At 44.0% G+C, this 144,179-nt stretch overlaps 1 protein-coding gene across 1 annotated transcript; it reads right to left on the reverse strand.

The window, feature by feature from the left end:
- Positions 1-16,236: 16,236 nt before the first annotated feature.
- LOC309558652 (uncharacterized protein) lies at positions 16,237-109,142 on the reverse strand (the record flags this gene model as incomplete). The annotated part of the gene is made up of 3 exons (XM_082261717.1): positions 16,237-16,817; positions 39,558-39,624; positions 108,864-109,142. 3 exons carry the CDS (start codon positions 109,140-109,142, stop codon positions 16,237-16,239), a joined length of 927 nt encoding a protein of 308 aa, XP_082117843.1.
- Between the last annotated feature and the right edge of the window lie 35,037 nt (positions 109,143-144,179).

Below are 144,179 nucleotides of genomic sequence, written 5' to 3' on the forward strand. Positions count from 1 at the left end.
ATCCAGGTGATGCTCAAAAAAGAAAGAGATGCTGGCATCGTGAAGTATGTAAAAACTTTATTCGATGCACACAATACAGGTTACACTTACAATTTAGCAGAGATTCAAACGCCTGAAAACCATCCCACGGGTCGCCACTGAGATGGCTGTACTCACTCCCCGTGTCCCCGTAATCCGGAAGTTGGATGCAGTCGGGCGTAGTATATACTCGGACGAACAGCTTGACGTGTTTTACTCCTCACACAGAGCGTTATCAAAAGCTCGAATAAAGTTTTTACATACATCGAATAAAGTTTTTACATACTTCACGATGCCAGCATCTCTTTCTTTTTTGAGCATCACCTGGATGTTGTGATCTACAATACATCTTTAAAGCTGCTGAATTGTTGGTCCAATAAGGCATTTATCTCCAAAGGAAATTCTGAAAGCGCTTTATTATTTGGCTTCTGGTGAGTAGGGGACCAAGAGGGGAGCACCTACTCGTGTACAGAGAGCACCAGCACTTTTTATATGAGCACGCAGCACTTTGGACTTATGTTTATGCACAAAGACTGTCACTGTTTATAGTTTTTTTGAGCACAAGAAGAAGACAACAGTTCACATTATTGAATTTTATTTACGTTTGTTATTTATGCATATTGATTGGTAATTTTTACGCATATTTAGTTAAGCACTAGCACTTTAAGCACAATATTTATTAACATATATATATATACTTATTTGGTCTGTGGAGCAGCACAGGTAGTTTCATATTTTACACTTTTTAAGGCACGTCCCTTTCTTATACCAAGCAGCAGCTCACCCTATTGTATTATAAGAATAATTTTAATCCTCAGCGCTAGCCTTTTATAATTTATCCCTTTCTTTATGCATGCTAATATTCTGCCGGCTTTGGCAGCTGCCGCTTGACATTGCATGCTATTGATTAGTCTATCCTCTACCAAGACTCCCAGATCTTTCTCCATTTTTGATTCCCCCAAAGGTTCCCCCCTAAAGTGTATTGTGCTTTTATGTTTTTAGTCCCCAAGTGCAAAACCTTACACTTCTCTACATTAAACCTCATTTGCCATGTCGTTGCCCACTCTGTTATTTTGTTCAGGTCATTCTGTAGGATATCTGCCTCATGCTGTGCAGTTATTGCCCTGCCCAATTGTGTGTCATCTGCAAAAACTGATATAGAACTAATGATCCCGTCCTCAATGCTGTTTATGAATAAATTGAACAATGTTGGTCCAAGGACTGAGCCTTGGGGGACCCCACTTACCACCCCAGACCAGTCTGAGTATGCGCTATTTATTACTACCCTTTGGACACGCCCTTTTAGCCAGTTCCGTATCCAAGAGCAGACCTTGCGGTCGATGCCTGCAGACCTTATTTTATAAATTAAGCGCTTGTGGGGAACTGTATCAAATGCCTTAGTGAAATCCAGGTACACCACATCCACTGGTCTCCCCCTATCTAGCTCACAGCTCACCTCCTCGTAGAATGTTAAAAGATTGGTTTGACAAGATCGCTCATTTGTAAACCCGTGCTGGTTACTGCTGATGGTGTTGTTGTCTTTAGCAAACTCGACGATATAGTCCCTTATCATCCCCTCCAGAAGTTTACATACTATCGATGTCAGACTGACAGGCCTATAATTTCCCGGGACATGCCTCTGCCCTTTTTTGAATATTGGTATCACGTTAGCTTTCCTCCAATCCCCTGGTACATTTCCTGTCATAATACTGTCAGCAAAGATCAGGAACAGTGGTCTAGATATAGTTTTACTAAGTTCTTTGAGTACTCTCGGATGTACGCCATCCTGGCCTGGTGATTTATTTGCGTTAATTTTATCCAGCCTTTCCCTAATTTCACCCTCTGTTAGCCATAGCGGCAAGTCCTGTGTATTACTACTAACCATACAGTCATGGTCAGTGTACCCCTCCTTTTCCTGAGTAAAGACTGACGAGAAAAAGGCTTTCAGCACGGTTGCCTTTTCAGTGTCCTCTGTAACCATCCTCCCATCATCGTTAATTATGTGTGCAATATGCTCTGCCCTAGTTTTTTTTGCTATTGATATATTTCAAGAATTTCTTTGGGTTCTTTTTACTATCCTCCGCTATTTGTCTCTCAAAGCTGATTTTAGCCATTTTGATTTCGTATTTACATTTCTTATTTGCCTCTTTGTATTGCTTGAAAACCGATACTGTGCCCTCTGATTTATATTTCTTGAAGGCCAATTTTTTTCCCTTAATACGTTTTTTAACATTACGGTTTAGCCAGCCAGGTTTGATTTTGTCTCTTCTAAATTTATTTCCCATAGGAATGCACTGCGAGATGCATTTGTTTAATATGTTCCTAAATATTGATGGACGAACATCGGCCGGAGCAGTTCGCGAACGCCAGCCGCAAATTTTCTCAAAAGTCTGCGAACCGCGAGTTCGCGGCGGGCCCCATTGACTTTAATGGGAGGCGAACTTTAAAAACCTTTAGGTCATATTTGCAGCCACAAAAGACGTACTAGCTGTGCACAAATAGTCCCAGCACATGGACAATGTCATAACAGAAGTATTGCAATTGAAAAAGTTGCACTAAATTTTTTTATTTTTTTTTTACAGCAAAAAATATATATATTTTTTTTCATAAATCAGCCAGAACTGACAGCAGCCGGTAAATACATTGTTTAATACATATAGGGTCCATTCACACATCTGTAAAATGGGTCCGCATCCATTCCACAATTTGGCGGAACCTTTACAGACCCATTGTTTTTCATTTCCAGTCTGAAAAATTAGGCATTGACAGGATAAAGAAGTAAGTGTCGGCCATTCCAGGCCCCAAAAATTAACCCACTTGCATTTACCTGACAGCTAAGAATGTAGTATTCTGTGGCTGAAGGTACATTAGGCATTCACAGGTAACAGAAGTTAGTGTCGGCCATAAAAGGCACCAAAAAATAGCCCACATGGGTTTACCTGACAGCTAAGAATATAGTATTCTGTGGCTGAAGGTACATTAGGCATTCACAGGATACAGAAGTAAGTGTCGCCCATTCCAGGCCCCAAACATTAGCCCACATGGGTTTACCTGACAGCTAAGTACGTAGTATTCTGTGGCTGAAGGTACATTAGGCATTGACACAGTATACAGAAGTAAGAGTCGGCCTGTATAGGCTGCAAAAATTAGCTCCCTTGGTTTGAACTTACAGCAAAAAACATAGTTTTTGATGGCTAGAGGTATGGTAGGCGTTCACAGTACATAGAACCGTAAGTGTTGGCCTGTATAGGCTCCAAAAATTAGCTCACATGGTTTGAACTGACAGCAAAGAACTTAGTATTTGGTGGCTGGAGGTACATTAGGCATTCACAGAAAAAATAATTGTCGGCCCTGCAAGGCCCCAAAAATGTGCCATTCAATGGACATGAAACGCCTTTTATGCCGCTGTATGTAGCGAAGCCAAGGACCAGGAATTGTGGGTGGAGGAATTTCGATGAAACCTGGTCTACTGGTCACATGTGTTGATTTCCTCAGAGATCCATGCCTCATTCATTTTTATAAATGTGAGGTAGTCTACACTGTCATGAGCTAGGCGAGTGCGCTTATTTGTCACGATCCCCCCTGCTGCGCTGAACGTCCTTTCGGACAGGACACTGGGTGGGGGCAAGCCAACATTTCCATTGCAAATTGTGCAAGCTCTGGCCAGAGGTCAAGCCTGCCCACCCAGTAGTCCAGGGGTTCATCACTCCTCAGAGCGTCCACATCGGCCGTTAACCCGATGTAGTCAGACACCTGTTGGTCTAGGCGTTCCCTCATGCTGGATCGGGAGTAGAGATGTCGATGGTTTGGCTAAAAGAAGGATCTCATATCTGAAGTGACCAAGACATCTTTCAACCGCCCTCTTCTTGCAGGTGCTGTTGGATTGCTACCCACAACTGTCTCTCTGTGACTGGAAATTTCTCTTCCAGCGCACGGAAAAGCAGAATGCAGCATTTCCCGCAGCAAGGCCTGGAAGTGCTGCATTCTGACCGCCCTCTGTGATTGTGGTAACATTTCTGCCATTTTGTGTTTGTACCGGGGGTCTAAGTATGTTGCCACCCAGTACATGGTCCTTGGCCTTTATGCATTTTATACGGGGGTCCCCCTTAAAACACTGCGGCATGTAGGCCCCCATTCCCACTAAACTGGAAGCGGTATAGTGGCCTGCTACCAGCTCATCATCCAGGATAATGTCGTCCTCGTTCTCCTCCCCTCATCCACGGATAACACCAGACCCACCCAGAAAGGTTTAAAGCATGCTCTTCTTGCTCCTCCTCATCCCCCCAACACCATCCTCCTCCTTTGACTCCTCTTCAGACTCCTGCTGTTGATTTGTCTCAGATGGAGTAGCACCCCTGGGAATTCATTCAACATTGCGATTTCCTGATCTTCTTGCTCCTGCTCCTCGACGGCTTGATCAATGACACGACGCAATGCATGATCCAGAAAGAAGGCGTAAGGTATGATGTCACTTATGGCGCCCTGGCCGTGACTGACCAGTTTGGTGATCTCATCGAATGGCCGCAGAAGTCTGCATGCGTCGCACATGAGCAGCCACTGGCGAGGTGAAAAAAACCCAAGCTTCCCAGAACCTGTCCTGCCGCCGAGTTCGAACAGGTAGTCATTAACTGCATGTTTCTGCTGGAGCAGCCTATCGAGCATATGCAACGTTGAGTTCCATCGCGTCGGGCAGTCACAAATAAGACGCCTGAGGGGCAGGTTGTGTTACCGCTGAATTTCAGCAAGGCGAGCCATGGCTGTGTAAGATCTTCAGAAATGACCTGCAATTTTCCTGGCCTGCTGAAAGACGTCCTGGACCCCAGAGTATTTGGCAACGAATCACTGCACCACCAAGTTCAGGACGTGTGCCATGCGTGGCACGTGTGTTATTTTGCCCTGTTTCCGCATGCTCTGCAGATTGGCACGGTTGTCACACACCACTTTACTAACTGACAAATTCAGTGGTATCAGCCACTGATCTGCCTGTAAACGCAAAGCTGAAAGGAGTGCAGGACCAGTGTGGCTCTTGGCTTCCAGGCACAACAGACACAGCACAGCATGGCAACGTCTCACCTCGCATGTGGAATAGGTTCTGGGGATCTTGGGCGGCGCAGGAGAAGAGACGATAGCAGCGGAAGAGGAGGAGTCAGCCGAGGAGGAGAGGGCGGATGGAGTAGGAGGAGAAGAAGAGGCAGGTCTGCTTGCAATCCGTGGCGGTACAACTAAATCTACACAGGTGCCACGGGTTGCATGCTTAACGACCGTTAGAAGGTTCACCCCGTGGGCAGTAAAAGTGATTCAATCTGTGGTATTGGGGGGCCACAGGTTTATCACACCAGTTCTACAAATAATTGGCCAGTATCTGTTGTAACTGTGTGTAACACAGTTAACACAGCAAAAGAGGACAAATTTTTGCAGGACTAAAATACAATCTTAGAAAAGTATACTGTTAAATAACACCCCGCTTCAATATGTGCTATTGGGGGGCCACTGGTCTATCACACCAGTTGTTCAAAAAATTGGCCAGTGAGTTTGGCGCTGTGTGTACCAGACTTCACTCAGCAAACTAGGCAATATTGTTGCATGACACAAATACACTTGAAAAAGTTTACTCAGATAACACCCCACTGTAATATGTGGCATTGGGGGGGGGGGGGAGCATTGGTGTAGCATACCAGTTCAAAAAATTGGCCAGTGAGTTTGGCGCTGTGTGTATCAGACTTCACTCAGCAAACTAGGCAATATTGTTGCATGACACAAATACACTTGAAATATTTTACTCACATAACACCCCACTTCAATATGTGGCATGGGGGGGGGGGCACAGGTTTATTACACCAGTTCTACAAATAATTGGCCAGTAACTGTTGTCACTGTGTGTAGCACTGTTTACACAGCAAGAGGCCAAATTTTTGCAGGACTAAAATACACTCTTAGAAAATGATACTGTTAAATAACACCCCACTTCAATATGTGGCATTGGTGTAGTACACCAGTTCAAAAAATTGGCCAGTGAGTTTGGCGCTGTGTGTACCAGACTTCACTCAGCAAACTAGGCAATATTGTTGCATGACACAAATGCACAATAATAGTACTAATCCACTATAATATGCTTTCTATAAAGTATATTATACTGTGGCTTACCATTACCATGGAGCATTTTAAATGACTTTGGTGGACATTGACAAAGCGATTTGTGTGTGACTGCAGCCGATCTCTAACTGCCCCTAAAGCAACCACAGCATACCTCTCCCTAAGCTCAAAAGATACTAGACCTATACCGAAATACCAGCCCTCAAAAGGACTTTTTTTTTGGTTCAAACATTTTATCGGAGAACAAAGTAAACAGGTAACAATAATTGGTAAACAGAGTAACAAGATAAGTACAAGCCAGACAAAATAACGGCTACAATAACCATGGGTCAAACTTAGGAGTAGGTGGATAAGAGGCAACCAGGGGGGCTGTGGCCAGGACTCTGCGTAGCCAACCCATAGGCACCCCATAAAGGCAGAGATGTATAGTAACGAAGTAGAACTACTTCACTACTGTACTTAAGTACTGAAAGGCGATATCTGTACTTTCCTAGAGTAGAATTTTTTTCTCCTACTTCCACTTTTACTTCACTACATTTTTACGATGATTTCAATACTTCTACTCCGATATTTTTTTTTTGTGCTGCATAGTTACTCGTTACAATTATAAAAATTACCACTGCCAGAACAGTAGATGGCAGGTTTCATGAAGCTCAAAAAAATGTGTATAATGTCATGTGTACTTTTGACTTTTGACTTCTTTTGACTTATTTCTTTAATAACTTTAACTTTAATAACTTTAACTTTAATAAACTTTTGACTTCTTTCTTTAATAACTACATAACACAGTACTTGTACTTTTACTTTCAGTACTTGAGTAGCACACTTTTTTTAAAAACTACTGGTACTTTTACTTTCAGTACTTGAGTAGCAAAATGTTTAAAGAAACTACTTGCAATACTTAAGTACAAAAAATGTTGAATACTTTAGTACTTCTACTCAAGTCACTTTTTGATAGAGCACTTCCACTTCTACTCAAGTCACTTTTTTTTTTTTTTTAATTTTTTATTATCCTTTTTACATACAAAATCAGACAAAAAATATAAAGCAGTGTTAATTCAGCCAATTACTTGGGTCAAACACTCCAAGGCTTTACATAAATAGACAACGAAGAAAAAAAAGGAGAAGAACAGAAACAAAAAAAAAAACACACGAAAAAAGAAACAAAAAAAAAAAATCAAAACAAACGCCAAAAAAAAACAGAAGAAAAAGGGGGGGTGGATTAGAGATTCAAGATTCAGCCTGAGCCTATCTAGGTTGCAACCCTTATGTTGCCAAAAAAATCGGCCGTGTCCCTAGAAGAATACCATTCAGTGAATCTAAAAGGGCATATCATATCTGTCAAGCTCTCTTCTGAAAATGTGTATTCCAGAAATGATCTCCATCTTGTAAGAAATCTCGGGGTAGTACGTGAGTTGGAAAGCATCACGTCAAGTCTTTCCAGTTGGCATAAAGACAGCAAAGATTGTTGGACCTGTGAGAGATTTGGCGGGGTGGAGTTAATCCAGTTAGACATAATCGTTCTGCGTGCTGCCAAGAGGCAGAGGTGGGTCCATTGTGAAGAAAAGGATATGCAGTTAAAAAGGCAGGTAGGAGGAGTCTTAGGTACACCCATACCCGAAATAAGAAAAATATAACCCAGCACGCTTTCCCAAAAATTGCTGATATGAGGACATTCCCAGAGTCGATGTTAAAGTGTAGGCCGTGTGACTTTACACCACGGACATTGCGCTTGGGTAGGATCATCTGGGCAATGTCAAAAAGGATAGTAAGCCCGATGCATTATTCTAAAATGAGTTTCCCGCCAATTTTCATAAATAATAATAGAGTGTATTCTTTTATAGCTCTTAAGAAGCTTTTCCGGTAATGTTTCATCCCCCAGAATGTGAGACCATTGCTGGAATAATACCTATTGAATCCTACCCAACGAATGAGACACTAAATGCTTATATAGAATAGAAATAGAATATTCTTTTTGATGAAGCACTACGTTGATAAAGGAAGGTTTAAATGGATTTGTTCCATATCTGCAGCAAGTCCGCAAAAAGGAAGTAATTTGTAGGTAGAAAAAGTAATGAGAAGAGGGCAGATTAAATTCCTGTCTCAGCACTTGAAAAGATTTGAAATGGTTGGTAATATTGTCATAAAGCGAGGAGGCTTTAGTTAGTCCCAAAATTGCCCACTGTCTGAAGGCTGCTTGTGTAGTAGAGGGAATGAACATGGGATTGCCTTGAATAGTAAGTTAGCTAGAGATACTGGAGGGCAAGCCCACCATCCTCCGTACCTCCCTCCATGCCACCACTGTATCTCTGATGACAATATTGTTTTTGAGATGGGGTGGTAGCGGAGTAGGGCAGTAGAGAGGGCAGTAGAGGGGAGTGGAGGATGGCTGGCTGGGTATATGGAAATACCAGCGCTTCTTCAAGCTCGAAATTAGAATATCGTGATGTTCCTGTGAGCCAATCAAGACCCTGTCTTAATAAGCATGATAAATTATAAAGACGAATATCAGGGAGACCTATCCCCCCCTCAGACCTCGGGAGAGAAAGTTTTCGTAAAGCAATACGAGGTTTTTTAGAAGCCCATAAAAAAAATGTTCAATGCTTTCTTTATTCTCTGCACATCCGAGTGCTTCAAGAGTAAAGGAAGTGTCTGTAATGGATATAAAGGACGCGAAAAAGATACCATCTTAAATAAATGACATCTCCCGAAGAGTGAGAGAGGGAGGGTCGCCCAGGTTTGCAACTCAGAGACAATTTTACAAATGAGTGGTGGAAAGTTAAGGGTGTATAAAAATGAGGGGTCCCTTCCTATGCGAATGCCAAGGTACGTTATATATTGCGGCGCCATAGCAAATGGGGATAGTCTACGCCAGTGAGCGGACAGTTGAGGATGTAGATCTAATACCTCACTTTTATCAAAATTTATCCGAAAACCCGAGCAGAGCCGGAAGGTCGCAAATATTTCTTTAAGAATTAAGAAATCATTAAGAGGATTAGACGAAAAGATCAAAATATCGTCCGCAAATAAAACAGATTTTAAGGTTTGATTCCCGACAGGAATTCCGCTAATACCCTCTGGAGAATTAAGAAGTCTAGATAAAGGCTCAAGGGCCAAATTAAAAAGAATAGGGGAAAGAGGGCAGCCTTGGCGTGTCCCTTTCGTTAAGTGGATAGTATCCGAAGTGAAATCTAGCATAGAGAGCTTAGCAGTCGGTGATTTATACATTTGTTGAAGAAACAGAAGAATAGAGCCCGAAAAGCCAAATATTTCCATAACTTTAAAAAGCCAGTTGAAACTAATGTTGTCAAAGTCACTTTTTGATCGAGCACTTGTACATTTACTCAAGTATGGGTTTCGAGTACTTTACACAACTCTGCCTAAAGGGAACACTCTGTGCCCAGGTGGGGAGGCGCGGCCAAGCAGCAGGCGAAGCAAGGGTGAACAAAGCCCAGTAGCTCAGTAGTACGTGAGAAGGGATAAGTGGGTGCGATAATCCACATGGTAATGCAACTAGACGGGGGAAACAGAGGATACAATAAGTAAAACCAGGAAAAGCAGGCCAAACCAGGGAGCCTGCGGGATGCACTCTGTAGTTCTTGACAGGCTCAAACAGATGTGTTGTTGGTGCCAGAACAAATCACGTAGGGAGGTGGAGTAGGAAAAAGGGGGGGGAAGGCAGGTTCGCCGGGGGGGGGGGGGGCAATGAACAGGGAGTAGTAGCAGTAAGCCTTAGGTTAATATCAGGGCAGTAGGAGGGAGGTGTCGAAATTGAAGGGAAGAAAATTGTCAACCCAAGGTTGCCAAAGTCTACTGTACTTGTCTATTTTATGTATTAGAACCGCCTCAATTTTGGTGTGTATCATGGCGGTGGTGACCCGCTGCTTGACCTCAGGCAAGGAGAGGTGCAGGGACTTCCATGCTCTTGCAATGGTTTGTTTGGCTGCCATGGTGACTTGGAGGAATAGTTTGTGCTTAGATTTAGATACAGGGTCCGGCTTCACATTGAGTAACGCAAATAGGGGGTCAGGTGCGATTGATTCAGCCATCAAGGTAGAGAGGATTTGAAAGACAGCTTGCCAGAAGGTTTTTACTAGTGGGCCACCAGATGTGCATGTGTGTGCCTGCCTCCAGGCAGCCTCGGAAACATGTGGAAGAGTGGGAGGGTAGGAATTTCGCAATACGTGAATGTACCAAGTACCACTGCATCAGCACTTTGTAATTGGTTTCCAAGGCAACTATATTTTTGGAGGCCGCTTTTGTCACTTGCCAGATCTTAGCCTAGTCCTCAGTATCTAAGGAGGACCCCAGATCTTGTTCCCATTTAGCAGTATAAGTGGGAGGGGTGTTGTCAGGGGAGTCCGTGAGTCTGGAGTACAATTGGGAAATGAGGCCCCGGGTGTGTGGGTCACGGTGGCAGGTATGTTCGAAAGCAGTCATGGTGGGCAGAGAAGAGTCAGTGCGGATGCAATTGGCGTAAAAGTGTTTTAGTTGGAGGTAGCGGAAAATCTCAGAGCTCCGTAGGTGGTGGGACTCACAAAGCGTAGAGAAAGGTTTAATGGTGTCGGATGCTATCAGAGTGTGTGCCCGAAGTAGACCAGCTGACGTCCAGTGTCGGAAGGACGAGGGGGATTCCCAGGCTGGGAGAAAGGATGGGTTGTGTAGAAAGGAAAGCAGTGGGTTGTGTGGTGATTGTATTGAATTTGAATTTTAGGGCATCCCAGAGGCGTAGGGAGTGGAGCATGACGGGATTAGAGATGGACCTACGATCGGAGGGAGTAAGCCATAATAAGTTAGCTACAGAGAGGGGGGTCTCATTCAACCGTTTCCAGGGATACCTAAAGAGGGACTTCGCAGGTGGCATGCCACTTGGGCAGCTGGGCCAGCTGGGCTGCCTGGTAGTATTTGGTAAAGTGTGGGAGGCCTAGGCCGCCTTGGAGTGTGTGGAGAAAGAGTGTTCTTCGGGGTATTCTAGGTCTAGACTTGCCCCAGACGTATGTGAAGGTGCGTCGCTGAAGCTGGCGAAGGCAATAAGAGGGGACATTAATCGGGAGCACCCGGAAGAGATACAGAATCTTAGGCAGAATGGCCATCTTAGCGACAGTGATGCGCCCCATTCAGGCTAGAGGTATGGAGGACCAAGATGCCATCAAGTTCATGAGATGACGAAGCATGGGGGGGTAGTTAGCCGAAAACAGCTCCAGCGGGTCCGCCGTCAACTTAATCCCCAGGTAGGGTAGGGAGTGCTGCGCCCAGGAGAAGGGGAGCACCGCACGTCATTGTGAAAGAAGGGGCAGAGAAACATTGAAAGCACGCGACTTACCGGGGTTAACAGTCAGGCCTGAAACGTGTGCGAACTGGGAAAGGGTAGCGAGGAGGTTGGGTACCCAAATGAGAGGGGACGTAAGGAACAAGAGGATGTCATCTGCGAAGAGACACAGTTTGTGGTGGAAGCCACCAAATTCAAGTCCTTTTATGTCGGGATTGGCGCGGATTTTGTGTGCTAGGGGCTCTATTGCTAGTGCGAAGAGGAGGGGTGATAAAGGGCAGCCTTGCCTAGTGCCAGACCGAATAGGGAAGGGGGATGAGCGGAAGCCTGCGTAGCGGACAAACGCTGACGGGGAAGAATAGAGCGACGATATCCAAGAGAGAAAGTGAGGGCCAAAACCCCATCTGTGTAATACGGTTTGTAAGTAGGACCAGGAGAGGGAGTCAAATGCTTGTCTAATGTCAAGGGAGACAAAGCAGGCAGGGATGTTACGACGACGTGCGAGATAGGTTAGGTGTATAGCCCTGCGAACGTTGTCTCCGGCTTGTCGGCAGGGAATGAAGCCAGTTTGGTCTTTATGGATTAGGGAGCCTATGATTGGGTTAAGGCGTGTAGACATTATTTTGGCCATCACTTTGATGTCTATATTTAGAAGAGAGATTGGGCGATAATTGGACCAGGAGGAATCGTCTGTGTGTGGTTTGGGAATCATAGAGATGGCCGCTTCCAAGGAGTCTCAGCCAAACGTATGACCTTTGAGTATTGAGTTGAAAGCATTGGAAAGCATGGGGGTTAAGAGTTCGGAGAATCGTTTATAGTAGGAAGCGGTGAAACCGTCGGGACCAGGTCGTTTGTGGAGTTTAAGGGTTTTAACTGCCGCATGAATTTCCAGTTCCGAAATAGGCTGTTCCAAGGTTTCCCGGTGGGTATCAGACAGGACAGGTAAGGCAATATCGGAGAAAAACTCTGAGAGTGGGGAGTCAGTTTGGGAGGAGGAGTAAAGCTTGCAGAGCTGGCGTCGGAATGTGTCCAGTATTTTGACGGGGTTGCTAGTGTGGGTCGTGGGGGAGGTTTTCAAACAGATCGGTTTGCGGGTAACGGCGACATTACGTAGGGAGAGGGCGAGAAAAGTGTCCGGTTTATTCGCTTTGGAATAAAATTTATGACGAGTACGTCTGAGCTGTTTTTTGGCTGCGTCCGTAAGGAAGAGATTCAATTCCAGTGTAGCCTTGTCAAAAATGTGCTTGTTTTCAGGGGTGAGGTGGGCCTGGAAGCTGCGGTGGGCTTGATTAAATGCAGAATCCAAGGCTTGATAGGTGAGGTGGCGTTCCTTCTTGCGTCTGGATGCTAGGCTAATGAGAGTACCCCTGAGCACGGTCTTGTGCGCTTCCTGGATCGTGAGTGGGGAGACATCAGTGGTGGTGTTGTGAGCGATGTAGTCTTTGATCGCAGTTGCAATCTCAGATCTGTGAGAGGGATGGGCTAGCAAAGTATCATTCAAGACCCAGGAGAATGTGTGTTGTTTAGGGATTAGGGAATCAAAAGAGGAAACCACAGCAGCGTGGTCAGACCAGGGAATAGGTATGATTGTTGAGGCTAGGAGGGAGGGGGAGGTGGCCGCTGGGACAAGGATATGGTCTATGCGTGAGAAGGTATTGTGTGGGTGGGAGTAGAAAGTGTATTGCCTCTTGGATGGGTTATGTTCACGCCAAGTGTCAACAAGAGAGTGATTGTGGAGCAGTTGTTTGAAGGAGAGGTGGTGTGGGGATGGAGAAGCTGCGGCGGGGGACTTATCTAAGGACGGATATAAGACCTGGTTCGAGTCACCACATAGAATGGTCGCACCTCTTTTGTGTAGTTCCACAACTTGAAGAAAGTGTGTAAGGAAGGAGCTGGGATTGGTGTTGGGTGCGTAGTATGAGGCTAGGGTCACTTCCGTGTCCAGCAAGGTGCCAATAAGGATAAGGTACCTACCTTCAGGGTCCGCTATAGACGAATGGAGCGCAAAAGGAGTAGTCCGGTGGAAGGCGATCATCACCCCTCTCTTCTTGACAGCAGCTGAGGCTGTGAAGAACCGAGGAAAGGAGGCAGTTAGGAAGTTAGGGGTATGTGAGGAGGAAAAATGAGTTTCCTGTAAGCAGGCGACATGCACATCTAGCAAAGCCAGCGAGCGAAAGGCCTTGTGGCGCTTTTGAAGAGAGTTAGGGCCTTGGACATTAAGTGATAGAATATTCAGGGTGGCCATGGGTCGTTTGGGAGAAAGCAGCAAAACAGAGGAGGCATGAGCAGTGGAGCCCCCCGGCGAACAGGGAAAAGGGAGGGGGAAGACAGAGGTAGCAGAGAGGAGGGAGTACACAAAGGGGAGGGGGAGGAGGGAAACATAGACACTATAAAAATAAAGGCATTCGTAGAAGCAAGAAAATTAAAGAAAAAAAAACATTTCCGTTCGTGCAGGGGTTGACCCACTACACGGAGGGGAGGAAATCTCCTCAGGAAGTCTCCAAAAGGAGGGTACCGGAGGAGAGTGGAGGCGGCAGTGACAACTGACCAGCGACACGACCGCCCAAAAAAAATAGTAGGCAAGATGCATGGTGGTGACCAGGGGAGGAAATAGGTTCCATTGGCATGGAATAAAAAAAAAAAAGGGAACGTTCCAGATTGTCCAGAGTTCAACTAGGCGAGAGTTCACCGCGTAGTAAGGCTCCGGCATCGCTGTTGAGAATAGTGGAGAAGGAGAACAGGTGCAAGTTCCATGCAAACAGGATCCAAGTGTATAAGTAGTAGGCTGGAGGGAGACGGCAGTGTCTCACACGGAAAAACTGAAGAAGTAGACAGACCAAGGGGTCCAGGAGGCATTCGATAGGCATAGATTCAGTCCATAGAATCAACTGGGGGTGGTAGCGGAGATGCATGGCGACTTCTCTTCGGGGTGGTGGAAGTGGAGGAGGTCGGCTTCAAATAGGATCTGGAAGCCGAGCGTCTGCGATGCGGGAGGGGTGCAGGAGTGGATGGCCGTGAAAGCAAATGGAGATCTTGAAGGAGGCGCTGGAGTTCAGAAGTGATCTTGCAGGTGTGTTTGCGGCCTTGGTGGGTAACGCATACAGAGAATGGAAAACCCCAGGAATAAACAATATGGTGCTGTTGGAGGGTTTGGAGCAGGGGTTTAAATTCTCTGCGTTTAATGATGGTAGCTTTGCAGAGATCTGTGAAGAGTTGGTAATCATAACCCTGAAAGTGGAGTGCTTCCTTATGCCTGGCTGCCTGCACGAGCTGCTCCTGTAATAGTGCAATTTCGCTATTATGTCCCTGGGCGGGCCATCAGGTTTGAGTGGAGCCAGAGCCCGGTGGACCCGGTCCATTTCCAGGCGTTCCATGGGGATTGAGGGAGAAAACTCCTGAAAGAGAGCAGTGACAGTGGATTGGAGGTCCACCACCGTCTTAGGTATCCCTCTAATCCTCAAAAATCAGGTGCACTCTTTAAAAGTATTAAAATGATAATATAATATTAAAATAATAAACTCCTCTAGAGTCCACTAGTGGCGCTTGTCAGTCTATGTTCACCATATACTGTGTATAGGTAAATGCAACAAAGAGAGTCCAACACCAGATGTGTAAAGGTAATCCAAATATTCACAGTCCAGCCGCCAGCCAGTTGCAATATGACTGAACTCCTGAGGGGGATAAGATGACAAGACCTCCACCTCACCACGGTGCACACCCTGAAGGAAATGCACTTACCAGACGGAACTGAACAGCAGGCTCGTAGTAATGAAACCCTGTCAGGTCCTCCTCATACGAGATCTCTCCGACTGATAAGCAGACTGGTTCAACCACTCACAAGGTGTACATGCAAAAATAAAGCGTCATAGGCACATAGCGTAACCCCGTTTTCACTTTATTGTAAAGGTATGCATGACATCAAACTCTTAAGACTTGCACTCACATGTTAAAAATTAAATCATACACATAGTCATCATAGATGTATGTCCGTTACCGTGCAGTCGTTCGTCCAGCACCGATCGTGGAAAAGCTGCCGGGTACCGAGGCAGGGAACTTCCGGGTGCGGCGTCTGACGTGTACCGGTAACTGTGGAAACCGCGTGCTCACGCCCTAACGCGTTTCATCATCACTGACTTCAACTGAGGGCGTGAGCACGCGGCGTACTCACTCCCCTTTATCTCCCCCAGCGGAGGCGGATCAAGGCTACTATCATTGGAAACACCTGAACCATAATACACGCCCCCTCCGCTCGGAAGAGACCGAGAGCATATTACAGTCTTCTGAATGGAAAAAACAGAGAACATCCTCTCACGGACTATTAACCCTATGCAGACCTGCATCGGCCAATGCAAAACGGGTCAAATGACTCAGATCATTGAATCATCGTTCTCTCTCGATAATGGTCACATCCAAAAGAACTTAATCATTTACAAAATTGAGCATAAACAAGAATTGAAAACACGACATAAATAGCGAAATTAATCAATATAAATGCCGATTGGAACATATCCATATACAGTCGCTCATAGTAACAGTGACGATATGAACATGAACCTAACCAATGTATTTCATGCCACTATTAAAATAAATATAATCTCAATATAAAAGTATATGAATATAACACCGGGGCATTGAAATATAAGATATAAAATAGTAAAATATAAAATAGTGCACCCAAAGAAAATTTTAAAGGGACAGACACACCCCTTAAAGGCATTAAAATGCGCTCTGTGTGCACAACTAAACTGGGAGACCGCCAAACATAATAATACAAAAATTAGAATAAGCTTAAATGAAATGCAATTTACGGATACACTTATGAAAATTCAATTTAAAATTGTACCTAGGGAAAAAGACTAATAATTACTAATAAAACAGTTAATGTCTAAATCGATATTCAATCCCCCAGGATGCAAAGAGTTGGTTAAAAAAATCCACTGGGTTTCCCGTTTGGAAATTTCTCTAACCCTGTTGGACCCCCTCCAGGATGGATCCACCTTTTCTATTCCCCAAAATTTTAGAAGGGATGGATCCTGATTGTGGTACAATTTAAAGTGGAAGGACAGATTGTGTTCCTTAAATCCTTTCCTTATGTTGGCTAAGTGTTCCGAAACGCGAATGGACAAGGTTCTTTTAGTACGACCAATGTACAGAAGCCCACAAGGGCATTCAAGGCCGTACACCACGTGTGTAGAGTTACACGTTATAAGATCAGTGATTTCAAACTCTTGTCCATTGGCTGAAGAACGAAAGGAGGTCAGCCCTCTATAATGATTGCGTACCTGTTTGCATGTCTTGCATCTCCGGCATGCAAAAAAGCCAGTTCTGTTATCCCAGAACATTTTTGGCTTTACTGGTGGGTCCAAGACTTTTTTCACCAGCCTATCACCAAAGGAAGGTGCCTTCCTATAGATAAAAGAAGGCCTAGAGGGTAGAGCTTTGCCCAAAATTTTATCATGGCAAAGAATCTCCTAATGTTTCTTAAAGATATCCTCTATTTCCCTATGTTGGGAGTTGTATTGTGTGAGGAAGCTCCATTCCTGTTTATTATCAGGAATACGGATTTGATCTTGTAAACACTCCGTCTGAGAGTGTGTGGCCACTTCCGCTATATCCTTGTCCAAGCGACCACCATCATAGCCCTTTTCCACAAAGCGTTGTTTAATAATTAAGGCCTGTGACTGAAAATCCAAATCGGTGGTGCAGTTCCTCCTAACCCTGAGGAACTGCCCCTTAGGGATGTTCCTCAGCCACTGGTGATGGTGGCCACTTTGGACCGGCAGATAGCCATTTCTATCAGTGGGTTTAAAGTAGACTTTTGTCTCCAAACCTCCTTCCCTCAACATAATTTCAACATCCAAATAATGAATGGACTGTCTACTCCAGTTAAAATCCAATCTGATGTTATTCTTATTAGAATTCAAGTCATTAGCAAAATCCACTAGAGATGACTCAGACCCCTCCCACACAAAGAAGAGATCATCTATATATCTCTTGTATATTTTTAGTTCCACTCTCTGCATGGCATAGATCGATCGGTCCTCCCATTCCCCCATGAAGAGGTTAGCAAGGCTGGGGGCAAATTTGGCGCCCATAGCTACCCCTCGTTTTTGGCTGTAGAACAAGCCATTAAACCAAAAATAGTTCCGCGATAAGCAGAATTCCAAAGCCTGCTTAAGAAACCTCTTCTGGGGGTCCGGGAGGTCCGATCTTTTACTAAAAGCCCAATTGAGAGACAACAGCGCGTCCTCATGCTGTATTATCGTATACAGGGAGGATACGTCAGCTGTTACAAGAAAGGTCTCCTTAGTATTTGATATTTGAATGTCCTTGAGGGAATTAAGAAAATCCTTGGTATCTCTTAAATAAGATCTCAGACTGACCACACTACTTTGTAGAAAGTGATCCAAGTACTCCCCCATACGTGAAGTAACGGGATTACCTTTACACATCTGGTGTTGGACTCTCTTTGTTGCATTTACCTATACACAGTATATGGTGAACATAGACTGACAAGCGCCGCTAGTGGACTCTAGAGGAGTTTATTATTTTAATATTATATTATCATTTTAATACTTTTAAAGAGTGCACCTGATTTTTGATGTCTATATATTTATAGTGGCAGCTATTTGACATTTATTGTCTCGTAGTACACTTGAGTGTGTATGTTAGGGTATATAGTATATACCCAGTGACAATTTATTTTATTTTGTTTTATCTTTTGTGCGCTGGGTGAGCAGAAACTATTTTTTTTCTTCTCCTAGTATAATATCCCTCTAATCCTGATATTAGAGCGTCGGGCCCTATTTTCTTGGTCCTCCAGTTGGAGTTGCAGGGTCCGATTCTCCTCCCGGAGGGCTTCCAATTACTCAGAGTGATTGGAAACACTCACCTCAAGGTCATCCGTTCTGAGTTCCAACTCGGCCGTGCGTTGGCCCAGTTCTCTCCCTGGTGAGCTTATCAGTTATTTGGTCAGACGTTTGCTTCAGGGCCTTCTGGAGGATAAGCTCAAAGTGTTGGAGAAGACTGGGATGTTGGGGATCATACGGACCAGCCACTTGGGTATGTGGTATATCTGAGTCCGATTCACCTTCGTCAGGGTGGAGCTGGGAGAACCGGGCGATCTTGGAGGAGCCGGCGCGGGATACAAGTGGTGGCGCCATTTTGGAGGAGGCCCGAACTAGGACATCCCGGATATTGCAGCTTTTAAGCTTAGATTTTGCGCCTCCAGAGACCATGCTCAGACTATGGGTGTTTGTGGGAGCCGATGGGACAGGTGCGGGCAGGTTAGGATGCGGCTGGTCACCGATGCTGGCGGAGGGGTATCGCTGGTCAGAGCGGAGCTCAAACAGACATGTCCATCCTGCAGAGTCCGCGCATGCGCACCCACGTGGTCACATATGTCATACTATTGTCCACAAATGCTTAAAGTGATAGATGGTCTGTTAAGGCAGCAGGTGTTCTCTCTCCTTCCCAGTAAAAGAAGACACTCCAAGCAGGCTATAATGTAGAGAAGCACGGATAGGAAGCGTGGTGACACTGTGGGAGGTGGCAGCTTCACATGCAGAGCAGAGAGGTGCTTGTGGCTAGGGTCTGCAGAGTGTCAGCAGTGATGGCCAGTGATGCCCGAGCCAGGATGTGAGGCCCCAATCAAAAATTGAATCCCCTGGAGATGTTGGAGTACAGTGGGGGACCCAGAGGGCCTTATCCGGCCGGATGGATTTCGGATGGCAAGCACAGTCAGTCAGGCAGGCACTTACTAGGGCGCGGTGGCGGCGGTCCCCGTGTAGGCCGCGGGTCTCGCTGCGGGTCAATCCGGCATCCTGCTGAGAAAATGGCGGCAGTACCAGGAGTGCCCAGTCGGTGGGGATGGTGTGGCTGACAATTCAAGCCCTCAGTGGCGCGGATGGAGGCAGATGAGATCTCCGGCGGTCCGGAGCGGTGGTGGCGGGCTCTGTGTAGACCGCGGGTCTCACCGCGGGTCAATACGGCCTCCTGCTGTGAAAATGGTGGCAGTGCTGGGTGACTCCAGGGGTGCCCAGTCGGAGGGGATGGTTTAGCCGACAAAGCAAGCCCTCAGTAGCGTGGATAGAGGCAGATGAGGCCTCCGGCGGTCCGGAGCTCCAGGGCGAGCGTCTCCTCAAAAGGACTTTTGTGGACATTGACAGAGTGATTTGTGACTGCAGCCGATCTCTAACTGCCTCTAAAGCAACCACAGGATACCTCTCCCTAAGCTCAAAAGATACTAGTAGACCTATACCGAAAAATACCAGCCCTGGAAAGGACATTGTGGATCTTCACAGCGCTATATGTGTCTAGCAAACTCTCCTTGACGAGCACAGCAGACCTCTCCCTACACTGGCAGAAAGCGGAATGTGAAATGGCCACCAGATCGGGTCTATTTATAGGGTAGGGAGACTGTCCATATGCTGGAATGTTTCAATTGGCTGTCCCGTTCCACCTGACGGCTGTGTCACCGGTCAAAGTTCTCCCCAATGTAAACAAATTTGGCCGCCGCGAACAACGTCATGTGTTCGCAAATTTGGCGGGTAGCGAACAAGCAAAATTCGCCGCAAACCAACCACCGGACAAACCGCAAGGCCATCTCTATTCCTAAAGCAATCCCATTTTTCCTCCGTGGTCAGTGTTCCTAGGGTTTGGTCCCAGTTTACCCTTTCCATCATGGAGCACAATTTGGGAAAGTTTGCCCTTCTGAAGTTTAGGGTTCTTAAGTTCCCCACTTGCCTTGTTATATCGTTATTTACACTAAATGTGTTCATCCTGTGACCGCTAGAGCCCAGGTTGTCCTGGACTCCTACCTCCGAGATTAGGTCTGGGTCATTAGTGATCAATAGATCCAGGACTGCGTTTTCTCTAGTAGGAGAATCCACCAACTGAGACATGTAGTTATCCTGTAAGTTTTCCATGAATAGACGGGCCTTCTGTGAGTGTGTAGCCCCCTCTTCCCAGTCAATGTCGGGATAATTGAAGTCCCCCAATACGATGACTGATCCCAGTTTTTCCACTTTTCCCAATAGTGATATAAATTCCAGCTCTACCTCCTCCCTTTGGTTGGGTGGCCTATAGCAATCCCCCACAATTACTTTTCTCTTTTCTTCTTCCCTGTGGAGTTCTAACCATACGGATTCTAATTCCATACTCATCCCATCCGTAATATCACTCTTCTCTATCACCCTTACATTGTTCTTGACATAGAGACATACCCCTCCCCCTCTTTTTCCTACCCTGTCCTTCCGGGAACACAGATTACCCTTGGATATTGGCCAGCCAGTCATGTGAGGGGTCGAACCAGGTTTCGGTTATTCCCACAAGGTCTATGTCCTCCTCATGTACTAAAATTTCCAACTCATCCATTTTATTAGCTAGGCTCCTGGCATTTGCATATAATCCTCTCAGTTTTGTGTAAGTTGATAGTGAATGGTGATTATTTTTATTCCTGTTCGGTCTGAGGTTTTCCCGCACAGACCCCGCCATTGACGTTATGGAACTACTGTCGCTGCTGACTCTAATACTGCCTTCTGTCCTTTGCTCCCTCCCTCCTGACTCTACTTCTGAGCCCCCCCCCCGTCTCCTAGTTTAAAAGCCCCTCCAACTTGGTGGCCATCTTTCTCCCCAAAAGAGCTGTACCATCCCCATTAAGGTGCAGCCCATCCTTACTAAAGAGCCGGTAGCCGACTGAGAAGTCAGCCCAGTTCTCCATAAACCCAAACCCCTCCTTCTTACACCAATTCCTCTGCCACTTGTTAAGTTCCCTAATCTCCTTCTGCCTCTCCTGTGTGGCTCGAGGTACCGGCAGTATTTCAGAGAAAACCACCTTGGAGTTCCTACTCCTCAATCTATTCCCTAAGTCCCTGAAATCGTTCTTTAGGATCCTCCACCTTCCTCTTTTTTGGTCATTAGTGCCCACATGCACCATGACCGCTGGGTCATCCCCAGCCCCGCCCAATAATCTGTCTACCCGATGCGCGATGTGCCGAACTTGAGCGCCCGGTAAACAACATACTGTTCGGCTACCAGGAATGGGTTACCATTTTTTACTGTCTCTGCTTTCAGGATTATTTGTCATAGTAAATTCCCTGCAACTAACAAGTTAAAATTGCTGAACTTAAAATCAACGTGGTTCCAGATCCAACCAACAAGATGGCAGCGGCTGTCCTCTGCTGCACATGAGCGTCCAGGCGTCAACCAATCAGGAGCTGCCCAACACATTTTATCATATGCAAATGACGCCCCTGAAGATGTAATTTGGGTATGACGAAACGCGTTGGGACGCTCCCGATTGGTTGACGCCTGGACGCTCATGCGCAGCAGATGACAAGCGGGGCCATCTTGTTGGTTGGATCTGGAACCACGCTGATCGGCGTTTTTATGCTCAGATACCCCTTGTTATAATGTGAGTTGCATTCCTATTATTTCAATAAACGATTGAAGCTTACTTACTACACTATGAGGGGCATTATCTTTCTTTTATGAGCGGTTCCTGATCTGATGTGATATCTGATGTTAGATCTATGAGACCTCCCTTTGAGAAGTGGATTGGGAAGATGACCCTATGACAGTGATATGCAGTTTGCCAAGTCTATAGCTTGAATGCCTGTCTATCATATCCGTCTGGTAAGCGTGTTTTGGCACTTTACTTGGTGGCGGATCTGCTTCACTCTTTTACTCAGTGTTGGTTGCTGTGTACTCTCTCACTGGGATCTCTGGATACTCTTTTTTATATGGACTATCTATGGACTTTCTAATATCATGTTTTATTGCTACATATTTATATATTTTTTTGGTTTTGGAGGTATTTGATCACCTCTGCAGTTTTTATTTTTTGCAATTTAAACAAAAAAAGAGAGAAAATTTTGAGAAAAAAAAATAACATTTTCTACTTTTTCTTGTAAGAAATATCCAATAAACTTAATGTTTGTCATACATTTAGGCCAAAATGTATTTAGCTACATGTCTTTGATAAAAAAATCTCAATAAGCATATTTTTATTAGTTTGCGCAAAAGTTATAGCGTCTACAAACTATGGTGCATATACTGAAATGTATGCAGCTTTTACTTTCTGACTGTCAATCTAATTTCTTGAAGGGCTAAAATGCAGGGCCGTACAAATCCTCCAAAATGACCCCTTTTTAGAAAGTAGACATCCCAAGGAATTTCCTGAGAGGAATATTGAGTCTATGGAATATTTTATATTTTGTCACAAGTGTTAGAAAAATGACAATTGTTTTTTTTTGTTTTTTTTTACACAAAGTTGTAATTTAAATATTATTTGCTCACACATGCCATGGCTATATGTGAAATGACACCACAAAATAAATTTTTCTGCTTTTCCTTAGTACAGGGATACCTCATGTGTGAGACTTTTTGGCAGCCTAGCCGCGTACAGGACCCTGAAAACCAACCACTGCCTTCAGGCTTTCTAAGGGTGTAAATTGTTGATTTCACTCCTCACTACCCATCACAGTTTTGGAGGCAATGAAATGCCAAAACAGCACAAAATCCACCCAAATGACCCATTTTCAGAAAGTAGACATCCTAAGCTATTTGCTGAGAGGCGTGATGCATGTTTTGCAGGTCTCACTTTTTGTCACAATGTTTTAAAAATTGAAAAAAGAAAAAAAATGCATTTTCCTTTTTTTTCTTCATTTTCCAAAATAAATGAGAGCTGAAAAATACTCACCATGCATTTTAGCAAATACCTTGGGATGTCTACTTTCTGAAAAGGGGTCATTTGTGGCGTGGGGGGGGGGGGGGGGGGTTGTGCTATCTTGGCATTTGCTAGCCTCCAAAACTGTGATATGTAGTGAGGAGTGAAATCAACAATTTACGCCTTTAGAAAGCCTGAAGGCGGTGATTGGATTTCAGGGTCCTGTATGCGGCTAGACTGCCAAAAAGTCTTGCACATATGGTATTGCCATACTCAGGAGAAGCAGCAGAATGTATTTTGGGGTGTCATTTCTCATATATTCATGGCATGTGTGAGCAATATATAATTTAGTGACAATTTTGTGTAAAAGAAAAAAAAAATTAATTTTCCTGAAACTTGTGGCAAAATATAAAATATTCCATGGACTCACAATGCATCTCAGCAAATAGCTTGGGATGTCTACTTTGCAAAATAGGGTCATGGGGGGGGGGGGGGTTGTGCTATCTTGAAATTTCAGGGCCTCCAAAACTATGATAGGTAGTGAGGAAGTAAAATAAGCAATGTACATCCTTAACCAACCTGAAGATGGTAATTGGTTTTCGGGGTACCGTACACAGCTAGGCTCCCAAAAAGTCTCACACGTGGGGCATCCCTGTACTCAGGAGAAGTAGTAGAATATATTTAGGGGTGCCATTTCACAAATACCCATGGCATGTGTGAGCAATATATCATTTAATGACAACTTTGTGTAAAAAAAAAAAAAAACTAATTGTAATTTTCCCAAACTTTGTGGCAAAATATACAAAATTCCATGGACTCAACATGCCTTTTAGCAATTAGCTTGGGGTGTCTACTTTCCAAAAAGGGGTCATTTGGGGGTGTCCTGGCATTTTATGCTCAATCTTAGAAGCTTATGTCACACATCACCCACTCTTCTAACCACTATAAGACCAAGCCTTTTCTGTGACTTTTTGTTTACATGAAAAAACATATTTTTTTTTTACTAGAAAATGACTTTTAACCCTCAAACATTATATATATATATATATATATATATATATATATATATATATATTTTTTTTTTTTTTTTTTTTAAAGCAAAGGCCCTACAGAAAAAAATGGTGTGTGTTAATTTGTTTTTGTCACATGGTATTTGCGCAGAAATTTTACAAACGCGATTTTCAGGAAAAAAAAAACTTTTTTCAAAATTTAATGCACAAATACACTATAAATTTCCTAATTATTTGGTAAAATTTAAAAGATGATCTTATGCCAAATAAACATAGATACCAAACATGACATGCTTTAACCACTTGCCGACTGCCTAACGACGATTTACGTCGGCAGTCAGCCCCTCACAGACAAAGTGATGTCGATTTACGTCGCTAGCCTGTGAGGGTCTAGGGAGCGAGCACGTGCCGACGGAGGCGCGCTCCCGCGTGGTCACGGACCCCCCCCCGCGCGTGTGACCGGCGGACCCGATTTCCGCCGGTCACTCTGCGATCGCCGCTGCAGAGGGAGAAAGTCAGGCGGCTAGTGTAAACAAGCCGCCTGTCATTCTCCCCTGTGTAGAAACTGTGATCACACGGTTCTACTATGTAGGACCGTTGATCATTGTTTCTACAGCTCAACCCACAGCCAATCACAGTTAGAATCATGCCCCTAGGGACACACACAGCCCCTCCCTCTCAAATAAAGTTAACCCCTTCACTATCAGTGTCATTTTGCAGTAACAGTGCATATGTATAGCACTGATTACTGCAGGAATGTCACTGGTAGCCCCAAAAGTGTCAAAAATGTCAGCCAAGGGTCCGATCTGTCCACCGCAATGTCGCAGTACCGCAAAAAAAATCGCAGATCGCCGCCATTACGCGTTAAATAAAAAAACAACAAAAATGACAAAAATCTTTCCCTTTGTTAGTAAACGCGATAACTTTTGCGCAAACATATCAAAATACGCTTTTTCTGGCAGAGAATGTTAAAAAATTTTGATTTTTACATTTTTTTGGGGAATTTCATATAAAAAAATTTGAAAAATATTGCTATTTTTGCAAAATTGACGCTCTTTTTTTGTTTATAGCGCATGATCAAAAAATCACACAGGTGATCAAATAGCACCAAAAGAAAGCTCTGTTTGTGGGAAAAAAAGGACGTCAAATTCGTTTAGGTACAGCGTCGCACGACCGCGCAATTGTCCGTTAAAGTCACGCAGTGCGGAATCGCAAAATACTCCCTGGTCAGGAAGGGGGTAAAATCTTCCGGGGCTTAAGTGGTTAAAATGGTGCATGCCCGTGCAGCAGCAACAAACTATGTACATTTTTAAAAGCCTTTAAAAGCCTTTACAGGTTACCACTTTAGACGTACAGAGGAGGTCTACTGCAAGAATTACTGCCCTTGACCTGACGTTTGCGGCAATACTACACATGTATGCTGCAATTGCTGTTTACATATGACGCTAGTCAGACTCTTGCGTGCACCTTTGCACGCAAACATGGGGGGACAGGGGTGCTTGAATTTTTTTGTATTATTTATTTTCCTTTCTTATGTTATTTTGACACCTTCCCTTTAATCTTTTTTAATCAGTTTTATTGTTATCACAGGGAATTTAAATATCCTCTTTTTTAAAAATAATTATACTCTTATATATAAAAATTATACTCTTATACTTATTATAAAATATACTCTTTTAAAAAAGAATTGGGGTCTATTAGATCTTTACTCTGGCCTTAAAGCATCTGTCCACACCAAGATTGGTGTAATAAGATGCTTTCCAAATTTCCCAATGGAGCTGTTTATATCTGGCGAAAGTCATGAAATACTCATAGCTTCTGATATCTTAGGCCATAGAGATGTTTGGAGCCATTCTCATCTCCAATCAGCTCTAGGTCGAGAAAACCGTGGAAGGCGGCAGGAGGGGGGGGGGAGTCCCCTCCCACTGCTTGTAAAATCAGTCTAGCGGCTAATTATCTGCTAGGATTGCTTTTACATGTAAGTTGACCGCTGGCTGTAAAAAACTATACCAAGATGATGCCTAAATCTGCAGGCATCATCCTGGTATGACCACTCAAAGTCCAGCAACGTACCAGTACATTGCTGGTCCTTGTTGGGCATATATTGTAGGGTTCTTTTTTTCATTCAGCCTGTGGGCTGAACAAAAAAAGAGAACCTAACAGATTCCTCCATTCACATTGATCGATGTGGATGAAGAAATCTCTGCCAGAAAATGTGTGCTATGCCCACCATTAGACCTCCCAACATCCACCCACTTCTAATGATGGGCATACATGCAATGTTCTTTTTTTTTTCATGCAGCCCATGGGCTCAAGGAAAAAAAAAGAACATAGCAGATTCCACCATTTTCATCGATCGACATGGATGAAGAAATCTCTGCCAAGAAAAGTGTTAAAAAATATATGGCGAAGCATAGGGGAGAACCTCCCTCTGTGTCCACCCCCATCCCCTATGCTTCGCCATATATGCTCTTTTTTTTATCTGCGGTGGTGAAATCACCTCCTACAGTGCTGCCATCATAGATTTCCATATATGCTGAGAGCAAACACTTTTTGTACCAGCGTCTGGCCTTACGGCAAATAAGTACGGCGTCATCATCTGGTCGTTGAAGTTCAATCCTCCCATGTTAAGGTTGTATTCGTGGACACAGAGGGGCTTCTCAACAACAGCAGTCGCCGTTGGAATTTGAACTGTCGTATCTGCGTGAATGGAGGACAGAACAAAAACCTTCCGTGTGTCCCTTCACTTCACTGCAAGCAATCTGTTAGACTTCAAGCAGACTCTCCCCTCCAGCTAAGTCGGGAATCTAAAAGCCGTTGGGGGAACAAAATTATGGGGTGGGCAACTACATGGCAGATGAGGTTTAATGTTGAAAAATGTATAGTATTGCACCTGGGTGCCAGAAACCAGAAAGCAAGCTACTCACTAGGGGGGGAACCACTGGGTGAGTCTAGGATGGAAAAGGACCTGGGGGTACTGGTAGACAACCAGTACCCCCTGCAAGCAAAGCCAACAGAATACTGGGATGTATAAAAAAGGGGATTCACTCCAGAAATAAAGAGATTATTCTCCCACTCTACAAGACTCTGGTCCGGCCACATCTGGAGTATGCTGTCCAGTTCTGGGCACCGGTCCTCAGGAAGGATGTGCTGGAACTGGAGAAAGTCCAGAGAAGGGCAACAAAAATAATTAGGGGAATGGAGGACATCAGCTATGATGAAAGACTACAAGCACTGAACTTATTCTCTCTGGAGAAGAGACGCTTGAGGGGGGATATGATATCAATGTACAAATATTGTACTGGCAACCCTAGCATATGGAAAAACCTATTCAGAGAAAGTAAATACAATAAGACACGTGGCCACTCACTAAAACTAGAGGAAAGACGGTTTAACCTTAAAATATGCAGGGGGTTCTTCACTGTGAGAGCAGTAAGGATGTGGAATTCTCTTCCGCAAACAGTGGTATCAGCAGGGAGCATTAATAGTATTATTACTATTAGTTGGGCACCTTAAAGACCGGGGTATACAATGTACGGTTAAGCCCCGGCGATTAGGTCGCACGGTGCCACATGCGCCAATTGCAAATTCAGAAAGGTGACTTAAAAGTGGCACGCTTGTATAGAAGTTGTCCACGTATAAATGGTACCCCTTTCCGAATAAGGGTGACACCAAGTCCAAAACAACCTTGCCACTGCTCCCCATGTAGTCGGGGCAGTTGGGGGGCTCCACATTGCTATCTTTGCTCTTGTAAACCCAAAAATTACATGTAAAGCCTGTGGCCCTGTCACAGAGCTTATAAATCTTGACCCCTTATCTGGCACGCTTGCTGGGGAGAAACTGTTTGAAAGCAAGGCAGCCAGAAAACTTAATTAGGGACTCATCAATGCAGACACCTATTTGGGGAGTATACAAGGCTACAAACTTCTGGTTGAAGTGGTTTACGAGGAGCCGAATCTTGTGGAGCCGGTTATATCCAGGGTCCCCAGAGGATGACAGAGTTCATTGTCACTGAAAAGCATGAAACACAGGATTTGCTCGTATCTCGTCCTGGCCATGGCAGCAGAGAATATGGGCATATAGTGAATTGGGTCAGTGGACCAATATGACTGCAACTCACTCTTTTTAGTAATGCCCTTGAGGAGGGCTAGGTCCAGAAACATTTTAAATTCAGAAACAGTGATACGTTTCCATTCAAATTCTCTGGCAAAGGACAAATTTGGATTTGTGACGAATACTTGATCAGCATATAAACTGCTTTGGTCCACAATAGTTCTGTACAGATCTTCCATGAAAAATTGTCTGTTTCCACCTGAATTCCGGGTTGGCCAGTGAATGGGGGAAGTACGGGCAATTCGGGGTTGGCCATTGAATGGGGGAAGTACGGGCACTGCAGAAGTGGTGGGCTCCTAAATAGGATTTGCAGGCGCATCAGGAAGGACACTATGGGCTCTATGGGCCTGTCTTTAAATTCTTGGTGGCTGCGGGACACTACTTGTACTTTCCAGTTCACCAGAAGGTTGAGCAGCACTAGTACCGACACTCTGCTGAATACGAGAACCCTGCGATGACTGCACCTCAGCAACAGAAGAATGGGGTCGGATACGCCTGACCATGGCAGGGCCCACTACTCCATTACTCCATCGTCAGAGCTATCTGTCAGGGTGCCACTGCTCTCCACAGGTTCATATACTGAGCCTGATTCTGTTAGTGAGGCTTCCCAATTGCTCTCATCTGTCATGCTCAGTTTCCTGCAGGCCTCTTCACTAGTGTACCTTTTGTTTGACATTTTGGCCAATAAATTTACAGATACCTACTGTGACTCACAGGTAAAAAAGCACCTGGTTGTTGAGGACTGTTTGAATCGCTACAAAAAAGAAACTGCTAGTGCTAGCAGAGATCAGGCCTGACTATGCTAACACTGCGGTTATGTGTTTTGTGTATTGAAAGTGACAGTAATCTGTTGATTACTGCACTTTTGGGATGGACAGATGGGCTAAACACAGGTGCTGGCCAGTGTTGTGGACGATTCTGCTAACGGAAACACTAAACTATGGGGGACGCTAGTATAGTTCTGATCAGATCAGATCTTGATTCATTCAGACACTATACTAGTAATGGAGGTGTTTAGTGTGTGTCATTGGCGATCAAAGGGTTAAATTATATTATAAAATACACGGCAGGGATCTGACGCTGTCCTAGATTGATGATAACTAGCGTTAATGCTAACTGATGTCACCTGATCCGAAAAAAGATCTGTGCCCTATAAAAGTTAAACTGTGACAGGGCAATGAAGGGGTTAACTGGGGGTGAACAGGGGGTTAAATCTTTATTGGGGGGGTAGGCGGGTACCCTAAACCTATTTGGGACAGAAACTAATGGTCACTAACACTAACTGAAGTCACAAGTCACACTATTAATCACTTGCCGACCGCTGCACGACTATTTACTGCGGCGGCCAGCCCCTCACAGGCAAAGTGACGTAGTGCTACTTCGCTAGCCTGTGAGGGTCTCGGGAGCGAACGCGTGCCGCCGGAGGCGCGCTTCTGCTCCCGCGTGGTCACGGACCCCCCCGTGCTTGTGACCGGTGGACCCGATCGTCCGCCGGTCACTCGCGATCGTCGGTGGAGAGGGAGAAAGGCAGGCGGCTGATGTAAACAAGCCGTCTGTCATTCTCCCCTGTGTAGGAATAGTGATCATACGGTTCTACTATGTAGGACCGTTGATCACTGTTCCTACACCTCAAGCCACAGCCAATCACAGTTAGAATCACGCCCCTAGGGACACACATAACCCCTCCCTCTCAAAAAAAGTTAACCCCTTCACTGCCAGTGTAAATTTACAGTAACAGTGCATATTTATAGCACTGATTACTGTAGTAATGTCACTGGTAACCCCAAAAGTGTCAAAAATGGTCAAGGGTCCGATCTGTCCGCCGCAATGTCGCAGTACCGCAAAAAAAATCTCAGATCGCCGCCATTACGCGTTAAAAAAAAAACAACAAAAATGACAAAAATCTTTCCCTTTGTTAGTAAGCGCGATAACTTTTGCACAAACCAATCAAAATACGCTTTTTGCGATTTTTTTTACCAAACATATGTAGAATAAAACAAATTGGCCGAAAATCTTAAAACATTTTGATTTTTACATTTTTTTGGGGGGGAATTTCATATAAAAAAATGTGAAAAATTGTTATTTTTGAAAAATTTACGCTCTTTTTTTGTTTATAGCGCATGATCAAAAAAATCACACAGGTGATCAAATACCACCAAAAGAAAGCTCTGTTTGTGGGAAAAAAAGGACATCAAATTAGTTTAGGTACAGCATCGCACGACCGCGCAATTGTCCGTTAAAGTCACGCAGTGCCGAATCGCAAAATAGGCCCTGGTCAGGAAGGGGGTAAAATCTTCCGGGGCTTAAGTGGTTAAAGTAACCAGTAAAAAAAAGCTATATACTGTATATAGTGTGCACTGTGACAGGGAGTGAAAGGGTTAACTGGGGGGTGATCAGGGGGTGATCAAGGGGTTAAAAGTGTGCCTATATGCACTGGTGTCAGTGTAGTGATTCTGTACTCACTGTTAGATGCTTTCTTCTCTCAAGCTGGAACAGAAAAGGGCTCCAGGAGGGAAGAGAGCATCATTTCCTGTGCTTACAAAACACAGGTACAGGACGGTCTGGCATTAGTCAGGACCGATCACCAGGTCCAGGCCAAAAATCGTTGGCCTGAATCGGATAACTGATCGGTTCTGAACTGAATCAGACCATCGCAGAGATGGAGGGCGTGCTCTCATGCGCCCCCAAGCCCTGTGCACGACCGCTGTATGGCTACGTTGTTTCGCGCAGGAAATCCAAGCCTGCCACAGTAAATTTGCAGTGGGTGGTCGGAAACAGGTTAAAGAACAGCATTAAAATACAAAAATTCTTTAAATACCATACCTGGGGGATGCTTCAAACCTGCATGTGAAGTTGCATATTAGTACAATGTACCATCTTCAATCTCTGGCTTGCTTCTGTTTGTAAACAATATAGCTAAGGAGTAGTATTGAGCGAACACGGACTGTATTATTCGGGTCCGTACCGGATAATTGGATTTTTGCTACCCGGACACGAACCCCGAAAACTTTACTGTATGTTCGGGTTTAAAATCCGTGTTCGGTAATTTTATTTCCTGTTTTGTATGTAATGGCGCGCTTTTAATGGCGGGCTTTCAACAGCCAATCAACAAGCGTTTAACTGGTGTGCCTTAGAAGCCATCCCAGCCATGCCTACTAATGGCATGGCTGTGATTGGCCAGCTGAAGAATGTGACCCAGGTCTTTAAAAGCTCGAGAGACACAGCGCGGTGCGTCAGTCTGCTGTAGTGTAGGGAGAGAGCAACATAACGGTGCTGGCTGCTGCTGCTTAGAGACAGACAGGGAAAAACAACATCGTGCCCCGAAAATAATGCAGGGACAGGTCGGAGTGTAGGCAGGGAAAGATATTTGAGCATTTTAGGGACAGGCTGGAGAGAGTAGGCAGGGACAGATAGGAGACACAGGACAGAACAATCGTCCGTTAGCGATCTACATCGATTTTGCTGTGTGGGGGGTGGTGCAGTGAACAATCTTTTTGCCCTCACTTGAGCCCACTGAGGAGGAGGGAGAAAAAAATATATTTTGATCAGTCTGTTGTGTGCAGAGTTCAGCTATATTTTACTACAGATTGCTGTTCTAATCTGCTATTTAAAAAAGTTAAAGGGGAATTTTTTTTTTTTTTTCCCTTCATAGTTTGCTGCTGACCGTGACATAAAACATAAGACACTGCTGTGTTCACATGTGCTATTGAAAAATCACCAATTTTATATACTTTTTTCTATTCCGCTATTCAATCTACACCCTTTTGGGGTAAAAAAATTAAATTGTGGCATAGTCTGTATCGGTACGTGTGAGATACACCTTTCAAATTTTTTGGGCGCATCTTCCACCGCCGAGGATTGTAGGGTGCTTCAGTTTGCCTCCTGTTCCGAACTCCTCCTACTCCTCTTCCTCATCCTGCCTTTAGGGTAGAAAAAATTGTAATCGGGGGCCTAGTCTGTGTTTGTACGTGTGAGATACACCGTTTTATAAATTTTTTTCTATTCCGCTATTCAATATACACCCTTTTGGGGTAAAAAAAATTTAATTGAGGCATAGTCTGTATCGGTACGTGTGAGATACACCTTTCAAATTTTTTGGGCGCATCTTCCACCGCCGAGGATTGCAGGGTGCTTCAGTTTGCCTCCTGTTCCGAACTCCTCCTACTCCTCATCCTCATCCTGCCTTTACGGTACAAAAAATTGTAATCGGGGCCTAGTCTGTGTTTGTACATGTGAGATACACCTTTTTATATACTATTTTATATTCCGCTATTCAATCTACACCCTTTTGGGGTAAAAAAAAATAAATTGCGGCATAGTCTGTACTAATCTGCTATTTAAAAATTACAAATTTAAAGGGGAATTTTTTTTTCCCCCTTCATAGCCTGCTGCTGACCGTGACGTAAAACATAAGACACTGCTGTGTTCACATGTGCTATTAAAAAATCACCAATTTTATATACTTTTTTCTATTCCGCTATTCAATATACACCCTTTTGGGGTAAAAAAAATTAAATTGTGGCATAGTCTGTATCGGTACGTGTGAGATACACCTTTCAAATTTTTTGGGCGCATCTTCCACCGCCGAGGATTGCAGGGCGCTTCAGTTTGCCTCCTGTTCCGAACTCCTCCTACTCCTCATCCTCATCCTGACTTTAGGGTACAAAAAATTGTAATCAGGGCCTAGTCTGTGTTTGTACGTGTGAGATACACCGTTTTATAAAATTTTTTCTATTCCGCTATTCAATATACACCCTTTTGGGGTGAAAAAAATTAAATTGCGGCATAGTCTGTATCGGTACGTGTGAGATACACCTTTTTATATACTTTTTCTATTCCACTATTCAATATACACCCTTTTGGAGTGAAAAAAATTAAATTGCGGCATAGTCTGTATCGGTACGTGTGAGATACACCTTTTAAATTTGTTTGGCGCATCTCCTTCCACCGCCGAGGATTGCAGGGCGCTTCAGTTTGCCTCCTGTTCCAAACTCCTCCTATTCCTCTTCCTCATCCTCCCTTTAGGGTACAAAAAATTGTAATCGGGGCCTTATCTGTGTTTGTACGTGTGAGATACACCGTTTTATATACTATTTGCTATTCCACTATTCAATCTACACCCTTTTGGGGTAAAAAAAATTAAATTGCGGCATACTTTGCATATTTGACTGTGAGATACACCCGTTGTATTTGTATACTGTTTTTCTATTCCGCTATTTAATAAACACCCTTTTGGGGTAAAAAAAATTAAATTGTGGCATAGTTTGCATATTTGACTGTGAGATACACCCTTGCGATACTGTTGTTGTTTTGTTCCGCTATTCAATAAACACCTTTCTAGGGCAAGATCATAAATTACAGAAATATGAGGAGAATGTCAAATAGGGGCCGTGGCCTGGGTCGTGGTGCTGCTGGTAGAGCTCCTGTTGCAAGGAGAGGACGTGGTCAATCTGTGCCAGCTACACGCACAAGTGAAACACCTTCCTCAAGTGTAAGTAGGCGACAGAACCTGCAGCAGTATTTGGTAGGGCATCATGCGCCTCTACAAGTGTTGAGGCAAGAACATGTACAGGCGATAGTAGATTGGGTTGCTGACAGTGCCTCCAGTTCCTTCACATTGTCTCCCACCCAGTCTACTGCAGAAAGGTCAGAGTTGGCACCTGCAGCCGATGTCCAACCGTCTTTCACCTCACCCCCTTGCAAATCAGGTAAGCAGTCTGAGCCCCAAGTCATGCAGCAGTCTCTTCTTCTTTTTGATGACTCTGTCAGCAGGGTTTCCTAGGGCCATCCACCTATCCCTGCCCCAGAAGTGGAAGAGATTGAGTGCAGCGATGCCCAACCACTTATTTCTCAAGATGAGTACATGGAAGGACCATCGCAGCACGTCTCCGATGATGACGAAACGCAGGTGCCAACTGCTGCGGCACTCAGAATTGTGGAGACCGACAAGGAGGGCAGGGGTGAAGACTGGGTGGAAGATGATGTGGAGGATGATGAGGTCCTCGACCCCACATGGAATGAAGGTCATACAGGTGACCTGAGTAGTTTGGAGGAAGAGGCAGTGGTCGCACAGAGCCACCAGCACAGCAGAAGAGGGAGCAGGGTGCAGAAGCGGAGCAGCTGTGCCCTAGACACTATGCCTGCTACTGCCCAATGCAGCAAGGGACCGAGCACACCAAAGCCAGCTCAAAGGAGTTCTCTAGCGTGGAAGTTCTTTAGACAATGTGCTTATGACAGGACACGAGTGGTTTGCATCCTGTGCAATCAGAGCCTGAAGCGAGGCATAAACCTTCTCAACCTTAGCACAACCTGCATGATCAGGCATCTAAGTGCAAAGCACGAGCTGCAGTGGAGTAGACACCTTCAAAACCAAGAAAGATCTCTGGCTCTTCTGCTGCAGTCTCAGCCTCTTCATCCACCTCTGTAGTGATACCGGCACCTGCCACACCGCAAACAGACGATCTGTCAGCAACACTACCACCTGGGTCACCAACCATCTCCACAATGTCCCGTGGAAGCGTTCAGCTTTCCATCTCCCAAACACTTCACAGGAAGAGGAAGTACCCCCCTACCCACCCACGATCCCTGGCCCTAAATGCCAGCTTTTCAAAATTCTTGGCCTTTGAAATGCTGTCATTCCATCTGGTGGAGACGCACAGTTTTAAAAGCTTTATGTCGGTGGCTGTCCCACAGTACGTCGTGCCCAGCCGCCACTACTTTTCCAGGCAAGCCATCCCTTCCCTGCACAACCAAGTGGGGGAAAAAATCAGGTGTGCACTGCGGAACGCCATCTGTGGCAAGGTCCACCTAACTACCGATACGTGGACCAGTAAGCACGGTCAGGGGCGTTATATCTCCCTAACGGCACACTGGGTAAATGCAGTGGCGGCTGGGCCTGAGGCGGATAGCAATTTGGCGCATGTCCTTCCACCACCGAGGATTGCAGGGCGCTTCAGATTGCCTCCTGTTCCTAACTCCTCCTACTCCGCTTCCTCATCCTCTACCGCCTCCTCATCCGGTCAGCGTAACACCTTCACCACCAACTTCAGCACAGCCAGGGGTAAACGACAGCAGGCAGTTTTAAAACTTGCCTGTTTGGTGGAAAAACCACACACCGTGCAGGAGTTGTGGAGGAGCATGGAAAAGCAGACAGATGAGTGGTTTCTGCCAGCGAGCCTCAAGCCCGGCCTGGTGGTGTGCGATAATGGGCAAAATCTCATAGCAGCTCTGGGCCTAGCCGGTTTGACGCACTTCCCTTGCCTGGCGCATGTGCTGAATTTGGTGGTACAGAGGTTCCTTAAAAATTACCCCGATATGTCAGAGCTGCTGCAGAAAGTGCGGGCCTGCTGTGCGCACTTTTGGCGTTCTCATCCTGTTGCTGCTCGCCTGTCAGAGCTGCAGCGTAACTTCGGCCTTCCCGCTCACCGCCTCATTTGGGACGTGCCCACAAGGTGGAACTCCAACTTGCACATGCTGGAAAGACTGTGCGAGCAGCAGCAGGCCATAGTGGAGTTTCAGCTTCAGCACGCACGCGTGAGTCGCTCTGCGGAACAGCACCACTTCACCACCAATAACTGGGCCTCCATGTGAGACCTGTGTGCCTTGTTGCGCTGTTTTGAGTACTCCACCAACATGGCCAGTGCCGATGACGCTGTTGTCAGCTTAACTATCCCACTTCTATGCCTCCTTCAAAAAACGATTCGGGGGATGATGGAAGAGGATGTGGTACAGGAGGAAGAGGAGGAGGAAGAGGGATCATTTCCAAGGCTTTCAGGGCAGTCATTCACAAGTGGCTCCGAGGGTGGGTTCCTGCACCCACAAACGCCAGGTACACAATTGTCCAGCAGGGGCACAGTTCTGGAGGATGAGGAGGATGAGGAGGAGGAGATGGAGAAGGAGATGGAACCATGTTCACAGCAGGGTGGCACCCAGGCCAGCTCATGGCCATCACTGGTGTGTGGCTGGGGGGATACAGAGGTCACAGACGATACAGCTCCCACAGAGAACAGCCTTTCGTTGCCTCTGGGCAGCCTGGCACACATGAGCGATTACATTCTGCAGTGTCTCCACAACGACCGCCGAGTTGCCCACATTCTAACATGTGCTGATTACTGGGTGGCCACGCTGCTGGATCCCCATTACAAGGACAACGTACCGTCCTTAATTCACTCACTGGAGCGTGATCGCAAGATGCGCGAGTACAAGCGCACGCTGGTAGACGCGATGCTGCTGGCATTCCCACCTGACAGCGGGGCCACAGTGGAAGCACAAGGCCAAGGCAGAGGAGGAGGAGGAAGAGGTCGCCAACGCAACCAGGGCACCGCCAGCACCTTAGAAGGCAGGGTTAGCATGGCCGAAATGTGGAAAAGCTTTGTCAGCACGTCACAACAAACAGCAGCACCAGCAGCTCATATGGAACGTCTTAGCAGGAGGCAGCATTTCACCAACATGATGGAGCAGTATGTGTGCACACGCCTACATGTAGTGAATGACGAGTCTGCCCCCTTCAACTTCTGGGTCTCCAAATTGGGCACATGGCCTGAGCTTGCCCTTTACACCTTGGAGGTGCTGGCGTGCCCTGCAGCCAGTGTATTATCTGAACGTGTATTTAGCACGGCTGGGAGCGTTATCACAGAAAAGCGCAACCGCCTGTCCAGAGACAATGTGGACAAGCTCACATTCATTAAAATGAACCAGGCATGGATCCCACGGGACTTTTCCTTACCTTGTTCAGAATAGAGATGGATACCGACCTTACCCATCCATTGTTATATTTTTGATCTTTATCACTCTTTTGGGGTGTACCCTAATTTAAAATGACTAAAAAAAAAAAGCAGTGTTGGCTACCTCGTCCCCCTCCACCTCCGCTTCCACCTACACCGCCACATCCACCGCCACCTCAACCTCCCTCCTACTCCATATGGGCCTCGTCCTTCACAGATGAAGAAAATTGTTTTATTTTTCTGGTTTTTTTTGTTGTTTTAAGTTATTTCCCTATCCACATTTGTTTGCAGAGCAATTGCCATGCTCTTAACTACATTTTGCTGCCATTTGCAGCACTCTAGCCCTTTCCATTGGTTTTTTAGAGCCATTTTAGTGCCTGAAAGTTCGGGTCTCCATTGACTTCAATGAGGTTCGGTGTCCGGGTAAAGTTCAGAAAAAGTCCGGGACACGGACCCGGACTTTTTTTTCAAGTTCGGCCGAACCCGCCGAACACGGACATCCAGGTATCCGCTCAACTCTACTAAGGAGTCTTGGGTGATGTCATTGGCCAAACTGTCCAAAAAAGTTCTTTGATTTAAATCAAAATGTCAGTCACATCAACCAGCAATTTCACCCTTCTATTTTCTTTCCCCATTGTATGTCAAACTCAATTTTAATAAACTAGGAGCCTCCTTCAGCTAAACCCCCTGCATTTAGTTTACTATATACTGGCCAACACCTTTAGAATTCTGTCTATTGAGACATATGAAATCTTACTTAACGTGTACAACTGGAAATGGCTACCTTCCTTTGGAACCCATCTGCTGGATGACAATTATTAATAGTTCTGCACTTTTAACAATTGCACTGCAGTTGCACTTTTACCAACTATAACACCTAAGACTTTAATAGACCTTTACCCACATTATATACATTTTGACACACTCAATTCATATTATTGATTGTTCTAAATAAATTATTTACATTTGTTATAAATATATGAGGTATACAAGATATATAATGGCACCTCAATAATGTATTTACCCAATTTGAGTAACAAACAAAATACAATAAAATCTTAGAGTCTTCTCTTTGCATACATAAAACACCCAGATGACAATGGCTCCCTAAACTTAAAGACCTACAGACTAAAAAGGTTTTCATAAAATATGATGCTAGACAAACCTAAATTAAAAATAGAACTGTTTTAAATACTCTCAAAAACAAAAAAAAACAAAAACAAACCACATCCAAAGACACGGCTTCCCCCACTTTTCAACACTTCCCTTACATTGGAACCATTGAAAACAAATCAAATTACAAACCAACAGGCCCAGGAATTCAGAATTAAAAATTAACCTAACCTAATCACAAACAGGCCCAGAACCAGGAATTCAGAAATAAATATGAACTTAACCCAATCACAAACAAACTCACATTTTACATACCCTCAAAGCAATATTCCATATATACTCAATACCTGACCTGCATAGTGAACAGTTCAAAACTCACCTTATACCCCTCCCCAACTCATGTAATTGATTCCAATACCTCAAAGACATTTGGCACACAGAATATACATTATAGTGTTACCCTGTCTCCACCTCTCCTAATAGTGCCTAACAGGGTATAAACAATCACACCTCCCAGAGATGTCATAAAAAGAGAAGAATCTCAGTGATTTTTGAAAAAAAACACCTGAATCCTCAATGGTTAAGCACAGCTGTTTTCGAACTGTATGTTTAGCGCTTCTAAGAAGTCTTACAAGCCTCCATACAATTCATCAGATTAAAGCAATACCCGAATACCGACTGCACAAACCATAATAAAAATTCCCACACTATGAAATAAGTTTTTAAAGATGATTCAGGGAAGGAAAACTAGGTAAGAAAAACCAAACCTAACAAAAGCATGATCAACAAGTCAAGCATCTTTAGCCAACTAACACATAATGAGAATAAACTTCAAGAGATACAGCTCACCTTCTGCTCTACAACTATAACAAATGTGTTTGAATTATTTGTTCACCTCAACCACTATATCTACAAACTGATCTTATACAGTAATTTGTTCATTAAACAAATAAAAAAACAAAAATGCCATCATAACCATATCCTATTAGTAACTATCACCAATGACAATAGCAACAACATTTCTGTCTACTATACTGAGATACTGTATATGTAATGATGTAAATAAAAAAATCAATAAATGCAAACTTGCCACATCTGATAGAATACAAAGGCAACTAAAAAATAGCTGTGATATTTTAATGGCAAAATAATTTGAAGAATTGACCAAAGAAAGTAATCTAGATATCACTCATAAATTATTCAGAGAACAGTAAGCAGTATCACTAACATCTCTTCAAAAAAACTCCAACATAATCAGCAGAAATGCAGACAAATAAAGAGGGTATTGATATGCAAAACAGTACTGATTACCTTAAAGGAGCTCATACAGAATTCTGAACGATATTATTTACCATAAGAAGCTATCCTATAGCCCCATTTAAGAACACAAAAAGAGTATGAATCTTTGATTAATCAAGCTTTTGATTAAGCAGTATTATATTTTAAACAGAGAAGGACAGTAACTCATCTGATACAACGTTTTTTATAATCTGAGATCACTTGTGAGATATTACTCATACGTTACCTTTCATAGAACAATAAGCACTAACATCTGACAAAATCATCAGAAATGCTGACAAATGAGAGATTATTGTCATCCAAATCAGAAACAACTACCTGAAAGAAAAAGAACACACAGAATTCTTAATGATACAATATACTATGTAAAGGTAATTAAATCAGCGGTATCAATCATTTCATTTGTGTATGACAGTGCCTCCAATATAAAAATTAAATATTAAATATAATTATGCTGACCAATTCACTTTTCTTGAAATTTGCTGCTCTATGCAGGTATTCTTTTAAGCACAATAAAATTGCGTGAAAGTATGGACTATGCAAATAGAAAATAAATTAGGATTTTATTTTACAAATAAATCACTAATATACGCTCATTACAGTAGGATTGAAAGTCTGACACAGACACCCAAATGTATATGCTAGAATGAACCCCTCAATTCCTATGGCTACAATATATTTATACAGAAGAACTAGAGTGAGTCAGATATCATCCATATCCTCTTGTGGATATCATAACCAAATATCACTAAATCAAGCAGATCAATACATCTGTGTTTGACAGTCTATCCCCTTTATTCCCCTGCAGCAGGAGTAAAGGAAATTAGGTTGTGCCAATACAGCAAAAATGTAATTATCTAATCCCCAGGGGTTAAGAGACTGAGCTGAATATCAAATTAAAGTATGGAATTGTGGAATTCTCTACCTACCACAAGAGGTGGTTTCTGCGGGAAGTATGGTGGTTTTCAAAAGACTCTTAGACATACATCTCAAGGATCAGAACATTCAGGGGTATGAGAGATGATTACGGCCACACACACCTACACAGGTTGAACTAGATGGACTATTGCCTTTATTCAACCTCACCTACTATGTAACTATGTAACTATGTAACTATAAAGGATAATCAAGATGGAGGATATGGATAAGCTGAAAATGAGGAGGTGGCTCTGCTTTGGAGTGTGACTAATGGTGTGTAGAGTTGAGCGGACACCTGGATGTCCGTGTTCAGCGGGTTTGGCCGAACTTGAAAACCCGGACACCGAACCCCATTGAAGTCAATGGGGACCCGAACTTTCAGGCACTAAAATGGCTCTAAAACACCAATGGAAAGGGCTAGAGTGCTGCAAATGGCAGCAAAATGTAGTTAAGAGCATGGCAAGTGCTCTGCAAACAAATGTGGATAGGGAAATAACTTAAAACAACAAAAAACAGAAAAATAAAACAATTTTCTTCATCTGTGAAGGACGAGGCCCATATGGAGTAGGAGGGAGGTTGAGGTGGCAGTGTAGGTGGAAGCGGCGGTGGAGGGGGACGAGGTAGCCAACACTGCTTTTTTTCAGTCATTTTAAATTAGGGTACACCCCAAAAGAGAAAGATCAAAAATATAACAATGGCCTGGTAACGTCGGTATCCATCTCTATTCTGCACAAGGTACGGAAAAGTCCTGTGGGATCCATGCCTGGTTCATTTTAATGAACGTGAGCTTGTCCACATTGTCTCTGGACAGGCGGCTGCGCTTGTCTGTGATAACGCCCCCAGCCGTGCTAAATACACGTTCAGATAATACACTGGCTGCAGGGCACGCCAGCACCTCCAAGGCGTAAAGGGCAAGCTCAGGCCATGTGCCCAATTTGGAGACCCAGAAGTTGAAGGGGGCAGACCCGTCATACACTACATGTAGGTGTGTGCACACATACTGCTCCACCATGTTGGTGAAATGCTGCCTCCTGCTAAGACGTTCCATATGAGCTGCTGGTGCTGCTGTTTGTTGTGGCGTGCTGACAAAGCTTTTCCACATTTCGGCCATGCTAACCCTGCCTTCTGAGGTGCTGGAGGTGCCCTGGTTGCATTGGCGACCTCTTCCTCCTCCTCCTCTGCCTTGGCCTTGTGCTTCCACTGTGGCCCCGCTGTCAGGTGGGAATGCCAGGCTGCCCAGAGGCAACGAAAGGCTGTCCTCTGTGGGAGGTGTATCGTCTGTGTCCTCTGTATCCCCCCAGCCACGCACCAGTGATGGCCATGAGCTGGCCTGGGTGCCACCCTGCTGTGAACATGGTTCCATCTCCTCCTCCATCTCCTCATCCTCCAGAACTGTGCCCCTGCTGGACAATTGTGTACCTGGCGTTTGTGTGTGCAGGAACCCACCCTCGGAGCCACTTGCGAATGACTGCCCTGAAAGCCTTGGAAATGTTACCTCTTCATCCTCCTCTTCCTCCTCATCCTGTGCCACATCCTCTTCCATCATCGCCCGAATCGTTTTTTGAAGGAGGCATAGAAGTGGGATAGGTAAGCTGACAACGGCGTCATCGGCACTGGCCATGTTGGTGGAGTACTCAAAACAGCGCAACAAGGCACACAGGTCTCGCATGGAGGTTGGTGGTGAAGTGGTGCTGTTCCGCAGAGCGACTCACGCGTGCGTGCTGCAGCTGAAACTCCACTATGGCCTGCTGCTGCTCGCACAGTCTTTCCAGCATGTGAAAGGTGGAGTTCCACCTTGTGGGCACGTCACATATGAGGCGGTGAGCGGGAAGGCCGAAGTTACGCTGCAGCGCTGACAGGCGAGCAGCAGCAGGGTGAGGACGCCGAAAGTGCGCACAGACGAGACATATCGGGGTAATTTTTAAGGAACCTCTGCACCAAAAAATTCAGCACATGCGCCAGGCAAGGGATGTGCGTCAAACCGGCTAGGCCCAGAGCTGCTATGAGATTTCGCCCGTTATCGCACACCACCAGGCCGGGCTTGAGGCTCGCCGGCAGCAACCACTCATTTGTCTGCTGTTCCATGCTCCTCCACAACTCCTGCGCGGTGTGTGGTTTTCCCCCCAAACAGGCAAGTTTTAAAACTGCCTGCTGTCGTTTACCCCTGGCTGTGCTGAAGTTGGTGGTGAAGGTGTTACGCTGACCGGATGAGGAGGTGGTAGAGGATGAGGAAGCAGAGTAGGAGGAGTTAGGAACAGGAGGCAAACTGAAGCACCCTGCAATCCTCGGTGGTGGAAGGACATGCGCCAAATTGCTATCCGCCTCAGGCCCAGCCGCCACTGCATTTACCCAGTGTGCCGTTAGGGAGATATAACGCCCCTGACCGTGCTTACTGGTCCACGTATCGGTAGTTAGGTGGACCTTGCCACAGATGGCGTTGCGCAGTGCACACCTGATTTTTTCCCCCACTTGGTTGTGCAGGGAAGGGATGGCTTGCCTGGAAAAGTAGTGGCGGCTGGGCACGACGTACTGTGAAACAGCCACCGTCATAAGGCTTTTAAAACTGTGCGTCTCCACCAGATGGAATGACAGCATTTCAAAGGCCAAGATATTTGAAATGCTGGCATTCACGGCCAGGGATCGCGGGTGGGTAGGGGGGTACTTCCTCTTCCTCTGAAGTGTTTGGGAGATGGAAAGCTGAACACTTCCATGGGACATTGTGGAGATGGTTGGTGACCCAGGTGGTGGTGTTGCTGACAGATCGTCTGTTTGCGGGGTGGCAGGTGCCAGTATCACTACAGAGGTGGATGAAGAGGCCGAGACTGCAGCAGAAGAGGAAGCAGGAGGAGCCAGAGACCTTTCTTGGTTTTGAAGGTGTCTACTCCACTGCAGCTCGTGCTTTGCACTTAGATGCCTGATCATGCAGGTTGTGCTCAGGTTGAGAAGGTTTATGCCTCGCTTCAGGCTCTGATTGCACAGGGTGCAAACCACTCGTGTCCTGTCATCAGCACATTTTCTGAAGAACTTCCACGCTAGAGAACTCCTTTGAGCTGGCTTTGGTGCGCTCGGTCCCTTGCTGCGTTGGGCAGTAGCAGGCATAGTGTCTAGGGCACGGCCGCTCCGATTCTGCACCCTGCTCCCTCTTCTGCTGTGCTGGTGGCTCTGTGCGACCACCGCCTCTTCCTCCAAACTACTCAGGTCACCTGCATGACCTTCATTCCATATGGGGTCGAGGACCTCATCGTCCTCCACATCATCTTCCACCCAGTCTTCACCCCTGCCCTCCTTGTCGGTCTCCACAATTCTGAGTGCCGCAGCAGTTGGCACCTGCGTTTCGTCATCATCGGAGATGTGCTGCGATGGTCCTTCCATGTACTCATCTTGAGAAATAAGTGGTTGGGCATCGCTGCACTCAAACTCTTCCACTTCTGGGGCAGGGCTAGGTGGATGGCCCTGGGAAACCCTGCTGACAGAGTAATCAAAAAGAAGAAGAGACTGCTGCATGACTTGGGGCTCAGACTGCTTGCCTGATTTGCAAGAGGGTGAGGTGAAAGACGGTTGGACATCGGCTGCAGGTGCCAACTCTGACCTTTCTGCAGTAGACTGGGTGGGAGACAATGTGAAGGAACTGGAGGCACTGTCAGCAGCAAACCAATCTACTATCGCCTCTACTTGTTCTGGCCTCAACACTTGTAGAGGCGCATGATGCCCTACCAAATACTGCTGCAGGTTCATTTGCCTACTCACACTTGAGGAAGGTGTTTCACTTGTGCGTGTAGCTGGCACAGATCGACCACGTCCTCTCCTTGCAACAGGAGCTCTACCAGCAGCACCACAACCCAGGCCACGGCCCCTATTTGACGGTCTCCTCATATTTCTGTAATTTATGATCTTGCCTTAGAAAGGTGTTTATTGAATAGAGGAACAAAACAACAACAGTATCGCACAGGTGTATCTCACAGTCAAATATGCAAACTATGCCGCAATTTAATTTTTTTTTACCCCAAAAGGGTGTTTATTAAATAGCGGAATAGAAAACCAGTATACAAATACAACGGGTGTATCTCACAGTCAAATATGCAAAGTATGCCACAATTTAATTTTTTTCACCCTAAAAGGGTGTATATTGAATAGCGGAATAGAAAAGAGGATATAAAACGGTGTATCTCACACGTACAAACACAGAATAGGCCCCGATTACAATTTTTTGTACCCTAAAGGGAGGATGAGGATGAGGAAGAGGAATAGGAGGAGTTCGGAACAGGAGGCAAACTGAAGCGCACTGCAATCCTCGGCGGTGGAAGGAGATGCGCCAAACAAATTTAAAAGGTGTATCTCACATGTACAGATACAGACTATGCCATAATTTAATTTTTTACACTCCAAAAGGGTGTATATTGAATAGTGGAATAGAAAAAAATTTATAAAACGGTGTATCTCACACGTACAAACACAGACTAGGCCCCGATTACAATTTTTTGTACCCTAAAGGCAGGATGAGGAAGAGGAGTAGGAGGAGTTCGGAACAGGAGGCAAACTGAAGCGCCCTGCAATCCTCGGTGGAAGGAGATGCGCCAAACTATTTTAAAAAGGTGTATCTCACACGTACCGATACAGACTATGCCGTAATTTAATTTTTTACACTCTAAAAGGGTGTATATTGAATAGCGGAATAGAAAATATGATATAAAAAGGTGTATCTCACACTTACAGACCCAGACTAGGCCCCGATTACAATTTTTTGTACCCTAAAGGCAGGATGAGGAGTAGGAGGATTTCGGAACAGGAGGCAAACTGAAGCACCCTGCAATCCTTGGCGGTGGAAGATGTGCCCCAAAAATTTGGAAGGTGTATCTCACACGTACCGATAAAGACTATGCTCTAATTAAATTTTTTTCACCCCAAAAGGGTGTAGATTGAATAGCGGAATAGAAAATATGATATAAAAAGTTGTATCTCACACGTACAAACCCAGACTAGGCCCCGATTACAATTTTTTGTACCCTAAAGGCAGGATGAGGAGTAGGAGGAGTTCGGAACAGGAGGCAAACTGAAGCACCCTGCAATCCTCTGCGGTGGAAGATGCGCCCCAAATATTTGGAAGGTGTATCTCACACTTCCCGATACAGACTATGCCGCAATTTAATTCTTTTTACCCCAAAGGGTGTAGATTGAATAGCGGAATAGAAAATATGATATAAAAAGGTGTATCTCACACGTACAGACCCAGACTAGGCCCCGATTACAATTTTTTGTACCCTAAAGGCAGGATGAGGAGTAGGAGGAATTCGGAACAAGAGGCAAACTGAAGCACCCTGCAATCCTCTTCGGTGGAAGATGCACCCCAAAAATTTGGAAGGTGTATCTCACACGTACTGATACAGACTATGCCGCAATTTAATTCTTTTTACCCCAAAGGGTGTAGATTGAATAGCGGAATAGAAAATATGATATAAAAAGGTGTATCTCACACGTACAAACCCAGACTAGGCCCCGATTACAATTTTTTGTACCCTAAAGGCAGGATGAGGAGTAGGAGGAGTTCGGAACAGGATTCAAACTGAAGCACCCTGCAATCCTCGGCGGTGGAAGATGCACCCCAAAAATTTGGAAGGTGTATCTCACACGTACCGATACAGACTATGCTCTAATTTAATTTTTTTCACCCCAAAAGGGTGTAGATTGAATAGCGGAATAGAAAATATGATATAAAAAGGTGTATCTCACACGTACAGACCCAGACTAGGCCCCGATTACAATTTTTTGTACCCTAAAGGCAGGACGAGGAGTAGGAGGAGTTCGGAACAGGAGGCAAACTGAAGCGCCCTGCAATCCTCGGTGGAAGGAGATGCGCCAAACTATTTTAAAAAGGTGTATCTCACACGTACCGATACAGACTATGCCGTAATTAAATTTTTTACACTCTAAAAGGGTGTATATTGAATAGCGGAATAGAAAATATGATATAAAAAGGTGTATCTCACACTTACAGACCCAGACTAGGCCCCGATTACAATTTTTTGTACCCTAAAGGCAGGATGAGGAGTAGGAGGAGTTCGGAACAGGAGGCAAACTGAAGCACCCTGCAATCCTTGGCGGTGGAAGATGTGCCCCAAAAATTTGGGAGGTGTATCTCACACGTACCGATAAAGACTATGCTCTAATTTAATTTTTTTCACCCCAAAAGGGTGTAGATTGAATAGCGGAATAGAAAATATGATATAAAAAGGTGTATCTCACACTTACAGATCCAGACTAGGCCCCGATTACAATTTTTTGTACCCTAAAGGCAGGATGAGGAGTAGGAGGAGTTCGGAACAGGAGGCAAACTGAAGCACCCTGCAATCCTCTGCGGTGGAAGATGCGCCCCAAATATTTGGAAGGTGTATCTCACACGTCCCGATACAGACTATGCCGCAATTTAATTCTTTTTACCCCAAAGGGTGTAGATTGAATAGCGGAATAGAAAATATGATATAAAAAGGTGTATCTCACACGTACAGACCCAGACTAGGCCCCGATTACAATTTTTTGTACCCTAAAGGCAGGATGAGGAGTAGGAGGAATTCGGAACAAGAGGCAAACTGAAGCACCCTGCAATCCTCTTCGGTGGAAGATGCACCCCAAAAATTTGGAAGGTGTATCTCACACGTACTGATACAGACTATGCCGCAATTTAATTCTTTTTACCCCAAAGGGTGTAGATTGAATAGCGGAATAGAAAATATGATATAAAAAGGTGTATCTCACACGTACAAACCCAGACTAGGCCCCGATTACAATTTTTTGTACCCTAAAGGCAGGATGAGGAGTAGGAGGAGTTCGGAACAGGATTCAAACTGAAGCACCCTGCAATCCTCGGCGGTGGAAGATGCACCCCAAAAATTTGGAAGGTGTATCTCACACGTACCGATACAGACTATGCTCTAATTTTTTTCACCCCAAAAGGGTGTAGATTGAATAGCGAAATAGAAAATATGATATAAAAAGTTGTATCTCACACGTACAAACCCAGACTAGGCCCCGATTACAATTTCTTTGTACCCTAAAGGCAGGATGAGGAGTAGGAGGAGTTCGGAACAGGAGGCAAACTGAAGCACCCTGCAATCCTCGGCGGTGGAAGATGCGCCCCAAAAATTTGGAGGGTGTATCTCACACGAACCGATACAGACTATGCCGCAATTTAATTCTTTATACCCCAAAGGGTGTAGATTGAATAGCGGAATAGAAAATATGATATAAAAAGGTGTATCTCACACGTACAGACCCAGACTAGGCCCCGATTACAATTTTTTGTACCCTAAAGGCAGGACGAGGAGTAGGAGGAGTTCGGAACAGGAGGCAAACTGAAGCACCCTGCAATCCTCGGCGGTGGAAGATGCGCCCCAAAAATTTGGAAGGTGTATCTCACACGTACCGATACAGACTATGCTGTAATTACATTTTTTTCACCCCAAAAGGGTGTAGATTGAATAGCGGAATAGAAAATATGATATAAAAAGGTGTATCTCACACGTACAGACCCAGACTAGGCCCCGATTACAATTTTTTGTACCCTAAAGGCAGGACGAGGAGTAGGAGGAGTTCGGAAGAGGAGGCAAACTGAAGCACCCTGCAATCCTCGGCGGTGGAAGATGCGCCCCAAAAATTTGGAAGGTGTAGCTCACACGTACCGATACAGACTATGCCGCAATTTAATTTTTTTTACCCCAAAAGGGTGTAGATTGAATAGCGGAATAGAAAATATGATATAAAAAGGTGTATCTCACACGTACAGACCCAGACTAGGCCCTGATTACAATTTTTTGTACCCTAAAGGCAGGATGAGGAGTAGGAGGAGTTCGGAACAGGAGGCAAACTGAAGCACCCTGCAATCCTCGGCGGTGGAAGATGCGCCCCAAAAATTTGGAAGGTGTATCTCACACTTACCGATACAGACTATGCCGCAATTTAACTTTTTTTTACCCCAAAAGGGTGTAGATTGAATAGCGGAATAGAAAATATGATATAAAAGGTGTATCTCACACGTGCAGACCCAGACTCGGCCCCGATTACAATTTTTTGTACCCTAAAGGCAGGATGAGGAGTAGGAGGAGTTCGGAACAGGAGGCAAACTGAAGCACCCTGCAATCCTCGGGGGTGGAAGATGCGCCCCAAAAATTTGGAAGGTGTATCTCACACGTACCGATACAGACTATGCCGCAATTTAATTTTTTTTACCCCTAAAGGGTGTAGATTGAATAGCGGAATAGAAAATATGATATAAAAAGGTGTATCTCACGCGTACAGACCCAGACTAGGCCCCGATTACAATTTTTTGTACCCTAAAGGCAGGATGAGGAGTAGGAGGAGTTCGGAAAGGGGAGGCAAACTGAAGCACCCTGCAATCCTCGGCGGTGGAAGATGCGCCCCAAATATTTGGAAGGCGTATCTCACACGTACTGATACAGACTATGCCACAATTTAATTCTTTTTACCCCAAAAGGGTGTAGATTGAATAGCGGAATAGAAAATATGATATAAAAAGGTGTATCTCACACGTACAGACCCAGACTAGGCCCCGATTACAATTTTTTGTACCCTAAAGGCAGGATGAGGAGTAGGAGGAGTTCGGAACAGGAGGCAAACTGAAGCACCCTGCAATCCTCGGCGGTGGAAGATGCGCCCCAAAAATTTGGTAGGTGTATCTCACACGTACCGATACAGACTATGCCGCAATTTAATTTTTTTTACCCCAAAAGGGTGTATATTGAATAGCGGAATAGAAAATATGATATAAAAAGGTGTATCTCACACGTACAGACCCAGACTAGGCCCCGATTACAATTTTTTGTACCCTAAAGGCAGGATGAGGAGTAGGAGGAGTTCAGAACAGGAGGCAAACTTAAGCACCCTGCAATCCTCGGCGGTGGAAGATGCGCCCCAAAAATTTGGAAGGTGTATCTCACATGTACTGATACAGACTATGCCGCAATTTAATTTTTTTTACCCCAAAAGGGTGTAGATTGAATAGCGGAATAGAAAATATGATATAAAAAGGTGTATTTCACACGTACAGACCCAGACTAGGCCCCGATTACAATTTTTTGTACCCTAAAGGCAGGATGAGGAGTAGGAGGAGTTCAGAACAGGAGGCAAACTTAAGCACCCTGCAATCCTCGGCGGTGGAAGATGCGCCCCAAAAATTTGGAAGGTGTATCTCACATGTACCGATACAGACTATGCCGCAATTAAATTTTTCTTACCCCAAAAGGGTGTAGATTGAATAGCGGAATAGAAAATATGATATAAAAAGGTGTATCTCACGCGTACAGACCCAGATGTCTTATGTCACGGTCAGCTCAGCAGCAAGCAGGCTATGAAGGGAAAAAAAAATCCCCTTTAACTTTGTAATTTTTAAATAGCAGATTAGAACAGCAATCTGTAGTAAAATATAGCTGAACGCTGCACACAACAGACTGATAAAAATACATTTTTTTCTCCCTCCTCCTCCGTGGGCTGAAGTGAGGGCAAAAAGATAGTTCACTGCACCACCCCCACACTGCAAAATCGATGTAGATCGCTAACGGACGATTGTTCTGTCCCTGCCTAATCTCTCCAGCCTGTCCCTAAAATGCTCAAATAACTTTCCCTGCCTACACTCCGACCTGTCCCTGCATTCTTTTCGGGCACAATTTTTCACTGTCTGTCCCTAATCAGCAGCCAGCACGTTTGATGTGTGCTCTCTCCCTACGCAGAATGACGCACCGCTTTGTCTCTCGAACTTATAAAGACATGGGTCACATGCTTCAGATGGCCAATCACAGCTACTAATACATTAGTAGGCATGGCTGGGATGGCTTAAGGCACACCAGTTAAACGCTTGTTGATTGGCTGTTGAAAGCCCGCCATTAAAAGCACGCCATTACATACAAAACAGGAAATCAAATTACCGAACACGGATTTTAAACCCGAACATACAGTAAAGTTTTCAGGTCCGTGTCCGGGTAGCAAAAATCCAATTATCCGGTATGAATCCGAATAATACAGTCCGTGTTTGCTCAACACTAATGGTGTGCTATTATCTAGATGACTTTTGCTTGTTTAATTTAAAATTAAGATACATTTTGCTGGTTTAATTTGATCAAGAGAACCCTCGAGGTGGATGGCTATGAAAAAAAATGGTCAGGACCTTCGATGCACATGATGATCATTCAAGACGGAGCTGTTCATCTCTCTCTGAGTTTTCATTTTTATCTTCCCCAAACTTACTTAACTAGGGATCATCCCAGTTTGTAATATTTACCCACCTCTGATTCTAGAGTAAAATTTCCGATTAACTACTTGGTTGCCTGGACAATAGCTTAACATATCCACCACGTGGATTAGAAATCCCAATATTAAGTTTTCTGGAAGGAAAGTGTTATTGATTCAATCTTTATAGAATAAACCCATTTTATCCTTAGATTAATCTCAATGTGCTCATTTACACTGAATAAAATTATAAACACAACACTTTTGTTTTTGCCCCCATTTTTCATGAGCTGAACTCAAAGCTCTAAGACTTTTTCTGTGTACACAAAGGCCTATTTCCCGCAAATATTGTTCACAAATCTGTCTAAATGGGTGTTAGTGAGCACTTTTCCTTTGCCAAGATAATTAGAGTTGAGTGAACACCTGGATGTCCGGGTTCGGCCGAACTTGAAAAAAAGTCCGGGTTTGTGACCCGAACTTTACCCGATCCCGAGCCGAACCCCATTGAAGTCAATGGTGACCCAAACTTTTGAGCACTAAAATGGCTTTAAAAAAAACATGGAAAGGGCTAGAGGGCTGCAAATGGCAGCAAAATCTTCTTAAGAGCATGGCAAGTTTTCTGAAAACAAATGTAGATAGGGAAATAACTTAAAATAACATAAAAAACATAACAATAAAAATAATCATCTTGATCTAGGAGGACGAGGCCCATATGGAGTAGGAGGTTGAGGTGGCAGTGGATGTGGCGGTGTAGGTGGAAGCGGCGGGGGAGGAGGACGAGGTAGCCAACACTGGTTTTTGTTTTTAATTTTAAATTTCTTTTTAAATTAGGGTACACCCCAAAAGAGTGAGAAAGATCAAAAATACAACAATGGCTGGGTCAGGCCAGTATACATGTCTATTCTGCACAAGGTACGGACAAGTCCTGTGGGATCCATGCCTGGTTCATTTTAATGACCGTGAGCTTGTCCACATTGGCTCTGGACAGGCGGCTGCGCTTGTCTGTGAGAACACCCCCAGCCGTGCTAAATACACTGGCTGCAGGGCTGGCCAGCACCTCCAAGGGGTAAAGGGCAAGCTCAGGCCATGTGCCCAATTTGGAGACCCAGAAGTTGAAGGGGGCAGACCCGTCATTCAGTACATGTATAGTACGTAAGGAACGGTAAGGAACTGTATATGGTAAATGGCAAGGAACTGTGATGGCGGCAGGGTTTTTTTTCCCCCTTCCCGTTTGAGTCTGGCCTTGGAAAAGGTATGTGTCCCTGGTTGTGGGCTGGGCTCTCCCAAAGCTGTCTAAGTTCTGAGGCCTTCTGGTTGGGACGGGGCTGCACTGGTCTTGCCAGGGACCGGGATTCTGAAAAGCCTGTGGTGTATGTGCCCTTGGAGTTGCAGTCCAGGGGTGCCATAATTCACAGTGGATGGCAACACTATGAGTATGGCACCAAGGACACTGCACTTCCTACACACGTTTTTCACACCTGCCTCTAGGGCCGGGCCTTTTGGTCAGGAGTCAGGACCAGAGGAATTTTTTATTCCTGGCCGAAGGGCCTGCCATAGTATTGCAACGTGGCACTAACCTTGCACTTCTCCACTATCCCTTTCCCCACTGTTATGTGTTGTGTGTCTCATGTTTTGTGTTTTTTATTGTGGCGGTACACTTTATTTTGCACATGATTAGTAGGGTGTAGGTCCTTTTTTTTTTTTTCTCCAAAAAGTAGGTCCTTGGGCCTGTCCCTGAAAGTCTTGGGAGGGGGTGGATATGGCCTTCTGGCTTGGTTCGCCCTCTCTCATGGGGTCTCTTTTCGGGAGAGCACCCCCTAGTACTTGGGGTGGTCTATTTCAGCAGACCTCCTAAAGAACGGGGCTGCCTGGTTTCAGCCAGGTTAGCCAGTGTAAGTTCCCCAGTCCCTGTCAGGAGCATTTTCACCCCGAGGGATCAGGGTCAGGGACCATGTGTACACCCTGTGCACGTTATGGGTTTCACTTTTTTGGTGTGCACTTTTTTTATGCACCCACCGGGTTATAGTCTGAGTGTGTTCACAGACCCCACGGGCTTAAAAAAAAATAAAAAAATAAAAAAACACAGCTGGTGGTCCTGGTTGTTCTGGCGTGCCGACAAAGCTTTTCCACATTTCATACATGCTATCCCTGCCTTCTGAGGTGCTGGCGGTGCCCTGGCTGCGTTTGCGACTTCCTCCTCCTCTGCCTTCGCCTTGCGCTTCCACTGTGCCCCGCTGTCAGGTGGGAATGCCACCAGCAGCGCTTCTCGACCTTTTGGCTAAGATCAAGTGTAGTATCTGTTGTTATCTGTTATCTGGGTGCCACCCTGCTGTGAAAATGATTCCTCTCCTCCATCTCATCCTCCACCTCGTCATCCTCCAGAACTGTGACCTTGCTGGACAATTGTGTACCTGGCGTTTGTGGGTGCAGGAACCCACCCTCGGAGCCACTTGTGAATGACTGCCCTGAAAGCCTTGGAAATGATCACTGCTCTGAATGTGGAGGCGGTAGAGGATGAGGATGAGGAAGCAGAGTAGGAGGAGTAAGCAACAGGAGGCAAACTGAAGTGCTCTGCAATCCTCAGTGGTGGAAGGAGATGCGCCAAACAAATTTAAAGCGTGTATCTCACAGTAACATAATCAGCAAACGCTGCAAAATTATTAATTTTCCCCTAAATGGGTGTTTATTGAATAGCAGAATAGAACAACAGTATCTAAAAGGGTGTATCTCACACATACAGATACAGACTAAGCCGCAATTTAATATCTCTTTTTTCCCCTAAATGGGTGTTTATTGAACAGTAGAATAGAACAACAGTATCTAAAAGGGTGTATCTCACACGTACAGATACAGACTAAGCCGCAATTTAATATCTTTCTTTCCCCTAAATGGGTGTTTATTAAATAGCAGAATAGAACAACAGTATCTAAAAGGGTGTATCTCACACGTACAGATACAGACTAAGCCGCAATTTAATAGCTTTCTTTCCCTAAATGGGTGTTTATTGAATAGCAGAATAGAACACCAGCATCTAAAAGGGTGTATCTCACACGTACAGATACAGACTAGGCCGCAATTTAATATTTCTTCCATAAATGGGTGTTTATTGAATAGCCGAATAGCACAACAGTATACAACGGGTGTATCTCACAGTAACATATGCAGAATAGGCAGCAATTCAATTTTTTTTCCTTAAATGGGTGTTTATTGAATGGCGGAATAGAACAACAGTATACAATGGGTGTATCTCACAGTAACATATGCAGATTAGGCCGCAATTTAATTTTTTTCCCCTAAATGGGTTTTTATTGAAAAGCGGAATAGAACAACAGTATCCGATGGGTGTATCTCACAGTAACATATGCAGACTAGGCCGCAATTACATTTTTTTCCCCTAAATGGGTGTTTTTTGAATAGCGGAAAAGAACAACAGTATCCAAAGGGTGTATCTCACAGCAGTGTCTAAAGTGTCTCCTACCCCTATCTTTATGTCTGCTGGAGGAGCTGGAGGAGTGGAGCTGTGAGCTGTGAGTCGGACGTGCGGGGGGAGGCGCTGAGAGAAGGATCGGAAGCCAGAAGCTGTGTGTGTGGGCAGCGTGTGCAACGTGTGCAGCGCTGTGAGTGTGTGTGTGTGTGTGTGTGAAGGAGCTGCGGGGGGAGATGTGCGGGAGACCTCCTGGGGGGAAGCCTGTGACACCTGGGACCACCGAATGGTGGCGGAAGCGGCGGAGGATGGTCAGGAGGGCTGTGGAGTGGGAGTGAGCTGGTGACCCGGAACAGCAGCACGTGAGTAGGTGACTGATCAGATGTTTGGCAGCTGGTGGGGGGAACCAGAGGGACTAGTTAGGGACTGTAGGCGACTGACTGTGCTCTGCGACTGACTGTGCTCTGCGACTGACTGCTGGGCAACTGACTGCTCTGGGTGACTGACCAGGCTGTGCGACTGTGCTCTATGACTGTGACTGACTGGGCTGTGCGACTGACCGGGCTGTGTGACTGACCGGGCTGTGCGACCGATTGTTGTGCGACTGTGAGTGTTGTGCGACTGACCGGGCTGTGTGACTGTGAGTGTTGTGCGACTGTGAGTATTGTGCGACGGACTGGGCTGTGCGACTCTGTGTGTTGTGCGACTGTGAGTGTTGTGCGACTGTGAGTGTTGTGCGACTGTGAGTGTTGTGCGGCTGTGAGTGTTATGCAACTGACCGGGCTGTGCGACTGTAAGTGTTGTTCGACTGACCGGGTTGTGCGAATGTGAGTGTTGTGCGACTGACCTTGTTGTGCGACTGTGAGTGTTGTGCGACTGACCGGGTTGTGCGACTGACCAGGTTGTGCGACTGTGAGTGTTGTGCGACTGAGTGCTGTGCGACTGTGAGTGTTGAGTGACTGAGTGTCAAGTGAGTGTAGCGGAGTACCAGAGGGTGAGAAGATAGAGTTAGGAAGCCAGGAAACTGCCACACAGGATAGACTTAAATTACTGAATCCCCATTAGATTAGATTAGTAGGTACAATGCCCGGCGGGTGTGGAGATGCAACTCGGTGTACATCTTGTGATATGTATGCGTTCCTCGATCATGCGATCGAAGGCGAATACAAATGCGCAAAATGTAAGCACATTTCTTCCCTGGAAGCTCAGGTCCTAAATCTAGGGAAGCAGCTGGCAACACTGAGCTGATCGTACCTGTCAGGCGCAGGCAGGGGCCTGCACAGAGCTGGGTGGAGTAATGAGGGTGCAGGCATCAGAGCAGAGTAGAGGGGTGACAGTTAGGAGGGGTAGAAGGGGACAAGGCAAGGAGGCCGGTCCTGGGCTGGAGCACCCCAATAGATACGCCCCGTTGCGTGATGTTGGGGAAACCAGTCAGGGACCAGCATTGCTAGCTGGCCAGGGAAAGAACTCCTCCAGTGAGGCCGGGGAAAGGGAAAGGAAAGACAGGTGCTGGTGGTAGGGGACTCAATCATTAGAAGGACAGACAGTGCAATCTGTCACAAAGACCGTGGGCGCCAAACAGTCTGTTGTTTACCGGGCGCTCAGGTTCGGCACATCGCGGATCGGGTGGACAGATTACTGGGTGGGGCTGGGGAAGACCCAGCTGTCATGGTACACGTGGGTACCAATGCAATAGGCAGAGGAAGATGGAGAGTCCTAAACAAATTCAGGGACTTAGGCGCTAAGTTGAGCAGTAGGACCTCCAAGGTAGTATTTTCAGAAATAATACCTGTACCTCGAGCTACACCAGAGAGGCAGCGGAAGATTACGGAAGTTAACAAGTGGCTGAGGAGCTGGTATAGTAAGGAGGGTTTCAGGTTTCTGGAGAACTAGGCCGACTTCTCATCCGGCCACCGTCTCTATGGTAGGGACGGATTGCACCTAAATGGGGAGGGTGCAGCTGTACTGGGTGAGAAAATGGCCATAGTTAGAGGGGCTTTTAAACTAGGTGATGGGGGGGAGGGTACAGATGTAGAATTAGCCAGTAAAAAGCAAGATTCAGAGGGCACAAATGGGGACATTAGCGGTAGGGTGTTCGGAGCTCCTAAAACCAGCGTGAGTATGGGGAAAAATCACAAGAACAGCCTAAAAACATCAAATGAGGATATATGTAACCGGTCAAAATTACGAGGTTTGTATACCAATGCCAGAAGCCTGGCCAACAAGATGGGAGAGCTGGAGCTGCTGATGTTTGAGGAGGACTTAGATTTTGTGGGGATAACAGAGACTTAGTTCGACACCTCTCATGACTGGATGGCGACCATTCAGGGGTATTCCCTTTATCGCAGAGATAGAGAAGGTACAGTGCCTTGCGAAAGTATTCGGCCCCCTTGAACTTTACGACCTTTTGCCACATTTCAGGCTTCAAACATAAAGATATAAAACTGTATTTTTTTGTGAAGAATCAACAAGTGGGACACAATCATGAAGTGGAAAGATATTTATTGGATATTTCCAACTTTTTTTACAAATAAAAAACTGAAAAATTGGGCGTGCAAAATGATTCAGCCCCAAAGTTAATACTTTGTATCGCCACCTTTTGCTGCGATTACAGCTGTAAGTCGCTTGGGGTATGTCTCTATCAGTTTTACACATCGAGAGACTGAAATATTTGCCCATTCCTCCTTGCAAAACAGCTCAAGCTCAGTGAGGTTGGATGGAGAGCATTTGTGAACAGCAGTTTTCAGTTCTTTCCACAGATTCTCGATTGGATTCAGGTCTGGACTTTGACTTGGCCATTCTAACACCTGTATATGTTTATTTGTGAACCATTCCATTGTAGATTTTGCATTATGTTTTGGATCATTGTCTTGTTGGAAGACAAATCTCCGTCCCAGTCTCAGGTCTTTTGCAGACTCCATCAGGTTTTCTTCCAGAATGCAATACTCCAAACAAATACCGTATATACTCGAGTATAAGCCGACCCGAGTATAAGCCGAGACCCCTACTTTTACCACAAAAAGATGGGAAAAATCATTGACTCGAGTATAAGCCTAGGGTGAGAATGCAGGGCGGCGGGCATGGTGCAGGAGAATGCAGGGTGACTGGCATGGTGCAGGAGAATGCAGGGTACTGGCATGGTACAGGAGAATGCAGGGTACTGGCATGGTGCAGGAGAATGCAGGGTACTGGCATGGTGCAGGAGATTGCAGGGTACTGGCATGGTGCAGGAGATTGCAGGGTACTGGCATGGTGCAGGAGAATGCAGGGTACTGGCATGGTGCAGGAGATTGCAGGGTACTGGCATGGTGCAGGAGATTGCAGGGTACTGGCATGGTGCAGGAGATTGCAGGGTACTGGCATGGTGCAGGAGATTGCAGGGTACTGGCATGGTGCAGGAGATTGCAGGGTACTGGCATGGTGCAGGAGATTGCAGGGTACTGGCATGGTACTAGAGGATCCGGGGTTGTGGGCATACTACAGGAGATGCAGTGCTGTGGGCATGGTACATGTGGACCATGCCCGCAGCACTGCATCCCTCGTAGTGTGCCCGCAGCCCATGGCAGGTAGTGAAGCTGTTTCACTTACCTGTTCCAGAGGCGCCTTCATTTTAAAAATGGCGCCGCCCGGGGCCGACACGTCATTGCGCCGTCGGCGCCGCTCGGGAGAGGCCGGGAATAGCCGAAATTACACGAGCGGCGGCGGCGCGTGCGCGGTAACATGTATGCGACGGGCGGCGCCATTTTTAAACCTTAAACCCGTCGGAGAGGACATTTTTTTCCTTGACTCGAGTATAAGCCGAGGGGGACGTTTTCAGCACAAAAAAATGTGCTGAAAAACTCGGCTTATACTCGAGTATATACGGTATTTCAACCAAGCGCTCACTTCAAAGGGGAAGACTGGCGTGCTGCTCTCCTCAGCCAGGGACATCCAAATCGGGTACATGAAAGAAAGGAAAGGAGACGCAACCACCTAGTGCATTACCCGTGGTACTGTATAAAATTTTTAATAAAAAATGCCAAATGCATACACACAAACATGCAGAAATAAAATCGTGTTACAAATTCCCGTCACACGTGTGCTGGAACATGTCCCTTAAGATGCGACCGCTAACGCGTTTCGGGAGTCAAGCCCCCTTCTTCAGAGCTGGTCATGACCATAGCAGGTACAAGTATATATAGAGAGTAGCCTCATGTTCCTCCACCTACTCCCCCTCCTCTTCCCCTCCCTCCCCCCAGAGACAGGGGCGGGACCATCCAGTATCAACAAACGCTCCTGCTGTGCCTGTGCCTTAATACTCAAAACTTTTATGGCCACTGGTTGTGTGTCCTATGGGACAGTTCAATTAAGAATTGCCATCAGATGTTACTTCAACAACCAGCCGAGAGGTCCACAAAGCTGGGAATGTACGCCAGGAACGGCGCTCAGTATTTGTACAAGCCACAGATCTCATATATTCATATGTAGATTCAGGGTATGCTTTCCATGACTCCTCTGATGTATAGATGGAGCCATGGCTGTTGCAAGTGACTTACCCCTCCTGGATATCCCATATGGCAGACCTTATCCACTTGTACCAAATATCCCGTTCGTGCCTCAGTGCCCAGCCGCACATCCTCTCACTCACGGGGCCTCTCACATGCAGAAATATGACTTGTGCAGTTCGATCTTGCTGCTAAGTGTGTATTCCCCCAGGAGATCGCTACTTCCTGGTCTTGGAATGCATGCCGTCCGCCCTGCGCTCCAGGACCTGTACCGCATCACTTCCTGTAAGACGGGTGGAAGCTCTGTATAGAGCCCGCCTCCGTCTGTAACCATGGGGACATGTACACCAACCAAGCTAGATCACTGGTTAGGTACACTGCCACCTGGCTGTTGGAGGAAGATACTGCACTCCACATGAAGTCTTAATGGGATTTATAGTACAAGACATTATCTCAAGGATCTACAGCGTCCCCCAAGGCTCACCATCCAATCAGCAACAGCAATTTAAAAATGGAACCCTGTGTTGGCGGGTGCCCTGGAATTTCTTCTCTGTATATTTTAAATATATATATAAAAAAAATTAAATAAAATATATATATATATATATTGTGACAGGAAGTCAGGTAAATCTGGGAATGTAGTCACTGAGAGGAGACACATTCCCACCTGCTTTGAAAAGTTCACTAATTATTATAGGGTGTCGGCTGCCAAAGGCAGCAGGAAGGTGTAAGGAAGTTGAAAAACCATTCAGCTGTTCGGAATGAGGAGATCAAGGCCTCTATAATTTGTCCAGAGAAAATCTATTGAGTGCTGCCTCCTGTCGCCGTGTGGGCTGGGAGAGGAAGGCAGACAAACGGCTGCATCCTGACGCCATGTGGGTAGAGGACAGTCCTGTGTGCCCCCTGAAAGCTGAGTGAGCATGGGGAAGACCTCCTGAAGCGGTGTGCGCTCAGGAGGGTAAAAACGAGTGAAGACGTCTCAAAGGTGAGAAGACGAAGTGTTTCTGTGTGAAAGAAAACAAAGGGACATGTTCAATGGACAATGTTTGTGCTGTGTGAAAAGCAAACAAATGGACATTTGAGTGTCTGCTGTAGGATCAGCAGTGTCGGCCCAACAGTAGGTTGGGAAGACTTCTTAGGTAGGTTTCCAGCTGTGAGAAGGTAGACGCCCACAGCGGCCAGGATTTATTTTGTGTTTTATTTTATTTTGATGTTTTGCTGCATGCACTGGTATGAAGAAATTGGAAGAATAAACCATAAACCTGTTGTTTGCAAGCACTTTTGGGCTATTTCTCTGTGAAAACGCACCCCCCCAAAGGGGTCACCCATACGCCTACCACCGAGCTAATCCCTTACAATATATATATATATATATATATATATATATATATATATATATATATATATATATATAAAAATTATATAAATTATATATGAAAAAAAAAATGTAATTAATAATTAATAATTGTATGCAATTGTATCTTGTATAATTCCATATATACAATTTACTCCTCAGGTGAGTGTGAAGAAGAAAATCGGACATAAAAATGTTCTCCTATATGCTATATGGGTATTGTTGCGTACTGGACAGTCACACCCTGACTCCCTTGTGGATCCACTGGAGTCCTAGGACTCCAGTGTATTGTAGGATATAGGAACATGATGCTACTCTATACTGTAAACATGTCTTATAACATGTGCAATGATATCATCAATAATGTAGGTGCCTATATAGCCAGAATGTATGATAAAAAATTATATAATAAAAACCATCCATGAAAAAACATAAAATGTCTCTGCTATGCACTTTTTTCACTAAAACTGCTAACAATAGCGTATTCAACAGTGGCATACTAAAATAGTGCAATAGTAAAATTAGAATTAGAAAGTGGTACACCATGTGCACCCATTGTCCTCATGGCCTAAGCCTCATATCCAATGGCCTATCTAGTTGGGTGCATCCTCCTGCCTGTAGTGGTGACCCCAAACTCTCACCCTTCTGTCTCTCCTCCCCATCCTACACTTGCCTCCCCCCCTATTGTGTATCTATTATCACATGACTCTGAAAAAATCTCCCTGACAAAGACCATGGGGCCAGCTGACCCTACACTCAACGTATGACAGCTGTGATGTCCAAACTATAATTCAACCCCCTGGGAGCCAATGAACCAAGTTGGTGGATCCAATACTAGGGTTGAGCGGACACCTAGATGTCCGTGTTCGACGGGTTCGGCCGAACTTTAAAAAAAAGTCCGGGTCCGTGTCCCGGACTTTTACCGAACTTTTCCCGGACACCGAACCCCATTGAAGTCAATGGGGACCCGAACTTTAAGGCACTAAAATGGCTCTAAAACACCAAAGGAAAGGGCTAGAGTGCTGCAAATGGCAGCAAAACGTAATTAAGAGCATGGCAAGTGCTCTGCAAACAAATGTGGATAGGGAAATAACTTAAAACAACAAAAAAAAACAGAAAAATAAAACAATGTTCTTCTTCATCTCTGAAGGACGAGGCCCATATGGAGTAGGAGGGAGGTTGAGGTGGTGGTGGATGTGGCGGTGACATAGGCGTGCGCACAGGGTGTGCTGGGTGTGCCTGGGCACACCCTAATCACCTAGGGCACATAGCATTGCCAGTGAGGAGATGGGAAAGATCTCCCTGGGACCTGCTCTGCTCTATTTCTCCTTGCCTACAGGTACATGGCCCCGATACATTACTCTCCCTGCTGGCAAACACATGCATGTGTATTTCAACTTTGGGGTGCACACCTTAATGCAATAGGCTGCGCACACCTATGGGCGGTGTAGGTGGAAGCGGCGGTGGAGGAGGACCAGGGCCGGATTAACAGCATCATGGGCTTGGTGCTGAGGATTTTGAAGGGCCTTAAGGGCCGTGCCTTGCCATGCACCCAGAGGAGGAAGGGTGCAGCCATGCATGCCTAATTCAACATGGGATGCTGTCTCTGAAGCCCATAAACACATCCATGCATCGCCAACTGTCCCTCCTTGTCCGGCCTTCACGCTGTGTGGGGAGGTTCTGAGGGTGCTGCCTGGGGAAGCGAGCATAGAAGCCAGACTTCTGTGTTTACAAGTGACAGAAGAGCGGTAACAGTGAATATGGCCAACCCGGGGCCTATATAAAAGGTAGGGGCCTGGAGCTGCAGCTCCAATAGCCCCTACATTAATCTGGCCCTGAGGAGGAGGACGAGGTAGCCAACACTGCTTCTTTTCAAAAATTTTAAATGAGGGTACACCCCAAAAGAGTGAGAAAGAGCAAAAATGGAACAATGGGTGGGTAAGGTCGGTATCCATTGCTATTCTGCATAAGGTACGGAAAAGTCCCGTGGGATCCATGCCTGGTTCATTTTAATGAACGTGAGCTTGTCCACATTGTCTCTGGACAGGCGGCTGCGCTTGTCTGTTATAACGCCCCCAGCCGTGCTAAATACCCGTTCAGATAATACACTGGCTGCAGGGCACGCCAGCACCTCCAAGGCGTAAAGGGCAAGCTCAGGCCATGTGCCCAATTTGGAGACCCAGAAGTTGAAGGGGGCAGACCCGTCATTCACTACATGTAGGCGTGTGCACACATACTGCTCCACCATGTTGGTAAAATGCTGCCTCCTGCTAAGACGTTCCATCTGAGCTGCTGGTGCTGCTGTTTGTTGTGGCGTGCTGACAAAGCTTTTCCACATTTCGGCCATGCTAACCCTGCCTTCTGAGGTGCTGGCGGTGCCCTGGTTGCGTTGGCGACCTCCTCCTCCTCCTCCTCTGCCTTGTGCTTCCACTGTGGCCCCGCTGTCAGATGGGAATGCCAGCAGCATGGCGTCTACCAGCGTGCGCTTGTACTCGCGCATCTTGCGATCGCGCTCCAGTGAGTGAATTAAGGACGGTACGTTGTCCTTGTAACGGGGATCCAGCAGCGTGGCCACCCAGTAATCAGCACAAGTTAGAATGTGGGCAACTCGGCGGTCGTTGTGGAGACACTGCAGCATGTAATCGCTCATGTGTGCCAGGCTGCCCAGAGGCAACGAAAGGCTGTCCTCTGTGGGAGGTGTATCGTCCGTGTCCTCTGTATCCCCCCAGCCACGCACCAGTGATGGCCATGAGCTGGCCTGGGTGCCACCCTGCTGTGAACATGGTTCCATCTCCTCCTCCAGCTCCTCCTCCTCCTCATCCTCCTCATCCTCCAGAACTGTGCCCCTGCTGGACAATTGCGTCCCTGGCGTTTGCGTGTGCAGGAACCCACCCTCGGAGCCCCTTGCGAATGACTGCCCTGAAAGCCTTGGAAATGTTACCTCTTCATCCTCCTCCTCCTCCTCATCCTGTGCCACATCCTCTTCCATCATCGCCCGAATTGTTTTTTCAAGGAGGCATAGAAGTGGGATAGTTAAGCTGAGAACGGCGTCATTGCCACTGGCCATGTTGGTGGAGTACTCAAAACAGCGCAACAAGGCACACAGGTCTCGCATGGAGGCCCAGTTAAATTAAATAGCGGAATAGAAAATATGATCCAAAAAAAGTGTATGTATATCACACGTACACAACCACACTGGGCCCCAATTACTATTGTTTGTACCCCTAAAAGGCTAGATGAGGAGTAGGGGGAGTATGGAACAGGCAGCACCCTCAAACCTTCAGAAGTATGAGATGAACCCCAACAACTTGGAAAGGTGGATCTCTCTCACACGTACCAACACAGACTATCCCCCAATTTAACTGATCCCCAAAGGTTTTTGATTAAATAGCGGAATAGAAAATATGATCCAAAAAAAGTGTATGTATATCACACGTACACAACCACACTAGGCCCCAATTACTATTGTTTGTACCCCTAAAAGGCTAGATGAGGAGTAGGGGGGGTATGGAACAGGCAGCACCCTCAAACCTTCAGAAGTATGAGATGAACCCTAACAACTTGGAAAGGTGGATCTCTCTCACACGTACCAACACAGACTATCCCCCAATTTAACTGATCCCCAAAGGTTTTTGATTAAATAGCGGAATAGAAAATATGATCCAAAAAAAGTGTATGTATATCACACGTACACAACCACACTAGGCCCCAATTACTATTGTTTGTACCCCTAAAAGGCTAGATGAGGAGTAGGGGGGGTATGGAACAGGCAGCACCCTCAAATCTTCAGAAGTATGAGATGAACCCCAAAAACTTGGAAAGGTGGATCTCTCTCACACGTACCAACACAGACTATCCCCCAATTTAACTGATCCCCAAAGGTTTTTGATTAAATAGCGGAATAGAAAATATGATCCAAAAAAAGTGTATGTATATCACACGTACACAACCACACTAGGCCCCAATTACTATTGTTTGTACCCCTAAAAGGCTAGATGAGGAGTAGGGGGGGTATGGAACAGGCAGCACCCTCAAACCTTCAGAAGTATGAGATGAACCCCAACAACTTGGAAAGGTGGATCTCTCTCACACGTACCAACACAGACTATCCCCCAATTTAACTGATCCCCAAAGGTTTTTGATTAAATAGCGGAATAGAAAATATGATCCAAAAAAAGTGTATGTATATCACACGTACACAACCACACTAGGCCCAAATTACTATTGTTTGTACCCCTAAAAGGCTAGATGAGGAGTAGGGGGGGTATGGAACAGGCAGCACCCTCAAACCTTCAGAAGTATGAGATGAACCCCAACAACTTGGAAAGGTGGATCTCTCTCACACGTACCAACACAGACTATCCCCCAATTTAACTGATCCCCAAAGGTTTTTGATTAAATAGCGGAATAGAAAATATGATCCAAAAAAAGTGTATGTATATCACACGTACACAACCACACTAGGCCCCAATTACTATTGTTTGTACCCCTAAAAGGCTAGATGAGGAGTAGGGGGGGTATGGAACAGGCAGCACCCTCAAATCTTCAGAAGTATGAGATGAACCCCAAAAACTTGGAAAGGTGGATCTCTCTCACACGTACCAACACAGACTATCCCCCAATTTAACTGATCCCCAAAGGTTTTTGATTAAATAGCGGAATAGAAAATATGATCCAAAAAAAGTGTATGTATATCACACGTACACAACCACACTGGGCCCCAATTACTATTGTTTGTACCCCTAAAAGGCTAGATGAGGAGTAGGGGGAGTATGGAACAGGCAGCACCCTCAAACCTTCAGAAGTATGAGATGAACCCCAACAACTTGGAAAGGTGGATCTCTCTCACACGTACCAACACAGACTATCCCCCAATTTAACTGATCCCCAAAGGTTTTTGATTAAATAGCGGAATAGAAAATATGATCCAAAAAAGTGTATGTATATCACACGTACACAACCACACTAGGCCCCAATTACTATTGTTTGTACCCCTAAAAGGCTAGATGAGGAGTAGGGGGGGTATGGAACAGGCAGCACCCTCAAACCTTCAGAAGTATGAGATGAACCCCAACAACTTGGAAAGGTGGATCTCTCTCACACGTACCAACACAGACTATCCCCCAATTTAACTGATCCCCAAAGGTTTTTGATTAAATAGCGGAATAGAAAATATGATCCAAAAAAAGTGTATGTATATCACACGTACACAACCACACTAGGCCCCAATTACTATTGTTTGTACCCCTAAAAGGCTAGATGAGGAGTAGGGGGGGTATGGAACAGGCAGCACCCTCAAATCTTCAGAAGTATGAGATGAACCCCAAAAACTTGGAAAGGTGGATCTCTCTCACACGTACCAACACAGACTATCCCCCAATTTAACTGATCCCCAAAGGTTTTTGATTAAATAGCGGAATAGAAAATATGATCCAAAAAAAGTGTATGTATATCACACGTACACAACCACACTAGGCCCCAATTACTATTGTTTGTACCCCTAAAAGGCTAGATGAGGAGTAGGGGGGGTATGGAACAGGCAGCACCCTCAAACCTTCAGAAGTATGAGATGAACCCCAACAACTTGGAAAGGTGGATCTCTCTCACACGTACCAACACAGACTATCCCCCAATTTAACTGATCCCCAAAGGTTTTTGATTAAATAGCGGAATAGAAAATATGATCCAAAAAAAGTGTATGTATATCACACGTACACAACCACACTAGGCCCCAATTACTATTGTTTGTACCCCTAAAAGGCTAGATGAGGAGTAGGGGGGGTATGGAACAGGCAGCACCCTCAAACCTTCAGAAGTATGAGATGAACCCCAACAACTTGGAAAGGTGGATCTCTCTCACACGTACCAACACAGACTATCCCCCAATTTAACTGATCCCCAAAGGTTTTTGATTAAATAGCGGAATAGAAAATATGATCCAAAAAAAGTGTATGTATATCACACGTACACAACCACACTAGGCCCCAATTACTATTGTTTGTACCCCTAAAAGGCTAGATGAGGAGTAGGGGGGGTATGGAACAGGCAGCACCCTCAAACCTTCAGAAGTATGAGATGAACCCCAACAACTTGGAAAGGTGGATCTCTCTCACACGTACCAACACAGACTATCCCCCAATTTAACTGATCCCCAAAGGTTTTTGATTAAATAGCGGAATAGAAAATATGATCCAAAAAAAGTGTATGTATATCACACGTACACAACCACACTAGGCCCCAATTACTATTGTTTGTACCCCTAAAAGGCTAGATGAGGAGTAGGGGGGGTATGGAACAGGCAGCACCCTCAAACCTTCAGAAGTATGAGATGAACCCCAACAACTTGGAAAGGTGGATCTCTCTCACACGTACCAACACAGACTATCCCCCAATTTAACTGATCCCCAAAGGTTTTTGATTAAATAGCGGAATAGAAAATATGATCCAAAAAAAGTGTATGTATATCACACGTACACAACCACACTAGGCCCCAATTACTATTGTTTGTACCCCTAAAAGGCTAGATGAGGAGTAGGGGGGGTATGGAACAGGCAGCACCCTCAAACCTTCAGAAGTATGAGATGAACCCCAACAACTTGGAAAGGTGGATCTCTCTCACACGTACCAACACAGACTATCCCCCAATTTAACTGATCCCCAAAGGTTTTTGATTAAATAGCGGAATAGAAAATATGATCCAAAAAAAGTGTATGTATATCACACGTACACAACCACACTAGGCCCCAATTACTATTGTTTGTACCCCTAAAAGGCTAGGAGTAGGGGGAGTATGGAACAGGCAGCACCCTCAAACCTTCAGAAGTATGAGATGAACCCCAACAACTTGGAAAGGTGGATCTCTCTCACACGTACCAACACAGACTATCCCCCAATTTAACTGATCCCCAAAGGTTTTTGATTAAATAGCGGAATAGAAAATATGATCCAAAAAAAGTGTATGTATATCACACGTACACAACCACACTAGGCCCCAATTACTATTGTTTGTACCCCTAAAAGGCTAGATGAGGAGTAGGGGGAGTATGGAACAGGCAGCACCCTCAAATCTTCAGAAGTATGAGATTGTGTTCACTGTACCCCACAAAGATTGAGTTCACTGCACCCCACAATGATTGTGTTCACTGCACCCCACAAAGATTGTGTTCACTGCACCTCACAAAGATTGTGTTCACTGTACCCCCCAAAGATTGTGTTCACTGCACCCCACAAAGATTCTGTTCACTGTACCCCACAAAGATTGTGTTCACTGCACCCTAAAAGGATGTTGTTCACTGCACCCCACAAAGATTGTGTTCACTGCACCCTAAAAGGATGTTGTTCACTGCACCCCAAAAAGATTGTGTTCACTGTACCCCCCCAAAGATTGTGTTCACTGCACCCCACAAAGATTGTGTTCACTGCACCCCAAAAAGATTGTGTTCACTGTACCCCCCAAAGATTGTGTTCACTGCACCCCAAAAAGATTGTGTTCACTGTACCCCCCAAAGATTGTGTTCACTGCACCCCACAAAGATTCTGTTCACTGTACCCCACAAAGATTGTGTTCACTGCACCCCAAAAAGATTGTGTTCACTGTACCCCCCCAAAGATTGTGTTCACTGCACCCCACAAAGATTCTGTTCACTGCACCCCACAAAGGATTTTGTTCACTGCACCCCAAAAAGATTGTGTTCACTGCACCCCAAAAAGGATTTTGATCACTGCACCCCAAAAAGGATGTTGTTCACTGCACCCCAAAAATGATTTTGTTCACTCCACCCCAAAAAGATTGTGTTCACTGCACCCCACAAAGATTGTGTTCACTGCACCCCAAAAAGATTGTGTTCACTGTACCCCCCAAAGATTGTGTTCACTGCACCCCACAAAGATTCTGTTCACTGTACCCCACAAAGATTGTGTTCACTGCACCCCAAAAAGATTGTGTTCACTGCACCCCAAAAAGGATGTTGTTCACTGCACCCCAAAAAGGATGTTGTTCACTCCACCCCAAAAAGATTGTGTTCACTGCACCCCACAAAGATTGTGTTCACTGCACCCCAAAAAGATTGTGTTCACTGCACCCCAAAAATGATTTTGTTCACTGCACCCCAAAAAGGATTTTGTTCACTGCACCCCAAAAAGGATGTTGTTCACTCCACCCCAAAAAGATTGTGTTCACTGCACCCCAAAAAGATTGTGTTCACTGCACCCCACAAAGGATTTTGTTCACTGCACCCCAAAAAGATTGTGTTCACTGCACCCCAAAAAGGATGTTGTTCACTGCACCCCAAAAAGGATTTTGTTCACTGCACCCCAAAAAGATTGTGTTCACTGCACCCCACAAAGGATTTTGTTCACTGCACCCCACAAAGATTGTGTTCACTGCACACCAAAAAGGATTGTGTTCACTGCACCCCAAAAAGATTTTGTTCACTGCACCCCAAAAAGATTGTGTTCACTGCAGCCCAAAAAGATTGTGTTCACTGCAGCCCAAAAAGATTGTGTTCACTGCAGCTCACACACAGAAAAATGGATGTGGATCACTGACACCTGCCTATCTCCAATCCCACACCACACAGCAATATCGATTGTAGTTTGTAGAACACAGTTTCCCTAAAATTCAGCAGACTCTGTCCCTAACAGGATTGAGAAGAGATCGTAGATCAGGATTGAGTGCAGATTCACCCCACCCCCCACACAGCAATATCGATTGTAGTTTGTAGAAGACACTGACCCTATAATTCAGCAGACTCTATCCCTAAAATGCCTACAACTCGCCCTGCCTAAACACTCCGACCTGTCCCTCAATTCTATCCGGACACAAATGGTTTTTTCCTGCCTATCTTTCCCTAATCAGCAGCCAGCACATTGATGTGTGCTCTGTCCCTTAGCTAAGCAGCAGAATGACGCTGCTGCGGCGGCTGCCTCGAACTTATAAAGACTTGGTCACATGCTTCAGACGGCCAATCACAGCTACTAAGACATTTGCAGGCATGGCTGGGATGGCTTAAGGCACACCAGTTAAACGATTGTTGATTGGCTGTTGAAAGCCCGCCATGAAAAGAGCGCCAAAGCATGCAAAACCCGGAAATAAAACGACCGAACACGGATTTTTACCCGAACATACAGTAAAGTGTCCGTGTCCGTGTTCGGGTAAAAAAAATCCAATTATTCGGTACGAACACGAATAATACAGTCCGTGTTCGCTCAACACTATCCAATACGTTTCCCTACTGCACAACCTTTGAAATCTTAGCCAGCATCTGTGTAACCTGTGATGGCCTCAAGTCCAAAGGCTTTCAGACCCACTGATTTTTTGTCATGCACATCCAGAAAATGAGAGAGAATGTTTATCAAAACCTTTATGGATGTTCCTTTTATGTTCTCCAAATCGTGTTCTGAAAGTGCGTGAAGTGCGTCCTACATAAAGGAGTCCGCAGGGACAGACAAGACCATAAACCACAAACTCTGTGGAACAGTTAATAAACTGTCTGGTAGGATGTACTCGACCGTCTATCCCTGCGACCTCCTTTTTCCTATGCCAAATGTATTGGCAAAGTCCGCAGTTGGAAACTCCACATCTGAAGGAGCCCTTTTGGTCAAATGCAGTCTTCCACATCTGTGCCAATTCTGTCCTAGTGAGTTTAACTCGGCTCGGTGCTAAGATACTCTTTAGATCTTTCGGTCTACGATAGATGACCTTTGGTTTACTCGAAATGGCCCCTGATAATAACGGATCTTTTTCTAGAATGCCCCAATGTTTTTCTAGGATGTTTTTAATGGCAAACGCTTTTTGGTTGTATTTGGTGCAGAATGACACTTTATAGTCCTCCCTTGTTTTATATACCTGACTGGTTCTACAGTCCTCAGACTTCCTCTCATCAGTATATTCCTGCCTATATTTGATATAAGCTGTGTGTATACATTGGTTGTCATATCCCTTTTGTTGGAATTTTTTGATCAGGATAGAACTTTGTTCTTCAAAGTCCTCGAGCTTGGTGCATGTACGTCTTAGCCTACAAAATTGACCCAAAGGAACGTTACGTATCCACCTGGGGTGATGGTGACTGCGGGCATGCAGGTACGAGTTGCCTGCTGTAGGTTTAAAGTGGGTTTTTGAGGTAATGCACCCATCTGGCTCCGCCCTGAGCTCTAAATCCAAAAAGACCAACTTTTCCTTGTCCACCACATGTGTAAACTGGATCCCATACGGATTATTTTGGCAGTACTGAACAAATGCCTGTAGTTCATCATCCGATCCATCCCATATGACGATTATGTCATCTATATAGCGGGCGAAGAGAACCAGGTTCGCCCTGTAAGGGTTGTTCCTCCAGATGAAATGATGTTCCCACAACCCCATAAACAAATTGGCATAACTAGGGGCGAACATGGCTCCCATCGCCGTGCCCCCTTCCAGAATGGTCCTGTATTTGGCTCCATCCATCTTCCCATCAATTTGAACCATCTTCCCTGTCCCTGCTGAAGAAAAGCAGGCCCAAACCATGATGCTGCCACCACCATGTTTGACTGTGGGGATGGTGTGTTCAGGGTGATGAGCTGTGTTGCTTTTACGCTGTAAGAATATTTAATAATAATATCTCGCTGTCCCTCCATTATGTCAGAATATTTATACTGCTCTGAATATAACAGTGTCTATTTATGGTTAATAAGCAAAGATCTGTGCGGTAGGAGAATCTCCACTTATTTCCACAAATCAGTATGTAGCGAATTCTTTTTAATTGATTAATTTCTTTTTAAAAGCATATACCAATCTTAGTGAGTACAGTCTACAGTATGGAATATATATAAAATATTTATTCACAAGACATGTATTCACAATAAATGATCAAATAGGAAGTGACACGAAAAGATAACTCTACAGAAAATACTAACTTCAAACAATCAATGCAATGTGATGTTTAGCTCAAGAATGAAAGTGAAACTGAAACAAAGTGAAAGCAAAATGAAAGCAAGGTTACCTTTTCTCCAGGTATAGCATAAACCATAGGTAAGTGTTCTATATAAACAGACCACAATTGTCTGCGAATTGCATAGCCGAAAGTGACTTCACTGCAGATGGAGCGAGAATAAGCCATGCAAAACGGAAGACTAAAATCGCAAATAATGCGATAAATCTGATATTAATAAAAATGTATAAAAACAAAAATCAGCTATTTAGAGAAAAATCTACCATGGTTTATACAGCTGGGATTGTAATCTTATTTCCCTTAAATATGCAATATAAAACATATAAGGAAGGAAATAAACAATTGTTAAATAAACTCAAATAAACAGCAAAGTTCTATTTACCACACTTAAGATGGCTGCTAGCTCCAAATGGTCGTTACCAGAGTCCTAAGATGGATGCCTTTCTCAAGATGGTGGTAAGTGAGGGAGGAGTTTTGTTTGGCGTCCCTCAAATTTTCAGATGAATGATGGAGCAAGACGGAGTATGTCTGGATGAGTATATCGAGGGATGTAGTAGTGTGTATGTTGCAAGTGTAAGGTGTGTTGTGCAATGTAATGTGTCCTATCTCTCATCTGGGTTCTTCCTTTTATATGGTATGAACAAAGGGCTATAAAATTACCATAAGTTAAACCCAGAGGGATGAAACATTATCCCCATTGGTCGGGATATTCTATACCTTAACTGGTGAGGTCATAGTCACACCTCTCCTAATAACTAACCCAATGTTTTGTATAATAAAGTTAAATGATGATTTCTCTATGTTCAAGATTAACTATAAAACACAACATAAAACTTGCCCATACTCTCAGTACATACATAAATGTCCATCTATATCTCCATCATTTCTCTTGGCAATTAATGCCATTTCAATAATTATATTTTTAATACAATATATATATTTTTATATTGGAAATATCTCATTATCCCAAGACTGCATTTATTAGTGTGTCCAAAGGGAGCAGTATTGTACTGTTCATTAAATTTGGTATATAGAAACAATTAGAACATATTCTTATCTGATGACCTTTGACCTGTCTGGCCAGTGAAGATCCATTAATTATTTGACCATGCCATATACTGTCAGACATCGTGTCTGGTTTGTAGTATTTATGATGCCTTAAACACTTAAACACAAACTTCTCTTAGAATGAGGTAATTAGTGACCCGATACGTATGTCCTTACACTTAAAAGAAATGTATTCTAACATTTATATATACATATATATATACACACATATATATATATATATATATATATATATAAAACGTCATATATATATTCCACCACATCAACAATAGAATAAAATAGTAATGATTAAGCACACAGTCAGTGTGTGATACGCGTCTACCTTGTCAAGATTGTCATATTTGGATGTCCAGTCAATAAATATGGATTTTGACTCAACCTGGAGTGCTGCCAATTCCTTTTCTTTTATCAAGTTTTCACGGAGGCGAGCCGGGGCATGCACCTGTGTGAGTCATCAGGCAATTACACCACCTTGAGCAGTGATTCCTTGTCTGTTCAATAACAATAGAATAAGACGTAATTGTTGATATACAGTTTACACATAATATAGGGTATCTTTAACATTTATATTTTAAATGTCTGATGAAGAACACTGAGCCATTGTCTATTGTTGCAATACTTACAGACAGGCTGACACTACCATTATGTCTTATCTGATAGAGATGTCAATGTATCACCTTATTTATGACAAAAGGGATACAAAGACCTCTGTTGAAATTCTAATCTCTCTTGTAACAGACATTTTGCAAATGAACATATATTAACTTTCCTTCACCTTCAAACAAGATGTAAGCTATGCTGTTCACAATCTTATATGCATAAGATGGAATATACATGGCTTTTTTAAATCCATTTTTTTTCCTATTATTTTTTTTTAATCACCAATACTCCAGACATTACCACCCCCTCCCTTTCTTCCTAGCCACTTAAGCCCCAGAAGATTTTACCCCCTTCCTGACCAGGGGGTATTTTGCGATTCGGCACTTCGTGACTTTAACGGACAATTGCGCGGTCGTGCGATGCTGTACCTAAATGAATTTGACGTCCTTTTTTTCCCACAAACAGAGCTTTCTTTTGGTGGTATTTGATCACCTGTGCGATTTTTTGATCACGCGCTATAAACAAAAAAAGAGCGTCAATTTTGCAAAAATAACAATATTTTTCACATTTTTTTATATGAAATTCCCCGGAAAAAAAAAGTAAAAATCAAAATTTTTTAAAATTTTCGGCCAATTTGTTTTATGCTACATATGTTTGGTAAAAAAAAATCGCAAAAAGCGTATTTTGATTGGTTTGCGCAAAAGTTATCGCGTTTACTAACAAAGGGAAAGATTTTTGTCATTTTTGTTGTTTTTTTTTTTAACGCGTAATGGCGGCGATCTGCGATTTTTTTTGCGGTACTGCGACATTGGGGCGGACAGATCGGACCCTTGACTGACATTTGTGACACTTTTGGGGTTACCAGTGACATTTCTACAGTAATCAGTGCTATACATATGCACTGTTACTGTAAAAATACACTGATTGTGAAGGGGTTAACTTTATTTGGGAGGGAGGGGCTGTGTGTATCCCTAGGGGCATGCTTTCTACTGTGATTGGCTCTGGCTTGAGCTGTAAGGACACTGATCAACGGATCTACATACTAGATCCGTTTGATCGGTGTCTTTACAGCGAGGAGAATGACAGGTGGCTTGTTTACACAAGCTGCCTGACATTCTCCCTCTCCCCCGCCGATCGCCGAGTGACCGGCGGACATCGGGTCCGCTGGTCACACGCGCGGGGGGGTCCGTGACCACGCGGGAGCGGGAGCGCGCCTCCGGGGGCGCGCGCTCGCTCCCTAGACCCTCACAAGCTAGTGACGTAGCCCTACGTCACTTTGCCTGTGAGGGGCTGACTGCCGACGTAGATCGGCGTTAGGCAGTCGGCAAGTGGCTAGTATGCAGTTAAGCAGCCTAGCCATATCTGGGAAGAAAGTCAAGAGAAACAAAAAAGAAAAAAAAATGTCTTGTCCTCTTTTTATAAAAGAATAGTTCATATTGGGAATTGTTCATAACTTTTAAGTAAAGCGGTGAAAATGGAGAAAAAAAATCAGTTTCAAAGGTCAGTTTGTAGCGACTTTGCTAGTGTTAGCTATGTCACAAACTGTTCCTTATTAGTCTTTTGAATTTCGATCTCCTAGTAAAGAAACTCAAATGTTCCTTGAAATCTGCAACTTCAGCTTGTAAAGTCTTGATGGAGACAGAAGTTAACTGCTGCAATGGCATTAGCAACTACCATTCAAAGCGCAGTAAAACAATGTTGGCAATCAGGAATCCGAGAAATCTGTTTGGACGTTCAACCTTGTATGTTGGTTGGATAATGAATGGTTTCAGCATGGTCTAGAGTGTCATACACCTAGACTGAGGTTTGCTCACATGTAGGGTTGAGCGAACACCTAGATGTCCGTGTTCGACGGGTTCGGCCGAACTTTAAAAAAAAGTCCGGGTCCGTGTCCCGGACTTTTACCAAACTTTTCCCGGACACCGAACCCCATTGAAGTCAATGGGGACCCGAACTTTAAGGCACTAAAATGGCTCTAAAACACCAAAGGAAAGGGCTAGAGTGCTGCAAATGGCAGCAAAACGTAATTAAGAGCATGGCAAGTGCTCTGCAAACAAATGTGGATAGGGAAATAACTTAAAACAACAAAAAAAAACAGAAAAATAAAACAATGTTCTTCTTCATCTCTGAAGGACGAGGCCCATATGGAGTAGGAGGGAGGTTGAGGTGGTGGTGGATGTGGCGGTGACTAGACATATGCCGGTTTTCGGTAATTCGATATATCGCGGTATTGCATAGCCACGGTATTGTTATTGTGGCATTTTTAAAATACCGAGTTTCTCTGTCAAGTCTGCCTGACTTGTGAATTGATACATTTCAGTGAGCTGGATGACTCATTCACTCACTCAGCTAACACCTTTCAGCATTAAGTCTCCTAACTATAAACAAAAATGATTACATTTGTATCTTTTCCTTCCCTCTGCCAGGGAGAAAGGAAGTTTAACCTCTTAAAGACTGGATCTTTTTCTGACACTTGCTGCTTGCAAGTTAAAATCAGTTTTTTTTTTGCTAGAAAAGTACTTAGAACCCCCAAACATTTTATATATTTTTTTAGCAGAGACCCTACAGAATAAAATGGCGATTGTTGTAATATTTTATGTCACACTGTATTTGCGCAGCAGTCTTTCAAACGCAATGATTAGACTTTAATGAATAAAAAAAAAAAAAAAAACGTAACAGTAAAGTTATCCCAATTTTTTTTTTTTTTGTTACACAGAGAATCGTGAGAGAATCGTGATCTTTATTCCAAGCTAAAAAATCGTGATTCTCATTTTGGCCAGAATCGTGCAGCTCTAATAAATATATATATACACACACACACGCCTAGCAGCCCACATTACATTATTATATAGCCATCAAGCAGTGTCTGGCCTACCTGGTGATGACTGGTCCTGGCGCTCTGATCCGATGGCCTGGTCTTTAAAGGGGCAAATCCTTGCGATCCAGAAGTGGTTAAACCTGCAGGAGGACCGGTGTTTTTATCTATTAATGACTTTACTATTGCTTTAGGCCTGGTTCACATGTATGCGGGTTGGTGGTTCACATGTATGCGGGTTGGCGGTTCACATGTATGCGGGTTGGCGGCCCACATTTGCACAGGCATAGCAGCCCATTGATTTGAACGGGCTGCTATGCCCTCATTTTCCGCAGAAAAAAGGTGCATGCAGCATTTTTTTTAAATTCAGTGGCCTTGAAATCCATCCTGCTTTTGCACCATGCGACTAACCTGCAGTTCCTGCTCTGGCAAGCTTTCTGCATTTTTTGTATACGTGGGCACGGCATTTAAAAATAAACAGTTTGCGTGTGCAGCAACGGCAGGTAAGTCGCATGGTGCAAAAGAAGGATGGATTTCATGGCCACTGCATTTTTTTAAATTCTGCATGCACCTTTTTTCAGCTGAAAACGCAGGCATAGCAGCTCAAGCCCATTCACATCAATGGGCTGCTATGCCTGTGCAAATGTGGGCCCCCAACCCGCATACATGTGAACCAGGCCTAAAGCAATAGTAAAGTCATTAATAGATAAAAACACCGGTCCTCCTGCAGGTTTAACCAATTAATGACTTTACTATTGCTTTAGGCCTGGTTCACATGTATGCGGGTTGGGGGCCCACATTTGCACAGGCATAGCAGCCCATTGATGTGAATGGGCTTGAGCTGCTATGCCTGCGTTTTCAGCTGAAAAAAGGTGCATGCAGAATTTAAAAAAATGCAGTGGCCATGAAATCCATCCTTCTTTTGCACCATGCGACTTACCTGCCGTTGCTGCACACGCAAACTGTTTATTTTTAAATGCCGTGCCCACGTATACAAAAAATGCAGAAAGCTTGCCAGAGCAGGAACTGCAGGTTAGTCGCATGGTGCAAAAGCAGGATGGATTTCAAGGCCACTGAATTTTAAAAAAATGCTGCATGCACCTTTTTTCTGTGGAAAATGAGGGCATAGCAGCCCATTCAAATCAATGGGCTGCTATGCCTGTGCAAATGTGAACCACCAACCCGCATACATGTGAACCAGGCCTAAAGCAATAGTAAAGTAATTTATAAACAACACCTCCTTCAGGTTTAACCACTTCTTGACCACAAGGATTTGCCCTCTTAATGACCAGGCCATCGGATCGGAGCCGAGCGCCAGAACCAGTTATCACCAGTTAGGCCAGACACTGCTTGATGACCTATTTTAGGCCTGGTTCACAGAGTCTGTACTGACTGACTATATAATAATGTGCATAAGTGAACCAAAGCCCCTAAATTCAGCAATGAAATTGAAGTGAGGTGGAAATTTAATAATTTAAATTTAATAATAGAATACCGTGATAATACCGTATACCGTGGCAAAACCTTAATCAATTAATCGCAGCATGAAAATCTGATACCGTCACAAGCCTAGCGGTGACATAGGCGTGCGCACAGGGTGTGCTGGGTGTGCCTGGGCACACCCTAATCACCTAGGGCACATAGCATTGCCAGTGAGGAGATGGGAAAGATCTCCCTGGGACCTGCTCTGCTCTATTTCTCCTTGCCTACAGGTACATGGCCCCGATACATTACTCTCCCTGCTGGCAAACACATGCATGTGTATTTCAACTTTGGGGTGCACACCTTAATGCAATAGGCTGCGCACACCTATGGGCGGTGTAGGTGGAAGCGGCGGTGGAGGAGGACCAGGGCCGGATTAACAGCATCATGGGCTTGGTGCTGAGGATTTTGAAGGGCCTTAAGGGCCGTGCCTTGCCATGCACCCAGAGGAGGAAGGGTGCAGCCATGCATGTCTAATTCAACATGGGATGCTGTCTCTGAAGCCCATAAACACATCCATGCATCGCCAACTGTCCCTCCTTGTCCGGCCTTCACGCTGTGTGGGGAGGTTCTGAGGGTGCTGCCTGGGGAAGCGAGCATAGAAGCCAGACTTCTGTGTTTACAAGTGACAGAAGAGCGGTAACAGTGAATATGGCCAACCCGGGGCCTATATAAAAGGTAGGGGCCTGGAGCTGCAGCTCCAATAGCCCCTACATTAATCTGGCCCTGAGGAGGAGGACGAGGTAGCCAACACTGCTTCTTTTCAAAAATTTTAAATGAGGGTACACCCCAAAAGAGTGAGAAAGAGCAAAAATGGAACAATGGGTGGGTAAGGTCGGTATCCATTGCTATTCTGCATAAGGTACGGAAAAGTCCCGTGGGATCCATGCCTGGTTCATTTTAATGAACGTGAGCTTGTCCACATTGTCTCTGGACAGGCGGCTGCGCTTGTCTGTTATAACGCCCCCAGCCGTGCTAAATACCCGTTCAGATAATACACTGGCTGCAGGGCACGCCAGCACCTCCAAGGCGTAAAGGGCAAGCTCAAGCCATGTGCCCAATTTGGAGACCCAGAAGTTGAAGGGGGCAGACCCGTCATTCACTACATGTAGGCGTGTGCACACATACTGCTCCACCATGTTGGTAAAATGCTGCCTCCTGCTAAGACGTTCCATCTGAGCTGCTGGTGCTGCTGTTTGTTGTGGCGTGCTGACAAAGCTTTTCCACATTTCGGCCATGCTAACCCTGCCTTCTGAGGTGCTGGCGGTGCCCTGGTTGCGTTGGCGACCTCCTCCTCCTTCTCCTCTGCCTTGTGCTTCCACTGTGGCCCCGCTGTCAGATGGGAATGCCAGCAGCATGGCGTCTACCAGCGTGCGCTTGTACTCGCGCATCTTGCGATCGCGCTCCAGTGAGTGAATTAAGGACGGTACGTTGTCCTTGTAACGGGGATCCAGCAGCGTGGCCACCCAGTAATCAGCACAAGTTAGAATGTGGGCAACTCGGCGGTCGTTGTGGAGACACTGCAGCATGTAATCGCTCATGTGTGCCAGGCTGCCCAGAGGCAACGAAAGGCTGTCCTCTGTGGGAGGTGTATCGTCCGTGTCCTCTGTATCCCCCCAGCCACGCACCAGTGATGGCCATGAGCTGGCCTGGGTGCCACCCTGCTGTGAACATGGTTCCATCTCCTCCTCCAGCTCCTCCTCCTCCTCATCCTCCTCATCCTCCAGAACTGTGCCCCTGCTGGACAATTGCGTCCCTGGCGTTTGCGTGTGCAGGAACCCACCCTCGGAGCCCCTTGCGAATGACTGCCCTGAAAGCCTTGGAAATGTTACCTCTTCATCCTCCTCCTCCTCCTCATCCTGTGCCACATCCTCTTCCATCATCGCCCGAATTGTTTTTTCAAGGAGGCATGGAAGTGGGATAGTTAAGCTGAGAACGGCGTCATTGCCACTGGCCATGTTGGTGGAGTACTCAAAACAGCGCAACAAGGCACACAGGTCTCGCATGGAGGCCCAGTTAAATTAAATAGCGGAATAGAAAATATGATCCAAAAAAAGTGTATGTATATCACACGTACACAACCACACTGGGCCCCAATTACTATTGTTTGTACCCCTAAAAGGCTAGATGAGGAGTAGGGGGAGTATGGAACAGGCAGCACCCTCAAACCTTCAGAAGTATGAGATGAACCCCAACAACTTGGAAAGGTGGATCTCTCTCACACGTACCGACACAGACTATCCCGCAATTCAATTGATCCTCAAAGGTTTTTATTGAATAGCGGAATAGGAAATATGATCAAAAAAAGTGTATGTATCTCGCACGTACACAACCACACTAGGCCCCAATTACTATTGTTTGTACCCCTAAAAGGCTAGATGAGGAGTAGGGGGGGTATGGAACAGGCAGCACCCTCAAACCTTCAGAAGTATGAGATGAACCCCAACAACTTGGAAAGGTGGATCTCTCTCACACGTACCGACACAGACTATCCCCCAATTTAACTGATCCCCAAAGGTTTTTGATTAAATAGCGGAATAGAAAATATGATCCAAAAAAAGTGTATGTATATCACACGTACACAACCACACTAGGCCCCAATTACTATTGTTTGTACCCCTAAAAGGCTAGATGAGGAGTAGGGGGGGTATGGAACAGGCAGCACCCTCAAACCTTCAGAAGTATGAGATGAACCCCAACAACTTGGAAAGGTGGATCTCTCTCACACGTACCAACACAGACTATCCCCCAATTTAACTGATCCCCAAAGGTTTTTGATTAAATAGCGGAATAGAAAATATGATCCCAAAAAAGTGTATGTATATCACACGTACACAACCACACTAGGCCCCAATTACTATTGTTTGTACCCCTAAAAGGCTAGATGAGGAGTAGGGGGAGTATGGAACAGGCAGCACCCTCAAACCTTCAGAAGTATGAGATGAACCCCAACAACTTGGAAAGGTGGATCTCTCTCACACGTACCGACACAGACTATCCCGCAATTCAATTGATCCTCAAAGGTTTTTATTGAATAGCGGAATAGGAAATATGATCAAAAAAAGTGTATGTATCTCGCACGTACACAACCACACTAGGCCCCAATTACTATTGTTTGTACCCCTAAAAGGCTAGATGAGGAGTAGGGGGGGTATGGAACAGGCAGCACCCTCAAACCTTCAGAAGTATGAGATGAACCCCAACAACTTGGAAAGGTGGATCTCTCTCACACGTACCGACACAGACTATCCCCCAATTTAACTGATCCCCAAAGGTTTTTGATTAAATAGCGGAATAGAAAATATGATCCCAAAAAAGTGTATGTATATCACACGTACACAACCACACTGGGCCCCAATTACTATTGTTTGTACCCCTAAAAGGCTAGATGAGGAGTAGGGGGAGTATGGAACAGGCAGCACCCTCAAACCTTCAGAAGTATGAGATGAACCCCAACAACTTGGAAAGGTGGATCTCTCTCACACGTACCGACACAGACTATCCCGCAATTCAATTGATCCTCAAAGGTTTTTATTGAATAGCGGAATAGGAAATATGATCAAAAAAAGTGTATGTATCTCGCACGTACACAACCACACTAGGCCCCAATTACTATTGTTTGTACCCCTAAAAGGCTAGATGAGGAGTAGGGGGGGTATGGAACAGGCAGCACCCTCAAACCTTCAGAAGTATGAGATGAACCCCAACAACTTGGAAAGGTGGATCTCTCTCACACGTACCGACACAGACTATCCCCCAATTTAACTGATCCCCAAAGGTTTTTGATTAAATAGCGGAATAGAAAATATGATCCCAAAAAAGTGTATGTATATCACACGTACACAACCACACTGGGCCCCAATTACTATTGTTTGTACCCCTAAAAGGCTAGATGAGGAGTAGGGGGAGTATGGAACAGGCAGCACCCTCAAACCTTCAGAAGTATGAGATGAACCCCAACAACTTGGAAAGGTGGATCTCTCTCACACGTACCAACACAGACTATCCCCCAATTTAACTGATCCCCAAAGGTTTTTGATTAAATAGCGGAATAGAAAATATGATCCAAAAAAAGTGTATGTATATCACACGTACACAACCACACTAGGCCCCAATTACTATTGTTTGTACCCCTAAAAGGCTAGATGAGGAGTAGGGGGAGTATGGAACAGGCAGCACCCTCAAACCTTCAGAAGTATGAGATGAACCCCAACAACTTGGAAAGGTGGATCTCTCTCACACGTACCGACACAGACTATCCCGCAATTCAATTGATCCTCAAAGGTTTTTATTGAATAGCGGAATAGGAAATATGATCAAAAAAAGTGTATGTATCTCGCACGTACACAACCACACTAGGCCCCAATTACTATTGTTTGTACCCCTAAAAGGCTAGATGAGGAGTAGGGGGGGTATGGAACAGGCAGCACCCTCAAACCTTCAGAAGTATGAGATGAACCCCAACAACTTGGAAAGGTGGATCTCTCTCACACGTACCGACACAGACTATCCCCCAATTTAACTGATCCCCAAAGGTTTTTGATTAAATAGCGGAATAGAAAATATGATCCCAAAAAAGTGTATGTATATCACACGTACACAACCACACTGGGCCCCAATTACTATTGTTTGTACCCCTAAAAGGCTAGATGAGGAGTAGGGGGAGTATGGAACAGGCAGCACCCTCAAACCTTCAGAAGTATGAGATGAACCCCAACAACTTGGAAAGGTGGATCTCTCTCACACGTACCAACACAGACTATCCCCCAATTTAACTGATCCCCAAAGGTTTTTGATTAAATAGCGGAATAGAAAATATGATCCAAAAAAAGTGTATGTATATCACACGTACACAACCACACTAGGCCCCAATTACTATTGTTTGTACCCCTAAAAGGCTAGATGAGGAGTAGGGGGAGTATGGAACAGGCAGCACCCTCAAACCTTCAGAAGTATGAGATGAACCCCAACAACTTGGAAAGGTGGATCTCTCTCACACGTACCGACACAGACTATCCCGCAATTCAATTGATCCTCAAAGGTTTTTATTGAATAGCGGAATAGGAAATATGATCAAAAAAAGTGTATGTATCTCGCACGTACACAACCACACTAGGCCCCAATTACTATTGTTTGTACCCCTAAAAGGCTAGATGAGGAGTAGGGGGGGTATGGAACAGGCAGCACCCTCAAACCTTCAGAAGTATGAGATGAACCCCAACAACTTGGAAAGGTGGATCTCTCTCACACGTACCGACACAGACTATCCCCCAATTTAACTGATCCCCAAAGGTTTTTGATTAAATAGCGGAATAGAAAATATGATCCAAAAAAAGTGTATGTATATCACACGTACACAACCACACTAGGCCCCAATTACTATTGTTTGTACCCCTAAAAGGCTAGATGAGGAGTAGGGGGGGTATGGAACAGGCAGCACCCTCAAACCTTCAGAAGTATGAGATGAACCCCAACAACTTGGAAAGGTGGATCTCTCTCACACGTACCGACACAGACTATCCCCCAATTTAACTGATCCCCAAAGGTTTTTGATTAAATAGCGGAATAGAAAATATGATCCAAAAAAAGTGTATGTATATCACACGTACACAACCACACTAGGCCCCAATTACTATTGTTTGTACCCCTAAAAGGCTAGATGAGGAGTAGGGGGGGTATGGAACAGGCAGCACCCTCAAACCTTCAGAAGTATGAGATGAACCCCAACAACTTGGAAAGGTGGATCTCTCTCACACGTACCAACACAGACTATCCCCCAATTTAACTGATCCCCAAAGGTTTTTGATTAAATAGCGGAATAGAAAATATGATCCCAAAAAAGTGTATGTATATCACACGTACACAACCACACTAGGCCCCAATTACTATTGTTTGTACCCCTAAAAGGCTAGGAGTAGGGGGAGTATGGAACAGGCAGCACCCTCAAACCTTCAGAAGTATGAGATGAACCCCAACAACTTGGAAAGGTGGATCTCTCTCACACGTACCAACACAGACTATCCCCCAATTTAACTGATCCCCAAAGGTTTTTGATTAAATAGCGGAATAGAAAATATGATCCAAAAAAAGTGTATGTATATCACACGTACACAACCACACTAGGCCCCAATTACTATTGTTTGTACCCCTAAAAGGCTAGGAGTAGGGGGAGTATGGAACAGGCAGCACCCTCAAACCTTCAGAAGTATGAGATGAACCCCAACAACTTGGAAAGGTGGATCTCTCTCACACGTACCAACACAGACTATCCCCCAATTTAACTGATCCCCAAAGGTTTTTGATTAAATAGCGGAATAGAAAATATGATCCCAAAAAAGTGTATGTATATCACACGTACACAACCACACTAGGCCCCAATTACTATTGTTTGTACCCCTAAAAGGCTAGGAGTAGGGGGAGTATGGAACAGGCAGCACCCTCAAACCTTCAGAAGTATGAGATGAACCCCAACAACTTGGAAAGGTGGATCTCTCTCACACGTACCAACACAGACTATCCCCCAATTTAACTGATCCCCAGAGGTTTTTGATTAAATAGCGGAATAGAAAATATGATCCCAAAAAAGTGTATGTATATCACACGTACACAACCACACTAGGCCCCAATTACTATTGTTTGTACCCCTAAAAGGCTAGGAGTAGGGGGAGTATGGAACAGGCAGCACCCTCAAACCTTCAGAAGTATGAGATGAACCTCAACAACTTGGAAAGGTGGATCTCTCTCACACGTACCAACACAGACTATCCCCCAATTTAACTGATCCCCAAAGGTTTTTGATTAAATAGCGGAATAGAAAATATGATCCCAAAAAAGTGTATGTATATCACACGTACACAACCACACTAGGCCCCAATTACTATTGTTTGTACCCCTAAAAGGCTAGATGAGGAGTAGGGGGAGTATGGAACAGGCAGCACCCTCAAACCTTCAGTATGAGATTGTGTTCACTGTACCCCACAAAGATTGAGTTCACTGCACCCCACAATGATTGTGTTCACTGCACCCCACAAAGATTGTGTTCACTGCACCTCACAAAGATTGTGTTCACTGTACCCCCCAAAGATTGTGTTCACTGCACCCCACAAAGATTCTGTTCACTGTACCCCACAAAGATTGTGTTCACTGCACCCCAAAAAGATTGTGTTCACTGCACCCCAAAAAGGATGTTGTTCACTGCACCCCAAAAAGGATGTTGTTCACTCCACCCCAAAAAGATTGTGTTCACTGCACCCCACAAAGATTGTGTTCACTGCACCCCAAAAAGATTGTGTTCACTGCACCCCAAAAATGATTTTGTTCACTGCACCCCAAAAAGGATTTTGTTCACTGCACCCCAAAAAGGATGTTGTTCACTCCACCCCAAAAAGATTGTGTTCACTGCACCCCAAAAAGATTGTGTTCACTGCACCCCACAAAGGATTTTGTTCACTGCACCCCAAAAAGATTGTGTTCACTGCACCCCAAAAAGGATGTTGTTCACTGCACCCCAAAAAGGATTTTGTTCACTGCACCCCAAAAAGGATTTTGTTCACTGCACCCCAAAAAGATTGTGTTCACTGCACCCCACAAAGGATTTTGTTCACTGCACCCCACAAAGATTGTGTTCACTGCACACCAAAAAGGATTGTGTTCACTGCACCCCAAAAAGATTTTGTTCACTGCACCCCAAAAAGATTGTGTTCACTGCAGCCCAAAAAGATTGTGTTCACTGCAGCCCAAAAAGATTGTGTTCACTGCAGCCCAAAAAGATTGTGTTCACTGCAGCCCAAAAAGATTGTGTTCACTGCAGCCCAAAAAGATTGTGTTCACTGCAGCTCACACACAGAAAAATGGATGTGGATCACTGACACCTGCCTATCTCCAATCCCACACCACACAGCAATATCGATTGTAGTTTGTAGAACACAGTTTCCCTAAAATTCAGCAGACTCTGTCCCTAACAGGATTGAGAAGAGATCGTAGATCAGGATTGAGTGCAGACCCCACCCCCCACACAGCAATATCGATTGTAGTTTGTAGAAGACACTGACCCTATATAATTCAGCAGACTCTATCCCTAAAATGCCTACAACTCGCCCTGCCTAAACACTCCGACCTGTCCCTCAATTCTATCCGGACACAAATGGTTTTTTCCTGCCTATCTTTCCCTAATCAGCAGCCAGCACGTTGATGTGTGCTCTGTCCCTGAATCTAAGCAGCATAATGACGCCGCTGCGGCTGCCTCGAACTTATAAAGACTTGGTCACATGCTTCAGACGGCCAATCACAGCTACTGAGACATTTGCAGGCATGGCTGGGATGGCTTAAGGCACACCAGTTAAACGATTGTTGATTGGCTGTTGAAAGCCCGCCATGAAAAGAGCGCCAAAGCATGCAAAACCCGGAAATAAAACGACCGAACACGGATTTTTACCCGAACATACAGTAAAGTGTCCGTGTCCGTGTTCGGGTACAAAAAATCCAATTATTCGGTACGAACACGAATAATACAGTCCGTGTTCGCTCAACACTACTCACATGTGCAATGCACCATTCTCACATCTCCTTCAATTGAAAACAGGAGGTAGTGCGATTCCTCTTAATGGATTTCCTCGGATCAAATGCACAAAGATCTGTTGAAACAAATCTTCCTCTCCGTCAACAAGAATTCAGGGCATCTCGCAACATGATTCCTGAAGAAGGACCCGATTCAATGAGGGTTTCTGTCCTGAGCTGGGCTCTAAGGAGAGATGACCCATCCGATCGCTGCATTTTTGGCAAACATAATCGTCTGTACCAATCAACGACCTGGCATGGAAGGTTAATCTCTTCCTATTAGATGAAACATACAGTATGAATATACATTTTTATCAATTGACATTTCAATGTGATGTTGGTACCCTAAGCTTTCTCAGAGTTCTCCTTTAGTCCACCGTATGATTAGCCAATTTATCTGACCACCATGGAAGGTGACACTATATATGCGACCTTTCCTAGGGGCAAACTGACTTCTGGGGCTTATTAACATGGGGATGTATTTATCGCCATGGATACTAGGCATTGAACAATTGTACAATGACACAATATTTGGTTAAAATGTACCTACTACTTGGGAGAAAAAATATAATATCTCCCCCTTTGGGGCATCAATGCAATTTATTGGAGGCAATAAAACTACCTGACATTGAGGATTCCCTCTTGGTTACCGTATACAACCTTTAACCTCTTGACTTCATTATGTCATTAGGGTTTGATCCTCCTTGTTATCACCGTCATTGGCAATTTTTCAAAATGTGTCCGCTTTAAGCGACCTGTTTGAGTCAGAGGGATGAAGTGACCACTGAAAAATAGGAGGGTAGTTAGTATCTAACAACCAAGATCCCCTGGCAGGGATTTCAGTATCCTCAATATTGTGACCTGGGGATAAAATGGTGTTAGAACCTCTAGTTTCCTCTGCCTCTATTCAGTGTATCCCACTGATTCCTGCCACTTGGGCATTTAGGGTTTTGTGGCCTTTGGCTGGCCACAGGATTTGTTCCTAAAGAGGAATTATTTTAGTTCTGGGCTGCAGTGCCATGAGTGAACCATGTGATCAGCTGATCCAACTTGGCTTCTACTCTGCTGAAAACCTTTTCAGAATTGGATTATTGGCTCCGCCTCCTGCATTGCCTATGTCTCTCGGGTTCAGACGGATAGGACAGATCCCCATCAAAACCATTTATTTGGTTCTGGCGTGAGGTCTGGGCCTAAATGGCTCTCGATCTTCCCGAGGATTTTGGGGAGCCCTAAGATGGGGCAAATCCCTATTTGTGGGTGTCCCCCCCCCCTGTTAATGGGATGTACGGTGTCCTCCTTGAGGTATACGGTGTCCCTTGGAGCCTAGGTGGCATGTATTGCTCCTTTGCCAAACTTATTATTATGTACATGGGCAATACCTCAAAGCACAGGAATTTAAATTCCAGGTGGTTGTACTCAGACTCCTTCATTGAAGGGTGTTAGGCACTTTTGATTATAGTAAAAATTCAATGGGCTTTGGTGCTGTATACATTTTAGATTGTAGATAGCAGCTCTAGCAGCAGTGAGATTTTTGTATGGGCCGACTTTTAAATTACATCCTACAGGCACAACACAGAAAGGGTGTTTTCATAGGCCTTAAGGTGATCAATAATATCAAAGGACCCTTTCGAAACAAAAAGCGGGACAGTACTTTTTTAAAAAAAAAAAAACGTTTAATTCTGGAGGTGTTTGGTATCTTTTTAGGGGTGCTAGTCTTTTTGCAGTGACCTTGATATGACTCATACCTATTTATGCATGGCTGCCCAATTTATGCCCTCCTATATTTAGAAGATGGCAGGGGTAGGACATGGACTCTCTGCCTGACTCCCCCCCTTTGTCTGGGTCATGACCATCAGACTGGGAGTCATATCTGGGTCTATGATTTAATTACATATTTTTAATGCAGGACTAATTAGCATTACCCTTATGCAGGGGCACCATGACCTTTTGTAACTCTCCTATTTATTTACTGATGAGTTCCCGTCATGACATGAACGGTTACACTTTTTTTTCCACTGCTGATTACTCGGCAACTTTTGCTAGAAAACATTTACCTTGCTCAAAACTTCCTAATTATTGCATTAATCATTTACATTTCTCTTTCACTTGGTTACTTTCATTACAGCTTTCTTGATAAGACTTCTGTCACAGTTCTACTTCATTTTGCAGTTTCACGCTACATTCTCTTAACTGATGTGTCCCAATAGAGGTTACTTTCACCTGCTCAAGGAGGTTCCTTATCTCATTCTCTTTTGTTAGGAGTGGAAATTAGAACTTTACTAAATTCCTTTTTTGCTGAGTCTTCTGGTGCAGTTCCACACAAAGATACAGTAAGATTGGCCATGACTCTAAAAGTATGTGATTACACTTCCTGACGTCTTTGGTGTTAGATAAGCTATTGGTGAGTTCATACAGCGGGTTTTCCTCTACCCAAGTGTCAGATGCCCATTATTGGCCCGACTTCTGAGGATTTTGATATATGACTCTAACCAGCATTTACATATTCCACCATTTCAGACTCAGAGAGGTGTTTCCACACATTTTTGATCTGTGCCGAATCTACTGGGGTTGTGGCATTACCACTAGGGACTGACACCTTGCCAGAGTTGGCAGCATGAACATTACCTGCTGTAGACATTTTTAAGGCATTTCTATCAACATTCACAATTAATAAAAAAAAAATGTAAAAAAAAAATTTTTTTTTTCAAGGTTATTGATTATGTCACCATGATCAAAATTATGATTGACATATGTAAGAAATTAATAATATCTCAGCAGTGCCTCCATTATGTAAGAATATTTAATAATAATATCTCACTGTGCCTCCATTATGTCAGAATATTTATACTGCTCTGAATATAACAGTGTCTATTTATGGTTAATAAGCAAAGATCTGTGCGATAGGAGAATCTCCACTTATTTCCACAAATCAATATGTAGCGAATTCTTTTTAATTGATTAATTTCTTTTTAAAAGCATATACCAATCTTAGTGAGTACAGTCTACAGTTTGGAATATATATAAAATATTTATTCACAAGACATGTATTCACAATAAATGATCAAACAGGAAGTGACACGAAAAGATAACTCTACAGAAAATACTAACTTCAAACAATCAATGCAATGTGATGTTTAGCTCAATAATGAAAGTGAAACTGAAACAAAGTGAAAGCAAAATGAAAGCAAGGTTACCTTTTTTCCAGGTATAGCATAAACCATAGGTAAGTATTCTATATAAATAGATCACAATTGTCTGCGAATTGCATAGCCGAAAGTCACTTCACTGCAGATGGAGCGAGAATAAGCCATGCAAAACGGAAGACTAAAATCGCAAATAATGCGATAAATCTGATATTAATAAAAATGTATAAAAACAAAAATCAGCTATTTAGAGAAAAATCTACTATGGTTTATACAGCTGGGATTGTAATCTTATTACCCTTAAATATGCAATATAAAACATATAAGGAAGGAAATAAACAATTGTTAAATAAACTCAAATAAACAGCAAAGTTCTATTTACCACACTTAAGATGGCTGCTAGCTTCAAATGGTCGTTACCAGAGTCCTAAGATGGATGCCTTTCTCAAGATGGTGGTAAGTGAAGGAGGAGTTTCGTTTGGCGTCCCTCAAAGTTTCAGATGAATGATGGAGCAAGATGGAGTATGTCTGGATGAGTATATAGAGGGATGTAGTAGTGTGTATGTTGCAAGTATAAGGTGTGTTGTGCAATGTAATGTGTCCTATCTCTCATCCGGGTTCTTCCTTTTATATGGTATGAACAAAGGGCTATAAAATTACCATAAGTTAAACCCAGAGGGATGAAACATTATCCCCATTGGTCGGGATCTTCTATACCTTAACTGGTGAGGTCATAATCACACCTCTCCTAATAATTAACCCAATGTTTTGTATAATAAAGTTAAATGATGATTTCTCTTTGTTCAAGATTAACTATAAAACACAACATAAAACTTGTCCATACTCTCAGTACATACATAAATGTCCATCTATATCTCCATCATTCATCTTGGCAATTAATGCCATTTCAAAAATTTAATTTTAATACAATATATATATTTTTATATTGGAAATATCTCATTATTAGGGATGATCGAACTTTTCAAAAGTTCGGTTCGGCCAGAACATCCGAACTTCCTCGAAAGTTCGGCTCGGATTTCAGAACCCCATTGAAATCAATGGGACCCGAACTTCGGTAATCAAAAAACACCATTTTGAAGCCCTAAAACCCAATAAATGCCCCTAAAAAGTGCCTAGGGTTCTGGGTCATGCCCCAGGGACTATTAATGACACAAAAAAAGTTCTTAAAAATTGTCATTTTTGATAGAGAGCCAATTATTGCAAAAATTTAAAAAAATAAATAAATAAATAAATAAAAAAATTCTTTTGATTTAGTGTCTGGGGGGTCTAAAAAGTGTACCTGTGAAGTTTCAGCTCTGTAGCATGTCCAGAACCAGAAAAAAAAGATTGTTTGTATTAGGTCACTTATAGAACAGGGATATGGCTCCGCTATTTTCACACCTTGCCGGTTTTGTAGCAAGCGTTTTTTTGGGCATTTTTTGGGGGACTTTGGAGGCAGGCAAAACATCTGAACTTCTGTGTAGGGGTTTATATACAGACACCCATGTCTGTATATATACACATAAAATAGCAGAACACTATGCTTGCGCTAATGAAATAATGAACACCAATATATCTCCGCTCCTATCACACCTATATATGTGTATGTCTACCCAGGTGTGTTTTTGCAGCTAGCGTTTTTTTTTGGGCATTTTTTGGGGGTCTTTGGAGGCAGGCAAAACATCTGAACTTCTGCATAGGGTTATATATACACACACACTTATATGTATATATACACATACACATATATAGGTGGGAAAGTAGCAGAACACTATGCTTGCGCTAATGAAATAATTAACACCAATAGGTCTCCGCTCCTTTCACACCTATATATGTGTATGTGTAAAATACATATAAGTGTGTGTGTATATATACCCCTATACAGAAGTTCAGATGTTTTGCCTGCCTTCAAAGACCCACAAATATGCCCAAAAAAATGCCTGCACCAAAAAAAAAATGCCCAGGTGTGTTGTTGCAGGCGTTTTTTTTGGGCATTTTTATACTTACACTTAAAAAACTTTCCCTACAGAAACTAAATTATTAAAACTAACTATAGTGGAAAATAGCACCCTAACTACACTAGATATCCCTTTCCTCACACTAAAAATTGCTAAATGACACTTTGTAGCAGAAGTAACAGAACTGCTTCCACTCTCTTCCATGTCCCTGTATTACAATGCTAGGAATTTGGCAGGGGCTATCTTATATACTGGGGGGCGTATTCACTAATGATTGGCCTATGGACCCCCTGGTCACTCCAATCACATTCCTAGCATTCTCATGCCCCCTCAATTGGCTTTTACTGATGGTTCTGGTCCAATCATGGGCTTTTAAATCCCATTTCCTGTACCATTGCATTTTGGTTGGTTCTGGTTGCCGAATTCCGAACTTTTTCAGCAAAAAGTTCGGAATTCGGCCGAACCTCGAACAGCCAATGTTCAGGTCAAACCGATGGTCGACCCGAACTGTTCGATCATCCCTACTCATTATCCCAAGACTGCATTTATTAGTGTGTCCAAAGGGAGCAGTATTGTACTGTTCATTAAATTTGGTATATAGAAACAATTAGAACATATTCTTATCTGATGACCTTTGACCTGTCTGGCCAGTGAAGATCCATTAATTATTTGACCATGCCATATACTGTCAGACATCGTGTCTGGTTTGTAGTATTTATGATGCCTTAAACACTTAAAAACAAACTTCTCTTAGAATGAGGTAATTAGTGACCCGATACGTATGTCCTTACACTTAAAAGAAATGTATTCTAACATTTATATATACATATATATATATATATATATATATATACACACACACACACACACATATATATATATATATATATATATATATATATATATATATATATATATATATATATATATATATATATATATCATCATATATATATTCCACCACATCAACAATAGAATAAGACTTAATTGTTGATATACAGTTTACACATAATATAGGGTATCTTTAACATTTATATTTTAAATGTCTGATAAAGAACACTGAGCCTTTGTCTATTGTTGCAATACTTACAGACAGGCTGACACTACAATTGTGTCTTATCTGATAGAGATGTCAATGTATCACCTTATTTATGACAGAAGGGATACAAAGACCTCTGTTGAAATTCTACTCTCTCTTGTAACAGACATTTTGCAAATGAACATATATGAACTTTCCTTCACCTTCAAACAAGATGCAAGCTATGCTGTTCACAAACTTATATGCATAAGATGGAATATACATGGCTTTTTTAAATCCATTTTTTTTTCTATTATTGTTTTTTAATCATCAATACTCCCGATAACGCCAAACATAACGTTTTGCATTGTTGCCCAAAAGTTTGATTTTGGTTTCATCTGACCAGAACACCTTCTTCCACGTGTTTGGTGTGTCTCCCAGGTGGCTTGTGGCAAACTTTAAACAACACTTTTTACTGATATCTTTAAGAAATGGCTTTCTTCTTGCCACTCTTCCATAAAGGCCGGATTTGTGCAGTATACGACTGATTGTTGTCCTATGGACAGAGTCTCCCACCTCAGCTGTAGATCTCTGCAGTTCATCCAGAGTGATCATGGGCCTCTTGGCTGCATCTCTGATCAGTCTTCTCCTTGTATGAGCTGAAAGTTTAGAGGGACGGCCAGGTCTTTGTAGATTTGCAGTGGTCTGATACTCCTTCCATTTCAATATTATCGCTTGCACAGTGCTCCTTGGGATGTTTAAAGCTTGGGAAATATTTTTGTATCCAAATCCGGCTTTAAACTTCTCCACAACAGTATCTCGGACCTGCCTGGTGTGTTCCTTGTTCTTCATGATGCTCTCTGCTCTTTAAACGGACCTCTGAGACTATCACAGTGCAGGTGCATTTATACAGGGACTTGATTACACACAGGTGGATTCTATTTATCATCATTAGTCATTTAGGTCAACATTGGATCATTCAGAGATCCTCACTGAACTTCTGGAGAGAGTTTGCTGCACTGAAAGTAAAGGGGCTGAATAATTTTGCACGCCCAATTTTTCAGTTTTTTATTTGTTAACAAAGTTTGAAATATCCAATACATTTCGTTCCACTTCATGATTGTGTCCCACTTGTTGTTGATTTTTCACAAAAAATTACAGTTTTTTTCTTTATGTTTGAAGCCTGAAATGTGGCAAAAGTTCGCAAAGTTCAAGGGGGCCGAATACTTTTGCAAGGCACTGTAAAAAAGGGTGAGGGGTAAGTTTGTATATTAAGAACAGTGTACGCACACCGTCAACCTAACAGACTGATAAAAGTTATTTTTTTCTCCCTCCTCCTCACTGGACTCAGGTCAGGGCAAAAAGATCGTGCACTGCACCCCCACACAATAAAATCGATGTAGATCGCTATCTGATTAAAGAAGATTCTTCCTATTCTTTCCCTGAAAGCAATCTCCAGCCTGCCCCTACAATAATCTCCTATCTCTCCCTCAACAGCATCAGGAACCTCTCCCTACAGTAGTTAGAGCAGAGTGACGTGTGGCACTACGTGACTCCAGCTTATATAGAGGCTGGGTCACATGCTGCACTGGCCAATCACAGCCATGCCATTAGTAGGCATGGCTGTGATGGCTTCTAAGGGCACACTAGTTAAACGCTTGTTGATTGGCTGCCCTGTAGCTGTTGAAACTGCGCCAAAACATGAAATAATTTACCGAACAACGGACTGTATCCCAAACATACACTAAAATGTTCTGGTCCATGTCCGGGTACCGAACACCCAAAAGTCCAGTACGATCCCGAACAATACAGTCCATGTTCGCTCAACTCTAGAGATAATCCATCCACCTCACAGGTGTGACATATCAAGATGCTGATTAGACAGCATAATTATTGCACAGGTGTGCCTTAGGCTGGCCACAATAAAAGGCCACTCTAAAATGTGCAGTTTTATCAGACAGCACAATGCCACAGATGTCGCAAGTTTTAAGGGAGTGTGCAATTGCATGCTGACTGCAGGAACCTCCACCAGAGCTGTTGCCGTGAATTAAATGTCATTTTCTCTACTATAAGCCATCTCCAAAGGCATTTCAGAGAATTTGGCAGTACATCCAAATGGCCTTATAATCGCAGACCACATGTAACCACACCAGCCCAGTACCTCTACATTAAGCATCTTCACCTCCAAGATTGTCTAAAACCAGCCACACGGACAGCTGCTGCAACGATCGTATTGCATAACCAAAGAATTTCTGCACAAACTTTCAGAAACCATCTAAGGAAAGCTCATCTGAAAACTCGTCATCCTCATTGGGGTCTCGACCTCACTGCAGCTCATTGTCGTAACCGACTTCAGTGGGCAAATTCTCACATTCAATGGCGTCTGGCACTTAGGAGAGGTGTCCTCTTCACGCATGAATCCCGGTTTTCACTGTACAGGGCAGATGACACACATTGTGAATGGCGTTGTGTGGGTGAGCGGTTTTCTGATGTCAACATTGTGGATTGAATGGCCCATGGTGGCGCTGGGGTTATGGTGTGGGCAGGCGTATGTTATGGACAATGAACACGGGTGCATTTTATTGATGGTTTTTGAATGCACAGAGATACTGTGATGAGATCCTGAGGCCCATTGTTGTGCCATTAATCCACGACCATCACCTCATGTTGCATCATGATAATGCATGGCCCCATGTTGCAAGGATCTGTACACAATTTCAGGAAAATGAAAACATCCCAGTTCTTGCATGGCAAGCATACTAACCAGACATGTTACCCATTGAGCATGTTTGGGATGCTCTGGATCGGCATATACGACAGCGTGTTCCAGGTCCTGCCAATATCCAGCAACTTTACACCGCCATTGAAGTGGAGTGGACCAACATTTCACAGGCCACAATCAACAACCTGATCAACTCTATGCGAAGGAGAATTGTTTGCACTGTGTGAGGCAAATGGTGGTAACACTAGATACTGACTGGTTTTTGGACACCCCCCCCCCAATACAGTAAAGCTGCACATTTTAGAGTGGCCTTTATTGTGGCCAGCCTAAGGCACACCTGTGCAATAATCATGCTGTCTAATCAGCATCTTGATAATCCATCCACCTCACAGGTTTGGTATATCTCGGCAAAGGAGAAATGCTCACTAACACAGATTTAGACAGATTTGTGAACAATATTTGAGAGAAATAGGCCTTTTGTGTACATAGAAAAAGTCTTAGATCTTTGAGTTCAGCTCGTGAAAAATAGGGTCAAAAACAAAAGTGTTGCATTTATAATTTTGTTCAGTGTATTCAGAGGGTATATAATCATATCCCTCTAAGGTGTTTGTAGCACTTATGATTTTTAATTTTGGGTTTATTAGCATCCTAAATGTAAAACCCTGGCTTTAAGAAATGTAACTTTATCCAGCAATCCACTTTAAAATATTGATTATACTCCTAAAACCCTTTGTACATATTTTATACTATTACCATTTTACTTCCGAGAATGTATATATTATTAAACACACATATTTATTATTATAAGGATTGCAATCATATGTAAACATGATAATAATTATGACTGATTAATTTTAGATAATATGATATCTTGTATAGGTAGATATACATAAATTGAAAAGTTCCTGATATTTTAAAGTTATTATTTGTGATAGATTCCATGATGTTTTAGGCAGTAGATTCTGTTAATTATCTTATGTCTACCTTTCCTTGGAAACAATGGCCAGCTGAATAGACAGGTTTAGGTTTGTTTCTCACTAGTTTGGGTAAGTTGTATGCTTGTTTTTCCCTACATAACACTGGTTATTTTGCTGTCAGACAAGGTCTTGTAAGCATGGAAGAGTGATTTTTTTTAACTTTGAGTCTTCTCCTATTCCGGCTTGTTTGTAGTCCAAATGTAGATCTATTGCCCATGGACTGAATGTGGCCTTGCCTACCATGAATCTCAAATGTCTCTCCTTTCACAGCCAATTCGCTGAACACACGAACAGATGGGGCACTCGGCGGGAAGTTCGCCCGCCGATGAGCACCCCATATTGCACTGTGCCGATACAGTGAATAAATTACTGATAATTGGCCAAAGCATGTACACGACCTGTATACTTTGGCCATTTACAGCACAGTGTCCTGTCAGAGCCATGATTGGCCAAAGGCAGGCTGCCTTTAGCCAATCATGGCTCAAGTCCATGCCCCACACTATATAAGGCTGCTGCTTACACGGCAGCCGTGTATGGTTTATGACAATAGAGGTTAGGCAGTTAGTTAGTGGATAATGAGATGAGTTTGATTAGTGCAGTCAGTGTAGTGAACAGGCATACCCCACTTTTATAATGTATAGATATGTTGTAGTCCTGGGTCCCCTCTCAGTGCTCCCCAAGTTTTGTGTCTCTGTCACTTATAGTTTGTGAGCAGTGCCATGCCAAGCTGACATGATTTCCCATAGACGCCGATGTTAAAGATGGGAAGCAGTGCCATGTCAAGCTGACCAAGATTTCCCATTGACACCAATGTTATAGATAAGGAGCAGTGCCATGTCAAGCTGACCGAGATTTCCCATAGACGCCAATGTTAAAGACAGGGAGCAGTGCCATGTCAAGCTGACCGAAATTTCCCATAGACGCTAATGAGCACTGAAAGCTGAAAATTGGTCTAGGCAGGAAAGGGGTGAAAGTGTCCTGTATTTAGGTGGTTAAGGGGAACCCTATGACACAATTAAAAAAAAAACAGCAAGGGGTCCCCCCCAAAATCTATACCAGGCCCTTTGGGGCTGCCTTTTAATGCATCGTTTTTTCATTCAATTTTTTTTTATTCAAATTTTCAGCATTACAGAGTAACACAAAGGAAGAAATAAGTAAGCAAGACATACATATCTACATGTTGCTGTGAAACATACACATGGCTTCATATATCCAATATCATATATGTAATAGTCATTCTTACACAAGCATTGTGAATATCATCAAAGGTCCATTCGGTATGCATATATCATGTGCAAAGCTTTTCAAACTAAACCACACTAGGATATTTGTAAGTATGGACATATATAGAAACATATGTGAGGCACCAATGAGTACCTCGCAATTCACAACTGCTCATCACCTCATCCAAAACAATTAGCACTCAAATTTGACGAGAGGATTGCAGCTGACAGTAACAGAGAAACTCAAGAAATAAAGAAAATAAGCAGAAATAAAGAAGATAAACAGATATACACAGTCTCCTACAATCTAGATGCACAGGCTTTGGTTTATAGAGCACCGAGGGTGCTATTGATTCTCAAATTGTGAGGCCCTACCCACTTTGCACGCTAGTACTTGCTCATAATTATAAATTTCACTCACATGACATTTCAGCTCTCCTACATTGTGTACTACATTGGACCTCCAGGTCCGCAGAATTGCTGTCCTAGCAGAGGATGTGCATGGTTTTTGATCGTAAAGAAAATGTAATTGTAAATATATTGATGCTAAGAGTGGCTCTTTTGATATTAGGCTCGACCAAGAATCTAGTAACTTGAGATATCAATGCAAAAACTGTATTCCAGAAACTACGCAAGTGGGGACATGACCAGACCCCGTGTGTCAGTGTGCCCACTTGGCTGCAACCTCTCCAGCAATCACTTGTATTGCTGGGTGTAAATTTAGTTGTCACATAAGGTAAAGTACCATCGTAAATGTATTTTTTAGGCCATTTCCCAATCATTTGTACATTTAGAGTATTGGTAGTTACATTTAATAGCAATCAACCATTGGATATCTGAGAGAGTTTTGTTTAGCTCTTTCTCCCATTTATCCAGATGTAACTTCTTAATGAACTTAGTTTTGTCATGTAATGTAATAGGCCATAAAATATAATGATGACTTTCAGTCTAAAGTCCTCTGAGTTCCAGTATTTCCACACGGTTTCCAAAATTTAAACAGGAGGAAATTTGTAGTGTTGAATAATTGATTTTAATCTATTATATGTAAAAAGTTCCCTTTCTGGCATCGAGTACTTTTGGATCAAACTATTAAAGGGGAGTAGATGACCCTCTTTGAGTAGATCATTATTATTGCCTTTTGTTTTTCAGTTTGCAAAGGAGATATCTGAGGCTAAGTATTCCATTGACTCAATAGGAATGGGTAATGTCATGCATTTTGAGGATAAATCAGAGTGTGTAACTAGATATTTCCAAGCAAGTAACCCTGCTCAGATAGTGGGGTTGTCACGTAGTTCTGCTAGTCCCGCTATGTAGCTAATTAGTAGTGATGTGCTAAGGTTGTGTGTATGAACCCCAATCGTGTTCCAGACTGCTTCAATGTGGCGGATGGAACCAATATTTCAGTTGGTCCAGCAAGGTAGCGTAATAGTAGTCTTTCGGGCTAGGAAAGCCCATACCACCCACTGGTTTGTGTTTTATTAATATTTGAGCAAAGCATCTTGGTCTCTTTCCAGCACATATACATTTATTTAGCTGAGATTGCAGACTAGAGAAGAAGGTAGCTGGAACACGAATGGTTAGTGTCAGAGAACTAGCCGGAGAATAATCACTCATAGACCTGGCACATTAGCCAGTTCTCAACATGGCCGCGCCCGCATGATTACGCACACACGTATTGCAAATGCACGTCCGCTAGGGCGAAGACGTGTGCGTGCTGGCACACAAAGTGGACGTCCAATCCCAGCACCCTCTGGCCTTTAAAAGGATATCTGTGGCACATGAACATTGCTGACTGGTCTTCAGCTTCCTGTTTCCTGCTTCCTGTGTTTGCTGCTGCTTCTGATCACCTGTTGTCAACCCGGCTTGTTCTTGGATTCCTTTTGTCTCGCTCCCAGCTCTGATCTCGGATTGTTCACGGATCTTCTCTTGTCATCTGCCCTGTGTATGACCCTGGCTTGCCTAACCACGACTCTGCTATCCGATCTGCTGACTACTGGCTTACTGACCTCTGCTTCTGTCCCTGACTACGCCTTCAGCTGTGCCTTGTCTGCTGTGATCTGCCTTGTTGCCCACCTGCTGTACCCAGCCTGCAGAACCTGCTTCCAGCCAGCTGCACTCTCCATTACAAACTACTTCCAGCCGTGTGCAGTCTGCAACTTCCACAGCACTCCTGGGTCCTAGTGCTCACCTCCTCTGGTGTTCACCTGCAGAGAGATCTACCTCTCTATGATGACCCCCAGTGAATGGCTTCAGCCGAAGCGTCCCTGCACACACTCCATCAAGGAAACCGACCTGTAGAGGACTATACGGTTGAATTCCGCAAATGGTCAGCAGATACAGACTAGAATGAAGCCGCACTCAAGTACCAGTTCCGGCTTGGTCTGTCTGAGGTGCTCAAAGATGAACTGGCCCGGGTGGAAGCTCCCACTACCCTTGAACGCCTTATACAGTTGGCTATACAGCTTGACCGCCGATTACGGGAGCGGCGCTTTGAACGGACTCAATCTTACAAACCTCCAGTAACCACCACAACACCCATGCAATTTGGCCTGTTGCGGCCTTCCCTGACTCCTGAAGAGAGGATCCGCCGGTGGCAAACCAACCTTTGTCTATACTGTGGCGGTACTGGACATTTCCTTCAAAACTGCCCTGTGAGACCCAGTAAGTTCCTGTCCTCTCGTTCCCACATATGCCTCGGTCGCTGGATCCTCCCCCGCTCATATCATCTTGCCTTTCTCACTGCAGGTGGCAGAAGGGGAAGTCAAATCCCGAGCCATAGTTGATTCAGGCGCCTGCAGTTGTTTTCTGGATCTTACATTAGCTAAGGAATTACGGATTCTGCTTAGACCTAAAAGACTTAGTCTTACTGTTCACCTGGCAGACGGCACTATTCCCAAGTCGGGGCCCATTACCCAAGAAACTGTTCAAAAGAAGGATCATACACTCAGACCTTGTGTAGATTACAGGGAATTAAATAAAATTACCATCAAGAACCACTACCCGCTACCTCTCATACCAGAACCGTTTCAACGATTTCGAGCTGCTCGAGTTTTCACTAAACTGGATCTACAAGGTGCATACAACTTAGTCCTTCCAAACCCGTTTCGGACATTTTGAATACCTTGTGATGCCTTTTGGACTTTGCAATGCCCCAGCCACTTTCCAACACCTTGTAAATGACATCTTTAGAGAATTTCTGGATCACTTCCTTATAGTCTATCTTGATGATATTCTTATCTTCTCTGCATCTCTTGAATTGCATCGTGTGCACGTTAAGAAAGTCTTGTCTATCCTCAGGAAACATGGACTTTACGCCAAGGCAGAGAAATGCGAATTTGAGAGACAAACCACCTAGTTCCTAGGATTGATCATATCCACTGATGGTTTCGCTATGGACCCCCAAAAGGTGTCTTCCATCCTGGAATGGCCTGCTCCAGTGGATAAAAAATGAATCCAAAGATTTGTGGGGTTCGCCAACTTTTACAGGAGATTCATTAAAGGGTTCTCATCCATTATTGCTCCCATTACCCAGCTCACACGTCAACACTCCCGATTCCAGTCGTGCCAGGAAGTCCAGGCGGCCTTCAAAAAACTGAAAGCTCTTTTCACCTCCGCTCCAATACTTCAGCACCCAGACCCTGCTCTGCCTTACATCTTGGAGGTTGATGCCTCAGAGGTCGCCACTGGGGCAATCTTGTCACAACGTATGGGGCCTAAAGCCTTGCTCCATCCGGTAGCTTTTTTTTCTTGGAAGCTGAGTCAAGCAGAAATAAATTATGATGTCGGTGATCGGGAGCTACTGGCTATCAAAACAGCCTTAGAAGAATGGCGATATCTTTTGGAAGGAGCTGCCCATCCAGTGATGATATTTACAGATCACAAGAATCTGGAATATCTCAGGACTGCTAAATGCCTCAGGCCTCAGCAAGCACGGTGGGCTTTGTTCTTCTCCCGATTTAATTTTCATATCACCTACAGGCCAGGGTCAAACGGCAAGGCCGATGCACTTTCACAAATGTTTCCAGAGACCCCTGAAGTAGCCTCCTCCAGTACCATCCTTTCACCACAAAACTTTTTGTTGTTGCAACCTGATTTAAAATCAGCCATGCAGCAAGCTTCCTCTCAGTGTCCGGAGTCTGAAGTTCGTTCCTTGAAAAAACAAGACAATTTTTTCTGGCAAAATAACAACATCTTCACAGCTCTATGATGACCCGGACTGATGCTGCATCCACCTAGGTAAGTATAAATGGGAAAAAAAGGTAAAACCCATATTTCTCTTTTAATCCCGTAAATATTGGTTAGAGACCCTATTTTTTCGGCCAGGGGTTTCATGAGCATGGCGAATATGAGGGGAGATAAAGGGCACCCCTGATGAGTGATGCTTGTTATCTGAAATGCCTTAGAGTACATTCCTTCCGTGAAAACATGTGCTGTGGGAGTGGAATACAGAGCCAAAATTGCAGAGTGGATTCTTCTGTTAAGGCCAAATCTTTCAATCACTCTTAAAAGGTATCCCCAGTGGATGCAGTTGAAAGCCTTCTCTGTGTCCAATGTTAGAAGCAGCGAAGGATCCTTTGATTTTTCAACCAAATGGATGATATTGATAATCCGTCTAGTTGCGTCAGGGGCCTGGATGCCTGAAGTAAACCCCACCTGGTTCTTTTAACCAGTGATGTAAGAAAGCTTCTCTCTGCTAAAATCTTTGCATACACCCTAAAATCTACATTTAAAAACTATATTGGTTCGAAATTTTGCGTCAGAGTCAGTTCCTTCCGTGGTTTGGGTAAGGTGACAATAGTAGCAGTTAGCATCTCTGATGGAAATGATGCTCTAGCAGCAGCAGTGTTAAAGACCTATATTTAGCAGGCTCCTGTGCTAATGAGCTGATCCTGCATCAGAAAACATATTTAAATGATTGTGCTGCTGCTTAAAAACAAACAATGTACCAAAAAAGTGGAAAATAAAAATAATCCCACCTAGCAGCGCTCAACTCAGAAAAGTGCATACAATATATGTGAACAAAATAAACAAACAATTAAATCAATAAATAGATATACATGTGTTCAAATAATCACTGAAAATCAAATCCCAAAATTAATTAGTGGACAATAAATCAAGTGAAAAAAATCAGTGGAAAAATTCCAGTGAAACACACATGGATATATCAATGTATAACTAAAAGTCCAATAATAGGAAAACTAAAAGTCCAATAGTAGGAGAATAGTGATATGTGATGATCCAGTGAGATTCCAGTGTAAGCTGAACAGAAACACACCAACAAAGTGTCCACTCCCCTCAGCTAGAACACTCACCCCACTTTTTGCCCTCCACTCTCATGGATAGGGCTGATAACGCTTTGGAATATGCACCACTGCAAAAGATATAGCGAATAATGGATCCTTGGTAAATCTCAAGATGTCATTGCTCCGGACGCGTGATGTACCAGCGTTCGGGTCCAGGACTCTCCGGTGAGACACCGCCGCTCACCCGATCAATCACCAGGCACGTCGTGGACACACGCTCTCTCTGCCAGAATTTATCACCATTCCTCGCATCTCATTAGACGCTAGATTAAACACACTTGGGCTCATTGTCTCCACACTAAACAAGACTATCTGCCATAATTGACTGCAGTGTCCGTATGTGCATTTAATCCTTTACGTATAAATGAATAAGTGTTATGCATTATTGGCCCTACTCCCTGCTCACAAATATGGCATTCCTAATCCCAAAAGTTAAAAGGAGTGCTAGGAATCACTAAATCAGCCAAATGTAAGCTTAGCCATAGACCTATCCATATGTACCATTAGCCCCTTATGCTAGCAATATACATAGCGTTGCTACACAATAAATAATTAAATGTGCAAATCCTAAAAGGGCATAGGGGAGCAATGAACTCAAGAGAGATATTACATAATGCTCATAAACACATAAAAGAAATACTAATAAAATTATTATCTTAAAATATAAAATGTATACAATAAATGAACATGATGTCAGAGTCTCCAAAACACATTCATAATAATAATAATATTAACAATATTAATATTAACAATAATAAATACATTGTTGAATAAAACCAATCTAAAATCCAGAAAAAGAACGAAGCATCCGAAAAAATACATAATATTAATAATTACTGATAAAACAATTAAGATCTAATTCTATATTCATACCTGTTGGCTTTAAAGTTTTTAATAAATAAATCCACTTAGTTTCACATTTTGAAATGTCTCTAACCCTGTTTGATCCCCTCCAGTTCGGGGGTACCCTCTCAAATCCCCAGAACTGCAATCCCTTGGGATCTCCTTGATGTTTTGTTCTGAAGTGTCTTGAAACACTGTGGTATTCAAAACCTTTTTTAATACTTTGAACATGTTCACCAACACGTACTTTTAAAGTTCTTTTAGTTCATCCTATATACATAAGATAACACGGGCAGGTAAGTGCATATACCACGTGCGTGGTATCACATGTAATGAACTGTTTAATATTAAAGGTTTTGCCATTTTGAGGGGATATGAATGAAGATCTTGATTTAACATTATTGACCACATGACAGCATGCTTTACATTTACCACATGCCTTGAAACCAGTCATATCTGAAAAAAATGTAGCCTTGGGGGGGTCCAATACTTTTTTCACCACCCGTTGGCCAAAATTGGGAGCCTTTCTATATATAAAGGATGGTATTTGTGGTAAGACAGGTCCCAGGACTCTATCCATCCCCAATTTGTGCCAATGTCTTTGAAATATATTCTCTACCTCCCTATACTGGTTATGAAAATCAGATAGGAACGAGAATTGGTGTTTATCATTAATCACCTTTTGTCTATTTTCTAGACAATGGCTTCTTGGTACTTCTAGAATTTTTTGTATCTCACGATTTATGTCCTGCTCTCTGTACCCTTTTTGTACGAAGCGCTCCTTGAGAACTTTAGATTGTTCCAAATAATCCATTTCAAAAGGTGCAGTTCCTATGTACCCTCATTAATTGGCCTCTGGGTATGTTCTTCAGCCACACTGGGTGGTGTCCACTGTTTATAGATAAATAGCTGTTTCTATTTAGTGGGCTTGAAGAATATTTTTGTTGCAAAGCCATCATTACACCAAAAAATAGTTATGTCTAAAAACTGAATACTCTCTTCATGGTATTTAAAATCCAATTTTATATTGCAGTTATTGTTATTTAATTCGGCCATGAATTTATCGAGACTCGTTTTAGTACCTTGCCATACAAAAATGATATCATCTGTGAATCTTTTATAATACAATAATTCTCATTTTTGTGTTCCATAGACAGATTTATTCTCCCACTCCGCCATAAATAAATTAGCTAAACTGGGAGCAAACTTTGCTCCCATTGCAACGCCTTTTATTTGGCTAAAAAATTCTCCTTGGTACCAAAAATAATTATGCGCAAGGCAATAATCCATTGCCCTACGCAAAAACACCTTGTTGGAGTGGGGGAGATCCTCCCTTTTACTTAAGGCCCAATTTAGGGCCAATAGTGCATCTTCGTGCTGTATAATAGTATACAGGGATGACACATCAGCTGTTACTAGTGTGAGGGATTAGCTCGGTGGTAGGCGTGGATGACCCCTTGGGGGGTGCGTTTTCCCAGAGAGGTAGCCGACAAGTGCTTGCAAACAAACAGTGTGGTTTATTAAATGGTACTTTCTTCACCAGGCTGTATGCAGCAAAACATCCAAAATAAAATAAAACAGAAAATAAATCCTTGCCTCTGTGGGCGGCTACCTTCTCACAACTGGAACCTGCCTAAGTGTCTGTCTCCAACCTACCGTCGGGCAGACTTCCTTGTCCTCCAGCGGACACTCAATAGTCCTTTTATAATAGCTTCACAGGGCAACACAGTCCTTTGTTTCTTTCACATCAACAGTTCGTCTTCTCACCTTTGAGACGTATTCACCCTTGGTTACCGTCCCGGGCACACATCACTCCGGGGGGTCTTCTCCCAGGCCCACACATCCTGTCGGGAGGCACACGCTGACTGTCCTCCTGCTCCCAGCCCACATGGCTTCAGGACACAGCTTCTGGAGGCAGCAAACAATAGGAATTTCTCTGAACAAATTATAGAGCCTTAACTCCCTCATTCTGAACAGGTGAAGGCCTTTCAACTTCCTGCTGGCTAGCTCTGTAGCCAACACCCTAAATTAATTAATGGACTTTCTAAATCAGGTAGAAATGTATCTCCTTCCTGTGACTACATTCCCAGATTTAGCTGACTTCCTGTTACATACCCCCCCCTCTTGTTTCAACCCTAGGGTTGGGACACAGATTTCCAGGCACGCATGTGTCAAGCACTGCTGACTCACTGATAAGCCTCCTATTATCCTCAAGCTTCCGGATGAAACTGTTTTGTCATCTTCATTGACGGATTTCTCATAAATGCCACACAGTTTGTCTCTCATCTCATATACACATTCTTCAACTGCATTTTTGGCATCATTTCGCTCCTTCTCGTTTCTGTCATCTTCATTGACAGCTTTCTCATAAATGTCAGACAGCTTGTCCCTCATAACCGTCTGTCCAATCCACCATGGAGGACCGTGATCCATAGGCAACTCAATTGGGCTAGTCTTAATGTCTTCAACATTCTTAAGACGCCTCTCTCTGCAATCCATAAATGTTTTCCACAAAACTTTGAGAACCTTTGCTTCACTAAGCTTTGTTCCAAGTAGGGACTCTTGACATCCCTCTGTGACTTGAGTTGCCTCTCCATACAGCTGTACACAATCATTGACTTTTTGTTGTAAAAGGGAATGATCTTCCTTCTTGAGCTTTGCTTGCTCTAAGATGCTGTGCAGAGGATTTTCCAATTGAGACAACAGGCTGTCACACATTTCTTCAAAGTGACCCCTGTTCCTTTTCCCAGAGATATCAATATCATTCAAACATTTCATATTCATAGGCAGATCTGAAGCATTTGCACTCATCAACTTCTTAAACTTTTCGCCCTCCTGAGCGAGTCGCAGTAAAGGCCTACTACTTGATTTGATATTCAGTTTATATTTCTTGCCAAACTCTTCACAGAAGTAGCCAACCAGAACATCATCAACTTTCCTTCCACCAACATAGGGGTCAAAGGCAACAACACAGTTGAACCCAGCGATCTGGGTGGTATCCATTATAGACCTCCTCTCTGCATCAGTGAAGAAGCATGGAACTGCAACACATTCTTTTACAGGTTTCTTCAATGCACTTTCTGCTGAACTATTTGACCGCTCAAGGTCACCTAGTTTCTTTTCTCTATCTGAATTCCACATGGAATGTATCTCAAGATCACGATCAAATTTCTGCCACCTGTCTTTCACCAGTTCCATTTTGGAAACACTCCCTGAAAGGCACTTATTCATTTGCTTCACGTTTTCACCAACAGCCTTAGTTTTCTCCACTAGGTTTTCAGCCTGAACTGAGAAATCACCACATTTCTTACTCAGCTCCTTTGTTTGCTGAAGCTCTAATGATACATTTTCCAATGCTTGAAGTTTTTGAAGGAACGGTTTATTCCAAAGGGGTGATTCAAGCCACGTGTCATCACATTTCTGAGGCTCACTCAGGACAGACCCCAAAACACTGATCCTTTTAAAAACTGCATCAGGCACACTATCCCCTCTTTGGGACAGATCCTCTGTTGCCTGGAATTCCTCTTCCAGTTCCTGCAACGGAATCTTCATCTCTTCTACTTGCTGTTCTAAGGCTCGTTTAGACTTTTCTAGCTCCTGAACGCTTTTCTCAACCTCATCCTTGTAGCTGACCACATGTTCCATCTCTGTACATAGCTGCTTGTTAACTCTTTCTAGTTCAGCCTTGGACTCTAGAGCTTCCTCCAAAGAGCGAGCCAAGAACAGGGCTTTGCTCTCGTTATCACGCGCCTCCGCTTCTGCGCGGTCGCGTTCTTCTGCATATTTTGCAGACACAGTCTTCTCTTCACCAAGCATCTGATCAAACTTCTTTTTCACATCTTCAACACACTGTAATGAAGCAACGCTTTCTTCCATGCGTTTTTTCATATCCGCTATCTGAGCTTGCAATGTTGCGACTTGCTCCGATAGGTTTTTCTTTGCTTCCGCCTCCTCTTTTAATTGTTCCAGGAAGCCATTTTTCTCATCTTCCATTTGTTTGAGCTTTGTGCTAAAACTCAGCCTTTGACACCTCTCTTCCTGTAAGAGTTCCTGCATGTCTTGCAGCTGCGATTCCAAGATAGAAAAATCTTCCGCAATTTCTCTAGATTTGCTGTCTGCTTGAGAAAGCTGATTTGTAACATTGTCCAACTCAACCTGCAGTCGGTTTGCCTTCTCTGACAGCTTAGCACACAATCGGTCACCTTCTGACACCTTGACTTGCGATTCCAGAAGCTGTGCCTCTACTTTTTCCCTCTTATGTTCACAATCTTCTTTTCCCTGCATAAGAGCCTTCACCTCATTGGCTAGCATCTGGGAATAAGAATGTAATTCTGCCACACAGGCTTCTTTCTCCTTTAACTGCTGCTGGACACGTTGGGCTTCCCCTTTCCAACTTTCACAGTCCGCACGCCATTCATCTACCACATTGCTTAAAGTAGTGAGCTCATACACAGTACTCAGTAATTTAGCCTCTCTTTCACTTTTCTCTTTGTCGCTGAGAGACAATGTCGCTTCCAGAGCAACATTCTGTTCCTGCGACTCCTGCAGGTCTATTTTTGTAGCTCCCAAAGACTGAAGACTTTTTTCCAGCTGATTACGCAACTCCAACATATCAGCCATACTTTGCTTCTGTAAAGTCTGAATTTCAATTTCCTTTTCCATGAGGATGGTATCTTTCTCCTTTATAGTGTCTTGACATTTTTGCAACTCGACCAAAAGAAGAGCAGTGGATTCTTCCCACTGTAACACATGAGACTTGAGTAGTTCATTCATTTCCTGCAAGTTTCTATGCTCCATTTTAAGCAATTCCAAGGCTTGTTCCTTTTCTTCCATTTTCCGTTGCAAGGCATCCAACTCAGCCCTGCACACATACTCGGTTTCCTCCAAACCGATGGCCTCCATTGGCTGCTGGCGTCTCTGTTTCCAGCCTGCCATGCTCTCTTGATGAGCCTTTTGTTGAGCTGCAAAGCTCTGCTGAAAATCCGCATTTGCCTGCTGTTGAGCTGCATTTGCTTGCTGTTGAGCTGCATTTGATATAATCAGATGTTTCAACATCTCCTCCATTTTGAGTTTACTTTTCATCTGAGCACACTGCGTCTCCATAGCAGTTTCATCAGTGTTGCTAGGGACAACAACCTTCCTCTTTAGTAGACTCTCTTTAGGCATGGATGGGGCTGGTTCAGACGGCAACATCCCCTCCATCCATAGAATCCGGTCTCTCATTTCATCTATCTTTGCATTTTTCAGGCGTTTGGACCGCCCCATCTTCAATAACTCCACAAACAAATTTTTCAGACCACTGTCTCTTCAACACATGTAGTTTTTCTCTCTCTTGCAGGATCTCTTTTCCTGCGCACACAATTTGTGCAGTCACTTGCACCAGACACAACAAAGTTCATCAAATAATTTTGAGACCGCTGTCTCTTTAAAACACTTTTTTTTTTTTTTTTTCTGTCAGGATCTTCTCTCCTGCACACATAGATTGTGCAATCTCATGCACCAGACAAAGTTCATCAAACATTTGCACTTCCTTGCAGGGATCTTCGCTTCTGCCCACTGCATACCTCCACCATATGTGAGGGATTAGCTCGGTGGTAGGCGTGGATGACCCCTTGGGGGGTGCGTTTTCCCAGAGAGGTAGCCGACAAGTGCTTGCAAACAAACAGTGTGGTTTATTAAATGGTACTTTCTTCACCAGGCTGTATGCAGCAAAACATCCAAAATAAAATAAAACAGAAAATAAATCCTTGCCTCTGTGGGCGGCTACCTTCTCACAACTGGAACCTGCCTAAGTGTCTGTCTCCAACCTACCGTCGGGCAGACTTCCTTGTCCTCCAGCGGACACTCAATAGTCCTTTTATAATAGCTTCACAGGGCAACACAGTCCTTTGTTTCTTTCACATCAACAGTTCGTCTTCTCACCTTTGAGACGTATTCACCCTTGGTTACCGTCCCGGGCACACATCACTCCGGGGGGTCTTCTCCCAGGCCCACACATCCTGTCGGGAGGCACACGCTGACTGTCCTCCTGCTCCCAGCCCACATGGCTTCAGGACACAGCTTCTGGAGGCAGCAAACAATAGGAATTTCTCTGAACAAATTATAGAGCCTTAACTCCCTCATTCTGAACAGGTGAAGGCCTTTCAACTTCCTGCTGGCTAGCTCTGTAGCCAACACCCTAAATTAATTAATGGACTTTCTAAATCAGGTAGAAATGTATCTCCTTCCTGTGACTACATTCCCAGATTTAGCTGACTTCCTGTTACACTAGATATACGGATGCATCGCCTGACACTTTTACCTTTTCAAGTGAATTTAATAAATCTTTTGTGTCTTTTAAAAACAATTTTGTTGCCCGCACGTTGGGTTGGAGAAACTTATCTAAGTATTCCCCTGCCCGTGCTGATACCGATCAGATTCTATTTAAAATTAGTCTAGGGGGTGGATTTTTCTCGTCTTTATGGATTTTGGGGAAGGTATAAATAATCCTGCAGGCAGTAGGTACCAAATATTTCCTCTCTTTTTTATTTAGAACATGCGTCTTATAACCATAGTCCACCAAACTTTTTAGTTCATTTTTAAACATTATAGTAGGATCCTTTCTCTTTCTTAGTTTCTGATATGTGGAATTATCATTCAGCATTTCTCTTAACTGATTATGGTAATAGTCTCTATCAAGGACCACCACCCCTCCACCTTTATCAGCGGGCCTTACAATAATTTCCTTTCTATTTTCCAAATTCCTGAGCTCTTCATCTATATGTTGGTGACGGCTTTTCATCATGGGTCGTAGATCTTCCAGATCTTTCAATACTAAATGTTTGAATGTCTCGATCTGGTGATTATTACTAATTGAGGGATTAAATAGGGATTTATGTTTCAAATCACTATCTATTGGATGAGAATTAGTAGTTGAATTACTAATAGATGTTACAGGGTTATTCAGATAATACTTTTTAAGATTCAGCTGGCGAATATACTTATGTGTATCTATAAAAACGTTGAATTTGTTAACAGGGCGCTTAGGAGCACATTTTAGCCCCTGGTGCAATATATGTAACTCCTTGTTATTCAATTCAACTTTGCTTAAATTAAAGACACCTTGTTTTAATATTCTCGCCTGCGTTTTTTTGTGTTGTATTTTTCTCCCTGCTCTGCATCCTCTTCTACATTTCTGTTTTGGGTGACTCCATCTCTTTCTCCTTGTTGTCTGTATATTCGAGGGCGGTTGCGACCTCTCCCTCGTCCTAAAAAAGGAGGTCTGTACGGTGTGCTGTTCTCCTCATAATTATTTTGTACATTGCATTATCTATCTTTCTTTCTCAATAATGTTTTCTATGCATTGTTGTACTGCTGCCATCTGCTGGCCAGAATTTGCATGCCGCACGCCTTTGTTCTTGGTCAGTAAAGTTTTTTGACATCATGGGCATGGTTTTTCAGACTGTGTCTTGTGACACGCAGCAGCCATCTTCAGTTCATTAAGGCCGTGTGACTGGAAACTCTCCACATTTTTGGACTTGTGAAAAGGCATCAGTTTTTGACCAGCAGTTAGCCTCAGGATAGACACCAACAGGACAGTATTGATACCACTACTACAGAACAGTATTGTATCACCGTATATTGCTGTATTTGGATTGAATAAACCCCACATTTGATTTCATCCTCATGCCTAAGTCTGGATTCATCTAACCTGAGCATCTGCCGGTCCGGTCTGCCCCACTGCTTGGATACGAAGGTAGGAAGTCACACAGCTATTATCAGTTATACCTTAATTCGCCTTCATGTGGGGACAGAACAGTCAAAAACTGCCTTAATGTCCACACCCCGGCCACAGATTCCCTCAGAGTCCAGTACCACACTCAGGAATCTCCCTTGCAACAGGCCCACATGCAGCAAATCTGCCCGGCTACAGTGCATGTTCCACAAGTCCTCGCTCGCATAGCAGAAGAATTCTTAACGCACGCGGGGTCCCTCTCCAACCAAACCCCGCAAATCACTCAAAACACCTGAGGAACCTTGCCAGAGTGACCAGCGCAGTCGCACTGCAATTTTCAGCCCCCAATTCAAAAGTTTATTTTCTTAAAGAGACAGCACACCTTAAATAAAAATGGCTGAAAAGGACCTTGCACAGTTCCCCAGTGATGAAACAAAGCAAATGCAGCCTGATACTGATCGTTATGAAGAACAGGAAGCAGAACCCACACTTCCAGCAGACCAAGTCGTGCGACCAAGACGCTCCCTCAAACCGACACTAAAGGTCAGGGAAAACTATCAAACCACAAAAGACGAGCTATGCGATAACCTGGAAGAGCTATGGGAACGAGTTTCCTCCCTCATGTCAGGACTTAAATCCTCTGGTGATGTCACAAGCTTACAAATCGCCATCAGGCGGCTGAACACAGCTCATGAGAGATACAAGAGACTGTCCGCAAGGTATATAACCTTTTTAAAAGATGCTAATATTGATGAAGCCCTTTCAGAACTGAGCAAGGCAGAATCAATAGACAGATAAAGAGACACCATGGTGCTGCGTGCTAAAGATAAAGCGGAACTCCGTATCTCCCATTTGCAAGAAACTAGATCACACAGATCAAATTCATCTAAACATTCCTCTCGGTCATACAGATCATCGTGCTCAAGAAGCTCAGCCCTAAGTGACAGATTACTAGAGGCCCGCATAAATGCAGAGCAATCCAAAGCGAGACGTTCCGTTACTGAAAAAGAAGCTCTTGCAAGAGCAGAGGCGGAGGCCAGGAGAGCTGAAGCAGAGGCAGATGCCAAGAGGGTAGAAGCAGAGGCGGAGGCCAAGAAGGCTGAAGCAGAGGCAGATGCCAAGAGGGTAGAAGCAGAAGCGGAGGCTCAAATAAAGATTCTTGAATCAGAGATGGAAGAGGAAATTGCATTAGCTAAAGTAAGACTACTTGAGCAAGCATTGAGCCAAGGTCTTGATCCAGTCTGCTCGCCACCACAGGAAATAGAAGATCCAGCTGATTGCACCATTGACTATGTACTGGAACAGTTATCTGCACCACCTCCAGTATGCAGTATCGTCCAAGCAGACAACACCGAAACCTCCAAGTCAACTCCACCTACAGTGCCACTCACAGCGCCTAAGCAACCTGATGGCATTCACCCAGATGTGCCTTCTCAAGGACAGCTATTACAGCAAATAGGCTATCAGGCGTTTCCTGGCCTACCCCCACAGCTCAAGCAGCAGTCATCACAATCTACAGAGGCTAGATCACAGCTCATCCCTGCAGCAACATCATTCTACCCGGAAGCATCTCACCCTTTCACGCCGCGCAGCCTACACACCCCAGCAGCATCACAAGTTTGTCGCGGCAATGAGCAGTGAGAAATCAGATATGTCTGAGTTGTCCAGGTTTATGATGAGCAGAGAGCTAATTCATACAAGTCTCTCAAAATTTGATGACCGTGCAGAGAGCTACAGAGCTTGGAAGGCAACCTTCAGGGTGTAACGCTCCTGCGTTTTACGTATGATGTGGATTTTCAGCTGCAGAAATATTCCACTTCAGTAGTCATGTAGAGAAACGCTGAGACACCATTCCCAACTCTCAATGACTCATCATGTGTGGATGATCTCAATTCAGCAAGTAAATACACACACTCAATAAGATGTTTCCTAGAGTGACTTATGTATATAGTAACACAGTGATGATAGGCTGAAGAGACAGGTTGGGTAGAGATGGTAGATGACAGACACTTGAAAGGAAATGTTCTTGAAAGTAAGATAGTAGCAGATGGGATGCAGATAGGTTTAGCAATCATGTATGGTAGTAGATGACAGAGTAGCAGGTGGACATACAAGAGAGATCAACCCAGTGCAAGAGCAGGTGGTAGTAGGCTCAAGAGCTAGCAATCTTAGATAATGCAGATGTAGTAATAGTCCTTAGTATGCAGAGCTAGATAGTGTAAGCTTTAGTATAAAGGTTATAGAGGTCTCCCCTGTGGGGTACTTATCACTAATAGCAATGTAGCAGAGGAGAGGTTCAGCAAGAGCGGATGATCCGGTAGCGGGATACAGGGATCAGCGCAGCGTGGTTCCGACAGCGAGGTATGCTTGCAAGCATGTGAGCTTCAAGACAGGTTAGCATCAAGGCACAAAGCAGTTTGAACGAACACATGTGAGTGAGAGCCGGCGATCTAAATAGCCATCCAGTCCGGCGCTCAGTGATGACAGCATCAGTCTTAAAAGTGTATGCGCACCTTACCAAAAGAGAATGGTGGGGCGCATACACTTATGAAAGAGTAATTAGGGTATCCAAAGGTACCAGAACATTACATTACCCCCCCCCCCCCTTAAGGCCGGCTCCTGAAGGCCTCTGGAGCTGGTTTGTCTGGGTACTTCGCATGAAAATTGCGGATTAATCTAGAGGCATGTATGTCAGAGGTGTTTAGCCAGGTGTCGTCTTGGGGCCCATAGTTCTTCCATCGAACCAAGTACTGAAGTCTTCCTCTGTGGATGCGAGAATCCAGAATCTCTTTTATCTCGTATTCTTCTCCACCTTCAACTTGTACAGGAGGAGGAGGTGGGATAGTAGGCCTTATTCCTTGGTCAGGAACATGGGGCTTCAGTAGCGACACATGGAAAATGGGATGTATTTTGAGGTCTATTGGCAATGTAAACTGTACTGCAGCTTTTTCAATAAGTTTCTTGATTGGGAAAGGTCCCAAGAACAAAGGTCCAAGCTTTTTGCTAGGGATTTTCAGTCTTAAATTTTTTGTTGAGAGCCAAACGAGGTCCCCGATAGCGTACTGAGGAGAAGGTCTTCTGCGAAGATCATAGTACTTCTTTTGTTGACTATGAGCGTGTGCAATGGTAGTATTAAGCAAACCCAGAGAGTCCTTTATTTGGGTAAGATAGTCTGAAGCTACTGGGTTATTTGAAGGAAGGATGCGTGGTTGAAGAATAGAGGGATGAAACCCATAGTTCAAGTAGAACGGACTCTGCTTGGTCGTACTGTGGGTTGCGTTGTTGTAGGCAAATTCTGCCAGAGGGAGAAGATCCACCCAATCATCCTGTTGGTAAGAAGTGTAACAACGTAAATATTGCTCGATGCATTGGTTGACTCTTTCAGTCTGTCCGTTGGTCTGCGGATGGTAAGGAGAAGTGAGCTTCCGCTCGATCCGTAGTATGTGACACAGTTCTTCCCAAAATTTGGAAATAAATTGTGATCCACGGTCAGACAGAAGAGTTTTTGGGATACCATGTAACTTAAAGACATGTTTCATCAGGAGTTCTGCCGTTTGTTTGGACGAAGGTAGTCTGCGAATAGCAATGAAATGTGCCATTTTTGTCAGATGGTCCACTGACACTAAGATGGTATTAAATCCTTTGGAAGGAGGCAATTCCACTATAAAGTCCAAGGACACAACTTCCCATGGAGTTTGGGGTATTGGTAGACTGCATAGTAGACCGGATGGTCTCGTAGTGTCAATTTTGGACCTGGCACAGACATTGCATGAAGAGACGAATTTTTGTATAGATGTTTTCATGTCAGGCCACCAGAATTGCCTGGTAATCAGATTAAGAGTCTTTGTCATACCCATATGTCCTGCCATAGGCACATCATGCGATAATTCCAAGATCTTGGTGCGTATGGTAGGTGGTATGTAAAGTTTGTCGTTGTAGTAGAGGAAGCCTTCTGCATCAGTATTTAATTGTGGTGGGGGTGAATCCAAACTTATACCATGCAAAACCTCTTCCTTCAAGGAAAGGACAACTCCAATAATGCGTTTGTGAGGTATTATAGGAACGGAAGGGATTTCAAAGTAGTTTTCTTCAGTTAGTCGTGATAGTGCATCCGCCTTTTTGTTCTTATCTGCAGGTGTGTAGGTCACTAGGAAGTTAAACCTTAAAAAGAATAGTGACCATCGTACCTGTCGGTGCGAGAGAGTTTTGTTAGTCTGAAGATATTGGAGATTTTTATGGTCCGTGTATATAAGTATTGGTAATTGGGTGCCTTCGAGTAGATGTCGCCAATTCTCCAGAGCCAATTTTATAGCAAGCAGTTCCTTTTCACCCACGGGGTAATTTATCTCGGGACTGCTTAGGGATTTAGAAAAAAAGGCGACTGGATGAAGTGGTGAAGTGTGAGTTGGTCGTTGGGAGAGTATTGCTCCTACTGCCATGTTTGACGCATCTACTTCCAGAATGTATTGGAGGGATGGGTCTGGATGGCGTAATATGGGAGCAGAAGTAAACCTTGTCTTTAACAGGTGAAAAGCTTTATTTGCTTCATCTGACCATTTGAATGGTTTTTTAATGCTAGTGAGCTGTGTGAGGGGTCTCACAATGGCAGAGAAGTTTCTAATGAACTTCCTGTAGAAATTCATAAATCCAAGGAATCGCTGTAGCGCCTTGCGTGTGGTTGGTGTAGGCCAATCCTGAATGCAGGATATCTTACTCATGTCCATCTCGATTCCTGTTTTGGATATGATGTAGCCTAGAAAGAGTACCTCTTCTTTATGAAACAAGCATTTTTTCAGTTTCACATAAAGGTTGTGTGCAAGCAATCTCGATAATACTAGTCTTACATGTCTTATGTGTTCAGACAGGGATCGTGAATATATAAGTATATCGTCCAGATATACCACAACACAGACATCTAGTAAGTCTCTGAAAATATCGTTTATAAATCGTTGAAAAACTGCAGGGGCGTTGCATAGCCCGAATGGCATTACAAGATATTCGAACAATCCGTATCTGGTTCTGAATGCAGTCTTCCACTCGTGTCCATCACGGATTCGAATGAGATTGTATGCTCCTTTCAGGTCCAATTTTGAAAAATAGGTAGCTCCACGCACCTGCTCATTGAGCTCAGGGATAAGCGGTAGAGGATATCGATCTTTTATTGTAATAGCATTCAATTGCCTATAGTCGATGATAGGCCTGAGACTTGAGTCCTTATTGAGGACAAAAAAGAGTCCTGCTGCTGTGGAAGAAGTGGAAGGTCTAATAAAACCTTTTTCCAAATTCTCATCCAAATAGTCTTTGAGATGGGAAAGTTCATCCTGTGAAAGAGGATAAACATGACCGAACGGCAATTTGGGAGTAGATCAATGCTACAATCATAGTCTCGATGGGGAGGTAGTGCTTGAGCATTTTTCTCAAGAAAAACCTCAGAGAGATCCTGATAACATAGTGGTGCAATCTCATCTGTCACCACAGACAGGATCTTCCCGAAAAACGGGAGGTTACACGTACCCTCGCAATAGCAAGAGAGGAAGGCCAGGGTCCGTTCCTTCCAATCTATGGTTGGTTGATGTGTGTGCAACCAGGGAAGTCCCAACACAATGGGAAAGTGGGGTGAAGGTATTAGATCGAAGGTAGTGGTCTCCATATGAGACCCGTTAGTAGTGACTAGGAGTGCCTGTGTCTGATCAGTGATCGGACCAGAGGATAAAGGAACACCGTTAATAAGACTTACTGAGACAGGTTTAAGTTTAGAAATAATAGGAACTTTATTTAAAGCAGCAAAACGTATGTCAATATAATTTCCACAAGATCCTGTGTCAATCATGGCCTTAGTAGTAATCCTGTTCTGGTCCCACTGTAATGTTATGCAAACAGAAAGGTAAGGGTTAGTGATTGAAGTTGTCAATCCCCCTAGGAGGACATGTGAACACTCACCCTTCTTTTTGTAGACTAGGGGACAGACGTTTATCTTGTGATCCGGGGATGCACAGTACAAGCAGAGATTACCAGATCGTCTTTTGGCTCTTTCCATAGTTGATAGAGGTGGGCGTATGGTTCCTACCTCAATAGGAACGGGGTCAACGGCCGAAATCCGAGAAGAACTGGATAATGGCATTCCCATTTTCTCAGCCTTTCTTTCTCGTAGTCTTCTATCTATAGTGATACTGAGTTGTATCAATGCATCCAGGGTTTTTGGCAGATCCACTCGGGCGAGCTCGTCTTTAACGGCCTCTGATAGGCCAAGCCTAAATTGGGTTTTCAGAGATGCATCATTCCATTCTGAATCAAGGGTCCATCTCTTGAATTCTGCGACAAAGTCTTCTACAGGTCTCCTACCTTGTTTCAAGGATCTTAATTGAAGATCGGCAGTACTCTGCCTATTGGGATCATCATATAGGCTGGTGAGTTCTGCTAGGAACAAGGCATAGGAGTTGAGAAGCTGGTCGTTTTTCTCAAAAAGAGAGTCTGCCCAGGCCTGAGGATCGCCTGTTAGGTAAGAAATAATAGTACAAACCTTAATGTGATCAGTAAGGTAGGTACGGGGTTTTAGCAAGAAAAGTAACTCACATGCGTTTTTAAATTCGCGAAATTTTTTGCGATCGCCTGTAAATACCAAAGGAGGATTTATTTGGGGTTCAGGGGACTGAGCAGTGGTAAGTTGTGTCAGTCTAATTACCTGCTGCGACAGAGCCTGATTGTCTTCTTTTAATTCAGCAAGTGCGTGTATTAACGCAGTTACTTGCTGTTTTAATTGTGTCATCTGAGTGGTTATTTCTGCTGAATCCATTTGTGGTTCGTTCAATCTGTAACGCTCCTGCGTTTTACGTATGATGTGGATTTTCAGCTGCAGAAATATTCCACTTCAGTAGTCATGTAGAGAAACGCTGAGACACCATTCCCAACTCTCAATGACTCATCATGTGTGGATGATCTCAATTCAGCAAGTAAATACACACACTCAATAAGATGTTTCCTAGAGTGACTTATGTATATAGTAACACAGTGATGATAGGCTGAAGAGACAGGTTGGGTAGAGATGGTAGATGACAGACACTTGAAAGGAAATGTTCTTGAAAGTAAGATAGTAGCAGATGGGATGCAGATAGGTTTAGCAATCATGTATGGTAGTAGATGACAGAGTAGCAGGTGGACATACAAGAGAGATCAACCCAGTGCAAGAACAGGTGGTAGTAGGCTCAAGAGCTAGCAATCTTAGATAATGCAGATGTAGTAATAGTCCTTAGTATGCAGAGCTAGATAGTGTAAGCTTTAGTATAAAGGTTATAGAGGTCTCCCCTGTGGGGTACTTATCACTAATAGCAATGTAGCAGAGGAGAGGTTCGGCAAGAGCGGATGATCCGGTAGCGGGATACAGGGATCAGCGCAGCGTGGTTCCGACAGCGAGGTATGCTTGCAAGCATGTGAGCTTCAAGACAGGTTAGCATCAAGGCACAAAGCAGTTTGAACGAACACATGTGAGTGAGAGCCGGCGATCTAAATAGCCATCCAGTCCGGCGCTCAGTGATGACAGCATCAGTCTTAAAGGTGTATGCGCACCTTACCAAAAGAGAATGGTGGGGCGCATACACTTATGAAAGAGTAATTAGGGTACCCAAAGGTACCAGAACATTACACAGGGCCGCCATTGCCAACCTCAACTTAACAGCAGAGCAGGAGCTCGACCTCTTGATCAAATGGCTGGGCCCAGGCTCCACAAATCGTATCAAGAGCCTCAGAACTGTCTATGTGGGACAAGCAGATGCAGGTCTCGATGCCGCCTGGTACAATACCTCATCAGGAGACAAGTTCTTCAATCGTGAATGTCCCATTCATAAAAAAACACACTCACTGAACAAATGCAGAGGGTTTCGATCCAAAACCATACAGGAGCGCAAGAAAGTCCTCAGTGAGCTTGGGGTATGTTTCAGATACCCCTGTAAATCCATCATCAAGTGTGAGGAGTGTCATAGTGAAAGACATGTCTCAGCTATGCACCCAGTTCCACTCCCCAGAGACTCACCAGCTGCCGTCACCACCAGTCCTGCTCCAAGTCATGGTGGGGAGCCCCAGAACCACGCTAACACAGCTGCCGCTGTTTCCTGCTCATGTTTGGAAGTATGTGGTGAGGGCCGGAGTGAAAAATGTTGTGCCCGAATATGCCTAATCAAGGTCTATCCAGAGGGACTACCAGAGAAGGCAGTAAAAATGTATGCCATCATCGATGACCAAAGCAACCGGTCCCTAGCGGGACCTAAATTCTTTGAAGCCTTTGGGATAGAGGGACCATCAGAACCCTACATCTTGAACACCTGCTCAGGCCACATAGAGAGTAGCGGCAGGAGGGCACAAGGATTCATTGCTTCTCCCATCAGTGGGAATACAGAAATACCCCTACCAACGCTGATTGAATGCGATCAAATACCCAACCATAGGGATGAGATTCCCATCCCAAAAGCTGCATTTCACCAACCGCACCTAAGGCACCTAGCCAACGATATCCCACCTATGGACAACAATGCTGAGATTCTACTCCTGCTTGGAAGAGACAATCTAAGGGTGCACAAGGTGCGTCAACACTGTAATGGTCCTGACTACACGCCATATGCCTAGAGGCTGGACTTGGGATGGGTAGTCATAGGAAATGTATGCTGATCAACCAAGAATTTACTCCTTCAAAACGTACGTGCGTGGAGATGGACGCACAACTTGCATTAAGCCGTGTCCTCATCACTATGAAGTGAAGGAGAAGTCTACAGACCTCATACAACCACCTGACATAATTTCTCCCTTCTTTGCTGACAATTTGGGGAGATCAGTCTTTCACACAACCAAGGATGACGATAAAGTAGCCTTATCAGTAGAGGACAGAGAGTTCATCAAGATAATGGACAGTAAATTCTTTAAAGACGAAACCGATCACTGGGTTTCTCCATTACCCTTCCGAACCACCAGGGTAAGGCTCCGGGACAATCGGGAGCAAGCGCTATCCAGATTAAACTCTCTTCAGCATACCATGAACAGCAAGCCTGAGACAAGAGAACACATTGTCGCCTTTATGGATAAAATATTCCGTACCAATCCAGCAGATCACGCCACCAGGCCTACGTCTATGGGTTATTTTACTAACTCTACTTGGCTTACAGGTCCAGAGTTTCTGCTAGGATGGGCAGACGAATGTGTACAGGAAGTTTTCAGCATCCAGGATCCGGATAATGATCCAGAAATCCGTGCTGACGTTAGTGCATTAGTCACTGAAACAAGACAGACCTCCAGCCTTGACTGTCATCGATCGCTTTGAACATTTCTCCAGTTGGATGAGACTCGTCAGAACCATTGCAAGGTTAGTGCACATCGCTGGATGTTATCACAATACTCAGGATGATAAGGATTGTCATGGTTGGCATGTCTGCCATAAACCCTTCTCTGCTGAGGACATTTCTCATAGCAAGTCTCTCATAATACGTCATGTCCAGCAGGGAGAATTTAACGTAGAATGGAAGTGCTTAAACAACAGACAGCAGATTCCTATAAAAAGTCCTCTTGCTAACTTAAATCCAATTATGGACAGTTTTGGCCTGCTCAGAGTTGGTGGTCGTTTGAATCAAGCCCACCTAGGAGTTGCGGAACAAAATCCTGTCATTATTCCCAGCAAACATCATATCACCACGTTGCTGATCCGACACTACCACAAAAAGGCTGAACACCAGGGCAGACAAATCACTGAGGGCAACTTAAGGTCTGCAGGTCTTTGGATTATAGGTATGAAGAAACGTGTAGCCCAACTACTGCATGACTGTGTGCACTGTCGTAAAGCGAGAGGAAAACAGCTACACCAACAAATGCCCGCGGATAGACTATGTACAGAACCGCCCTTCACCTACACTGGCCTGGACGTCTTTGGACCATGGATGGTGTCCGCACGTAGAACACGTGGCGGTCATGCAAATGTAAATGTTGGGCTGTGCTATTTACTTGCATGAGTGTGCGAGCAGTTCACATAGAGGTGATAGAATTTATGGACACATCCAGCCTCATTAATGCCTTAAGACAGTTCTTTGCAATCAGAGGACCAGTGAAACAGTTGAGGTCAGACCAAGGAAGTAACTTCATTGGAGCCTGTAGAGAACTAAACATTGACACTAAGCCTATTCAAGACCAGTTGGCGGAGAAAGGTTGCATCTGGATTTTTAATCCTCCTCATAGTTCCCATATGGGGGGTTTCTGGGAGAGAATGATCGGGATCTCACGCAACATCTTAAATTCTATGTTGATGGATGTAAACTTTTCAAGACTTACACACGAGACTCTTGTCACTCTTCTTGCTGAAGTTTCAGCTATTATCAATTCGAGACCCCTTGTGCCTGTGTCTATGGATCCTGAAAGATCAGCCATACTGTCTCCGGCTATTCTACTTACCCAAAAAATGGACAATATGCTAATGCCTAGTGGAGAATTTACTCATGGGAATATCTACCAAAAACACTGGAAACGTGTACAACACCTGGCAGATTACTTCTGGAACAGATGGCGAAAAGAGTACCTCAATATTCTTCAAGGAAGGAGAAAATGGCAACATCAAAAACCAAACTTGAAAGAAGGAGACCTTGTATTGATGAAGGAGCAACAAACCGAAAAGGATTGTCTGGCCTATGGGACTAATTACAAAGGTTTTTCCGAGCAAGGACGGCAAGGTCGAAAGGTGGAGTTGAAGATCTTCAGGAAGGGTGAGCTTAAAACGTTTGCAAGGTCAATTAACAAACTCATTTTAATATTACCCATCGAGAACGTTCCTGAAGGATGAAAAGGACTGAACTTGAACTTCATGATCTACTATACTACGAGTCAGGGAACCCGACTGTTATGTTTATTGCATTTTTACATGTTTTTTGTTGCAGGTTTTTATCATATTTCTTGGACATTCGTCATAGTGAAATCTCCAAAGGAAATTTCAGACGGGGAGTGTGCTGTTCTCCTCATATTTATTTTGTACATTGCATTATCTATCTTTCTTTCTCAATATTTTTTCTATGCATTGTTGTACTGCTGTCATCTGCTGGCCAGAATTTGCATGCCGCACGCCTTTGTTCTTGGTCAGTAAAGTTTTTTGACATCATGGGCGTGGTTTTTCAGACTGTGTGTCTTGTCACACGCAGCAGCCATCTTCAGTTCATTAAGGCTGTGTGACTGGAAACTCTCCACATTTTTGGACTTGTGAAAAGGCATCAGTTTTTGACCAGCAGTTAGCCTCAGGATAGACACCAACAGGACAGTATTGATACCAATACTACAGAACAGTATTGTATCACCGTCTATTGCTGTATTTGGATTGAATAAACCCCACATTTGATTTCATCCTCATGCCTAAGTCTGGATTCATCTAACCTGAGCATCTGCCGGTCCGGTCTGCCCCACTGCTTGGATACGAAGGTAGGAAGTCACACAGCTATTATCAGTTATGCCTTCATTCGCCTTCATGTGGGGACAGAACATACGGTGAAGGTGTATCAAAACCTTCCTCATCATAATCCTCCAATGGACCATAATGGTTATATGTGGGTAAATCCCTGTATCCCCAATCATCTGATCGTTCAGACTGATATTGAGGATGTTCATGTTCTCTATTATGGTACTGCGGGGGGTTTCTTTCATAACCTTGATTCTGGGGTCTCATATTCCCCCTATTTCCCCTAGCTCTTTTTGGTTGACCCCTTTGGCCTCTATTCCTTGGAGTCTTTTGTTGGTATGAAGATGCTATAGGGGTATGATTACAATATGGGGTATCATCTCCTTCATTTCTCCTTGCCTGCGTTAGAGCCGGAGTTCTAGGTTGATTTGTTTCTTGAATGATGGTGTCATCCACACCCTCATCCATATTAACGTTAGTGTCATTACATGAAACCACCTGCTGCCAATTATAGATTTTATTATTTTTAAAATCCTCCAACTCCAACTTGAACTTTTAGTTATACATTGATTTATCCATGTGTGTTTCACTGGAATTTTTCCACTGATTTTTTTCACTTGATTTATTGTCCACTAATTAATTTTGGGATTAGATTTTCAGTGATTATTTGAATATATGATATGTATATATATATATCTATTTATTGATTTAATTGTTTGTTTATTTTGTTTACATATATTGTGTGCACTTTTCTTAGTTGAGCGCTGCTAGGTGGGATTATTTTTATTTTTCACTTTTTTGGTATATTGTTTGTTTTTAAGCAGCAGCACAATCATTTAAATATTTTTTCTGATGCAGGATCAGCTCATTAGCGCAGGAGCCTGCTAAATATAATTTTCACGTTTAAATTTATTTTGAATCCCACTCCTGCAGCTTTTATCACTTCCCACATTTTTTGCGACTTTATCCCACATTTTTGGCCACTTTATCGCACTAATATGGATGCAATAACAGTATTTACACATTCTAACACATTACAAGTGTCAGAAGAGTTATCGGGTACCCTGAAGGCGTTATCTTTTACCTTAGAAAAGCAAATAAGAACGTGGTGGGATATATCCACCATAGATGTATCTAAGAGAAGGTTTAATAAGCAGTGGCTCAAGATGGGATGTATTGCCCCAAGACGGTCTGAATGACCAAGAATCCATGAATGAATGGATTCGATTTTTTAATAAAGCAGGTTTAGAGCTCCAAACATTGATTTTAAAAAGGAAAAAGAAAAAAAAATGGAAAATATTACTAGTAAGATTAACGAGTTAAAACAAAAATTGGAAGCATATCAGGATCTCCTTGAATTGAAAGATTATAATGAGTCTTTAACTAAAAGACTCGATAAAGTAGATAAAGAAGCGCAAAAGAAAAAGGTCAAAAAATTTAAATGATTGTGCTGCTGCTTAAAAAACAAACAATATACCAAAAAAGTGAAAAATAAAAATAATCCCACCTAGCAGCGCTCAATTCAGAAAAGTGCACACAATATATGTGAACAAAATAAACAAACAATTAAATCAATAAATAGATATATATATATACACATGTGTTCAAATAATCACTGAAAATCCAATCCCAAAATTAATTAGTGGACAATAAATCAAGTGAAAAAAATCAGTGGAAAAATTCCAGTGAAACACACATGAATAAATCAATGTATAACTAAAAGTCCAGGTTGGAGTTGGTGGATTTTAAGAATAATAAAATGTATAATTGGCAGCAGGTGGTTTCATGCAATGACACTAGCGTTAATATGGATGAGGGTGTGGATGACACCATCATTCAAGAAACAAATCAACCTAGAACTCCGGCGATGATACCCCATATAGTAATCATACCCCTATAGCATCTTCATACTAACAAAAGACTCCAAGTAATAGAGGCCAGGGCCCTAGGAGAGGCCAAAGGGAACAACCAAAAAGAGCTAGGGGAAATAGGGGGAATATGAGACCCCAGAATCAAGGTTATGAAAGAAACCCCCCGCAGTACCATAATAGAGTACATGAACATCCTCAATATCAGTCTGAACGATCAGATGATTGGGGATACAGGGATTTACCCACATATAACCATTATGGTCCATTGGAGAATTATGATGAGGAAGGTTTTGATACACCTTCACCGTACAGACCTCCTTTTTAGGACGAGGGAGAGGGAGAGGTCGCAACCACCCTCGGATATACAGACAACAAGGAGAAAGAGATGGAGTCACCCAAAACAGAAATGTAGAAGAGGTTGCAGAGCAGGGAGAAAAATACAACACAAAAAAATGCAGGCGAGAATATTGAAACAAGGTATCTTTAATTTAAGCAAAGTTGAATTGAATTACAAGGAGTTGCATATATTGTACCAGGGGCTAAAATGTGCTCCTTGGCGCCCTGTTAACAAATTCAACGTTTTTATAGATACACATAAGTATATTCGCCAGCTGAATCTTAAAAATTATTATCTGAATAACCCTGTAACATCTATTAGTAATTCAACCACTAATTCTCATTCAATAGATAGTGGTTTGAAACATAAATCCCTATTTAATCCCTCGATTAGTAATAATAGCCAGATCGAGACATTTAAACATTTAGTATTGAAAGATCTGGAAGATCTATGACCCATGATGAAAAGTCGTTACCAACATATTATAGATGAAGGGCTCAGGAATTTGGAAAATAGAAAGGAAATTATTGTAAGGTCCGCTGATAAAGGTGGAGGGGTGGTGGTCCTTGATAGAGACTATTACCATAATCAGTTAAGAGAAATGCTGAATGATAATTCCACATATCAGAAATTAAGAAAGGATCCTACTATAATGTTTAAAAATGAACTAAAAAGTTTGGTGGACTATGGTTATAAGACGCATGTTCTAAATAAAAAAGAGGAAATATTTGGTACCTACCTACTGCCTGCAGGATTCCAATTATTTATACCTTACCCAAAATCCATAAAGACGAGAAAAATCCACCCCCTAGACCCATTGTAAATGGAATCGGATCGGTATCAGCACGGGTAGGGGAATACTTAGATAAGTTTCTCCAACCCAACGTGCGGGCAACAAAATCGTTTTTAAAAGACACAAAAGATTTATTAAATTCACTTGAAAAGGTAAAAGTGTCAGGCGATGCATCCGTATATCTAGTAACAGCTAATGTGTCATCACTGTATACTATTATACAGCATGAAGATGCACTATTGGCCCTAAATTGGGCCTTAAGTAAAAGGGAGGATCTCCCACACTCCAAAAAGGTGTTTTTGCGTAGGGCAATGGATTATTGCCTTGCGCATAATTATTTTTAGTACCAAGGAGAATTTTTTAGCCAAATAAAAGGCGTTGCAATGGGAGCAAAGTTTGCTCCCAGTTTAGCAAATTTATTTATGGCGGAGTGGGAGGATAAATCTGTCTATGGAACACAAAAACGAGAATTATTGTATTACAAAAGATTCATAGATGATATTGTTTTTGTATGGCAAGGTACTAAAACAAGTCTCGATAAATTCATGGCCGAACTAAATAACAATAACTGCAATATAAAATTGGATTTTAAATACCATGAAGAGAGTATTCAGTTTAAGACGTAACTATTTTTAGGTTTAATGATGGCTTTGCAACAAAAATATTCTTCAAGCCCACTGATAGAAACAGCTATTTATCTATAAACAGTGGACACCACCCAGTGTGGCTGAAGATCCTACCCAGAGGCCAATTAATGAGGGTACGTAGGAACTGCACCTTTGAAAGCGATTATTTGGAACAATCTAAAGTTCTCAAGGAGTGCTTCATACAAAAAGGGTACAGAGAGCAGGACATAAATCGCGAGATACAAAAAATTCTAGAAGTACCAAGAAGCCATTGTCTAGAATATAGACAAAAGGTGATTAATGATAAACACCAATTCTTGTTCCTATCTGATTTTCATAACCAGTATAGGGAGGTAGAGAATATATTTCAAAGACATTGGCACATATTGGGGATGGATAGAGTCCTGGGACCTGTCCTACCACAAATACCATCCTTTATATATAGAAAGGCTCCCAATTTTGGCCAACGGGTGGTGAAAAAAGTATTGGACCCCCCCAAGGCTACATTTTTTTCAGATATGACTGGTTTCAAGGCATGTGGTAAATGTAAAGCATGCTGTCATGTGGTCAATAATGTTAAATCAAGATCTTCATTCATATCCCCTCAAAATGGCAAAACCTTTAATATTAAACAGTTCAATACATGTGATACCATGCCCGTGGTATATGCACTTACCTGCCCGTGTGGTCTTATGTATATAGGACGAACTAAAAGAACTTCAAAAGTACGTGTAGGTGAACATGTTGAAAGTATTAAAAAAGGTTTTAAATACCACAGTGTTTCAAGACACTTCAGAACAACACACCAAAGAGATCCCAAGGGATTGCAGTTCTGGGGTATCGAGAGGGTACCCCCAAACTGGAGGGGCTCAAACAGAGTTAGAGACATTTCAAAATATGAAACGAATGCCTCGTTTCCACTGAGTGGTACGGTACTGTTCGGTTCAGTACGGTACGGTTCGGAACGGTACACATTGCGTTTCCACTGCCAATAGTACCCTTTCATGATAGGCGTGGTGTAGCAGGAAAGCTGTGATAGACGATTCTCTGTCAACCAATCAAAGTTCTGCAGGGTGTAACTCCACCCTGTTGGTACGGTACTAATGTGCTTGGTACCCCAACGAAAGGGTACCAAAAAAGTGGTACGGTACGGTTCAGAATTAGGGTACCATTCATAATGGAAACGGCATAAATAGCGTACCGTACCGAACCGTACCAGAAAGCTCAGTGGAAACGAGCCATTAGTGGATTTATTTATTATAAACTTTAGAGTCAACAGGTATGAATATAGAATTAGATCCAGTGGCGTAGCGTGGGGGGTGCAGGGGGGCCACTGGCACCGGACGCAACATTTAGGGGGGCGCATCCCACGCCCGCAATCGGCGGGATCAAAGTGTCCCTTTATTCTGAAGTTGCCCGCCCGGCGCCCACCCGCACTCCACCTCTTGGCTCAGTGGCCGCCGCTTTGTGCAAGACGAACGGCGGACCGCTAAAGGTGTCATGCGGCCAGGGGGCGGGGCTGGTCGTGGATGAAGATGCCAGTCTGTGGCTCGGTGCATGTGCAGCACCGCTTCTGGAGTCTCCCCCTGCTGTCTGGCCGGCCACAGACATGCTGTCTCTCCCCTCCTCGAGTCGCCAGTGTATTGGCACAGAACAAGGTAAGTGATGTCTTGCCTGCCCCCAGGGCCCAGGGAAGTGGGGGGGGGTGTCAGTGTAGTAGGGGGGTCAGCATAGGTGTCAGTGCAGGGGAAGTGGACATGGGAGGGAGGGGGGGGGTCAGTGTAGGTGTCAGTGTATGGGGGGGTCAGTGTATGTGGGAATGTAAGGGGGTCAGTATAGGTGTCAGTGTATGGGGGGGGGGTCAGTGTAGAGGAGGGTGTGTCAGTGTAGGGGGGTCAGCATAGGTGTCAGTGTAGGTGTCAATGTATGGGGGGGATCAGTGTAGGGGGGGTCAGTGTATGTGGAAATGTAGGGGTGTCAGTGTATGTGGCGGTCAGTGTAGGTGGGTCAGTATAGGTGTCAGTGTATGGGGGGGTCAGTATAGGTGTCAGTGTATGGGGGGGTCAGTATAGCTATTAGTGTAGGGGTCAGTGTAGTGGGGGTCAGTGTATGTGGAAATGTAGGGGTCAGTGTATGTGGGAATGTAAGGGGGTCAGTATAGGTGTCAGTGTAGCTGTCAGTGTACGGGGGGGTCAGTGTAGGTGTCAGTGTATGGGGGGGGTCAGTGTAGAGGAGGGTGTGTCAGTGTAGGGGGGTCAGCATAGGTGTCAGTGTAGGTGTCAGTGTATGGGGGGATCAGTGTAGGGGGGTCAGTGTATGTGGAAATGTAGGGGTGTCAGTGTATGTGGCGGTCAGTGTAGGGGGGTCAGTATAGGTGTCAGTGTATGGGGGAGGTCAGTGTAGGGGGGTCAGTATAGCTATTAGTGTAGGGGTCAGTGTAGGGGGTCAGTGTATGTGAAAATGTAGGGGGAGTCAGTGTAGGGGTCAGTGTATTGGGGGTCAGTGTATGTGGGAATGTAAGGGGGGTCAGTATAGGTGTCAGTGTAGCTGTCAGTGTAGGGGGTGTCAGTACAGGTGTTAGTGTAGGGGTCAGTGTGTAGGGGGGGCTGTATAGGTGTCAGTGTAGGGGGTGTTAGTGTATGGGGGGTCAGTGTATAGAAATGTAAGGGGGAGTCAGTGTAGGGGTCAGTGTATGGGGGGTCAGTGTATGCGTCAGTGTAGTGGGGGTAAGTGAAGGGGGGTCAGTGTAGGTGTCAGTGTATGGGGGGGGGTAGGTCTGTGTAGTGGTCTAGTAGGTTTGTGTAGGGGGCGCAAATGACTTGCCTTGCCCCGGGTGCTGACAACCCATGCTACGCCACTGATTAGATCTTAATTGTTTTATCAGTAATTATTAATAATATGTATTTTTTCAGATGCTTGCTTCTTTTTCCTGATTTTAGATTGGTTTTATTCAACAATGTATTTATTATTATTATTAATATTATTATTAATGTATTTTGGAGACTCTGACATCTTAATTACATGTTCATTTATTGTACACATTTTATATTTTAAGATAGTAATTTTAGTAGTATTTCTTTTATGTGTTCATGAGCATTATGTAATGTCCCCCTTGAGTTCATTGCTCCCCTATGCCCTTTTAGGATTTGCACATTTAATTATTTATTGTGTAGCAACACTATGTATATTGCTAGCATAAGGAGTTAATGGTACATATGGATAAGTCTATGGCTAAGCACTTACATTTGGCTGATTTAGTGATTCCTAGCATGCCTTTTAACTTATGGGATTAGGAATGCCATATTTGTGAGCAGTGAGTAGGGCCAATAATGTATAACACTTATTCATTTATATGTAAAGGGTTAAATGCACATACGGACACTGCAGTCAATTATAGCAGATAGTCTTGTTTAGTGCGGAGACAATGAGCTCAAGTGTGGTTAACCACTTACCGCCCGCCCGCCCGCCCGCCGTCATATGACGGCGAGACGGTGCGGCTATTATCCTGGGCGGACGTCATATGACGTGACCCAGGAAATGCAGGGCAGGCGCGCGATCGCGGGCGCGCCGCCGTGCACTGCCGGTGACGGCGTGTCCCCGGGACACAGCCGGTCACCGGCAGGGGGGAAACAGCCAATAGGCATGGCTGTTTCCCACGTGATCGGCTATGTTGCAATGACATAGCCGATCACAACAGTAGATGCAGGCAGAAGACCGCGCATGCGCGATCGGGAGCGCGCAGCGCGGTCATGTCGGTGGCACTGTGTTCCGTAGGAACACAGCTGTCACCGGCAGTAGTAAACAGTCACTGACAGTGACTGTTTACTATGTGATCGGCTGTGAATCCATTCACAGCCGATCACAAAATGTAAACAAAGAGCAGTAACTCACTGTTACTAGCTCTTCTCCCCTCATACAGTTTCCAGTGTGAGGAGAGCAGAGCTAGAAATAGTGAGTTACTGCTCTGTGTACCTGTAAAAAGTAAAATCACACTAAAATCACACTAATAAAGATCCCCACACAGTCCTCAGCCCCCCCCCCCCCAATGTCACCTGTCACCCAACAGTCACCTCATCAGTGCCCAGAAATTGACACCCATAACGTTCACATGTGAGCGCAGCGATCGCGGGCAGAATCACAGCGATTCTGCCCGCGATCCAGAAATCATTGCAAATCGCGGGACGCCTGTGCGTTGCCCGTTTTTTGCAATAGCACCCCAAACGCTGTGCGATGTTGCCGCCATTTCCGCCTGCCGAATCGCGGTAACATTGCGCAAACAACGCATGACGCCCAAAAAAGGTACAAGAGCTTCTTTGGGGCGTCATGCGTTGTTTGCGTGATGTTACCGCGATTCGGCAGGCGGAAATCGCAGCAACATCGCACAGCGTTTGGGGTGCTATTGCAAATCACGGGCAACGCACAGGCGTCCCGCAATTTGCAATGATTTCTGGATCGCGGGCAGAATCGCAGTGATTCTGCCCATGATCGCTACGCTCACATGTGAACGTAGCCTAAAGTTCACTGGTCACCAGAGACTGCCATCAGTACCGCCGTGCACCATCGCCCGTCACCTTTCACCCATCAGTGACCATCTCCCGTCACCTGTCACCCCATCAATCACCGTCACCTGTCACCCCATCAGTCATCGTCATCTGTCACCCTATCAATCATCGTCACTTGTCACCCCATAAGTGATCGTCACTTGTCACCCCATAAATCATCGTCACATGTCACCCCGTCAGTGATTGTCATCTGTCACCCCATCAATCATCGTCACTTGTCACCTCATCAATCATCATCACCTGTCACCTCATCAATCATCATCACCTGTCACCTCATCAATCATCGTCACCTGTCACCCCATCAGTCATCGTCACCTGTCACCCCATCAGTCATTGTCACCTGTCACCCCATCAGTCATTGTCACCTGTCACCCCATCAGTCATCGTCACCTGCCATATACATGCAATCACTTACTGACCGCCTAACGACTATATGCGTCGGCCATTAAAAGCTAAATACTGGGGTTATGGCAGCAGATAGCCCCCATAACCCCGGTATTTTTTGAAACGGCAGGCGGTCGGCTTTCAGATAAGGTTGGTCCCAGTGGCGGATTCACCGCGGAATTACCCTTACGGTGCAGGGGAAGAGGTGCCCCCCCCTCCTGCCGCGTCCCAGACGTTTTCCCAGCTTACCGGACCCGCCGGCAGCGGGGAAAACTATCCGGTCCCGGATCCTCAGAGACAGGAAATCGAGTGAGGGCAAGATGGCCCTCACTCAACTCTATGGTCTTGGAGGACCGGAGCTACGTCAAAAGACGTTGCCTAGCAACCGGTTTAAAAGGCCGCTTTTTTTTTTCTTTTTTTTTTTTCCTCTTTCAACAATTTTTTTATTTTATTTTTATTTTTTAGTGTAGTTGTGAGGTGTGAGGTCTTTTTGACCCCAGATCTCACAATAAAGAGGACCTGTCATGCCTATTTCTATTACAAGGGATGTTTACATTCCTTGCAATAGGAATTAAAAGTGATCAAAACATTTTTTTTTTAAACTGTGTAAAAATAAAAAAATAATAAATAAAATAAATAGGAAAAAAAAAATTAAAGCGCCCTGTCCCCGTTAGCTCACGCGCAGAAGCAAACGCATACGCAAGTCCCGCCCACATATGTAAACGGTATTCAAACCATACATGTGAGGTATCGCCGCGATCGTTAGAGTGAGAGAAATAATTTGAGCCCTAGACCTCCTCTGTAACTCTAAGCTAGTAACCTGCAGAAATTTTTAAAATGTTGCCTATGGGGATTTTTAAGTACCAATGTTTGGCGCCATTCTGTGAGCATGCGCAATTTTGAAGCATGACATGTTGGGTATCTAATTACTCGGCGTAACATTATCTTTCACATTATGGAAAAAAATTGGGCTAAATTTACTGATTTCTTATTTTTTAGTTCAAAAAAATTGAATTTTTTTCAAAAAAATCGTATTTGGAAGACTGCTGCGCAAATATGGTGTGATAAAAAATATTGCAACAATCTCCATTTTATTCTCTAGGATCTCTGCTAAAAAAAAATATATAATGTTTGGGGGTTCCAAGTAGTTTTCTAGCAAAAAAAAAATGATTTTATCTTGTAAACACCAAGTGTCAAAAATTGGCCCAGTGGATAAATGGACAACTTTGTGTAAAGCTCTACTTGGATGTTAGGCCTATGTATGTGGCCAGGCTGTGAAAAAGTGTTACACATGTGGTATCGCCATACTCAGGAGGAATAGCAAAATGTATTTTGGGGTTCAATTTTTGCTATGTACATGCTATGTGTTAGAAATATTGCATAAATGGACAGCTTTGTGTAAAAAAAATGTGTTTTCATTTTCTTTCCACATTTTCCAAAAACTTGTGAAAAAAAATGACATATTCAAAAGACTCATTATGCCTCAAAAATTATACGTTGGGGTGTTTGCTTTCCAAAATGGGGTCATTTTATGGGGGTTTCCATTGTCCTGGTGCTCCAGGGCCTTCAAAAGTACAATAGGTTGTCAGGAAATTATATGTGTAATTTGTGCTCCTAGAATGCCGGACTGTACTACTTGGATGTTAGGCCTCTGTATGTGGCCAGGCTGTGAAAAAGTCTCACACATGTGGTATCGCCATACTTAGGAGGAGTAATAGAATGTGTTTTGGGGTGTAGTTGCAAGTATACATATGCTGTGTGAGAGAAATAACCTGTTAATACGTCAATTTGTAAAAAAAAAAAAAAAAAATCTTCATTTTGCAAAGAGTTGTGGGAAAAAATGACAACTTCAAAAAACTCACCATGCACCTTATTAAATACCTTGGAATGTCTACTTTCCAAAATGGGGTCATTTGGGGGGTATTTGTACTTTCCTGACTTTTTAGTGTCTCAAGTGTGGTCAAGTGTGATCAATTTTCAATGAATAGCACCATAACTTGTGGACTCTCTAACTTTCACAAAGACCAAATAATATACACTTATTTGGGTTATTTTTACCAAAGATAAGTAGCAGTATAAATTTTGGCCAAAATTTGTGAAGAAAAATTACTCATTTGCTAAATTTTATGACAGAAACAAAGAAAAATGCGTTTTTTTCACAATATTTTCAGTCTTTTTTTATTTATAGCACAAAAAATAAAAAACCCAGTAGTGATTAAATACCATCAAAAGAAAGCTCTATTTGTGTGAAAAAAAGGATGCAATTTTTTTATGGGTACAGTGTTGCATGAGTAATTGTCATTCAAAGTGTAAGAGCGCTGAAAGCTGAAAATCAGTCTGGGCAGGAAGGGGGTGAAAGTGCACTGTAGGCAAGTGGTTAATCTAGCGTCTAATGAGATGCGAGGAATGGTGATAAATTCTGGCAGAGAGAGCGTGTGTCCTCCCCCTTCGAAAAAGTCAGTAAGTGATGAAACGTCAGGGACGTGGCCATACGACGTGCCTGGTGATTGATCGGGTGAGCGGCGGTGTCTCACCGGAGAGTCCTGGACCCGAACGCTGGTACATCACACGTCCGGAGCAATGGCATCTTGAGAATCACCAAGGATAAATTATTCCCTATATCCTGTGCAGTGGTGCATATTCCAAAGTGTTATCAGCCCTATCCATGAGAGTGGAGGGCAAAAAGTGGGGTGAGTGTTCCCAGCTGAGGGGAGTGGAGCACAAAGGTGGCGGACACTTTGTTGGTGTGTTTCTGTTCAGCTTACACTGGAATCTCACTGGATCATCACATATCACTATTCTCCTACTATTGGACTTTTAGTTTTCCTATTATTGGACTTTTAGTTATACATTGATTTATCCATGTGTGTTTCACTGGAATTTTTCCACTGATTTTTTTCACTTGATTAATTTATTGTCCACAAATTAATTTTGGGATTGGATTTTCAGTGATTATTTGAACACATGTATATATATCTATTTATTATTTTAATTGTTTGTTTATTTTGTTCACATATATTGTGTGCACTTTTCTGAGTTGAGCGCTGCTAGGTGGGATTAGTGTTAAAGACCTGCAGTAAAAACGTTTTTTTTTTTTTTTTTTTTTTTTTTTTTTTTTTCTCCGAAGGAGCGTTCATGGACTCACGGCACCTCTTTTAGTGTGAGGGGGACGACGACAGCGGGAGGGAGGGGGGGACGGGAGTACGTATAACCAAGGGAATAAGATTCGTAGACAGTACGTGGGGATAAAAATGCAGAAAATTAAAATCACTTCATTGAATGTTAGGGGACTGTCTACACCTGAAAAACGAGTACGTTTACTGGCAGATATGAGACGGAACCGGACACAAATACTTTTCTGCCAGGAAACGTATTTTAAAAAGGAAGCAACCCCAAAATTACAGAATAAAGATTTCCCTTGGTCGTATCACGCCCCCACCCCCATCCCTAAGTCGAAGGGCGTGAGCATTATTGTAGCCAAAGAGATACCATGGACATTTCTGGAAACACGTGTCGACCCACAGGGAAGATACCTGATGGTCAAGGGTAAGATAGGGGAAAAAACAATTACCCTGATAAATGTGTATTTCCCTAATCATAATCAAATTTCATTCTTAATGCTTATTACACCAATCCTACTAGAGTTCCAAGAAGGGATGGTAATTATGGGTGGAGATTTTAATTACGCACCAGAGCCAATCATAGACACCTCCCAAGGAACATCACATCTCTCATACGCTAGACTAAAAAAACTTAGTAGGGAAATTACACTCCTCAATCTTGTAGACCCATGGCGTATTATGCATCCTAGTGAAAGGAACTATACGTACTTTTCTATGGTGCATAATAGATATTCTAGAATAGACCGTATTTTAATATCTCGGGGAGACTTACACAAAGTGGTAGCTACACAAATTGGTTCTTTCTCCATGTCGGATCACTCTCCAATTGATATTATAATTGACTTTGAAGAAGGACCTACAAAACTTCCGTCATGGAGACTGAACGAATCATTATTACAAGGATTAGAAACAAAAACAGAGATAGAGGCAGAACTGAGGAGGTATTTCCTAGAAAATCAAACACCACAAGTGACACCATCAAGCATATGGGAGGCACATAAATGTGTAATAAGGGGAGTGTTGATCAAAATGGGAGCAAAACGGAAACGAGAAAAGGAAGAGAAGATTGTTGAGCTGCTGACACAGATAGAGGTTTTGAGCGCCAGTCATAAAAAATCAGTGGCGAGGGAACAGCTGATTCCTCTCACCGCGGCCAGGGAAAAATTGAACGAGTTACTTTTTGAGAAGGCTATTCGAACAATAGTGTCACAAAAAAGGCATTATTACGAATATTCTGACAAACCGGGCACTATGTTGGCTAGAGCATTAAGGGGACCCCAGAAAAGGACGGTAATAGCACAAATACAAACAAGAGGGGGACAGATGAAACATGGACCATCAGAAATAGCGGAAGAATTTAGCAGATTCTATCAAGAGTTATATGACATTGCCTCATCGGAGACAGCTGGAGGGGGGGAGGCTGGCTTCGATGAGGCGATCAAATATATCAGAGCTACGAATATGCCCACCCTGAAGGAAGAGCAAATCTTAGCATTAGAGGGGAAAATAACTGAGGAAGAATTAAAAGTGGCAATATCACAAGTAAAGCCACATAAAGCACCAGGTCCAGACGGTTTGACGCTGATATATTACCAGAAATTTTATGAAAGCCTAAAGACCCCCTTATTAGAACATTTGAATTATATTGGGGAGGGAGGGAGAGTGCCACTGGATTCGTTGCGAGCATACATCACATTGATTCATAAAGAGGGGAAGGACCCAGCGGCGTGTGGGAGTTACCGCCCAATATCGTTATTGAATTTAGACACTAAACTGTTTTCCAAAATACTGGCTAATCGAATTCTACCTTACATTCCACAACTAATCCATTACGATCAGGTCGGTTTTGTTCCCACGAGAGAGGCAAGAGATAACTCGACTCGAACAATCGATGTGATAGCTGGCATGCGAACACGGAGAATCCCGATGATGATCCTTTCAGTTGATGCTGAAAAAGCATTTGACAGGGTGGCATGGAATTATATCCGTGCCACCCTGTCACATCTTGGCCTGGGAATATGGATGAGGACAGCAATTCTGTCAATGTATTCTAATCCCATGGCGGCGGTGAGAGTAAATGGCTGGTGTTCTAACTTCTTTCATATAAAAAACGGGACCAGACAAGGTTGCCCGCTATCGCCACTGATTTTTATATTAGCTTTAGAACCCTTTTTATGTAAGATCCGCCAAAATGCTGAAATAGAAGGAGCACAAATGGGTGGGGGACAGCATAAAGTAGCGGCCTATGCAGATGATCTTTTGTTCTATATAACAAATCCTGACAGAACACTCCCACTGATACTAGGGGCGATCCGAGAGTATGGTGAGGTCTCGTATTTTAAAATGAATATGTCTAAGTCGGAAGCATTGAACGTGTCAATACCAGGGAATAAGTGGAATCAAATGAGAGCCTCTTTTCCATTTCAGTGGAAGAATAAAGCAATAGAATATTTAGGGATCCATATCACAGCAGATCCTAGAGATTTATTTGAGACAAACTTTATCCCATTGACAAAATCCATTAAAGCTGATCTACAAAAATGGCAGACTCTAGTGCTGTCTTGGTTTGGGAGGTGTAGCGTAGTAAAAATGAACATCTTACCAAGACTATTATATATGATACAGGCCATCCCGATAGCAATTCCAATGACGTTTTTTACACAGATCAGGGCAGCTTTAAGGACATTTGTATGGGCTAGAAAATCCCCACGAATTGGTATACAGACCTTAACATTACCAAAGGTGAGAGGAGGGGTGGGTCTACCAGACCTAATACGCTATTATAAAGCTGCACATTTAATGCGAGTGTTGGACTGGCATTGCAACGGGGAACATAAGCAGTGGGTGCAAGTAGAAAAGGAGATCATGTGCTCTACAACTATCTTAGCAGCATGGACGCCTATACAAAAAGATGACAAGATACATTTACATCCGACGATCGGAGCGACATTAAGCGAAATGAATAAGGTACAGAAACACAGCTTAGTGGCACCAGCAATATCACCGATGACACCCCTGGCAGGTAACACCAACTTTCCCCCAGGGAATTCCAACGCTAAAATTATAGGACTAATCAAGAGGGGCAAGGTCAGATTATGTGATTTTTGGACCCAGAGAGATCCCCCGATGATAACAGAAATGTTATCTTGGCCAGAAGGAAACTTAGACATGTTCAGTGCTTACCAGATCAGACATTACTTAAAACAAATACAGAGGTGGGGATTTACTCCACGCCCCCTAACTCCATTTGAGACCCTATGCAGGGAAGGGATCAGAATACCACATGCTCTATCCTATCTGTACGAGCTTTTGGGGACATCACAGGAGGGAAGACCACTTAAATTTATACAAAAATGGGAAAGAGAGTTGAAGATACCTCTAAATCAGAAACAGGTAAATAAGATTCTAAGACTGACACATAAAACATCGATATCAAGCAGATATCAAGAGATTAACTACAAAATTTTGACCAGATGGTACCGTGTACCAGCTAAATTACATAAAATTGATAGAAAACATCAAGACAGATGTTGGAGATGTGGAGAGGAAGGCGGAACGATGCTGCATATTTTCTGGACGTGTGCATCGATGGGGGGTTTCTGGGACGAGGTAGCTCGCTTTACCGAGAAGTTAACGCTGACTAAGATACGGGAGGATCCCGTGCTATGCTTACTACATGGCACGAGGAGCTCGGTCAAGAAATACAGGAACTCCCTATTGATGCACCTTCTGAACGCAGCAAAAGCTTGCATACCGGCTCTATGGAAGCAAACATACCCACCTACAGTACAGTTATGGTTTACTAAAATTAGGGAAATATACAGGATGGAAAAGCTAACTGCAGCTCGTCTATGTATGGAGGAGCGATTTAGGGTAAGATGGCAGCCATGGTCCCAATTTACATGCTCGGAGGATTATCTTAGACTGATAAGTTAGAGGGGATGTTGTGAGGAAGGGATGCTCGAGGAGATGGGGAAAGACATAAAGTTAAGGAGGGAGGGGGGAGGGCAGGGGGGGGGGGGGGTTTTTTTTTTTTTTTTTTTTTTTTTTTTTTTCCCCTTTAATGGGTGCTGGTACCTTTCCCAGACACCCCTCTCCGCGGGGAGCCAGTGGAGGGATCTTTAGGAGGCCTGACGAGTAACGTCAGGAGGGATTGTATTGTATGTAATGTACATAAGATGTATATAATGTAATAAGATGTCTGTATGTTTTGAAGGAAGCAAAGTATTGGTGTTGTGATATGAAATATGGTGCCTCCCCCCAATGTTAAAGGTAAAGGGGGGGTGGGAGGGGGGTTTCACGGGGGCATAATTTCCCCCTTTTTTTTTTTTTTTTCTCTCCCTTCTCTAAATGAGAAGAAGGGTCATACACCGCTCACTTATTCTTCCTGATGAGGAAGTCTTATAGGATTTTCCCTTTTTTTTTTTTTTTTTTTTTTATTTTATCACCTAGAGTATGATCACGAGGTGTGACAAGTTTGGCACGGTTTGGGGCATGAGATTATAGGGAACACTATTATGTTTTTGTTGTGATATGTGCGGAGGAATTTATATATTGTGGGTGGGATGTGGGGTTTTTCTTTTGTTTTTTTTTTTTTTTGTTTTTTTTTTTCTCTCTCTCGCACCTTGAGTGCGGACACGTTGGTAGATAAGTATAAGTATGTCACGGATGAGGGTAATATACGAACATGTTTTTCTGTTTTTTAGGTTTCCTCTGAGTTTTGCCTAGAGGAATTCCGCTCACTTATTCTTCCTGATGAGGAAGTCTTATAGGATTTTTTTTTTTTTTTTTTTTCGCAACAGGAGGGATAACGGGGGGGAGGGGCCAGGAGAATGTTTTGGATTGTGATTGTATATATGTAAGTAATAATATGTAATGTATTGAAAACAATAAAAACTCGTGAATTAAAAAAAAAAAAAAACGGTGTCAAGATTGGCGCAAAAGATTTATATTATTCTGAAGAATAACTGTCAGGACCTGGTAATTTATTGTGTGGAAGTTTTGCTAATGATTTTTTTTCTTTTTTCCTGGGTAGTAAAGGGGGAGTTGAGTAAGTTTAATTCTGATGGTTTAATTGTTGCTACAGTGACTGAGGCAAGAAAATCATTAATAAGTTCTGGAGATGGTTGAGGGGTGTTGGCGTCTGTCTTTAAATTGTATAATGAGCTATAATAAGCACTGAAGGCATCATAAATGTCTTTAGGACTGATCACATTTTGGCCAGTAGTGGGGTATATGAGATAAGGAATCTTTTGTTTGATGATGTTTTCTTTGACCTGGTTGGTTAGTAGTTTACTGGCTTTATTGTCATATTTGTAGGAAGTTGCCTTCATAGTCCTAAAGTTGTGATCATGTTGGTTGAATAAGAGGGATTACAATTCATGCCTGGTTTGGGCCAATTGGTGTCTAAGTAGTTGGGAAGTAGAAAATTTGTTAGCAGATTCTAAACATTGTATTTTATCTAGCAAGTTGTTAAGCTGCATTTTTTTTTTTTTTTACTGTGGAGCTTAATTTTATTTTTTTTAATCAGATCGTTTTTATTGAGTTTTTAAACACATAACAGTAAAAACAAAACCAACAATAGGGTGACAAGCCACCTACAGTGCAGCAAAACATTCACAATTTCAAGAATATACCATGGTATCAGAATAATGAGCATACATCCAGTGTATAACAGTACATTACTTCCCCTATAGTTATTGAGCAATGACAATCACCCATCACTGTAATTGATACCTGACCAGAAATGTAAGTAGGCTGACCGTGGCCTGCCCCCAAAACAAAACAAAACAGACAAACCCGGTGAATTCCAGTGTGCCTCCCATTTGACCCATACCAACGGCTGAGCCGAGTACTCCAACGCAACCAATGGGGAGCTAAGAAGTGTACATATGTCTTCCCTGCCTGCCCTGAAATAAGAGCAGAACCCAGAACCGCGTTACGATGATGTAATCACCCCACCCAAAATCCTATTGGCTACTAAATGGACAGGCGCCAGGCCCGGTACATCGAGCCAGGGACCCCAGATGCGGTCGAACTTTAGTGCATTTCCCCTGTGTTTGTACGTGAGATGTTCTCTATTCAGTAGCACATTGACCTCCTCTATCCACTCAGCATGTGAGGGTGCCACAGCTGAGATCCACTTATGAGCTATCAGCTTCCTGGCCAGGAAGAGAACTCTGAGAATTGCAGTGTGTACATCAGGAGGGTAGAGCTCTTCATCCAGCCATCCCAGTATACACAGTTTTGGCTCTACAGATAAAGATAATTTCCATATATAGTTAATTGTACGCATAACCGCATGCCAGTAACGATGCAGTTTCGGGCACCGCCAGAGCATGTGTAGCAGATCACCTGTATGCACCCTGCAGCGAGGGCAGAGGGGGGAATCTCTCCTCTGCCAGCGATGCAGACGCTGTGGAGTCCTATACGTGCGATGTAATATAAATAATTGTGTATGTTTTTGCGAGGAGGACAGAGAGACCTTAGGTACATTATCTAGTATGCCGGTCCACTCCTCAGAGGAGATAGAACCCAGATCCTCAGTCCACGCCTCCCGGCACCTGAATGACATAGCTCGAGAGCTTCGGTCCATAAAAGCAGTGTATAGTGAAGAAATCTGACCCTTTTTAACAGAAGTGCTCGCCAGATCAGTAAGCACCACAGGATTGCACAGGCCCAGGGAGAAACTTTAGACTGCGACACCAGGGCATGTCGCAGCTGCAAGTACTGGTAAAACAGAGAGTTGGGGAGGCCAAACTCCTCACGAAGGGTCTGGAAGTCCTTGAGGACCCCGCCCCTGTACAGCTGTGAGATGAACCGAATCCCATAATTATCCCACTTAAGGGAGTCTTGCAATTTATTCAGTTCAGGGTAGTTCATATTATGCAAAATTCGAGAGAATCTGGAGAAACCTTCATAGGCAAAATGCTTCTTAGCCCTCTGCCATATCTTGTCCAGGAGCACCAGGGTGAGGTAACCAGGAGAGCCCCGCAAGACGCCCACTTCCAGAGACTCCACTAATTCCCCACCCTTCAAATGAGTCCGGACGATTCGCTGGACAGGATCAGAATCACAGCCTCACGACCAGCCAGTTAAGTGCTGGAGCTGAGCCGCCAGGAAATAAAAGTAGGGGCTTGGGACCGCCAATCCGCCACTATCCTTAGCCTCCTGAAGCGTTTCCAAGCGAATTCTAGGGGACTGTTTCCTCCAAATGAGCGACCTATAAACCGTGTTGAATTGCTTGAAGATATGAATGGGGATCCACACTGGCGCGTTATGTAACGCGTATAACAGCTGTGGATTCCATATCATCTTAATCAGATTGCATCTGCCAACCACCGACAGAGGCAACCTAATCCAGCTAGCCAGCTTCTCTCGGAATTTATGTAAGAGGGGGATAACATTAAGTTTGACGTATTGTCTCAGATCAGGATGGATCACCACTCCCAAATACCGGAACCGGTCCACAACCAGGATCTGCAACGCCACAGTAGGCAGTGCGTTCTCAAGGGGGTCTAATGGTAGTAAAACTGATTTGTCCCAGTTAATCTGGAATCTACCAATCAGGTGCATCAGTGCAGTCAGGGAACCCGAGGTGTCACCCAAAAATAAAAGTGCGTCATCGGCATATAATGCTATTTTGTCCTCCTCCTTACCCCTACGGAAACCAACAATAGCAGAGTCTGCCCTGATAGCTGCTGCCAGTGGCTCCACCGCAAGGGCAAACAGTAGGGGCGACAGCGGACACCCCTGCCTGGTGCCTCTATGCAGCGGAAACGACTGTGAGAGCGAGTTGTCAACCCGCAGACTAGCGGTGGGAGCCCTATACAGTAATCAAATCCATTTAATAAAGGCGGGCCCAAAGCCGAAGCTCTCAAGGGTCGCCCAAAGGTATTGCCATTCCACGCTGTCAAAAGCCTTAGCAGCGTCAAGCGACAATATAGCTCTCTGACCACAGTTATCCGGAGGCAATTGCATATTAAGATATAATCTGCGAATGTTGGTTGCTGTGGACCTGCCCGGTATGAACCCAGACTGGTCCCCATGCACCAAGGAAGCAATCACCTAAGATAAACGATTAGCGAATAATTTAGCCAGTAGTTTCAGATCAGTGGGCAATAACGAGATCGGGCGGTAAGAGTCAGGATGAGTCGGATCCTTCCCAGGCTTCAAGAGGACCACTACCACCACTTCATACATAGAGCGGGGGAGCTCCCCCTCCTCATAAGCGGCCCGAACGACAGTAAGTAATTCGGGCAACAGAACCCCCCGAAGGTTTTATACAATTCGATAGGGATTCCATCAGTCCCGGGAGCCTTACAGTTAGGGAACGATGCTAGCGCCTCCTGGAGTTCCTCCAATTTAATGGGGGAGTCCAGCATGGCTCGATCCCTGGAGGAGACCTGTGGCAATGGAAGGTCGTGCAGAAAAGTTTGTAGGTCCTCCGGGTCGTAAACCACCTTGGAGGAGTACAAATCTTTAAAGAACATGCGGAAGCCCTGCAGGACACCCGCCGTGTCCTCCACCACCTGGTCAGAAGGAAGTACCAATCTATGAATCACAGAAGGGGGGCACTGCGCCCTGGAGATGAGCGCAAGCATATGACCGGTTTTCTCCCCCTTCTCAAAATGCGCCTGAGAGGTGAAGAAACGCTTGTGGTCCGCCTGCTGTTGTTGAACCGACCGGAAGAAGCGTTGCGCTTCCAACCAGCGGCCCTCAGAATCTGACGTGGGCTAGTTTAAGTAGTCACGTTCAGCTTGTAACACAGCCTCACCGGCATCCTGTGCCCACCTCCTACTTTTAGATTTAATAGTAGACACCTCCTTAATGCATAAACCTCGTAGAAAAGCCTTCATGGTGTCCCATACCACCCCTGGAGATGCGGAGTGTCTGTTGTCGGTGAAAAAGTGTTCCAATTGGGTAACAAATGAGGCAGGGTTAGAGAACAAAGGAAGCCAAAATGGGTTCAGCTTCCAGTGCATTGGCAGTCTAGTCCCCGGGAACCGTAGGCGGACCTGCACTGGGGAATGATCGGATAGGCCCCTAGCCAAATACGTGACTTCTGGCGCCAGCACATGGAGCAGATCCGAGCCGAGGGCCAGGTCAATGCGAGACAATGTGGAGTGGGATAGAGAGTGGCAGGAGAAGCCTGCCTCTAGCGGGTGTTTACTGCGCCAGAGGTCCACAAGGCCCAGCTCCCCCACGAATCTGGCAAAGGGAGTGGGCGTTCTGGATCCTCCGGGGCAAAACCGTTTATGTAGATCCAGAGTCGGGTCAAGAACATTATTAAAATCTCCCATCACAAGTATCGGCACCTGAGGATGCTTCCCTATAAACCGAGACAGACACTCCAGCACCTCAAAAGAGAACGGGGGAGGGATATAAACATTAGCAATAATACATTTAAAGACATTCCACATTCCGACCAAAAAAATAAACCGACCCTGAGGGTCCACTACAGAGTCCAAAAGTTCAAATTTGGCAGCTGATGAAATCAAAATAGACACACCCCTGGAATACTGACTGTGACAGGAGTGCAATTGGGTGGTGTATCTCCGAGAACGGAGACATCCCTTAGTGTCCGGGGTAAGGTGAGTTTCCTGCAGGCACACCAGGGTGGGACCGTGGTGCGACAACAGGGACATCACAGCCGTACGTTTACGCGGGTCCCCCAGTCCCCTCACATTCCATGAGAGAACAGAGTCCCTAATGTCAGCCATGAGGAGAGATTAGGGTATACCTGGGGCAAATGAAGTCTCCAACTGGGTGAATGGTCTGGGTAGCAGTGATCAGAGCATAGGGCATTATAGGAGCAGGTAGGGCACCAGAGAGGAATTCACCAAAACATAAAAACCAGACAAAAAAAGGGAAAAAAAAGAGATACACAACACAAAAACCAGGAACAGCAAAAGTGGAGGAAAGGCAGCCAACGTGGCCATCTTCTTACACACCCCGCAGGGAACAGTGTGTCGGCCCCGATGGGGCTGGGGGGTAGTAGTAGAGGGCCCGAACTCGGTCAGACTCGGAAGCCCGGCGTTTCCTTCCCATGGGCTTCATAAGATGGAAGAACAATAGAGCCAAAGTATTGCAAATAGAACTTGGTACCATGGCTCCAATCAGGGGACTTGTAGACCCAACAAAAAACATAACTCCGGAGAGTAGCCGGATAAAGCATCATCATTCCGCTGCTCCTCTGAGGTGTCGTTCCTGGCGATCCAACCAGTTAGCTGCCAAGGCGGGGTTCTCAAAAAAGTGCACGGTGCCATTTGCCACCACACGCAGCTTAGCGGGGTACATCATGGAATAAATCAGTGGGATAGCACGCAGGCATTTCTTGACGTCTGTAAATTTTGCTCTTTGTTTTTGCAGAGCAGCTGAGAAATCAGGGTATATAGAAATCTTAGCACCTTGTATCTCCATGCGCGGTTGCTGACGGGCCAGTCTCAGGATAACATCCCTGTCCTTGTAATGTAGGAGTTTCAATAGGAAAGGCCGATCAGGGCCCCCGGGTGGCGGAGCCCGGAATGGCACCCTGTGTGCACGTTCCACTGAAAAGAATGGTGAAAGATTGTCCTTACCAAACGTAGATAGCAACCACTGTTCAATAAATTCCACAGGGGTTTTACCCTCAGCTTTTTCAGGAATGCCCACCAAACGGAGATTGCTGCGGCGCAATCGATTCTCCATATCTTCCAGTCTATGCATCGCCTCAGCTACACTCGAGGAATTCAGACGCAGATCTTGTGCAAGGGGGGGTAAATCATCCTCAATAGCACTCACCCGACCCTCCAGTGCTGTAGTCCGCTCCCTCATCTTCTGCATGTCTTGGCGGATGTGCAGCAAACCCTCTTTCATGCTTTTGACCTCTGTAGATAGTTCAGAGAGGGATGCACCATATGTATGCACCACATTCAGGATGTCTTGTATGGTGGGGACAGCCTGCTCCGCTTCACCCTGACACCTAAGGCCATCCACCACGCTCGGTGGGGTACTCACTGCG

This window comes from Pelophylax lessonae, assembly GCF_965119305.1.
Source record: "Pelophylax lessonae genome assembly, chromosome: 6".
In the NCBI taxonomy this organism is placed as follows: domain Eukaryota; kingdom Metazoa; phylum Chordata; class Amphibia; order Anura; family Ranidae; genus Pelophylax; species Pelophylax lessonae.